The sequence below is a fragment of the Staurois parvus genome, unplaced genomic scaffold (genome assembly GCF_062004578.1).
Source record: "Staurois parvus isolate SC_StPar_1 unplaced genomic scaffold, SC_StPar_1.0 ptg000006l, whole genome shotgun sequence".
In the NCBI taxonomy this organism is placed as follows: domain Eukaryota; kingdom Metazoa; phylum Chordata; class Amphibia; order Anura; family Ranidae; genus Staurois; species Staurois parvus.
The window spans coordinates 19,479,599-19,623,777 of NW_028317802.1; the positions used below are offsets into that span (position 1 = coordinate 19,479,599).

At 42.1% G+C, this 144,179-nt stretch overlaps 2 protein-coding genes across 6 annotated transcripts in view; one reads left to right on the forward strand and one right to left on the reverse strand.

The window, feature by feature from the left end:
* The window catches only part of HMMR (hyaluronan mediated motility receptor), a 62,946-nt gene extending 54,849 nt beyond the window's left edge, over positions 1 to 8,097 (forward strand). The window contains exons 15-17 of the mRNA XM_089663651.1: positions 183 to 359; positions 3,286 to 3,448; positions 6,843 to 8,097. Coding sequence (XP_089519777.1) covers positions 183 to 359; positions 3,286 to 3,448; positions 6,843 to 6,862 — 360 coding nt within the window. The 3' untranslated portion in view covers positions 6,863 to 8,097. The remainder of the gene's footprint in view (positions 1 to 182; positions 360 to 3,285; positions 3,449 to 6,842) is intronic.
* Positions 8,098 to 33,252: 25,155 nt separating this feature from the next.
* LOC149474388 (F-box/LRR-repeat protein 21-like) lies at positions 33,253 to 120,586 on the reverse strand. Of its 5 annotated transcripts, none has more exons than XM_089663987.1 (8): positions 120,449 to 120,586; positions 84,282 to 84,337; positions 67,839 to 67,934; positions 67,425 to 67,474; positions 58,111 to 58,486; positions 45,294 to 45,416; positions 41,312 to 41,483; positions 33,253 to 39,654 (listed from the first exon to the last, which is right to left on the reverse strand). In XM_089663987.1, exons 5-8 carry the CDS (start codon positions 58,483 to 58,485, stop codon positions 39,011 to 39,013), a joined length of 1,314 nt encoding a protein of 437 aa, XP_089520113.1. In that variant the 5' UTR covers position 58,486; positions 67,425 to 67,474; positions 67,839 to 67,934; positions 84,282 to 84,337; positions 120,449 to 120,586; the 3' UTR covers positions 33,253 to 39,010. The 5 variants fall into 5 exon arrangements, with proteins under 5 accessions (XP_089520113.1, XP_089519980.1, XP_089519921.1 ...); XM_089663854.1 differs by lacking the exon at positions 67,425 to 67,474 and adding an exon at positions 112,417 to 112,484 and having other exon boundaries at positions 120,449 to 120,506; XM_089663795.1 differs by lacking the exon at positions 67,425 to 67,474.
* Positions 120,587 to 144,179: the final 23,593 nt, after the last annotated feature.

The window sequence follows — 144,179 nt, forward strand, 5'->3', positions numbered from 1 at the left end:
ATCTTTCTAACATCAGGAAGGAAAATGATACAGGCAATTCTTAGTCTTTATACAATATAGTATCGTGAAACAATAGGTTTGAAAGCTGTTTCCAGTCAGCGCCTACAGAATGTGTTTGTGTAGTTTAGAAGTGTTATAGGGACTTGTTTACTGTGAATACTCAAATAATATTTGTATTACAGCAACAATTGGACGCCTTTGAAGCTGAGAAAAATGCCTTGCTTAATGAGCGTGGAGCAGCACAGGATGAACTGAACAAACTCAGTGAAGCATATGCAAAGCTGCTTGGTCATCAGAATCAAAAACAAAAGATAAAGCATGTTGTCAAACTCAAACATGAAAACATTCAACTAAAACAGGTGCAGTACAAGTTACACTTTCTCATTTTGAACAGCAGATGGCGGTATGAAACTACTATCGTTTTGGTTGCATATAAACAATGAACTTATTTTTTTGTAACCACAGCATACGTTGTTCATTTTTAGATTGTTGGTTATGCTCCCCATCCATGTGATTGGACAGTGGCAAAGCCTGAATTGGCCTTGCAAATCCCACACACTCCCAGCATTGCGTCAGTTGTTTATGCTCCATCACCTACAGACACTAATAAACAAAAATTTCTTCACTCATCCTAAACCCCCCTCAACCCGAGCTGCTGTAAGAAGTTTAATAAAATGTTAATATGCAACATACAGCGCTTCCCAAAATTAAAATGTATAAAATGCCAATAATTCATATCCTATAACAAAGTTCTACAAACACAGTGCATTAATTCAGTATATCAGTGCATGAATGAATATAAACAAAGCTGTGCAGATCAATAACCATACATGAATGAATATAAACAAAGCTGTCCAAAGCAATAAAAGTGTATTAGATCAATACATCAATAGTCCATCAAACAAGCAATGCAGTGAAAAAATATTGTGTAGAATTGATCCACCTGTAAATCAATTAGAAGTCCATAAACCATGCAGTCTTTAAAGCAAACATCTTCCATAAGGTGAGAAATGTATCAGCAAATCTTCAGTGTGCTAAAATGCTTGTGCTTCACACCCTTCAGGAAGCATACCAATAGTATAACTTAATCGCCAGATTTGATTGACCACTTGTTGCAAAATGGCCAAACAGTGCAGGTAACTTTGCCCAAAAGCACAGGAATCCCTTGGTTCCTACTATCTTCATAACACTTATGAAAGGCGTGTCCCATTCATACAAGTAGAAAAGGAGAAAAACTCAGTTTAAAACCATTTGTTTATTAAAAGTAACAAAAACAATCCAGCAGTGCTCAGATGTGAATTGAGCACCACACTAGTGCACTTCCTGCTCTGCAAGCCCCACCCAACATGTTTTGTCAATACGGACATCATCAACAGGGTGATTTTACTGTTGTGGATTTAGTAACACTTTAAAGTGTTTGTAAAGTCTGTCTTTTTTTTTTCTTATAATACTAAATACCCTTTTTAGGCTTCTGTGCCGTCGTGTAGTTTGCTCTCTCTTTCCAGAGCTCTGGACTGATATTCCTCTCTGATGTATGTAATTACATCAGAAGTGGAAGGTTTACACTTTGATCTTGTATGCTGATTGGCTGAACATGTTAAAAAGCAAAAACAAAATAGAGGATGGGGAGCAGCTACAGGGGAATAGCATTGCTCCTGCTCCACAGGAGGGGAGATGGGCAGAGGAAGAGGAGGGAGCAGGATGACAAACACTTAATCTGCCCACACTATCGTGGCCATAATTGGTGTGGTCAGTTTAAACAGGGGAACCCAGGAACAGGGAGGATCGATCAGGTATTGTATTGTGCTATTGTCCTTTAAAGGGACAGGAGCATGTGTGTTGTGTGTTGTTTTTTTTTTTTTTTTTTGTGTTCGGGGGGGGGGGGGGGGGGGGGGTTTGTTGTGGGGGAGTGGTTGCGACCACTTTTTAATGCCTTTCATGATTTTTAACCCCTTGACGCCAACGTCTCATAAATGTGTGGCCTAACGGAACTGGACTTTTTTCCGTGGGGCCGCATATTTGCGTACCTGTCTTTGTGCTGGAAGCACACCGCACTGCACGCTCCCAGCACAAAGACCGCGATGTCACTGAGAGCCCTGGGTCCCATTCTAATAATTCCGGGTCACATGATCGCTGTGATGGCCTCTGATTGGCTATCAGTGATCAGTCACTGTGCAGCCCAGCCCCCTTGTTTTTTTTTTTTTTCTCTCTGTGAATGGAGAAGAGATGCATTGTATCTCTCTAAGTCCTGGCATAGAGAGAAAAAAAAAAATGTTTGTTAAAAAAAAAAGATAGATAAATAACATAAAAAATACCTAGATCAAGGTTTGATCTAGTTCAGTGCCAGAGTTATTGTTTGGGTCAGGGTCAAAGTTCAGGATTAAAAAAAAAAATTGGTGTCAGTGTGTTTTTAGGTAAAAAAAAAAAAAAAGACAAAAACAAAATGCGCACTATTGTTTCTGGGCTGTACTATGGGTACACACAACAAATAACATACATATATATGGTATCGCTGCGATCGCCAAGAGCTTGAGAATTTATCTTGGGTTGTTCTTTTGTGGTAGGCTATGGTAGTAACAAGAAACACACAGTAAAAAAAAACAAACATTTTTTATTTAGCTATTTTGGGCCAGTTTTCCTTTTGATAATAAAAAAAAAAAAAATCAGGAGATATCCATTACCATTTACCACCAAATGAAAGCCCAATTTGTTATGAAAAAAACGCGGTATAATTCACCTGGATGTACAAAGTAGTGGTGGTGATATGTACGGTTTTACTAACGCATGTCAATGTTGCAAAATTGTTCTTAGGCATTTAGATTTGTTTTACCCTTAGTCGTGAAGGGGTTAAGGCTCTGCTGTGTTCAGAGAAGGTTGCCCCTTTCTGGGATCCCTAGTGCTTATTCTTGCCCTCTGGGCTGTGTGGAACGTGGCTTTCACCGCCCACCTGCAGTAAATGTTCTGTGGGCAGCCTGCAAGTAGGTGATGCATTTCTCTTCATTAAGGTAATAAACTTTTACATGCCGCTTCCCCCCCCCCCCCCAGCAGCTACTCTCCCCTCTGCCGACTCGCAGGCTTGTATATGTCACAGATAAGTATAAGATGTTTATTTTAATGAAGAAAAAAAAATGTACAATTGCTTTAAATATACCTGACTCAATATTCAGAAATTGAAGTAAATGGACAGTATTGGTTTTATTTACAATTGTAACCTGAGTGGTTATTGGTTTTATAACGGAGCTTTTTTTTTTTTTTTCGTTTCTCCATCTTTATTAAATCATTCAGGAACTTGCAAGGGTGAGGTCTGAATTGTCGAAAGAAAAGCAAAATGAAAGGCGGCTACAGGCTCAGCTAAATGATTTGAGGGGAGTAAAGCAGTTTGATCCAGACAAAGCTTTTCAGCATGATGTCAAAAGAAACATTCACCAAAGAGCTCCATTGAAAGATGGTAAGAGTGGTGATGCTAATTAAAAACAAAAGCAAAAAAAAAAATGGATGCATAGAAAAGAGACAGACATGATCTGTCTTGCTTTGAGGCTTCAAGGCTTTTTTTTTTTTTTTTTTTTTTTTTTTTTTTTTTTTTGTTATACCTGCCATTATTCTAAAAGTACACTCCAGCTTGTTTGGGACAGACTGGAAAATCTGTCAGGTTATTACTACCCTGGACCTCACTACCTACTAATGTCTGCCACAATCTGTTAAGTGCCCAAACCTGAAAGGGGGTATTAACCCCACCTTCGGTCTAAAAGCACTAATTGTCTTCATCTAAGCTCAGGAATTCCCTAAGGAATCTATCAGGTGTATTGTCATGCTTCTACATCAAGGAGACTACATCCCTCTGAATGCAGCAGCTGTTCAGCCAACAAAACTTTGATGAGCTTGCTGAAATTCACATTGTATATGGCCAGCTTTACATGACCTCCTATGAGGGACAGTCAACACAGGTTTTCAGACGACTATGCTTACGCCAGCATTTTTCTTCCCCAGGAAATGCTATATACTCTCTGGTCCCAAACTTGTATTATTATTCAGTCCAAAAGGAGTCAAACTCTACACCTTTGCATGAGAACCCTGGTTCTGATGATGGCCTCCTTCACCTCCAGACCCATACAACGCACCATTCTGTTGCCATTGGCCAAATTGGTTTAGTCCCTAGACAAGCTGATTTGTCTAGCACTGAGGACCAGTAATTATCTGGCTTAGTGGTTCCTGAATCAAGCACTGGCATCAGTCCTTTTCTTCCTGTCTTGAAATATCCTTGCAATGGTTGCCAGCTTGTTGGGACAGGGGAGGAGTCCTGGGCACCCTGTCCATGCCAGAGATTTGGAAGTCTGAGGAAACTCCTCCCAGTCAACATCCTAGAATTTTTGGGCAGTTTTGGCTGTCCCTGGGTTGTGGAATTATCCAGTGTGGGGGTCATCTAAACTGGGTTCAATCAGACAATGCCACAAGTCTCGCTATAGCAAGATAGATAGAGCAAATCCTAATTAAAACTCCTATTCCAACTGTTCACATCCCAGGTGTAACCCATCCTAGAATTCCTCAGCTGGCAGTCTCTAGTTCTGGGGGAGGGGGTCACATATTCCAGGACCTATATTAAGGGTGGAAAATGTAAGATGTGGACCCCTAGGTTCAACACGCTGGACAGGTTTGATGCTTTGGCGACAGTGAGATTTGTACACCCTGATCTATGCATTTCTTTCCACCTGTTTTTACAGCTTTAAGATTGAGAGCAATTCCAGTGATCCTCATAGCTTCAGATTTGCCACAACAGATGTTTGTATTTGTACTTGGTAAGACACTTTTGGCAAATGCTCCGTGGGTTCTTACAAATTGTCTCAAGGACAGATTTACTCTCCTGATTCAGTCACTGGCTTTAATGGGATGTTTAATCCCAAGTTCTGAATCGGGTATCCCTACCTGTTATTCCCACAATGTTAAAAGCTATGAACTCTACTCCTCAAAGTCTTGTATGTAAAAGGCATACTTCACTTGGTGTGATTCTCAAGGCTCCTGCAGACTCCCTGTGGGACCTATCCTCTTCTACAGCTGGTTCTGGACCAACATTTTACTCTCAGCAAAATTAGAAACAAGATAGCAAGAGCAGTGACCCAACCCCTGAGACCATCGGCATCTCATTTTTGATTAAGACCTTCAGGGTGTCTCCCATGTGGCTCCATTATGTTCATTCCTTGTGATTCCCTGAGAACTGAATATTGCTCTCACAATACTTGTGCCCTTTGAACCCATCAAAGATGTTGCCTTTACACTGCACTTACAAGGGGGTGTGTGTTTTTTTTTTTTTTTTTTTAAACCGCCTTTTCTGCAAGATAAATTCATTAGCCTATACACTCCTCGTAAAGAACCTTTTTTTAGTCTTGCAGAAGGACATGGTAGTTTCGAGGCCCATGTCATCTTACCTAAGTTAGTTTTAAACTTTTCACTTCAACCAGGACATCGTCGTCCCATCCCTCAGTCCAACCTCAGCTCATCAAAGTGAGTATTTCCTCCATCGCCTGAATGTGGTTCAGACTGCAATTTTTTTTTTTTTTTCTTTATTATTAATTTATTTTTGTAGATACTGCTTCCATCATCCAGATGATCCCAGATCACCCATTTATCATCCCAGACGGTCCCTGTAAAGGGTGCACCAGCCTGTCGTGCCATCATCTCTAGGTGGCTCAAACCATTGTTCAAGCTTGTTCTTATTCTCTCAAGCACTGAATTTCACTCTTTTTTTTTTTTTTTTTTTTTTTTTTTTTTTGTTTGTTTGTTTTTTCCCCCTCAAGGCATGCCCGTTAGGTCTGTGAGCTCCTTTTGGACTTTTTGGAATCAGACCTGCATTTAAAAGATTTGCATTGGTGACACCTGGTCTTCTGTTCACATGTTCTAGCTGGTAGATATTCAGGACTTAATTTTCAGTGTAAAGTCCTTCAGTTGGCTTATCCTTATTGCTTCGCAAATTTACAAGCTGGAATAAAAATAGTTTTCTTTGGCCTGTTAGCAGATGTTTTGCCATTTGTGCTCACTATACAATTATTTTCTGGGAGTCCATTGGGGTCCTCTGTGTTTAGGATTATGCTGTCAGTACTGCTTTGCTATCCTGGGATGGCATACAGTTTCTTTGTTCGCCAGTGTTTCATTTCACCTCTGAATGTTTGAGTTCCTAAAGGATGATTAAAATGCAAGAAAGCGATTTTACGATGAGTACAAAAATTCTCTTTCCTGCCAAGGAATTTGAAATGTAGCCTATTTTGCGATCCACACCACCTGATAGATGGCACAGAAAGGACTTCAGTGTCATGTTTTCTCTACAAATGTTGAGTGCCCTCAGCTAAGCATAAGTAGACATGTTGTCATTCTATTAACCCTTTTATCCTGTTGGCAAACTTCCAGTGCTAGATCAGTGCACCATTCAAGTAGAACCTGCTGTTATTTTCCCAATCTTAGTATTGTGTAAACCATGCACAGTAGGCCTAACATAAAAATTTGTACTACCTTTTTATATTCTCGTTTTACGATCTGTATTTAAAATGCATTACATTTAACAAATGTTAACTTGAATTTATTTATATTTAGCTAGAGGCTGTCTTTAACCCTGTCATTAAAGCTATGCTCAAAGTTAATTCCTTACCTGAAAGCGGAACTAAACTCTCCTATGATAAACAGCGAAGGAAGCTTTTGTCAGAGGTTATAAATTACTGTTTTTTCTTATAGTTACCTGGGATAGCCAGTAAGTAATTGTGAAAATTGTGGATACGTGACTGGAAAAAAGTCTTCTTTTTAAAGCTTACAAAATATTTCTGACCAAGTAACTTTACTTTTTTGCTTTTTCTTAACAGGGAACCGAAATATGTCCTGAGGAGTCTGTTGCTGATAGCAGATTGTAATTTTGTGTAACGAGTGGGTTTTTTAATTTTTTTTTTATCTTTCAAAATTTGTTTCAAGTTATAAAGTACACCTGGGGTGTTTAAATTTATGTAGGCAGCCATTGTTGGTCTCCTGATTAGTGACCTGGCCGTACACAGAGTTGCACAGCAAAATTGCCAACCAGCAACGGAAAGATTTTTACACAGTCTCCACTACCGATCTGCTAGCAGATTTTTAACATTGTAGATTTAGCTCCACTTTGTGTTTAGCTTTGCATTGGTAAAACCAAACCATATTGCAAGAAATCCTTAATGCAAGAAAATGACACCTACTTGTATATGCAGTTGTGCTACTTTTGTTCTTCTGCACAATCTGTATGTTTAACAGGGTTGTCAAATGACAGGATTTGATCATGTATTTTTGCAGTTAAATTTACTAGGAGAATTGTAAAAATGTATAATATAAACCTTATTTAAAAACCAGACTTTTTTTTATTTTTGGACCACTAGTATTTGTTTATTGCAACTTGGCTGCACATTAATAACTGCACACAGCAGAATACAAAGTAGGGCCACTGGGTCAGAAGGCAGAAAGTAGTGACCAGAAGGGAAACTGTAGCAACCCACATATTAGTTGATCCTTTAGTCATGACCGGTATACAAAAGAGTTGAGCAGGGGGCTTGTTGTTTTTAAAACACTCAGTACTACAGTGTGCTGAATGCATACTTTTTTTTTTTTTTTTTTTTTTTTTTTTTAGGTTTGTAAAATGAAGTTCAGTAAATGTCCTAAAAATAAATGTCTATCTATTTGTATTGAAAATTGCTGTCATTGGTTGTAATCTATGCACTAGAATTGCTTTTTTTTTTTTTTTTCTTTGTAAAAGACTTTATTCTCTGCATACTTTTTATATAAAAGAATTTTATGATATACCATGTATTCACTATGCAAAATTGTTTACAGTTCCTAAAGCTTGTAAAAATGATACCAAGGGTAACAAACTGTGTCCACTCTCTGTTCAGTCTTTTTTTTTTTTTTTTTTTTTTTTTTTTTTAATGGTTCTGTCAATATTTTTAACTTTGTGTGTGTGTTTGTTGTCTTCTGCTATATCCCTTTTTGTTTTTAAAGGCAAATTGTGTAATTTGTATTAGACATGAATTTTTGATTTATATACTTGGTATACATTTTATATTTATACAATGTACTGCATAATAAAAGTTGAACCCTTCATCCTGCTATGGATTCAAGCGCCACTTTTTATTCTAAAACATTAGTACATTATCTGCCAGGTTTGAGTCTGCAATGCCATACATAAACAGCTAATTGTTACCCACACCTTTATTGAGATGTGTGGTAAGCAGAGGTGTGAAACTTGCAGGGTAAAACACCAAGGTGGTACAACCACACACTGAGTTCTGCACATCAGACAAACCCATGTCATGCATATTTTATGGTGACTGGACCACAAAGCTGGGGAATTACCTACCATCTGACCACCTGAAGAAGCCTTTGGATTAATGGAACATTTTCAAGAATATGCTAATTCAGGTGCACATAATACCACTAGATTACACTGTGTCCCTTTTTAATTTATGATTAGGACATATGGTTAAGTGACGTTGTTCAGGCATATTAAACTGTTGTTGGCTTCAAAAAATTTGGCCCCATAGCAGTAGGATAGCACAGTACTAGTCAGCCTGTGTGGTTTTTTTGTTTTTTGTTTTTTTTTGTATGTGTCCTAGGACAATGGATGTCGATACAAATTTTAAAACTTTTTATTTTCTCAATCAAGATTTTTTTAAACTAACCATTTACCTCCAGTGCCTCTCCAGCCATGCCTGCTGACGTGTATCGCCTTTCACCCCGCACAGGTTGGCGGGGTGAAACACTTCAGTGCATGACTGGGGTGGCAGCTGAGGCCAACACTCCTACTTACTTCATTGGGTTGGTCTGAGCGGCATTCATCCTCTTTGCACATTTACACTTCTGGATTATGTTGAGACGCTGGCTGCAACTTTCTGTGTACCGCAGGGTAACTTTTGAGGTAACTGGCTAGTGTAGCAGACTTGTAGTGCACCTCAAAGTCAGACAGCTTGGTTGCTGCAGAGCCAAAAGTGCTCATTTTGACACTTTCCAGATCAGCTTATCTTCAACAATGTCATGGAAGCCATACCCAGACCTGGGAAATAACAGGGCTTGCCTGTAGTGTGTCCTTTTGGCATGCTGCTGTAGGTGCCCTCCTAGGCACTTATGTGCAGCCTGTGAAGAAGCTACAGACTGCCCTACTGGCAAGCGTACCCTCTAAAGTGGTCTCTTTATGGAAAAAGTTCCATCAGATAGCTGGAACATGGACCAGCAGAGCAAAGACTAGCAGAGAGGCATGTTCCTTGACCCTGTCTCTCTTGTCCCACATGTGCCTGTTGGGAACTGCTGGACCTTCTAAGTGGACCTTGGCTGCGGTAAGATTTTTGTTCGTATTTACAGGGAGAGTTCTGGTCCCCCAAAGTGTCAAATTCCCAAACCTGGCTGCAACTATTTTTGTTTACCTGATGGGAAGGGGTAGCTGCACCAGCTTTGAATTTTGGCACTTGAGTGGTCCTTACTGCAGCTGTGTGGGCTCGTTGCCCCTGTGCTCCTGCATGAGTCCCCTTCCTGGGCTTCTGCACATGTGTGAGCCACTCTTGCTAGCGCACACGAGAGCCTAATTTCCTTCCTGCCATTTCCTCTAAATTTGCATCTTCCGGATGCTACCTCAGCTCCCTGCTGCCTTAATGATTTAGTTTATTAGTACATTTTAACCTTCATGCTCCAGCAGCGGTTTTGAGTACTTTTTATGGCACTCCCTTACTCTGTATTATGGTGGGGCATAAGGGAAAGTGGCTCCCTAAAGGACCTGACACTGATGGCCTGAATCACTGTCTTAACCCCTTCAAGGGTAATGCATTCTTTATTTGATCAAGGAAAGAGTTCTCAGCTACTAGGTCTGATTTATGAGCAAAATTGCAACCATGATAATACTCAGGATGCTGTATTCCCCTGGGTCTGCATTTGCTTTTTCAGTCAGCTGGGGATGAGGTAGATTGTTTCCTGTACCAATTCCTCAAAAAGAAAAGTTAAGGTTCAGTCTCATTCTGCAGACATAACTCCTAAATGTAAGAATACAATTTTAGTCCTTACTGATGCAATTTGCACATGCTTAGACTTGGAGCTCTCTGTGTCAACCACGCTGAAGGCGACAAGATGCTGCCTCCCCACACACTGTTTATGCACACTGCAGTCCCGGATCAGCCTTTCCTAACAAACATGATTTTGCGCAGTCCTGAATCACTCCAGGCCCTTCCCACCTGCCTAATGCCCCCACATGAAGCAGTTTTCTATGGGGGCTCCCGAGCTGCTGCTCTTCGTGTCCATTCACACACTCACAGCTGCAGCTCAGTCTTGCTCCCCCTCTCATTGGCCCACAGGCTGTGATTGACAATAACTCCCACTGCTGCCACTGAAGAGGGATAGTCCCTGGAGAGCCAAGGCTCTCATGCACATCGCTGGATCAGTGGCAAAGCTTGATACTGCTTGCCATAACACCTCCCACTGCCAGCATTGCCCCAGTTTTTGCTTGTGTCTGTAGGTTATGGACCTTTTCCTTTCTGAGAGCCTTTTCTGCTTCAATACACAAATTTCTACTGGAACTGCCTTTCTCTGCTGAACTTTGGTGTTCTATAGCAGTGGACGTTTTCCAGATCAGTCCTTAATGATGCCTACATTCCAAAACCGTACTGGGACTCCATGGAGAAATTGTAAATTGCATTTGATTTTGTGTATGGTGCACGCATTGGCAGACAGTTGCCTCTGTGAGTTACCTGGTGGATTGCTTTATGGTTCCAAAGCTGTAGTCTGCTGTGGCAGAGCCTGGTCCCTTAAAACCTTGTTGGGCAGGGGATGGGTGTATGCCTGACAAGGATGAGGTGAAGATTGAGTTGTTCTCGGCTCTGCTACACATTTGTTACCCATATTGGGGGATTCCTTTGTGCTGTCCCCTGCGTCTAGGTGGTCAGGGGGACTTGGGTTTGGGTGCTGTTTTTCTTGCTAGGCCTGTAATCCGAAGGTCCTGGTCTGGTCTAGTATGTGCCTCTTGATGGTGCTGTGAGCATTCCTTGGTTGGCCCTATTTGGTTGCAGAATGGGAGTTGATTTTCTCTATTGTGCAGGCACAGCTGGAAGCCTATTGCAGGTGTGGCTGGGAGAACACACTGGGCACGTGCGGGTGCCATTTTGGAATCCAGCCATTTTGTGACAGGACACAAGCCAAGCAGGGTATGTACTGCACAGCACAAATGGCAGCATGAAGCTTCCAGGTGGTGGGACACTACGAGGCTACCCCTAACCCCCCTTCCCCACCAACATCCAGTTTATCAAACTCCTTTTTGGAGGCTCATCCCGAGGGCCGTTTATGTCCAAAGATGAATTTTCAGCTGCCTTTTGGAACAGTTGGTGGGTATGTATAAGGACTTGGGGCAATATGATTGTAAGAGGTCTAGTTGTCCATCCCCACAGAAGCTACTTTTTTTTTTTTTTTTATTATTATTTATTTATTCCCCCCCCCCCCCCAACCGCCCTTTCTTTGGGTGAGGAGGAAGTGGGCAAAATCTCTGAGGATGGCACCCAAGTATCTTTTTTTTGTATCTCCATCTAATGGGCCGTCCACAGTGAATGTACTCAGAGGTGGCCCATAGGAACTTGAAACTGTCATTACAAAAACCTTCAGAGCCCAAGGATCTTAGTGCCCAAACCAAACAAGTTCTGCTTCAATATACTGGAGAGGACCTATTCAAGGATTAGGTCCAGCTGGACAAGCCACCCTAAGCAGTTTATGCAATACCTGATGGAAGACTGTTTCCACAAAGAGTGGGTGGTCCTGCAGGACAAAATTTGAGTCTTTTTAATGTGTAATTTTTCCTTGGTTAGTGTAATCATGCATATACTGTCAGTGCATATATTGGGGTTTGTCAGGCTTTGCTGCAGTCAGGCAAAGTGTAAGGCAAAAGCCTGGAGCCTTTTGAACCACTTTATTGGCCAGACATCACTTGCAGCTCTTCCTTGAAGCATTGCTCCTGGGAGAGGCTCTCTGACAACTCTTGCCTGGGGCTTATTTCAGTGCACATGAGGTGAGTGCCATAACGTAAATGCTGTTCAACTCGGCTTGCCTGTAAAAAGCAGTTGCAACATGTTCCTTTTGTGAACGTCTGTTGGCAATAAACTGGAAATTCTCATCCAAAAGATCACGGGAGTACATAGCACTCTATTACTCCTAAAGAAGCAGCGGTAGCCTTCAGTGCAGAGGCTCTTGAGAATGTCTTCTGGGAGAAAATATGTTTTGGGTGGCGAAGTGCCTGGGCTGTTTGTTTTGCTCATATACTCTGTTTAATGTGAGTACCTCTCCTCCTTGTTACTAATAAAATGTAAAAATGGTTTTGCAATATGGAGTGTTTTCTTTGGTATAATCCTGACACATGGTGGCTGGAGGCACTGGCTGATGCTGAATCCCTTTGGGAATCACATGGCACACCAACAGAGATCAATTATCCCAAGGCATTTACATTGTGTACAAAGTGACCTCTGAAGCTGAGTTCTGTATCTGGTAATAAGCTGTCATTTTATATATTGGTGGCGGAGTCGCAAAGGATTCTGAAAAAGTCAGCCTGCTGCTCAAGAAGTGAAGATCATTCTGACTTTGGAATGCTCTTTTGATTCTATCCCCTGTACCCATTCTTGGTGTGGAAAATTGGCAGCAGACTTCCCAAGCTGCCTATGGTTGGATCCTGGAGAGTGGGCCCTTCACTTGGAGGTGTCTCTCCAACATTGTCTGTAGTGGGGAGTGCCAGACTTGGATATAATGGTGTCCAGTGATCCTTATACCTTCAGAACAGATGCCCTAGTCTCTCTGAAGCAGGAAAGGAATAAACCCATTAATCAGGTTGAACTGCAGTGGAAGGATTTCCATTGCACTGAAATGGCTCAGGAAGATGATATTGCATATAGTCAGATGGATGGCAAACTCAATGTGGGTTCTACTGGACCCAAAGAAAGTATATACTTTCTATGGGTCCCAACAAAAATATCTTTGGTGCAAAAGGGGGAAAGCCTCATTCCAGGAAGTTATCCATGGCATAGGTTTTTTTCTTCCTTCAATCAGGAATGGACAAGTCCTTAGCCCTGAAGACTATAAAAGTCTGCCTTGATGGTGCTCTTTCAGAGACTGGTGGCATCCCATTCATTGGTCAGTACTTTTGTGCAAGCTGTGGCTCACATTGTTTCACCAGTACACTCTCTGCTAACTCTGGTGGACTGTTAACACCAGATGAGGTTCCTTAGGGGGAGATTTTCTAAAATTGGAGCACTCAGAATCTGGTGCTTAGTATCCAATCAGCTTCTAACAGCTTGTTCAGTTAAGCATTGACGATAAAACCTGGAAGCTGATTGGTTTCAATGCAGAGCTGCCCCGTATTTTGCATTCTCCGGTATTTGTACATAAACAACTTTGTGTGACTGAAGGTAAAAGGCCAATTTAACATACGACAGGAATCCACTATTTTGAACACATTCAGGCTATTTCTCTCTTTGTATCACAAAAGGTTGCATTTCTTACGGCTATCACCTCAATTAACCTCTTGCCGACCGCGCATAGCCGAATGACGGCTTCACTGCGGCCGGCCAGTTCTGAGTGGACGTCATATGACGTCCTCCCAGAACGCGCTCTCCTGCGCGCCCCAGGGGACGCGCACCCGGCGATCTCCGTGATCGCTGTGTCCTACGGACACAGCTGATCACGTGATGTGGTGAAAGGCCGATCCCACCGGCCTTTTACCACGTGATCAGCGGTGTCCAATGACACGCTGATCACAGGGAAATGCAAGTGCCGGTTCTCGGCTGCACTTTCCTCACGCTGTCAGATCGTGAGGAAAGTACTGCCGAGAACCAGCAGTTGTCAGAGCGGGGATCGACACCGATCATCAGGGCACTGATGATCAGTGCCCTGATGATCGGTGCCCAGCAGTGTCACCCGCAAGTTCCGCCCAGCAGTGCGCCCACTAGCCCCGCCCACCCGTTCCCAGCAGTGCCCCCACCTGTGCCCAGAAGTGCCACCTACATGTGCCCAGCAGTGCCACCCACCTGTGCCCACCAGTGCCACCCACCTGTGCCCACCCACCAGTGCTGCCCACCAGTGCCACCCACCAGTGCAGCCCAGCAGTGCTGCCAGTCAGTGCCACCAGTCAGTGCCCAGGGGTTGTGCCAGTCAGTGCCCAGAAGTGATGCCAGTCAGTGCCATCTATCAGTACCCATCATCAGTGTCACCTATCAGTGCCGCCTATCCGTGACCCCTAATTAGTGCTGTCTATCAGTGCCGCCTATCCGTGCCACCTCATTAGTACTGCCTATCAGTGCCCTTTAGTGCTGCCTATCAGTGCCCATCAGTGCCGCCTCATCAACGCAAATCAGTGAAGGAGAAAAAATACCTGTTTGAAAAATTTTATAAAAGAAACAAACTTTTTTTTTCCAAATTTTTTGCAATTTTTTAATTTATAGCGCAAAAAGTAAAGCGCCCAGTGGCGATTAAATACCACCAAAAGAAAGCTCTATTTGTGAGAAAAAAATGATCAAAATTTCATATGGGTACAATGTTGCATGACCGCGCAATTGTCAATCAAAGTGCGGCAGCGCTGAAAGCTGAAAATTGGCCTGGTAAGGAAGGGGGTATAAGTGCCTGGTAGGCAAGTGGTTAAGAGGATTTCTGAGATTGCGGCCTTGTCCAGTAAAGGGGCCTTTCTATGTACTTCAGAAGTGTTTTAATTCCTAACTAAGGTGGTCTTGGTGGTTTTCATTTGAACCAGGGCATAGTGCTGCCTTCCTTTTTCGCCTGGCTCCAAAAAAAACCTACTTAAATTGCTCATTGTTACTTGGATGCAGTTAGGGCTGTGAATCTACCTCATGGCCATGATTCATCAGTCTGATGCCCTGTTTTGTGTTGCCTAAAGGTTCCCTGGAAGGGACAGACTCCCTCCTAGATCCACAATTGCTAGGCAGGTTAGGCAAATCATTAATCAGGCATCAGTTGAAGGCCCACTTTATCATGTGTTCAACATCGAGCCTCAGTTTTCAAGGTCTGGAAGGTGGCCACCTGCCTTCTGCTCCTTCATTTGCTATGTTTTACTAGGTGGATGTTCAGGCTTTGACAGATGTAGGCTTTGATCTGAAAGTCCTATGGGCAACCCCTGTAAGTGTTTTGCCAGTTGTTTCTCTTGTTATGTTTGGAGTATTGTTGTCTGCTGTTAGCTGCTCCTTCTGGGATTACTATTGGATGTCTTAATAGTCCTAGAAATTAACTGTCCTAATGTACACTGCTCAAAAAAATTAAAGGAACACTTTGAAAACGCATCAGATCTCAATGGGGAAAAATATCATGCTGGATATCTCTACTGATATGGACTGGGTAATAGGATTGTAAGGATGCCCAATTGTTTGATTTCAATCTGCTGTAGGTTGATCATTTTCATTTCCATCAAAGTGAAAAAAATTATGCAGCAGGCTAGTCCATTTTTGCTGAAATTTCACTGCAGCAACTCAAAATGGTACTCAATAGTTTGTATGGCCCCTAGGTGCTTGTATGCATGCCCGACCAGGTCGGAGCATGCTCCTAATGAGACGGGATGGTGACCTGGGGTATTTCCTCCCAGATCTGGACCAGTGCGTCACTGAGCTCCAGAACAGTCTGAGGTGCAACCTTGTGGTGTCGGACGGACCAAAACATGATATCCCAGTGGTGGTCTATTGGATTTAGGTCAGGTGAGCATGGGGGCCATTCAATGATATCAATTCCTTCATCCTCCAGGAACTGTCTGCATACTCTTGCCACATGAGGCCAGGCATTGTTGTGGACCAGGAGGGACCCAGGACCCACAGCTCTAGTGTAGGTGGGTCATAGGATTTCATCCCGATACCTAATCGCAGGCAGGGTGCCGTTGTCTAGCCTGTGGAGGTCTGTGCATTCCTCCATGGATATGCCTCCCCAGACCATCACTGACCCACCACCAAAACGGTCATGCTGAACGATGTTACAGGCAGCACAATGTTCTCCATGCCATATCCGGCCCCTTTCACGTCTGTCACGTGCTCAGGGTGAATCTGCTCTCATCTGTGAAAAGCCACAGGGCGCCAGTGGCGGACCTGCCAATTCTGGTGCTAAATGGAAAATGCCAATCGAGCTCTATGGGGCTGGGTAGTGAGCACAGGGCCCACTAGTGGACGGCAGGCCCCCAGACCGCCCTCATGAAGTTGGTTTCTGATTGTTTGGTCAGACACATTCACACCAGTGGCCTGCTTGAGGTAATTTTGTAGGGCTTTGGCTATGCTCATCCTGTTCCTCCTTGCACAAAGGAGCAGATACCAGTCCTTCTGAAAGGTTAAGGACCTTCTATGGCCCTGTCCAGCTCTCCTAGAGTAACTGCCTATCTCCTGGAATCTCCTCCGTGCTCTTGAGACTGTGCTGGAAGACACAGCACACGTTTTGGGAAAGGCACATATTGATGTTCCATCCTGGAGTTGGACTGTCTGTGCAACCTCTGTAGGGTCCAGGTATTACCTCATGCTACCAGTAGTGACACTGACCCTAGCTAAATGCAAAACTAGTGAAAAATTATCAGAGAAGAGTAGGGGAAAAAGTCAGTGGCCTCCACCTGTAAAACCATTCCTGTTTTGGGAGTCGTCCCATTGTTGCCCATCTAGTGCACCTGTTGTTAATTTAATTAACACCAAAGCAGCTGAAACTGAGTAACAACCCCCAGCTGCTTAACTGACCAGATAAATATCCCAGGAGTTTAATTCACTTGATGCTATACTATAAAAGTGTTCCTTTAATTTTTTTTTGAGCAGTGTATTAAGAAAACAGGATTTTTGACCTGCTATAAAGTCCCTTTCTTGGAGTACATCACAAGACACGGGTTCTTTTTATTGTTTTTTTTATTTTTTTATTTTTTTTAGTTTTAATTCTGTTATTGATGTTAGCAAAGCTTTGAAAATACTAACAATATTTTCAATATTAAAAAAAAATGTCAAGTATTATAGCCAGCACATCATATATAAGTAATACATGTACAAGGCAAACAAAAGGCTAGACTAACATTATACAATAGCTGCAGCCACTACACTGCTTTGCATAGATTTTAAAAGATCCGATGGGACAAGGGGGCTGCAAAGCCCAGCTAAGCACAAAAAACAACCATTCTGGCTAAAAAAAAAAAAAAAAATGCATAAATAACAAATTGTTTGCAAGTGCCCACCTACATTACGGTACTACAGAGGAAGAGTCTCCTCACTTTTCACAGCAAAAATACAAAGGAGAAAAGAAAAAGCAGAGAAAGAGGAGGAAAAAAGGGGGAATGGGGGGGACTTCCAGTACAGAGATGTAACTTAACAAACCAGTAAAGTGGGACTGTAGAGGACCTAGCGGGTAAAATGTGGTAACCTCTACCCAGTGCCAGAATAGGCCATTTCCTACAAGTAAGCTTCCATACAGGTGAAATACCTCCAGGGTCTACATTTGTCTCAAAACTGTTCCTCCGCATTATGCAGAAGTGCAGTCATCCATGCGATGAATGTCCTCAATTTCAGCAGGACTCTGGTAGGTGGTTGAACTTGCCTCCACAAGGCAGGGATACATGCCTTATCTGCATTGGGTAATTGCATCGTTGGAGTCTTTTTATATTTCCAGAGGGGCCTCAGTGAGGTGCGATACACATGCGGCCGGATTATGTTTCAGGTCAACAGAGGTTAAATGTTTAATGGTGGATGTCACCTCCCAAAAAGGAGTGATAGCAGGATAGGACCAAAAAAATTTGAAATATAGTTCCCACATCTGCATTTAATCTGCCAACATACGATTGGGACCATCCTATTCATTTTGTGTAGAATGGATGGTACTCTGTACCACCTAGAGAGAATTTTGTACCCCAGTTCCTGATATTGATTGGCTATGGAGGCCTTGTGGGCAAACGAGAAGATTTTGTCTACTTGTGGGAGCATTAGGTTAAGATCTAAGTCAGCCTCCCAGTTGTGGACAAATGAGGGCTGCAGATCATCAGCCAGGGTCCCCATACAATAAGGATAACATATGTCTTGAGGGTTCCCCTTTACTGCACAACCGTTTAAAGGGAGTAAGTGCATAAGGTAAGTAACGTGCTTTTTGAAACGTTTGCAAAAAATGTCTGAGCTGAAAAGAGCTCAAGTCATCAAGAGGTGGATCCAAGAGCCTGGAAAGAGAGGGAAGTCCTCCCCAGTGGCAAACATCCACCAGACGGGATTTCCCCAGGGGTGCTATTCTCTGTAGGTTCCTACTGGTCAGACTGGGAGTAAAATTTTATGATAGGAGTCATTGGCAAGGGCTGTGGCGACAAAGTTGTCTGGTAGACCGACCTCGCCACTTTTAGGGTGGCCCCAACCAGGGAATGGTTCTGTATGTCTCCAGAAAATGGAGCAGCAATCCAAGGCGCTGACAAGAGGGGAATGGAAGCATCCTCAATCTCTATGGCTACCTATTGTTTGAAATCTGCATTGCAATGCACTGGCATGCGCAACCCTCGAAAAATGTATAGTATCTGAGAACATTGGGGAAGCCTTAGGTAGAGAGAAAAAGCTGTAGGCTTATCCTCAGGTATTTGTGGAACCATACAAAGATCCTAAATAGAGAAAGGAGTGTCTGGGGAAAAAAACTATGGGAACACGAACAGGCATGGCTTGTAGTATATAAAGGATCAGTGGCAGAACCATCATTTTTAAGGCATTACATCGCCCAAACCAAGTCAGGGCCAGGGAATGCCTGAGCTGGGGGTTGGGTTCTTTGGTTTTTACTTTGATACTGCTTGCTGACAAAACTGAGGCAATGCTTGCAGTGGGGGAAGGTTTGCAGGCCAATGCTGAGCTTTGACAGTGTCCAATTACCCAGTGGTGAAGCATTACCTTATAGAAATAACTGATTTACTCCAAGGAAGATTTTACAAGCCAATCAAAAATCCCATTTTTTTCAAATTATTGGGCTCCTTTTAAATTTCCCACCATTGCTGATTTCACTGCAGTAAGGGTTAACAATGAGAAAATGAGAGCAACACCAGCTTCATGTGATTTTTAGTAACAGGTCTTGTTTTACACTCTGGGCCTAGCTGCATTACGTGGACTCAATATGCCTGCACATACACAACAGGGACAGTCCTGCTGCTACAAATGTCCCCAGCCCATACTACTTTGTGATTCTGGGGGCTTCTAATGAGAAACCACTGAGGGAACCAGCACATGTAGTCAGGAACCTTGGGCCCTATAGGTATAGTCTACTTCATTGGTACCTTTTTCAGCTCAGTTGAGTAGGGCAGAGTCCTCTGTCCTGTCTTTGGTGTTTTACACATCCATTTACAAATTTTTAGCAACATGCGTCAACTCTTCGTGCATACTGCCTACAGAAGCTCTAATTCAGAACCACTCTAGTGCCATCTCCTGCAAAGTAGATCTTTGACCCCCAGAGCGAGCCAAAGCCAGGCCAGTGGTTTCTAAGACCATCTCTGACTCTGAGTCACAACATTATATTTCTGAAGAGAGTGTTTTAGGAACTGCAATTGACTGCTGTCACCTCAGAGTTCCAAGGGGTTGTGTCAGACCTTGGTTCAATGCGTTCTACCATGCATTTGGAAGATCAGCCTGTAGTCTCCAAAAAAGTTATCATCCTACACCCACGGTTGATCCAGAGGAAGGCAAAAAACCCAGCAAAGCATGATGCAATTTGCTCCTGCAAGGGAAAAAATTCCTTCCTGATCCCCCAAGAGGCAATTGGAAATTCCCTGGATTAACTTTACCTATAAATGTCATTAACCAATTATAATCTGTGTATCCACGAAAAGAAAGAATCCAGGCCTTTTTATAAAACAATCCACTGAGCTGGCCAGAACCATCTCTTGAGGGAGTCTATTCCACATTTTCACAGCTCTTACTGTGAAGAAACCTTTCCATATTTGGAGATGAAATTTATTTTCCTCCAGACGTAAATAGTGCCCCCTTGTCCTATATGATGACCTCAAGATGAATAACTCTACACCGAGTTCACTATATGAACCACTGATGTTGATCATATCCCCCCTTAATCGCCTCTTCTCAAGAGAAAATAAATTCAGTTCCTCTAATCTTCCATGATGCTGAGAGCATTAGCCTCACTTAACAGCTTCCATACAGGGCACTTTTACCCCCTTCCTGCCCAGGCCATTTTTCAGGTTTCAGCGCTCTCACAATTGCACGGTCATACAACACTATACCCAAACTAAAATTTTCTAATTTTCTTCACACAACTAGAGCTTTCTTTTGGTGGTATTTAATCACCACTGAGGTTTTTATTTTTTGCTAAATTAACAAAAAAAGACTGAAAATTTTGAAAAAAAAAACATGTTTCTCTTTGTTTCTGTTATAAAAGTTTGCAAATAAATAATTGTTCTTCATACATTTAGGCCAAGATTTATTCTGCTACATGTCTTTGGTGATAATAACCCAAATTAGGATGTATTATTTAGTTTGTAGGAAAGTTATAGAGTTCGCAAACTATGGGATATATCTGAATATTGATCAATCCTGAAGTACTGACAGTCAATCTAATTTCTTGAGGTCCAAGAATGTCAGAATAGTACAGATATCCCCCAAATGACCCCTTTTTGCAAAGTAGACAGTCCGACGTATTTCATAAGAGGCATGGCGAGTTTTTTGAAGTTGTAATTTTTTTGTCATAATTTTTCGGAAAATGAAAAAATTATTTTCACAATTTTTTTTCTACATACTGTCACCAGTGCAGTACAGCGTCATAATATAACTGGCATGGTGGTGATCAGGGACACTGACTTGTGACAGTACGAAAAAAAATTGAATTTTTTTTTTATTATTTTTACTTTTTTATTACATTTTTTTTTTTTTTTTTTTTTTTTAAGATTTTTTTTTTCATATGTCACTATGACCAAAGTAGTATAATGTTACCACAGTAACATTGTACTACTTTGGGGAAGTGATCAGTATTTTTTTTTTTTTTTTACACAATTTGCTTATAGCAAAGAATTACTTTGCTATAAGCAAGCATTTAACTGAATGACATTGATTCATTCAGGGTTTTTTTTTTTTTGTGCTTAGCTGTGATTTGGCTATGGCTAATCACATGACACAGATGGGCTGTGATTGGCCCAGCTTGTGCATGTGATCGCTGTGACCATTCACAGCTAGACACACTTGTATACAATGGATGGCATGAAAGGAGGCCATCCATTGTATACAACTGTCATGTGACCTGCTGCGATTGGTCACAGCAGGTCACATGGTACTGGCATGTGACAGGGCCGGTACACAGATCTGTCATCGACCGTGTCCGAGGTACACAGCTGGCGACAGATCGTGCCGCAGAGCAGCCCTGCGGGCAGGCGCACTGCGCATGCCTGAAAGGACGCCATATGGCGTCCACCCGGAGAGATGAGCTGTCTGCTTGGCCGCCATCTGGCTATAGGCCGGGCGGCAACTAGTTAAACTGTCCTTCCTAAGGACATTGCCTTGGAAACTAACCTCCTTCTACCCATAGCATCTGCATCAAGAGGAGTAGTTTGCGCACCTGGGTGCATCTCAGATTCTACAAGTTGGGGGGGCGATCATTGCTGGAGGGCCATGTGCCCCCCTGGATTGTCATCAGACAGAACGAGCAATTTGTTTTGCTGCAGGTACTTTCTGACAAGGTATGATAGGAGGACTTTGGAAGACCTCTTTATGTAAATAAATGGTCCTCCCTTGACTGATTGCAGCTTCTGTGAACTGGCCCTGCAGATACCTTCCCTGTACCTATCTGGTAAGTGCACTTAGCTGTTTGACTAGGATTTCTGTACCTTGCTCTATGACTTTTAATGCTTTGCTGGACTGGGGGGGATCAGGAGCTTCTTGGACCCAAGGCTGTGGTCAGAGTTTGGCTCTGTAGCATTCTTCCACAGGCCCCAGTGTCACCTTGAGTTGTCAGAGGTGATGTTTTAAAGTTCATCTGCCTGTGTCTTTTGGTGGTTTCCATCTCACTATTCTGGGTCTGAGGTCTATCTTTCATTGTTGCACCCTCTGCCTTCTGTCATGTTGGCTTTGTGGGATCGAACCCTTGAGTTTTTAGTGTTTTCAGGGGTCATGTAATACCCTTGTGGGCTATTGGGTTGTTTAAATAGGTTATGTTCTCAGGTGTACCTTGCTTAGCGGAATTGGTTGGCTGGCTAGGTAACCTCCTTTAGTCACTGAGTTCTATCCATTTGATCTTATAGGTTTGGAATATCAGGTTCCAGAAAGAAAGCCAACCAGTGTACATAGGAAGGCCCTGTTTTCTGTACTAGAGGCCTGTTTCTTCTGGTGGGGTTTCCCACTTTGTCTTCTGTTTGTAATCTTAGTGAGCCTTATTTAGTGTTTTGGGTTTATAATTTTTTATTTATTTTGCTGTGTTGCCCACCACTTCATTAGACTGCGTTTAGCTATCCCAACTATCTGAATTCCTACACCCCTCAATGAACAAGATAATATTTTTTTATTATAGTTGCCATAAACTCCATTTCAGGGTGTTTGAGGGACATGAGTTTTCCACCCTCTGTGCTTTGTTTGTGTCCTTAGTATTGCTTTATCACAACACTGTTGGGTAGAGGATGGGTTATACTGAGTCCTGGCTTACAATTTTTCTCTTTTGGCAGTATCTAATCCTCCTGTAGTTGGCAGTATAACCCAAATGTTCCCGAATTTCAGTGTCTCCTAAGGGAACTCCACAAATTAGATGTTAAGTAAGGTAAGTACAATAAATACCATTATTTTGTAGAAGATGGGCAGGAATGTTCATGTATTTAAATTAGCCTGCCAATGTAGCCCTCCTTGTAACCATAAAAATACACTTGTAATAATAATATGATACCTACATAATCATGTGTATAAAATAAACTTCAATTGCGCTGAATAAACAAAACAGTTATTTGGAAAGATGCTGAGTGTATCTTTTTGTATCTGTTCCCTACTGCAGTAGTTATTATTGATTTGGAACCACTAATCAATATAAGGATAGGAGTTTCCTATCTATACCATTTCAGTATTGATGTCTGGAACACATGGCGAGCTTTGCCTAGGAGAGGATTTATAGGTGACCCTGAGAATTCAAAACGAGAAGCCTGAGACGACCTGGGAATTTCTGATAATCAGCCGGCTGAGGTAAGCCCTTTGCTTACATTTTGAGATATCAGAATTCCTTGATCAGTATGGCATTTGTGGGACAAAGGGTACCTATTTTACTCCCCTTAATCGAACTGGAGGTTATATGTTATGTTGTCACTGTCTGCTGTCCATCGGAGTGTTATAGATAAGAAAATAAAGAATAGTTCTGTTAACAGGTTATATGAAGCACACAATAGTAATAGTAGATCTAGAGGCAAGACGGTATTAGGCACATCTTGAGAATAGAGAAGACTGGCCAGTCATTATGGGCATTAAATTAAAGCAAGGGAATAAAACGTAAGAGGGTACCCACAGAAAATGCCCAGTGCTAGAGAATATATGAACTGAAGGTGCAGTTCTGCCTATACTGAGCCCCTAGATCAGGGGTAGGCAACATGCGGCTCTCCAGCTGTTGCAGGACTACTAGTTCCATCATGCCTCTGCAAGTCATAGCTGTAACTGTCAGTTTGTAATGTTGCAATGCCTCATGGGAAATGTAGTTCCACAACAGCTAGAGAGCCGCAGGTTGCCTACCCCTGCCCTAGATCAATAGTTAAAGTGGACAGAGATGCACAATGGGTCCACAGGGACTAACGATCATGCAGATTAAACAGCTAGAGGAACAGCTATCTATGTGATCAGGATGGATGACAGGTGCCAGACAATTTAACATATGATATGATATGACATATGATGATGTTAAGTTGTGAGATGAATTTAGGGTCAGGCACCACAACTAGTAAATTCTAAAACATGGGAAAAAGCCAAAACTGAAAAATGAGTCAAATTTTATAGAAATAATATAATTCTAGGACGTGGGCAAAACAGAATACTTAATTTGTGGTCAGGGAAGGAAGATGGGATGAGCACTACGGCTGCCCATCTGATCATAAGAGCTGGAGTAAGGACGGATTACAGTACATGGGATATCGGAGAACAAAATAAGGAAAGTAGAATTTAGGGAGGTAAAACTAACTTAAGCAGGGACATTTTGAAGAGAGTTAAAAGAAAGTGAGATAATGATATGCATGTGCAGTGTAGAAAATGGGGAAAATGTATGACGTTTTTGAGAGATAATCATGTATGTGTGTGAACGAGTGTGCAAGCCTTTTTGTCCTACTACATTTGTGTGTCCTTTAGCTCTGTGCACATTCCCCCCTGTGGTGGGATGAGACAGGACACCAAGGACACCCGTGATAATACTTCAAGTTTTAATAACATTATGTGCCGGCTTAATTAATCTGATAAACAATGTGATCACATTAATCATGGTAAAATGAAGGGTATATTTAAAAGTGCGTATAGTATAAAATAACGCAAATTAAATATCTTTTGATAGTGGAAAGGGTGCATGTAAAAAATGGAAATGAGGTAAAGCGTCCTCCTTTAAGAGATGTATCTGTGTAGTTGGAATTAGCGTGTGAAATTGAAATTATCACTATTAATTTCAAGTATTTGTATCAAGTGATTGTTAAATATTAATTTCTCGTATGATGTTAACAATTTCATTATTAATATAGATATATTTTAATTGGTTTGGACTACCTTTGGTTGGAATGGAATATAGGTTATTGGGAAAATTTGTAATATGGGGTTACTTTAGGTAACATGAGGTGGTTAAATTGCAGCTGCCATAATACTTAACAGAGCCTAGATGGATGGGATACATAAAAACTTTTTCTATAAAGATTTAACTAAAGGTCTGATAATAATTTGATGTGTGGTCCATGATGTGATAGTAATGAATAAAATAACAGACCCATCACACCAAGCCCACACACACCTGTTAGGATAGATGCCACCTGCAGCTGGCTGTTTTATAGTTTTTTGATCTGGCTTCTGATTTTCTGTTCTTTCACATACAGAGTGTTGGTACTTTTGTTTTTAATTATTCTTTATTTTTGAATCCAAAGCAGAATGTGTAGATTGTAAAATGTTGTGTCTCTTTCCCTTGTAAGTTGGTGGTAAGATGAAGAAAACTTTGGATTTACGGACATCTCTGTATGACCGCATGGTATTGTTATAATATATTGTTATGCTGTGACACCAGAAAAATATGTAAGATGAAAACTAAGGACTTGTATTATCCAACTAAAATTAACAACAGAGCAAGCAAAGAGAAATTATAATATTGCCAGGAAAAGGTTATCTTTTTAGAACATGAAAGTGGAGTTCTTACACAAAGAGCATGATAGAAAAAAAGAGCCATTCATATGTACAGTATCTCACAGAAGTGAGTACACCCCTCACATTTTTGTAAATATTTTATCTTTTCATGTGACAACACTGAAGAAATCACGCACTTTGCTACAATGTAAAGTAGCCAGTGTACAGCTTGTATAACAGTGTAAACTTGCTGTCCCCTCAAAATAACTCGACACACAACCATAAATGTCTAAACCGCTGGCAACAAAAGTGAGTACACCCCTAAATGAAAATTTCCGAATTGGGCCCAATTCGACATTTTCTCTCCCCGGTGTCATGTGACTCGTTAGTGTTACAAGGTCTCAGGTGTGAATGGGGAGCAGGTGTGTTAAATTTGGTGTTATTGCGCTCACTTATACTGGTCACTGGAAGTTCAACATGGCGCCTCATGGCAAAGAACTCTCTGAGGATCTGAAAAAAAGAATTGTTGCTCTACATAAAGATGGCCTAGGCTATAAGAAGATTGCCAAGACTGAAACTGAGCTGCAGCACGGTGGCCAAGACCATACAGCGGTTTAACAGGACAGGTTCCACTCAGAACAGGCCTTGGCATGGTCGACTAAAGAAGTTGAGTGCACGTGCTCAGCGTCATATCCAGAGGTTGTCTTTGGGAAACAGACGTATGAGTGCTGCCAGCTTTGCTACAGAGATTGAAGGGGTGGGGAGGTCAGCCTGTCAGTGCTCAGACCATACGCCGCACACTGCATCAAATTGGTCTGCATGGCTGTTGTCTCAGAAGGAAGCCTCTTCTAAAGATGATGCACAAGAAAGCCTGCAAACAGTTTGCTGAAGACAAGCAGACTAGGGACATGGATTACTGGAACCATATCCTGTGGTCTGATGAGACCAAGATAAACTTATTTGATTCATATGGTGTCAAGCGTATGTGGCAGCAACCAGGTGAGGAGTACAAAGACAAGTGTGTCTTGCCTACAGTCAAGCATGGTTGTGGGAGTGTCATGGTCTGGGGCTGCATGAGTGCTGCCAACACTGGGGAGCTACAGTTCACTGAGGAAACCATGAATGCCAACATGTACTGTGACATACTGAAGCAGAGCATGGTCCCCTCCCATTGGAGATTTGGCCGCAGGGCAGTATTCCAACATGATAACGACCCCAAACACACCTCCAAGATGACCACTGCCTTGCTAAAGAAACTGAGGGTAAAGGTGATGGACTGGCCAAGCATGTCTCAAAACCTAAACCCTATTGAGCATCTGTGGGGCATCCTCAAACGGAAGGTGGAGAAGCTATAGGTCTCTAACATCCACCAGCTCCGTGATGTCATGGAGGAGTGGAAGAGGACTCCAGCGGCAACCTGTGAAGCTCTGGTGAACTCCATGCCCAAGATGGATAAGAGAGTGCTGGAAAATAATGGTGGCCACACAAAATATTGACACTTTTGGCCCAATTTGGACATTTTCACTTAGGGGTGTACTCACTTTTGTTGCCAGTGGTTTAGACATTAATGGCTGTGTGTCGAGTTATTTTGAGGGGACAGCAAATGTACACTGTTATACAAGCTGTACACTCACTACTTTACATTGTAGCAAAGTGTCATTTCTTCAGTGTTGTCTCATGAAAAGATATAATAAAATATTTACAAAAATGTTAGGGGTGTACTCACTTCTGTGAGATACTGTATATTTCATGCAAGCTGGACCCAGTAATGACGGGTTCACCCGGCTATATTAGAGCAATAGCTGCATGCAAGGTGCTACTAGAAAAATGTAAATGTGAAAGTGCTTGCGAGCTACTATGGTGAATATTAAGTTGCCTCAATAATGAATCAATTATGTTAAATTAACACACACGTGGTTCACTGACACTGAAAACTTACTCATATAATAGTGCATATAACTAAAATAAAATAATTAATATGTGCCACGCTCCACTAAATAAATAGATAATTATAATATACCAGTAGTAAATGTGTATACTATGTATCTATAAAACGGCATTCAAAAATCAAGATAATAAATATATATATATTTATAAAAATGTGAAATTAAATAAATATTAACATGTGAAATGTGATAAATATTAGTGTATATATATAATAAATTCATGAAAGTGTTAAAAATTCACAAAAACTATAATAAAGCCAAAAATGTGTCCACTTCGTGTTGAAAACTCTGATAAAACAGTAGCAACAAACGGACTGGATATGATTTTCTTATATGCTCACCTTAATTTTAGCCTGACTGAAGATTAGGCTAAAACAGCTTTTTGTCCTTGAATGGACAGATGAGATATTTTCCAATGGTAGATATCCTTCCAGGGATGATGAGTTGTAAATTGTAATATTTCTATTTTTCCACCTGGGGTCTCTCAGGTTAGCTGATCCGTGTGTTGGATTAGGATGGATGGATTTCTCCCTCTCTTCCTTTTCCTTTTCACTTTAATTCTCCATATTAGTAGTGCAAAAAAAAAGAAAAAGAACATAGTGCCTTATCCTTTTTTAACTCTTTATTAGTGTATTGAATGACATTCCACTCACATTTATATAATCTAAAAACAGCTTCGTGAAATATATAAATCCTCTATGTGTGCTCCGCACACTTCCTTTACTCGCTGTTTGATCCTGGGTGCGTCATGACGTCAGAGCCCTTCTCCTACGCGTTGCGCCACCGGGTCACGTGGCTTCATCAGGGGGATACGATTATATATATACTAATATTTATTTATCACATTTCACATGGTGCTACTAGACAAAGGTGCAAACATTATTTCGGTCAATTTTTCAACTTTAGTGGTCCCACATTCTGCTAACAGCCCAACTATTTATCAAATGCAAGGTTCAATGAATAAGGCATACCATTTAACCAAGCCACCTTATTGCCTGTGTTGGAGGCTGGAGACAAAGAAAAAACACATTGTGTTAAATTGATGTTGTAGGAACCAGCTGCTGTGAACCCAGTGCAGGACACACTCCCTGAAGACCCATATATTTAATTTTTTTGTAGGTGCATCCTGATTTTATACTGAGGATGGCAAGACCCATACTAAATTAATATGCAGTTATCACCCAGATGGTCATTCTGTATTCAGAGTCATTGGATCATTCTTCCTCAGCTCAACAAGCAGAGCTCCATGCTCAGGCAAAGAGTATACATTTATATAGATATTAGAGAGCTTTTGGGGTGGTGCATGATTTTGGTTCCATTTGAAGGGCTAGAAGTTTTTTACTTCAGCAATCAAGCATGCTAAGTTAATTTATTGGCTGTTTTCAGCCTTCCAGATTCTTGCTGCAGTAGACATACTAACATTAAAACACACACATTGGAAGCAGGCCAGGTGATTAAGAATGCTGCATTACCGCCCCAGACACTTGCTGGGTCTGTGAATGCACAGATTCGATCCTAGTTCTGGCCCAGTAGAGGTGGGATTAATAAACTAGGATGACCTCAGAACAAGAAAAAACAAGTGGTCCACAGTGGGGGGGGGGGGGGGGGGGGCTACTCCTTATGAAAGAGGACTTTGAAAAAAGGTGATCTTTTATGTCTGCCAGCCACTCTTTTCCCTGAAGCTGACACATGGACCGTGTTGTCAGTCAAAAGCAGATATGGCTGCCTTAGTAGATGAGCTTGGGATAGCGCTATTCACCACAGTTGTTTTTGGATATACCGCTTCTTGTTTTACTTGTTACCAAAAACTGCACATCCCTTCCAGAGCTTACAAAAGGATATATCTAGATACCCATGTCAGGATCTTACAAGTATGCACTGGTCTGTATGGACATATTTTTTGAATGGCCAGAAGTTTGGCCAGTGGCAAATGCTACTGCAAAGGCCACAGTATCAGAAGTAGTTTGTAACTACAGAGTCCCAGAAGCTAGAGAGAATAACAGATGAACTCATTTTTGGGACAGTTCTTACAAGATGTTTTGACGTTTTATTTTACACCCCCTACCATCTACATTGTAGATGGCAATTAAGGAAATGTCAGAAACTAGAGAAATATGGCCTGAATGTCTTCATATTAAAATATTCATATTGATTAAGCCCATATGGGAATATATGAACTCTCTCCCTATGACTTATTTTTTTGGAAGTGTGTTGCTCACTTGTTTATATCTTTCTCAGCAGCTGAAGGCCTCCACTTGGATCTCACAGAGAATGTTGCTGACCTCTTAAGGTTTTTGACAAGCTCATTTATGTGTTTCTCCCCAAATTTCAGATGCTAACAGTTTGGAAGGATCTTGTAAACTAAAGCCAGGTGACTTAACTGGATTGTTAAGATACATATACACTGCTCAGAAAAATTAAAAAAGAACACTTCTTAATCATAGTATACCATCAAGTCAGTTAAACTCCTGGGATATCGATCTGATCAGTTAAGTAGCAGAGGGGGCTGTTAATCAGTTTCAGCTGCTTTGGTGTTAATGAAATTAACAACATGCGCACTAGATGGGCAACAATGAGACGACCCTCAAAACAGGAATGGTTTTACAGGTGGAGGCCACAGACGTTTTTTTTCCCTACTCATCTTTTTCACTAGTTTTGCATTTGGCTAGGGTCAGTATCACTACATGGACCCTACAGATGTTGCACAGGCAGTCCAACTCCTCCAGGATGGCACATCAATAAATGCCATTGCCAGAAGGTGTGCTGTGTCTCCCAGAACAATTTTAAGAGCATGGAGGAGATAAATCATTTCAGAACTTTTATTGTGACCTATAAACTGTACAACTCAGTTGAACAACAAAATGAAATCTTTTAGGCAGACAGAAGTAATATAAAAAACTAAAATAATATGGTTACATAAGTGTGCACACTAATACTTTGTTGAAGCACCTTTTGATTTTATTACAGCACTCAGTCTTTTTGGGTATGAGTCTAGATGGGCATGGCACATCTTGACTTGGCAATATTTGCTCATTCTTCCTTGCAAAAACACTCTAAATCTGTCAGATTGCGAGGTCATATCCTGTGCACAGCCCTCTTCAGATCACCCCTCAGATTTTCGATTGAATACAGGTCTGGGCTCTGGCTGGGCCAGTCCAAAACTTTAATCTTCTTCTGGTACATCCATTCCTTTGTTGATTTGGATGTATGCTTTGGGTCGTTGTCATGCTGAAAGTTGAAGTTCCTTTTCATGTTCAGCTTTCTAGCAGAAAAACCTGAAGGTTTTGTGCCAATATTGACTGGTATTTGGAACTGTTCATAATTCCCTCTACCTTGAATAAGGCCCCAGTTCCAGCTGAAGAAAAACAGCCCCAAAGCATGGTGCTGCCTGCAACCACCATGCTTCACTGTGGGTATGGTGATGTGCAGTGTTGTTTTTGCGTCAAACATATCTTTTGGAATTATGGCCAAAAAGTTCAACCTTGGTTTCATCAGACCATAACACATTTTCCCACATGCTTTTGGGAGACTTCAGATGTGCTTTTGCAAAATTTATCCGGACTTGGATGTTTTTCTTTGTAAGAAAATGCTTGTCTTGCCATTCTACCCCATAGCCCAGACATATGAAGAATACGGTAGAAGTACCACACAGCCAGTACTTGCCAAATATTCCTGCAGCTTCTTTAATGTTGATGTAGGCCTCTTGACAGCCTTCTAGACCAGTTTTCTTCTCGTCTTTTCATCAATTTTGGAGGGATGTCCAGTTCTTGGTAATGTCACTGTTGCAGCATGTTTTCTCCACTTGATGATGACTGTCTTCACTGCGTTCCATAGTATATCTAATGCTTTGGAAATTCTTTTGTACCCTTCTCCTGACTGATACTTTTTAACAGTGAGTTCCCTCAGATGCTTTTGAAGCTCTCTGTGGACTATGGCTTTTGCCGTAGGATGCGACTAAGAAAATGTAAGGAAAGACCTACTAGAACAACTGAACTTTATTTGGGATTGATCAGAGGCACGTTAAATGATGGAAGGTGTGTACTGACTCTTATTTAACATGATTTTGAATGCGATTGCTTCATTCTGAACACAGCTAAATCCCCAGTTATAAGAGGGTGTGCACACTTATACAACCACATTATTTTAGTTTTTGATTTACCAAAATTTAAAAGATTTCAGTTTGTTTTGAGTTGTTACAGCTTTGTTTGTTACAGCTTACAGGTCACATTAAAGGTGGAAAAAGTTCTGAAATGATTTATATTTGCCTCCATTTTTTACATTGTAACAGGGGTGTGTAGACTCTCTGTCTCTGTCTCTCTCTCTCTCATATATCAGCATGTCCACAATTAAGCTTCAAGGCCATTCTGACCACATGATCTGAGTGAACAGCCAATTACTCTGCAAATATTTCTTATGAATCATTTGTTTTATTTAAGTTTTAGTCACAGTAAAAGTTTATTTTGTAATGACAGATCTGCTTTCAGTTATTAGATTCTCCCCGGAGGAGTTTACCTTATAGGCCAGGACTAGTTCCACCTAAATGTAAGGAGGTTCCAGGTTAAAGGTGATAAAAGGTGATAAAAGGTGAAGTCTGTAATCAAAATTTAAAATATTCATCAAAAGAAGGGAGATTGTAAAGGAAATTTGTAAATTCTGTGTAAAAATGTAGTCCATCTTGTATGCTTTGCCTATGTATTGTACATTGCACTCATGTTCACACGGCACTAATAATGTTTTCATTACGTTTGCATTCCTTCAAGTCCTGATTAGAAATTGGCCTGCCTATGTAACGCCCCTTTTTACCATAAAAGTACAATTGTAATATTAATGTGATACCTACATAACCATGTGTATAATAGTTATTAATAATTTGGAACCACTAATCAATATGAGGATAAGAGTTGCTCATCTATAAAAATTTCAGTATTAATGTCCAGAACACAGCCCTTTTTAAAATGTTAGCAATAATTTCTCTATTAAACCAGCCATGAAGTGAAAACAAATCCTGACCTGTTTTGTCAGAGGAGGCTGTTAAAGTGCAAGAACCTAATGCCCTTTAACCTCCCTAGCAGTCTGATTGTCATTATTTCTGTGCTCAAAGCGGTACATTTTTTTGCATGGAAATATGTATTTTTTTTATTGTAGGCATGTAATATTTTAGGAATAACTCACTAAATTCTGTCTGAACAAGAGTCTAGTAAACGTCCCGGGTATGTTAAAATTTGAAACACGAAATCATAAATTATAGTTTAATAAATAATCATAAAAAATAATAATATAATAATAAATGTAATTCAATAATATAATCAAAACAAAAACACTGAAATTTGAAATATAGCCCCAAGTTTGCACATCACTGAGCAAAGTCGCAAAATCGTTTTCAGTGTCTGATGACGAATTTCCCCACAAATCATCACTCAATTCTGCAAGTAGTTCTAATTTACTATTGCTGTTCTCTAGCTGATCTAAAACCGCTTTTGACCTAAAAGCCACTTTTTGGATGCCATGGACATTTCTCAGTTTCCAGGCAGAAAGAACGGTAAAAAAGCAGGCAGGGCACAGGACAAAGGACTAGAGACAAAATGTATGTGAAATGGTTTGATACAGTAATGTTTTACGTTGTGATTTTAGTGTATTTAGTGAATGTCACTTTTTCACATTTTTAAATTTCCCGCCGTTCCGTCCCCGTACGTCCTGACGTCGCAGGGAACAGAACCCAGAAGACGGATACCGGCATCGGCCGGAGGACATTGCCAGGGACACTGCAGGAGGGACATCATGGGAGCGAAGGACAAGGTAAGTGAAGAAGAGATCTCGGAGCAATGCTGCAGGGTATTGCCGAGTGTAGCTCGGGGTTACCGCTTGTGGTGCTGAAACTTTACCCCGAGCTACACTCGGGAATACCTCCAGGGAGGTTAAGTGAACCCCTTGCCATACTGAGTGTTTTTCATAGTCCTGTTTGGAAGAGGGCTTTACTAGATACTTTAACTTTGTTTGCCAGTGGGCTTTCCTTTGCTTCAAGTGGAAAAGGGGAAAAAAAATGTCATGCTAGATAAAGATATGACAATGTAAACCACTTTTAATACACATGCACATGTCTAATGAAGCAGAAAACTTTTAGGGTAGCTTGAAGTACTATTGACATGCTGAGTAGAGTATAAATGGATGGCTCTAGTAGTTGTACTGTACATGTAATAAATGAAGAATCAAATTAAGAGAGTTCCTTGAAGTGATTTAGAATGGTAATTTAGAGTTTTAGAGACTTCACCACATAAAGGGAACCTGCCCACTATTTTAAGCATATCTATCTACAGGGTGTCCCTAATGTCTGGACACATAAGAAATATCACTAACTCTATGATGTTTTTTTTTTCTCAATATGCATTTTGCCTATGTGTCCAGACTTTAGGGACACCCTGTTAAAATCAGGCACCACAAACTGAGGTTTTACTTTTCATTATCCAGAAAAAAAAAGTTGAAGCTTTGCTTAAAGGCCAGGCCCCAGCAACTGAAACATTGGAGCCAGTAAATCCTAAAATTAAATAACTGTTTTGCATGGACCTTCTCCCAAGCTCATAAAAATATGAGTATAAACATGCATTAAGATACCCCAAAGTGTATGTATTTTGTTATTTTATAGTATTTAAGCTGCCAACAGGATCATTTTAAATTCATATAGCTTCACCAGACATTCTGCCTTTTAATTTCTAGTGATGAAACAAAAAAAATTACCTATAAGTCAAAACAACCTTATGGTAAACAAGGCCTAGCCAGAAAATCCATCTGAAACAGGAGGAAAAGAAAGGTAGAGACAATATTGATGGCAATATATTGGATGCCTGCTTGTGATTGATGACATTCTCCCAATTTGTTAGGCCTTCAAGTGCATATTCAAAGAGCTTAAATCAGGTAATAAACAGACTGATCTAAATTGTGTGAAATAGAGAGGAAATACGAGTACTACACAATACAATATACTGTACACTGCACAAAAAAAGGAACACTTTGAAAACACATCAGATCTCAATAGGGAAAAAAAAATATCATGCTGGATATTTATACTGATATGGATTGGGTAATGTGTTAGGAACAAAAGGATGCCCCATCGTTGATGGAAATGAAAATCATCAACCTACAGAGAACTGAATTCAAAGATACCCCGAAACTCAAAGTGAAAAAATGATGCATCAGGCTAGTCTATTTTGCTGAAATTTTATTGCAGCAACTCAAAATGGTAGTAGTCTGTATGGCCCCCATGTGCTTGTATGCATGCCTGACAACATTGGGGCATGCTCCTAATGAGACGATGGATGGTGTCTCCAAGATCTGGACCAGGATCTGTGAGGAAGAAATGGTTGTTGGGACATGAATGGAATGGTGATTATCACTGTCAGAGTACATTTGTCATGTTTTTTTATTGGCCTGGGTATCTGCATGCATTGGTCTGCAAAGAAATGTACAATTCATTAATCGAATTGTTGTTAGATTTGTATACAACTATTCAGGTGAATCACAAACTGGCAAGTGAAAAGCATATCTAAAAAAAAAAAGTGTCACAAAAACCTGTCCTGCAAAGCCTAGCTTGTACATTGACATGCACGACAGCATTGTTAGTTTTAAACACTATGATATAGCTCATACAAAAGTACATGTATGAAAAAACCTATTTCAGATCATCTCTGTATAGTGTAAAAATGAAGGTCTACAGAATACGTTTTGAATACCACCCATTTCATACAGCAGTTAAGTACAATGCATCACAAGTAAAGTTGAGAACATATAGGATATCAAACAATATACAAAATTAAATCAGTAAGTCAATTATTTTTTCATATACCACTCTGGCTGCTTTATAATTTACAAATAGGTTTACTGTGCCTGTATTACACAAACTACTAATCAGACTCCAAAATTGTGTGACTCTAAATTCATGAGAAATTTTAGACAATACATGCTTACAGAAGACCTTTAATGTTATTTGTGGCCAAGAGGGAAACATTTTTATACACTTTTTCAGGTTAGATATACAAGGAGCTGGCTTACTGCTGCTCAGAAACCTCAAGTGATTTGCCTAATAAATAAATTAATTGAAATTCTTGCAATATATTTTAGGATACTGGTAGGTGTATCATCCCAGAGATTGCTCTCTTCCATAATAGACAGTTTCTATAAAATGCCATCAGTCTAAAGTTCTGCCATGTTAATAAGCTAAATCATTTTTCACTCTCTTACTCATTTAGCGCCCCAATTCCATAAATTGTACACCCTCTACTGGATTGAGATCTGGTGACTGTGCAGGCCATTAGAGTACAGTGAACTCATTGACATGTTCAAGAAACCAGTTTGAGATGATTTGAACTTTGTGACATGGTGCATTATCCTGCTGGAAGTAGCCATGAAAAGATGGGTACACTGTAGTCATAAAGGGATGGACATGATCAGCAACAACACTCAGGTAGGCTCTGGCATTTAAACAATGCTCAGTTGGTACTAAGGGACCCAAAGTGTGCCAAAAAAATATCCCCCACATCATTACACCACCAACACCAGCCTGAACCTTTGAGACAAGGCAGGATGGATCCATGCTTTCATGTTGTTTATGCCAAATTCTGACCCTATCATCTGAATGTTGCAGCTGAAATTGAGACTCATCAGACCAGGCAACGCTTTTCCAATCTTCTATTGTCCAATTTTGGTGAGCCTGTGCAAACTGTAGCCTCCTTTTCCTGTTCTTAGCTGACAGGAGTGGCACCCACTGTGGTGTTCTGCTGCCCATCTGCTTCAAGGTTTGATGTATTGTGTATTGATGATGGTATTCTGCATGCCTTGGTTGTACCAAGTGGTTATTTGAGTTACTGTTGCCTTTCTATCATCTTGAACCACTCTGCCCATTCTCCTCTGACGTCAGCAAGGCATTTTCATCCACACAACTGCCGCTTACTGGATATTTTCTCTTTTTTGGACCATTTTCTGTACCCTAGAGATGGTTGTGTGTGAAAATCCCAGTAGATCAGCAGTTTTTGAAATACGCAGATCAGCCAATCTAGCACCAACAACCACATTGAAGGTCACTTAAATCCCCTTTCTTCCCCAGTCTGATGCTCAGTTTGAACTTCAGCAAATTGTCTTCATCAGGTCTACATGCCTAAATGCATTGCTGCCATGTGATTGGCTGATTAGCAATTTGTGTTACCAAGTAAATGAACAGTTGTACCTAATAAAGTGGGCAGTGAGTGTATATACTGCATGTAACTATTTTCATAGTTCTGTCTTATGCCTGCAAAAAAAGTCTAGTGGATTTTTAATGATTCCTAGACAATATTACATGGATCAGTGTCTTAAATATAGTAAATATGTATAAGTATATTCAATATTTAAAAGTATTCACAGTTATGTACATCAACTAGCAAAAGATTAGCCTTCACAAACTTTGCTGCTATACCAGTTAACAAGCTCTCATCAAACATAATTATTAATCACAATGACTGCATCCAAGAACTCCATGCAAACAAAACCCTTCTTAAAGGGTCCTAAATCCAAGTATTAATGTTTCCTGCCATTCCTGCCTCCTTGCTGTAAACTACTTGTATAATTAAATAAGATCCCCCAAATGCCTGATAGCTGAAGTAGTCTCCTTCCAGGACACAGTAGTCCTCTTTGCAAAACTTCTGCATCTGGAGGTGATGCAACGCAGGTACATAGTAAAGCAGAGGCAATGGTTGGCTGGCTCTGGCTAAATACCCAGTGAATGATTTTGCTTCACACATAGGGGTTTATTTACTAAAGCTGGTTCACTCAGAATCTTGTGAATCAGTTCCCAGGTTTTATTGCTAAAGCTTAATTGAACAAGCTGAGGTTAGAAGATGATCAGCCACCATGCACAGCTACACCAGATTCTGAGTGAATCAGCTTTAGTAAAATAAACCCTATAGTGTGCCCCTTGCTGCAACCTAGAAGTAACTAGGACTAGGTAGTTTGTTAGGGCCCATGCAGACGGGGCACAGACATGCGTCTTCTGTACAGGGCCATCTTTTACTGCCACAGGGATACACAGCTGTTGCATGCATCCCCATGCCAGAGTCCCATTAATTTCTATTGGGACACACAGCTGAACAGGCACAGCCACTGTGTCCTAATATAACATGCAGTTGTGAGCAGGGGCGGACTGACAACTCATGGGGCCCCAGGGCAATAGGGGACCATGGGGCCCCTGTGTCCTTGCCCAAACTGAAAAAATCCTCATGGGGCCCCCTACTGACCCCCTACTGCCCGAGTTTCCAAAGGGTCAGTCCGCCCCTGGTTGTGAGTATTTGCATGTCCCCAAATGCACCTGCACACACTTGCATGTTATATCAGGACACTGATCCGTGCAGCCACATGTCCCAACAGAAATGAAAGGGACTCCAGCATGGGAATGCACACAACAGCTGTGCATCCTTGTGTCGGTAAAAGACAGCCCTGCACATGGAAAAAAAACAAAAACATAAGACACTACTCCGGCTAGCAGGTCATTATCTGGATCATTTTTTTTTTAACCATAGGTTTGACATGTTAATGGAAAGTCTGAAAAGAACATTTTTTCCATCATTGACAGATTAGTAGATCCTGTCCCCAAAATTTGGAGGCCATGTTTGGCCATATTGTATGGGATAGTGAACTTTTAGGTGGATAAGGTTGATGGAGCTGCCCTAGGTTTGGGTACATTTTAGTGGATTGTTTTAAATGTACTATTAATTAAAAGTGCAAACTAGAGCTTTACAAGCTCAGCAACAACAAATTCAGATTTGAGCTTTATGTGATGAATTATTGGTATAATGTTGTCTGTGATATCTATTCTGTATAGGGCAGGGTAAAAAATATATAATATGCTCTACAATTTAAAGTAGTAGTAAACATTTATCAGCCAATTACATTTTTCCCCTCAAAATACTTTTTAAGCAAGTCTTTTTTTCGTTATGCTTGCAAATACTTATTTTACTTTACAAAACTGGAAGTATCATTGTCCCTTGCCCTGCATTTCCCCAAACATTTTGCTGAGGAACATACACAGTGAACATCAATGATCGACAAACTGATGTACTGCACATGAGTAAACATGCTAGTACCAAGATTAGAACACCAGCTGTCAATCACAAGCTGATGGGTGGAGCAGTCTCTCTGTGCCATCTGTGCATGTCTACATGCATGGTAAATTCTTTGGACTGAGACACCACAAGCAGAGGTGGCTGTGTTTGACTTCCAGGAAACACTCTGCAAGGCAATGTAGCCATCAGCCAGAAGGAAGTGTCTTTTCCCATAAATTGAATTTCAGCTTCTGGATGATAATTGGGCCTGAAAAGAGAGATTGTCAGCAACTCTGACAGCATGTAAGTGTGATTTACAGATTATAAATTGGGTTTAATAATACTTTAACTTAACCTAATGGTCCAAATCCCTTAATCTTGTAAATCCAAATAGTTAATTTTATCATAAAATATTACAAGAACAAACAATAACATTTATAACAACACTGACTATATTATAAACAAATGACTGTCATAAAGTGCTTAATGCTAAGCAATTAGCAAAGATTTTTTGGTTTGTACAAGTAAATATACAAATGATATAGCTAGCACATTCCTAAATAATAAACCACTTGATTTTTGATACTGGGATATGTTTAGTTCCTGTATTTTAATGCTGACTGGCCTTCTGCTTTGTAAGCATGATGTAAATGTGTAATTGTATTTAACTGTTTGTACCACATTATCTATGTATCAAAGAATTATTGCATAGTAAACTAAAGCAACAAGCATCCTAAAATGATGTCCTGTTAGTCTACCAAGTAGGCATCATATCTGGAAACCACATTCTGCCAAGGTGCTTTGAAACTTCACAATGGATTTGCTCCAAGTTGTATTTGTTGTCTGGGATGAGCACTTCTTCCATAATGGACAGTTGTGTTAGTCTCCGTCCACACATTTTTACAAATTCAACAAATGCACTGCAGGAAACTTCACACTCTCCAAGGCCAATGGCCGTCAAATTTTTGCAACGGTCAGCAATGCGGATGAGCTCATCATCTAAAGGCTGAAGTCCATTTGCACAAACCACCAATTCAATCAAGCGAGGACAGTTCATGCCTATGCGGCCCAACATAGCCTTACTTACAGCACGACCAAAGTAAAGATGAGTAACAGGAGTCTCTTCTCGGAAAAATGCATCAAATTCTTCTTCGTACAGAAAGAAGTACATAACAATGTTGACCTTGGGTGAATGCTTGATGAGCGCATCCCAGCTTTGCTTTTTTATTGTGTGAAACTGTGTCTGGCCTGGGTTTTCACTTACAACATCAATACGAAGATGCTCAAGACGCACATGTTTCTCAGTGGAAAGAGCCAAGAGCAATTCATCACTTAGAAGGTGGTAGTTCAGGGCTAGTTCTCGAAGGCCATGACACTGATCAGCTACACACAAAATTCCTGTTGGCAGTAAAAAAGTAAACAATAGATTTATTTATGTTATATTACAAAAACTAAAAAATTTTAGTTCAAATTTATTGATCACCTACTCCTCTCCTTTCCAATCACCTCATTTTGGAGGAGTGGAGTTTTTGAGAAGTGGCTAAAAGTACATATTTCATGAAAAAATTTAAAATGTTTGGTCTTTGAATTAAACATTGTTTGTTTCGTGCACCTTATGCAGGCAGATGCTACTTCCTATGATTGCAGAATATATTTAATTAATCTTCTTAAGGAGCCCAGAGTTCAGCTTTTAATGCACATGTAGTAACTTAGAGTGAATGCAGGGTTGTGGGTTTAGTAACACTTTATCTGGTCTCCCAAAGTACACACTACCAGTAAATGCTTGTATTTGTATTGTTGTAAATATAAACTGCTATATACTGCTGATGAGAAAAGGTATTTAGCAGTCTTGCGCCTTCTATCAGTGTCCAGCTGCGCACTGGTTAAAGCTTGTAGGAGACGTTTTCATTCTGCTTCGACTGTCCTATTAGGCTGCATAACCCCTGACCCTCTGTCTGAACAGTCCTGATTGGCCCTGTGCTGATCACATACACACTCCCAAAGAAAAAAAACAATGCTCTAGCACTACACACTAAACTGAGCATGTGAGATCTAGAGCTCTATACTATCAGCAGATGGGTTGGGAACAGTAGAAGAGGGGGAGGATCAGAGAAGACAGGATCAAACAGCCTTTTTACACAATGCAGAGGATAAACAAGCATGCATTACTGCAAAATGCAGACTGATTTTACTGTTGTGGGTTTAGTAACACTTTATGTATTGATGGAAGGGGGCTTTTCTTAACTCTGAAACAGGTTGCTGGTTTTGTTTCATGTCATCCTTCCTATGAATTCAAGAGCTTTTACTTTGAGCTGTAAGGACCAGTTTTGTTGTGCTAGCTTTACCTTTACTTTACAATTCTCATGATAAGTGTGATTTAAGGTATTTTATATTGGGGAGGAAGGTTTGTTGGGAAGGGTCAGAGAGTTTAAGAACAGTAAAAGTTTATAAAGGCTTTCCTAAATTGGACTGTGTGGGAAGTATTAGCCAAAAATGTGGCCAACTAATTCTTCAGAAATGGGCACACTGAATTTATCCAGTTTTGATTAAAGAAAAGTGTAACAAGATATTGTTTTAGCTATAACAAAATCAAAAACAAAGCACAGCACAATGAATAGCACAGGTAAATCACTTTAAAAAGTATAGTGTGCACTCCAAAATCCTCCATCTTTTGATTTCACCTCTCCTTTTTGCTGGCTGCTGAGTCAGAGTGATTTCAGCAACTGCTGATGTGATCTGGCCACCCACAGTATACGTTCTTCTTGGTTCAATGGCCTGATGAAATCATATTTTTTTTTAAGTGCAATGTTATCAGTTTATTCATTTAAAGGTGAGTTACCTGTGCTGTCAAGTGCACTTTGCTTTGTTTCTTTTTATGTTAGGTATATAGCCTTTGGATATATATAGTGTTTGCAAGAGACGCGTATTCACCTAGGTACCTGTGAAAGGCAGTACATTTGAAGCTATAGCAAATTGGATATTTATAAAGAGACATCAATGGCATCACTAGAAAGCATACTTAATTATTTTGTTTTCTTCCTTGAATGTTTCTTACCTGCAGGTGAAACATGAGGACAACTGCTCATTTTTAGCAGCTTCAGAGTATCACTATTATTTGCCACCAAAACTTTCAGTGAAGGATCATCGACTGGTGTGTCGTCGATCTTTATTGAAGACAATGACTTTGAGTTGACAAAGACCACAGTCAGTGCTGATACAAAGTGAGACTACGAAAAAAAAAAAATCAGGATTATTTAAGATATTGGGTTCACTGTAAAAGAATAAATATTATAAAGAAATATATATGTAATGAAAAAAAAATCACCCAACAGAATCAAAAGTTTGAATATTCTGGGCCTTACAGAAAAATACGGGGGCTTCCATTGCTGACCACCTTCTGAGAATGTTAGTGATTTGACTGGTTTTAAAGCTGTCCTCTGGTTTGAAAAACACTGATTTAAATAAATTCCTCAAAGGATTGAAATCCACTTTATATGAACCAAATTCCCTTGCAAAAGCATTTATATATATATATATATTTTTTAAAGTAGCAGTGACTGTACTACACATAGATTGTGCAGAGCTGTGAGAAGGACCCAGCAGGCTCCACCCACTTCAAACTGCAGAAAACTAGAATACATGATCGGCCAACCTACACAAGGAGGTAGAGCAGTAGTGACTGTTTTTTATTACAGGAAGCTGCTGCACGGAAGCAAAGTTCCTCAATAGATAGATCTGCACAGATAAGAAAAGCACAAAGCACACCAAAGAGTCAATATTCAACATGTCTTTGGTAATCAGACAATATTTGCTTATCCTGGAGTTCAGTATATTCAGTATAACCCAGAAATACCATAATCAGAAAGTGACAGTGACATCAGAATTTTCGATCTAAATATTTGCTCTAAGTATTCATTCACTAATCATTGGAGCCAGTGAGAACCTGGCAACAAGCATTTTCAAAATAGAAAATTGTCAATGGCAGCCTGCATAATATCATAGTACTAGTACTGAGTAAGACCTCATCTGGAATATGCAGTTCAGTTGTGGGCACCAAGTCACAAAAATAATATGGGGGAACTGAAGAAAGTGCAGAGAAGGGCAACCAAACTGATAAGAGACATGGAGAAGCTCAGCTATGAGGAAAGATTAGAGGAACTGAATTTATTCTCTCTTGAGAAGAGGAGATTTGATCAACATGTATAAATACATCAGTGGTTCATATAGTGAACTCGGTGTAGAGTTATTCACCCTGAAGTCATCACAGAGGACAAGGGGGCACTCTTTACATCTGGAGTACTAGAGATTTAATCACCAAATACTGAAAGGTTTCTTCACAGTAAGAGCTGTGAAAATGTGGAATAGACTCCCTCAAGAGTTGGTTCTGGCCAGCTCAGTGGATTGCTTTAAAAAAGGCCTGGATTCTTTCCTGGATACACAGAATATAACTGGATACAAACATTTATAGGTAAAGTTAATCCAGGGAATATCAGATTGCCTCTAGGGGGATAAGGAAGGAATTTTTTTCCCTGCAGGAGCAAATTGGATCATGCTTTGCTGGGTTTTTGCCTTCCTCTGGATCAACTGTGGGTGTAGGATTAAAATTTTTTTTTTTTATGGTTGAACTAGATGGACTTTTGTCTTTTTTCAGCCAGACAAACTATGTAGTATCCTTTACTATAGCCATACATAAGTGTATGGCTATAGTATGTAGTGTATGGGATATAAATAACTGTCACAAATTAGTTTATGCGCAACTCTTTAACAAACAAAACATCTGTCTGGAAGCACTGAAACCCATTTCTGTGCCAATACAGACTTCATGGGTACAAGAATGTGCAGTACAGGGAGCTTCTAGTGCTTAAAGTCATTTAGACTTGAGGCACATGGTTGATCATTCAGCCAATTCTCACGTTATAGCAGTGGGTCTGCTAGAAACCTGCAATTCTAATGTTAACAGTTCAAAGAAAGACTAATGCTGACTTAAGGACTAACAGTTTATTAGCATATTCATCTTGTCATGATAAGTCAGAGCCAGAATTCTCCAATCAGCCAAGAGCTTGAGATTTGCAGATATATGTACAGAAGATGTGATTCAGCATGCAGAGAACACCAGCATCATTAGCACCAGGCACCAAGGGCTTGAGGGCCCTGATCTCACCGCCAGGACATCCCTTATTTTTTTTTTTCAATTTGGAAGCTTATGCAGGCCATATACGGTTTGTTTATCGGCTGATTTTTCGGCCGAAAAACGAAACCTTGGTAGTTCTGTTGCCACCAATGACTGCGAAAATCTGCAGTTTTTTGCAAATTTTCCAGCATGACCGATAAAAGAAATGAGGAGGAACCGCAAAAAATTGGCCGATGACATTGCCCCACAAACGGTACGAAAATCGATTTTTTTTTCGGACGAAAAATTGGCCGATAAACGAACTGTCTATGGCCTGCATGAGGCAGCTGTCAGATTTTATCTCTGCTCAGCAGACCTGTAAAGCAACAAAGAGTTTCAGGGCACTTCCCTCAGCATTGTGCTACAGGTATGATGGGCAGCAGGCACAGACCATGTTATTACACCTTACAGATGAGACTTGCAGAGAACTGTGAGTCTGATGCTCCCCAATTTTGTTTTTCATACTACCGAACACTGAGCTTTGTGACTTACATACTTCTGACCCCTACACTCTGTGCCTTATGTACTACTGACCCTTATGCACTGTGCCTTATGTACTGCTGAATCCTGTACAATGTGTGTTACACTACTCACTCCTGGACACTTTGCATTACAGATATCTGACCCCTGAGCTTTGTGAGTTACATACTCATGGTCCATGCAATTTGTGAGATACACACTTTGTGCCTTACGCACTACTGAACCCTGCACTCTGTGTCTTACACAATCCTGACACCTACACTACAAAGACTTATGTACCTCTGACCCCTGCACTTTGTGAGTTACATACTGCTGGCCCCTGTATTCTGTACTCCTTACCCCTGTACACTGTACTACCTTACACACTCTTGATCCCTGTGTTCTATGCATTGTGGACTCTTGTTCTCTAAACTCTGTGTCCCACATACTCCTCAACCTTGCACTCTGTTATATATTTCTTACCTCTCTGCTTTACATATTGCTATTTGCAGGGCTCTGTGTCCTACACACTCCTGACCCCTGCTCTTTCTGCATTGAGTACTCCTCACCTCTGTGCTTTACATTCTCCTGATTTCTTCACTCTGTTACATACTACTGACCTCCTCATTCTGTGCTTTACATATTGCTGAACCCTGTACTCTGTGGGTTACATGCTTCTGACCCCGTCACTCTATACGTTACACACTACTGACCCTTGCACTCTATGGATTACACATCTAAACCTGGCATGCTATATTGGACATTACATACTCCTGACAAAGTGTTCATTAAAATCGTCAGGGACTACTTATCATCCAGCAACTGTTGAAACAATTAAGTTTTTCTTTAAAGTAGGCTCAAAGTTTTATCTTTCTCAATATTCTGTAAGCAGAAAAGCATATGTAATGGAAGATTTACAGTTTTTGCTAAAGGATTGTGCTGAGGATTACATGTGTAGATTGTGGCACAGCAACATTAAAAAAATTAAAGCATATTTTGTGGGTGCAATGGCTGTGACGTATGCAAGCCATTACATATCTAAACCTGGCATGCTATATTGTAAACTACATACTCCTGACAAAGTGTTCATTAAAATTGTCAGGGAATACTTATACTCTTTTAGGTCCCTTCCACTGTTAGCACAGTTTGTCTACACCCACTTTTCACCATGGCATTTGGGTGCCCCAGGTCTTTTACAATCCAGACAGACCACTGCGTCCACATAGAGAGCAAGGGTCCTTCTCTGGAGCATACTGGCAGGGAATAGTTTGTGGCTGATATCTTCAGAAAATGAACTATAAAAATGTGTACACCTTTTTGTTTTGATGTGTCTGAAATGTATGTAAGTGATTTTAATTTAACAAATATTTGGAATTTAGATTAGTCCTTTTAGCACTCCTTGCCATACCTTAGAAACATTCATAAAACTTGGTTTTGCCGTTGATATCAGTCCAAGAGTTTTAATGGAGCAGTTTACGAGCTGTGACAGGATGTCACATGCTGCTTCAGCTGACTCTGTGCAGCTATCAACCTGAAAAAGAAAGATCGATAGATTTCATGCTAAACTTTATGACTATCTCGTCTTTTAAAAAGGAATGTATGCCTTTTGCAGGCTGCACATTACAGTACCCACAGTATTTTTATACTCTATTAAGGCAGAAGGGCCCCTGTGCAATCACTGTAATTAACTTTTATTGGTTATGGTCTGGTGCTGTCAGTGATCAGCTTTTTAAGCCAAAATTTGAAGAAAAAAACCAACTGCCTTCACCACACACCTTACCTGCTAATCTTAGCTTTTTTTAACTGGCCCTCACATCCAACCTTGCTTCCATTCAAACCCAAAACTAAAAGTGTTACTAACCCACAACAGTAAAATCAATCTGTATATGCAGTAAAGCATGCTTGTGGAATCTAAGGGGTTAACCCTGTGTAAAAAGGCAGTTTGATCCTGTCTTCTTTGATCTCCCCCTTCTTCTACTGTCCACAGTTCATCTGATGACACTACAGAGCTCTAGGAGTCACTTTGCATATCCCCAGTTTAGTGTGGATGGCTAGAGAGTTTTTTTTTTCTTTTGGAGGGTGCATATGATCAGCAGAAGGCCAATCAGCACTGTCCAGACAGAGGGTCAGGGGTTATGCAGCCTCATAGGACAGTCAGAGCAGAATGAAAACTCCTCCTACAAGCTTTAACCAGTGCTCAGCTGGAAACTGATAGAAGGCACAAGACTGCTATACTGTATAATGCTGATGAGAAAGGGTATTTATCAGTTTATATTTACTAAAATGATTGCATTTCCATGTTGTGTGTACTGTGGGATACAATGAAGGAAATAAGTATTTGATCCCCTGCTGATTTTGAATGTTTGCCCACTCACAAAGAAATGATAAGTCTAAAAATGGAATGGTAGGTGTATTGTAACACAGAGACAGAATAGCAACAACAAATTCAAAAGAAATCCATGTCTAACAAATTATGCACTGATTTGCATATTCATGAGGGAAATAAGTATTTGATCCCCTATCATTCAGCAGGATTTCTGGCTACTAGGTGTTTTTCATACAGGCAACAAGCTGAGATTAGAAGCAGTCTCTTAAAGGGAGTGCTGCTAATCTCATTGTGTTACCTGTATAAAAGACACCTGTCCACAGGAGCAATCAAACAATCAGATTCCAAACTCTCCAACATGGCAAAGACCAAAGAGCTGTTCAAGGATGCAAGGGACAAGATTGTAAACCTACACAAGGCTGGACTGGGCTACAAAACTCTCGCCAAGCAGCTTGGTGAGAAGGTGACAACTAGAGATGAGCGAAGTATTCAAAAATTCGATTAGACTGATTTGGCGAATTCGTGGAAAAATTTTGATTCGAGTCGAATATATTTGCTGTGAATTTAACTTAAAAAAGGGTGTTTCTAGGCTTCAGAGAGACTTAATATTAGTGCAGAACACTGTACCTTTAATTTAAATGCCCTTGGAGTCTGCTGGGGAAGAGAAATAATACTGTCAGTCAGTATGACATGCAGATGAGTGCCGTCGATCTTAGAATCACCGCACACTTCACTCATTTGGGCAGTCATGGGGCCAAAACCAGAGTGTGGAGCCACAGTGTGGCGGTGGAGGCAGCAGCAATGGGAGGCCATACAGCACCCTATGACAAAAATGGAAACCACCAGCAGTGTGAGGAGACCTGAAAGTGGCACATGGCAGAGTGTGGCGATAGAGACAGCAGCAATGGGAGGCCGTACAGGGACCCATGACACACTCTGGACCTGGCAGCAGCATGAGGAGGCGGTACAGGGGCCCATGACAGATTACGGGCCTGGCAGCAGCATGAGGAGTCGGTACGGGGGCCCATGGCAGATTACGGGCCTGGCAGTAGCAATGGGAGGCCGTACAGGGACCCATGACACACTCTGGACCTGGCAGCAGCATGGGGAGGCGGTACAGGGGCCCATGACAGATTACGGGCCTGGCAGCAGCATGAGGAGTCGGTACGGGGGCCCATGACACACTCTGGACCTGGCAGCAGCATGAGGAGGCGGTACAGGGGCGCATGACATATTACGAGCCTGGCAGCAGCAACTTGGACAGGAGGACGTTCAGCTTCTGCACCGTCGGGTGCGTGCTCGCAAACTGTTGTCTCTTGGAAACGGATTCCAAGAAAGACTGCTGACGGAATCCGTGAAGAGGAGTAGCAGGAGAAGGAGCATCTGAACGAGCGGAATATGCCAACAAGCGACAACAGGGGCCCATGACAGATTACGGGCCTGGCAGCAGCATGAGGAGTCGGTACGGGGGCCCATGGCAGATTAGGGGCCTGGCAGCAGCTATGGGAGGCCCGTAATCTGCCAGCACCCTATGACAAAAAATGGAACCCACCAGCAGTGTGAGGAGACCTGAAAGTGGCACATGGCAGAGTGTGGCGATGGAGACAGCAGCAATGGGAGGCCGTACAGGGACCCATGAGAGACTCTGGACCTGGCAGCAGCATGAGGAGGCGGTATAGGGGCCCATGGCAGATTAGGGGCATGGCAGCAGCTATGGGAGGCCCGTAATCTGCCAGCACCCTATGACAAAAAATGGAACACACCAGCAGTGTGAGGAGACCTGAAAGTGGCACATGGCAGAGTGTGGCGATGGAGACAGCAGCAATGGGAGGCCGTACAGGGACCCATGAGAGACTCTGGACTTGGCAGCAGCATGAGGAGGCGGTATAGGGGCCCATGGCAGATTAGGGGCCTGGCAGCAGCTATGGGAGGCCCGTAATCTGCCAGCACCCTATGTCAAAAAATTGAACACACCAGCAGTGTGAGGAGACCTGAAAGTGGCACATGGCATAAGAGACTGTGGACCTGGCAGCAGCATGAGGAGGCGGTATAGGGGCCCATGGCAGATTAGGGGCCTGGCAGCAGCTATGGGAGGCCCGTAATCTGCCAGCACCCTATGACAAAAAATGGAACACACCAGCAGTGTGTGAGGAGACCTGAAAGTGGCACATGTTTGAGGCATGATTCATGGCGGATTTAGTCAGTTGTGTCAGGAACTGGTGGTTTGAAATCCAGACTAATCCACGCCTGATTCATTTTCACAAACGTGAGTCTCTCCACACTTTGGGTGGACAGTCGTGTCCTCCGCGGAGTTACAATACCGCCTGCCGCACTAAACACGCGCTCCGATGCCACGCTACTGGCCGGGCATGACAGCCTTTCAAGGGCAAATTCAGCTAGTTGGGGCCAAAGGTCAAGTTTCGTTGCCCAGTAGTCAAGGGGATTGTCTACCTCGGTTGGCAGGGTGCTGTCCAAGTAGGCCCAAGCCTGTTGTTTGAGGTCCTGCTCCAGGTCCACCTGATGCTGCTGCTGCTGCTGCTGCGGCTGGTTAGTAGTTTCCTCACTGCGCTGGTGAAGAAAGCTACTCATCATCGACTGCAGACTGAGGCAGCCGCTGCTGGTGGAGCTGCCACTGCTCCTACCACCCCACCCCTCCCCTGCTGCCATGGCAGCGGAACGTGAGCGCACAGGGCCCACAGTGTCTGAGGATGGATGTTGGCGCACAAAGGCAGAGACCAACTGACTACATAGGTGGTTTTTATAGTACGTTATTTTGGCCTCCCTCTCAGCAGGTGTGAAAAAGGCCACCATTTTTGAACGGTAGCGAGGGTCCAACAAGGTGGACAGCCAAAAGTCATCCCTCTGTCTGATGGTTATTATTCGGCTGTCGCTACGCAAGCAACCGAGCATGCTATGGGCCATTTGTGCCAAGGAATGCGAGGGACTCCCTGCCTCCATCTCCACAGCATACTGCCACGGTGCGTCTGGGTCCTCTGTCTCCTCCTCCTCCTCCTCTACCAGATGCTCCTGCTCCTCCACTCCTGTCCGCTGAGTGGAAAAACCACCCATTTCACTCAATAATTTCTGAGCACAAATGTCCTCCTCTTCTTCCTGTCCTGCCCCCACAGGGGTCATGTGGCGTTGAGATCTGTGCGCCACGTCTACCGCACCCTGACCAGCCATTGTTAACAGCATTTGTTCCAGGACGTGCAACAGAGGAATGACGTCGTTCATCCCATAGTCCTGCCGACTCATGAATAGCGTGGCCTCCTCAAAGGGCCTGAGCAAGCGGCAGGTGTCACGCATGAGCTGCCAATGGCTGACATCAAAGTTACACAGGGGAGTACCTTTATCCGCTTGTAACATCAGGAAATCGGTGATGGCCTTTCGCTGTTCGTAAAGGCGGTCTAACATGTGTAGGGTTGAATTCCACCTTGTTGCAACGTCGCAGATCAGGCGATGCTGTGCAATTCCGTTCTGCCGCTGCAGCTCAAGGAGGGTGTGCTTTGCGGTGTAGGAATGGCTGAAATGCATGCAAAGTTTACGTGACATTTTAAGGATGTCTTGCAGTGGGATGGTGGATTTTAGGAACCGCTTGACAACCAGATTGAACACGTGAGCCATGCATGGCGCATGGCACAACCTTCCTTGACGCAGAGCAGACACCATGTTCTTTCCGTTGTCGGTCAACATGGTTCCGATTTTGAGTTTGCGCGGAGACAGCCATCTGTCGATTTCTCTGTTCATTACACTGAGAAGTTCCTCCCCTGTGTGACTACGTTCGCCAAGGCATACCAGGTGCAGCACAGCGTGACACCGTTGCGCCCTGCACATGTGATATGCCGGTCGGGTAATGGGACTTGGCACGGGGGTGGCGGCTTAGGACACGGCGGAAGAAGAGGTGGTAGAGGCGGACATCTTTGCCGGACCAAGGACATGCAAACGTGGAGGCAAAAGCGGCGTGACCTGTCCAAGTTGCTGGTGCGGCTGCGACGGCACCACGTTCACCCAGTGGGCCGTAAATGACATGTACTGTCCCTGACCGTAGTTACAGCTCCACACGTCGGCGCTGCCGTGCACTTTGGCAGAGACCGACATGCTCAAAGACTGGCCCACCATCTCTTCTACATGTGAATGCAGGGCTGGCACTGCCTTTTTGGCGAAGAAATGACGGCTTGGCACTCTCCACCGCGGCGCGGCACAAGCCATCATTTCTCGGAAAGGTGCTGAGTCCACCACTTGGAAAGGGAGGGACTGCAGCACCAGCAACTTGGACAGGAGGACGTTCAGCTTTTGCACCGTCGGGTGCGTGCTCGCAAACTGTTGTCTCTTGGAAACGGATTCCAAGAAAGACTGCTGACGGAATCCGTGAAGAGGAGTAGCAGGAGAAGGAGCATCTGAACGAGCGGAAGATGCCAACGAGCGACAACTCCCCTCAGCAGAGGTGTTGGAGCCTTGACTGGCTGATGGAGGGCGATTGACGTCGGGTGACGGAGCAAGTAACGGAGCGGGTGATGGAGCGGGGGCTGGGGCGGGCAGAACCGCCGTATCTTTATCACGGTTTTCCCAGGCCACCAAATGGCGACGCTGCATATGCTGCCGCAACGCTGTAGTCCCAACATGGGCCCCCTGGCCACGCTTGACTTTCTGGCCACATAGTCGACATACGGATACGTTTACTTCCTCGGGCGGCTTGACAAAAAATTGCCACACCGCCGAGTAGGAAACTTTGCCCCCGATACTCCTCACTGGCTGACTGCTGCTTCCTCCGTGCACACCGGCACCACTACTGGCTGTGGTGGTAGGCTGCAGTGGAGCTGGTGCTCTACTCCGTGGCCATTTGGCTCCACTGACACTGCTGCGACCCTGCTGCTGTCTCCTGGGCAACCCACCGACTGTTTCGCTTGCTGCCAAGCTGCCACCCTCTTCTCCTGATGATGCGGAAGAAATTGCCTGATGACGACGAGGCTGCCAAGTACGATCAACCTCCTCATCATCAAGTAGGGTCTCCGCCTCACTACTAGCCCCCTCGGCTGCGTCTGGGTCAGGAGACAGACCTGTCTCTAGACCGGCTACCGAGCCACTCTCCTCGCCACTACTTCTTCGCCTGGCTGCTGAAAAGGCGGATGTCTCCCCCCGTTCCTGACCGCCCTCTGTTAGCTCTTCCTCACTGTACAGTGGGGCTGAGCCCACAGCATGCGATACTTCGCTTGGTGAGGGAACACCAAAGGACAGGGGCAGGTAGAGGACACGTGATTTCAGTGGGCTTGGTCCCGGGCCATGCCAACTAACGGTTGTGTCTGACGTACCCACCGACCGTTGGCTGTAGGTGTCAGAGGTGACCTGGGAAGAGGAAGACGACCGAGCCAACCAATCGACGACGGCAGGGTTGTCGGTGGAGACACGACCGCTGGATGACACCGGGAGCACTGGCCTCTGGCTGCGAATAGTGCTGCCTCGACCCCTTCCTCTGCTGCCACGTCTGCTCGCTCCTAAAACATTGCCTCCTCTGCCACTCCTCTGCATGTTGTCTGACATACTCTTTAATTCAACGATTCTGTGTCCCTGAGTAACAATTCTGTGTCCCTGAGTAACAATTCTGTGTCCCTGAGTAACAATTCTGTGTCTGTCCCTGAGTAACAATTCTGTGGCCCTAAGTAACGGTTCTGTGGCCCTCAGTAACAATTCTGTGTCCCTCAGTAACAATTCTGTGTCTGTCCCTGAGTAACAATTATGTGGCCCTAAGTAACGGTTCTGTGGCCCTCAGTAACAATTCTGTGTCCCTGATTAACGTTTATGTGGCCCTAAGTAACGGTTCTGTGGCCCTCAGTAACAATTCTGTGTCCCTGAGTAACAATTCTGTGTCTGTCCGAGTAACAATTCTGTGGCCCTAAGTAACAGTTCTGTGGCCCTCAGTAACAATTCTGTGTCCCTGAGTAACCTTTCTGTGGCCCTAAGTAACAGTTCTGTGGCCCTCAGTAACAATTCTGTGTCCCTGAGTAACAATTCTGTGGCCCTAAGTAACGGTTCTGTGGCCCTCAGTAACAATTCAGTGTCCCTGAGTAACAATTCTGTGGCCCTAAGTAACAGTTCTGTGGCCCTCAGTAACAATTCTGTGTCCCTGAGTAACAATTCTGTGTCTGTCCGAGTAACAATTCTGTGGCCCTAAGTAACAGTTCTGTGGCCCTCAGTAACAATTCTGTGTCCCTAAGTAACAAATCTGTGGCCCTAATTAACGGTTCTGTGGCCCTCAGTAACAATTCTGTGTCCCTAAGTAACAATTCTGTGGCCCTAAGTAACGGTTCTGTGGCCCTCAGTAACAATTCTGTGTCCCTTAGTAACAATTCTGTGGCCCTAAGTAACGGTTCTGTGGCCCTCAGTAACAATTCTGTGTCCCTCAGTAACAATTCTGTGTCCCTCAGTAACAATTCTGTGTCTGTCCCTGAGTAACAATTCTGTGGCCCTAAGTAACGGTTCTGTGGCCCTCAGTAACAATTCTGTGTCCCTGATTAACTTTTATGTGGCCCTAAGTAACGGTTCTGTGGCCCTCAGTAACAATTCTGTGTCCCTGATTAACGTTTCTGTGGCCCTCAGTAACAATTCTGTGTCTGTCCCTGAGTAACAATTCTGTGGCCCTAAGTAACGGTTCTGTGGCCCTCAGTAACAATTCTGTGGCCCTCAGTAACAATTCTGTGTCCCTGAGTAACAATTCTGTGGCCCTCAGTAACGGTTCTGTGGCCCTCAGTAACAATTCTGTGTCCCTGAGTAACAATTCTGTGGCCCTAAGTAACGGTTGTGGCCCTCAGTAACAATTCTGTGTCCCTCAGTAACAATTCTGTGTCTGTCACTGAGTAACAATTATGTGGCCCTAAGTAACGGTTATGTGGCCCTCAGTAACAATTCTGTGTCCCTGAGTAACGTTTCTGTGGCCCTAAGTAACATTTCTGTGGCCCTCAGTAACAATTCTGTGTCTGTCCCTGAGTAACAATTCTGTGGCCCTAACTAACGTTTCTGTGGCCCTAAGTAGCAGTTCTGTGGCCCTCAGTAACAATTCTGTGGCCCTCAGTAACAATTCTGTGTCTGTCCCTGAGTAACAATTCTGTGGCCCTAACTAACGTTTCTGTGGCCCTAAGTAACAATTCTCTGGCACTCAGTAACAATTCTGTCTGTCCCTGAGTAACAATTCTGTGGCCCTAAGTAACAATTCTGTGGCCCTCAGTAACAATTCTGTGTCTGTCCCTCAGTAACAATTCTGTGTCTGTCACTGAGTAACAATTATGTGGCCCTAAGTAACGGTTATGTGGCCCTCAGTAACAATTCTGTGTCCCTGAGTAACGTTTCTGTGGCCCTAAGTAACGGTTCTGTGGCCCTCAGTAACAATTCTGTGTCCCTGAGTAACAATTCTGTGTCTGTCCCTGAGTAACAATTCTGTGGCCCTAAGTAACGGTTCTGTGGCCCTCAGTAACAATTCTGTGTCCCTGAGTAACGTTTCTGTGGCCCTAAGTAACATTTCTGTGGCCCTCAGTAACAATTCTGTGTCTGTCCCTGAGTAACAATTCTGTGGCCCTAACTAACGTTTCTGTGGCCCTAAGTAGCAGTTCTGTGGCCCTCAGTAACAATTCTGTGTCCCTGAGTAACGTTTCTGTGGCCCTAAGTAACAATTCTGTGGCCCTCAGTAACAATTCTGTGTCTGTCCCTGAGTAACAATTCTGTGGCCCTAACTAACGTTTCTGTGGCCCTAAGTAACAATTCTCTGGCACTCAGTAACAATTCTGTCTGTCCCTGAGTAACAATTCTGTGGCCCTAAGTAACAATTCTGTGGCGCTCAGTAACAATTCTGTGTCTGTCCCTGAGTAACAATTCTGTGGCCCTAACTAATGTTTCTGTGGCCCTAAGTAACAGTTCTGTGGCCCTCAGTAACAATTCTGTGTCTGTCCCTGAGTAACAATTCTGTGGCCCTAACTAACGTTTCTGTGGCCCTAAGTAACAATTCTCTGGCACTCAGTAACAATTCTGTCTGTCCCTGAGTAACAATTCTGTGGCCCTAACTAACGTTTCTGTGGCCCTAAGTAACAATTCTCTGGCACTCAGTAACAATTCTGTCTGTCCCTGAGTAACAATTCTGTGGCCCTAAGTAACAATTCTGTGGCCCTCAGTAACAATTCTGTGTCTGTCCCTGAGTAACAATTCTGTGGCCCTAACTAACGTTTCTGTGGCCCTAAGTAACAGTTCTGTTGCCCTCAGTAACAATTCTGTGTCTGTCCCTGAGTAACAATTCTGTGGCCCTAACTAACGTTTCTGTGGCCCTCAGTAACAGTTCTGTGGCCCTCAGTAACAATTCTGTGTCTGTCCCTGTGTAACAATTCTGTGGCCCTAACTAACGTTTCTGTGGCCCTAAGTAACAATTCTCTGGCACTCAGTAACAATTCTGTCTGTCCCTGAGTAACAATTCTGTGGCCCTAATAACGTTTCTGTGGCCCTAAGTAACAGTTCTGTGGCCCTCAGTAACAATTCTGTGTCTGTCCCTGAGTAACAATTCTGTGGCCCTAACTAACGTTTCTGTGGCCCTAAGTAACAATTCTCTGGCACTCAGTAACAATTCTGTCTGTCCCTGAGTAACAATTCTGTGGCCCTAACTAGCGTTTCTTTGGCCCTAAGTAACGATTCTGTGGCCCTCATTAACAATTCTGTGTCCCTGAGTAATGCTTCTCTGTCCCTAAGTAACGTTTCTCTGTCCCCAAGTAACGTTTCTGTGGCCCTAACTCTGTCCCTAATACAGAGCGGTCTGCCTCTCTTGAATGACTGGAGGCAAATGAAGAATTCTAAAATGGCCGCTATTTATAGCTCGACCATTACACAGTGCTGGCTGCCTGGCTGCTGATTGGCTAATGCGATCACATGTCATTAAGGAATGCATTATGGGTCAGCGCGCCTTGTCTGCGCGCCTTCCCAGACATCCCCGCTCCATCGCCGCACATGTCCGCCGCCATTTTAGGAAAAATTTCGATTCGCGCGTCCGAAGTAGGCTATTTTTCGGATTCGGCGCGAATCGAAAATTTTCCAATATTCGACTTGAATTCCACTTCGCCTACTTCGATTCGCTCATCTCTAGTGACAACAGTTGGTGCAATCATTCGCAAATGGAAGAAACACAAAACAACTGTCAGTCTCCCTAGGTCTGGTGCACCATGCAAGATCTCACCTCATGGAGTGTCAATGATTATGAGAACAGTGAGGAATCGTCCCAGAAGTACACAACTGCACCGCATCAAAGGGACAATGGATGGCTGGGTCGTGGATGGGTGTTCCAGCATGACAATGACCCAAAACACACGGCCAAGGCAACAAAGGAGTGGCTCAAGAAGAAGCACATTAAGGTCTTGGATTAGCCTAGCCAGTCTCCAGACCTTAATTCGATTGAAAATCTGTGAAGGGAGCTGAAAGTTCCAGTTGCCAAACGTCAGCCACCAAACCTTAATGACTTGGAGAGGATCTGCCAAGAGGAGTGGGCCAAAATCCCTCCTGAGATGTGTGCAAACCTGGTGGCCAACTACAGGAAATGTCTGACCTCTGTGATTGCCAACAATGGATTTGCCACCAAGTACTAAGTCATGTTTTGTGAAGGGGATCAAATACTTATTTCCCTCATGAACATGCAAATCAGTGAATAATTTGTTAGACATGCATTTCTTTTGAATTTTTTGTTGCTATTCTTTCTATCAATGTTACAATACACCTACAATTCGATTTTTAAACTGATCATTTCTTTGTGAGAGGGCAAACATTCAAAATCGGCAGGGGATCAAATACTTATTTCCTTCACTGTAAAGCGAATGCAGGGTCCTGGGTTTAACCTCAGCCTTCAAATTAAACCTTAATTTGGACCAAACTTTTTTTTAGTTTTGGATAGAGTAGTAAAAAGTTCTACCTTCTGTCAAGGTTTTATTGATTCCTGTATTCCTGCTTTGGAGAGTCACCCCTTAGTTGTCTTGGTGAACATTTTCACTGAGACATAAAGTGAGAAGTAATCTAAAATTTGACTTGTTACCAGAGCAAAAAGGTAAAAAGTTATTCATCCAATGGGGACAAATGTTCCGGTGGTAACTTTCTAGGATGGGCATTCCTCTCACTTTTTCTCTTTTTCTGTTGCATCTCCAGGACAGGAAGGACTCTCCCTAGTGGGACACAGCAAAAATATAAATCGTATAGGGGTTTTGCTCATCCCCACTCTCTTCAAAACTTAATCCCTTGCAAAATATTAATCCCTGAATTTAACCAATCTCAAACTGCCTAAATTTAGAAATTAAAGCTAAGCTGAATTTAACATACTAGACTCCAGCAATGACTGCAGGGCCAACCACTGCTCCAACCTGAACAACACAATTTGATAAATGTTGTATGACTAATTACATATTAATTGTGTTTTGGATTTTTTAAATAAAGAAGCTTAGCAAAGCAGTAGAAGCTTAAGAAAACAACCTGAATGGTTAAAAGAGAAAATACTTAAGATGAGAACAGGTCCACCTATGGACACTAGCAAAAAACCATCTGGTTTCATGGTGTCAGTAGAGTTAAATAAGTATGCTGTAGGGGCAGCCCCACAAATCCTGTGCTCCTGTGCACTCATACGACTATTTCCCAAAAACAACCTTTGGACATGACGCTGAGCATGTGCACTCAACTTGGCCGACCATGGCGAGGCCTGCTCTGAGTGGAACCTGTCCTGTTAAACCACTGTATGGTCTTGGCCAGTGTGCTGCGGCTCAGTTTTAGGGTCTTGGCAATCTTCTTATAGTCTAGGCCATCTTTATGTAGAGCAACAATTCTTTTTTTCAGATCCTCAGCGTTCTTTGCCATGAGGTGCCATGTTGAACTTCCAGTGACCAGTATAAGTGAGAGCAATAACACCAAATTTAACACACCTGCACCCCATTCACACCTGAGACCTTGTAAAACTAACGAGTCACATGACACCGGGGAGAGAAAATGGCTATTTGGGCCCAATTTGAACATTTTCATTTAGGGGTGTACTCACGTTTGTTGCCAGTGGTTTGGATATTTATGGCTGTGTGTTGAGTTATTTTGAGGGGACAGCAAATTTACACCATTTATATAAGCTGTACACTCACTACTTTACATTGTAGCAAAGTGTAATTTCTTCAGTGTTGTCACATGAAAAGATATAATAAAATATTTACAAAAATGTGAGGGGTGTACTTACTTCTGGGAGATACCATTTCTGCGACTCAGGGAGAGTTGTAGCCACTGTATTAGCATCACAACTAAGTCACTGGCATTTTTAGTAGAAAGTTACATTGCAGTAAATTTCCTATAACAGTTTGTAAAATTTTCTCTGGCAGTTGTCCAGCCAAATACATTAAACTGGGTGGATATTGTGATACTGCAGAAACTTGAAGCACCGCTTCAAGCAGAGGCTGAAGTGTCTCTGTAGTGGTATTCAGGAGATGGGCAGCAGGCATCAAATTCACTCATCCAAATGGATCAAAGTGTAAAGTGTAGGATACTGCTCAGACCAACCCAGTGCTAGTAGAATATGTTGAAATGTGTGACCTCAGACATTGCTGCTTCGACCACGCCCTCTGATGCATTTCACTCTGCCCACAGGGGCTTGGTCACAGAGGACCTCTGTGACCAAATCCCTGGTGGACCAGTCAAAATGTGTCAGTGGGTGTGGCCAGAGCAGAACTGGGTATAGCCACACTTTTTAACATATTCTACTAGCAATGGGTTGGTCTGAACAGTGTCCTACACTATACAGTTTGATACTGGGTTGATATAGTGTAATAGAAAAGAAGATTAATATATTCTGTTATTTCATAAAATTATGGGACCAAATCAAAATACATTGCTGTAGAATAAATTACGTTGTATGATGTACCTTAAAGCTAACATATTGAAGATGGTCAGCATGCTTTTTAATGATTTGCTGAATGAGATCAGGATGAGTAGACTTCAGATATGAAGTAGCTGGCTGATTAAGCTCAAACTCAAACTTTCTCCATAACTCAGGGATATGAAAAACTTCATTCCAGCGACGGCAAACAGATGATGCACGGGCTCTGTCCACAAGAGGAAGGTACTGAAAGATATGCAGTACTACATGGTGTGGCAGACTTCCCCAGTCAAGTTGGCAGGATTGCATTTGAGATTTTTGAAGCTTAGGTGATTGAGTGTCTTTTTTTTGTTTTTTATTCCTCTGCTGTCCTTCCACAACTTGGCTATCAATTGTAACAGTTAGTCTACCTCGTTTCATTCTGAAAAGAAAAAAAGGAACATTGGTGCATTAGAATAGATCTATCACACAATCCCAACAGAAACAGATTATAAATAATATTACAACTATATAGCATTTTTCTAGATCATGTCAAATAAGCCATTCATAAAGATGAAAAACAAGCATAAATCACAAATAAATGTATGACCTACCCAAATAGTATAAATTGGCACTCAGGGGTCAACCAATAATAAACATTGGATACATACAACCACATATGTGCCACCATGAGTAAGAAAAGAGCATAAGTTGCCAAAAAAGCAGAAAGTTCCTGTTACTCATTGGGGACCTGTGAGTAGCAGTAGGAAGCATCCGTCATGGAGAGAGTAAGAGAGAGGAAGGGGGGGGGGGAGAGATGGGAACAGGGAAGGAAGGAGATCGATTTCTCTATCTTATATAAAAAAAAGTAAAAGGGGAAGAGAGCCACAGGGAGGGGTACGATTAGTAACTACAGCAGCAGAAGAGAATGTTGGAGCAAGAGAATTGCTAGTGCTGACCACACCATTTTATACTATCTTTAGTGGACAAGTATAGGTGTCTTTAATATCAGCCAGCATAAAGAGGAAAACTCCCCTGGTCCCAGGCTACCTAACCCAAAAATCCTAATCAAAAAGCATCAGACAGCAGAGCACCTACTGACTAAGGCTCTAACCATTGCCCTGGATATACGGCACTGTATTCAGTCAAGGACTCGTAGTGTATCCAACAAGCCCAAATTTTGTGGAATTGTGAGATCCTGTTTTGAGAGATATGGATCAATTCCTCCATGTTAAAGATTTTGTTAATGCAGCAAAATCATTCCACAATGGTTGGCAATGTAATAGATCACCATTTGACAGGGACACATTGTCTGGCTGCGTTTACCATATGCATAGCCATTGACTGGAAATATTGGTGTTTGGGTAGGCTAGAGTGGTGTAGACAATATTGAGCAGGAGTAAACTCTAGAGGGAGGCTCGAGACTGCAGTGGACTTCGCTCATGTAGACACTCAAGGTGAGGCACTGCCACCAAATGTGAATGAAAGAGCCTGTATTTTCATGACGTCACCAACAAGTATCGGTGACTTCAGGGAAGTAATTATGTACCACTGAGGGTGTTCAGTGCCATCTGGCTTGCAGTTTGAAGTGGTATTCCTGAACATTACTGTACAGAGAGCTTTTGTGAGTAATCATGTCAATCCCATCCTAATCTTCCTCAAAAAATGGGACTCCCAAATCTCACTCCCATTTTGAACAAGCCCCTAATCCACAAGAGGGCTGGAGTGGAAACAAAATAGGTAGATGGATAAGACCATATGAGATTGGAACATGTCCGATGCCCAGGCAGATTCAAAAGCAATACGGGGTCTGGTGCAGTGTTTCTCAACTCCAGTCCTCATGGACCCCCAACAGGTCATGTTTCAGGATTTCCCTCAGATGAAACAGCTGTGGTAATTACTAAGGCAGTGAAACTGATCAAATCACCTGTGCAAAATAATGGAAATCCTGAAAACATGACCTGTTGGGGGTCCATGAGGACTGGAGTTGAGAAACACTGGTCTGGTGTAAAGAGTTCTTTCAGTAGGGGTATTTAAGAAGTGTCAAATTTAAAATAGGACCAAAAGGCATATAGATTTTTTAAATTAGGTACCCATGTGCACATAATGAGGTCTGAGGTCCCCCAGACTGGGAAGAGAAATTGGGTTGCACACAGTGTCACCCTGATTTCTCTAGATTTTGCAAGTCCATGATAAATTATTTAGATGCAAGTATGTTGCTTGAGGACACAGCCAGTGATTTTTTTTTAAAAGGCATTCTTTGTTTGACCTCCCTTCATACCATAACACAATTCAAGTGACTACACAAACCATCCAGCAGAGATCTTCTATTAAACTTTAAAGGACTTCTAGCCTTATAGCAGTGCCATAAGGAGGTTTAGCAGACACCTACACAGTCCTTAACAGAACTTAGATGATCACACTGAAATCCAGAGATTTGTAATGGTTATCCAAAAAGATAGAAATGCTTTAAATTGGAATGTTTAAACCTAACACAATTTAAGCCTAAATAAAATTAAACCTAATTAGGAAGACATTTCTGAAGTCAACAGCCTAATAATAGCGTTGTAAACCTCCATTAGAAGAGGCATTATGGTATGTCAGAAATGTTTTAGCAAGCAGTGGAAAGCAGGCCAAATTTTGAAATTACTGAATAACAAGCATCCACTGGACTGTAAAAGAGGATTACCATAATTTTAAAACCAAATATCCCTATATTACAAGGTGCAAAAGGCAGATTAGACACATTCCATCTCCTAAGTGGTATAGGCATTTAATGTACTGTGAGAACCAGCTTCAAACTGCAAAGCATTAAGAACACTGCCACTCACTTAAATCTTCTTTTTAAGGGTTTTTCTTGCCCAGTTTCATTAAAACAAAGTTAAAAAAATTACAGAGGTTTCCGTTGCAGCCACCTCTCTGACACTTGCTGCTCTGACCTCAATCCTCAGGCCCTTGTCTGTGTCTTTCATACAGTTGTCTTACTCAAATGCCATGCATGCACCTAGCAGCTCTGTTCTGCACTGGCTCCCACCTGTCTTGTAGGTGAAGCCCTCCTGACTTCTGAGCAGAGACCTCCTCTTTCCACTTGCATGGTGCCTGAAACCTAAGCATGTCTCCATTAAAAGCCATGAAAGCACCTGCCCAATTAGTGTGCACAATCAGAACCCAGTATTGGAGATTTCATCCCTACCAAGTCTTTATGAATACTCTGGACTCCAGGTGCCAAACTGGATTTACCAACAGGTTTTTTGAGACAAGCTCCCTGGAGCCTTTCAACCTGCCTGGATGAGAACCCTGGGTGACACAGAAACATTTTCACACCATCGAAAGGCACAGCACTGACACAGTACATAAAGTCTTTGACAAGTCCTACTTTCATGCTATACGTAATACAGTATATGGGTTATTAGACTGTAGCATGTTATCACTGGAAAATATCAATACAATTAGCAAACTGATCTTGTGGGAGAGACTGCTGATGTAGGTGCCCAACCTGTGGCCCTCCAGTTGTTGCAGAATAACAAGTCCCATCATGCCTCTGCCTTTGGGAGTCATACTTGTAACTGTCAACCTTGCAATGCCTCATGGGACTTGTAGTTCTGCAACAGCTTGAGGGCCACAGGTTGAGCATTATATACTTTAACCCAGGAGGGTTAAACACTCCACACCCTACAGACCCTTTGATTGGTTCTGTTATTTCTGCAAATGCTCTACTTAGGGGAAAAAAAAGCTTTAGCAACTGCAACCTGGGAGCTCCCTTTTTTCACTGATGAGCTATGACTCAGATACACCAGACTGGATTTATGCTACCAGACTCTGGTAGCTACTATTGCCTTTTTTGTAATACCCTTTTTTAAATATATTTTAGTTGCACAATTTTCTTGCCTTTTTAATAAACAATAGGTAAGAATAATTAAGCTGTATCTTTAATGCTGCAAACCAAAGCTTAAATGCTAAGTCCCTGTTCCTGACCATGTTTCATGTCAGATCCATATTTAGGGTATAATATAAAAAGTGGTCAGAGTCCACAGCCTCTCAACCTCAAATGTTTCCTCCTTATAGAATGTGGAGGTTCTTGTTCCCACTGACTCCTATCAATTTTGAATTTGGTGCATAGCTCTGCCAGCACAAAGTGTCATTCATTCATAGTGATCAGTATAAGAAAAAAGTTATATCTGCCACCACAGATGTAGTTCTCAACAGAGCACAACTGCAGTGACCTTACTGCACTAGTAGCCCACTGATATTTCCTCTAGCTCAATAACTGGAAGAGTCTGCAGTAACCAGAGAATTGCATTCGCAATCCACTAATCATGGTTGCAATGCTTTGCAGGCTCCAAAGCAAAAAAATGCTAATTTGTTCAATATGGGTACATTTATTATTATTTTTTGCAAAAAGGTGGAATTCTCCATTAACCAGTTTTGTTGATTTTTCAACCATCTTAAAATAAGCATTTTTTACAACAATTACTTAGAACTCCCAAATATTATATATTTTCTGAAAGCAGAGGCCCTGGAAAATAAAATGGTGGCTACTGCATTTTTAATATCACACAATATTTGTGCGGCCCTTTATCAAGCTCAAATCTTCAGTCAAAAAATACCACTAAAGAATTTTAGTGTACACAAACATAATACCTACAGTTTTTTTTGGTAAATGAAGGGGGTAAAACCTTTCTGAAGGTCAACTGGTTAAAATATGTGGTGGCAGCTGTTGTATGCATGCAGTTTATAACAGTTGTTGCAATGGAATATTATACCTAGCTAGAAGGGAAAAATCTTACGTACAAGCTGATGTTAATCTTGAAATGTTTGTGCGGAAGTAACTATGCACAGTTTTTCAATTTTAACCAGTTTTGTAGCATTTATAGTAGGTTATTTTCTCTTGGAAATTTGACCGTGTCGGCAAAAACAATAGGCTCACTAAACTGGCTATACAGTAGGGGGAAAGAGTCACTGTGTAAGCTCCAAAATTATCTCATTGGAGCTTGCACAGGGCCAAGGACTTTCTCTCAGATGTCATTTGACAGCATTGATACCTGCCAAGTCAATTGAGGAAATCAAATGCCAGACTTCAGTGACCCCTGACCCCTAACATTCCAACTAAAGCTGTCTGGTTTAGACACATTTTATAAGTAAGTCTGCACAATTATTAAAATAACAGGCTGAAAATTCAGATACCTGCATAAGCCCAATCATAACTGCTTTTCTTTATTATTAAAATGTTGTAACATTTTAGCAACATTGGAGTTAATCATTTTATTCTGTTTTGAAGTTATCACTCTAGTTGTTTAACGAAATGAGCAATCAGGATTATGTGCAGATTATGTTAATTTGCACTCTAGCTTGTACCATTTTAACGTCTAGAAGGTGTTTCCTTTCACCAAAAGTGCTTCCTTTTCTATGCAGAATTCTACACACGAAAGTTTATATTATCCAGGTGGAAGTCCTCTGAGCCACCCTCCATTCAGCAGTGGAGAACAATGGTGAACCAGGTACTTCCTCTGTACAAAATGATTTATATGGGTTGCAATTGCCCTAAAAAAATTCAATAATATCTGGTGTCCTTGGGTGGAGGCCAAAGGTTTGTCTTTATGATGTTGGATGCCTTTTCCCCTTCTCTGTTTTCACTTTAACAAGATTCTCACTTAGAGCTAGAAATACTACACATTATAAAGGGTCAAATTGTACTTGGGATCTCTATCTCCCAGCAAGGTTTTTACCCTCATTTATGTTTTTGGTTGCCTCCTGCTCCCATCCTTCAAAGATTACTCCCTTTTGTTTTCTTTAAGGTATTGATTTAATGATTCTCCTCCCTTCCCACCCTTCCTTTCCCCAGTCCTTCTTTTTTCCATTATTCTCCTGCCCCTGTCTGATTGCCCTTTATTCCCCCCGCCCCATTCATCTATCCGAGGGTTGAATTGTGAGTGTTGTCTTCTTTGCTGTGAACTTTTTGATGACGTTATGTTTCTCCTTGTTCTGAGCTAATTTGCAGTATGGATTAGAGAAATATCTATGCCCTATATTGTATATGCCGCTGTATATGTGCTGCATAACTTTGATGTGTACCAATCAGGCTTGTTTGGGTTTTGTATTGTTTTATACTTTTATGAAAAATTAAAAAGTATCTGTTAAATAATAACAAAAACTGATCTCTATTGCATGTATATTTTTTTAACTACTTGGGCCAGCCATATTTGCACATTTAAACCATGGCCTCTGATTTGCAGTGCTACATAATAGTTCCCCTCTACTATTCTTCTCTAATGCAAGGTTATGATTCAACCCACTCATCGAAAGCAAAGTAAATGTGATGCACAAGCCTCTTAAAGTAAAAAAAAAACCCAAAACTTTTTTTTACCTTACCTTCCTTTATTTGATTCCTACGTGTTCATCCTTCCAGACACTGCAGCTCACACTTTGAGTGCTGTCAATTCAGAAAGCAGTGGCCAGGACTTAGGTGTGTCTGGTTGTTGATTGACAAGCTGCATGCTTGTAAAGCAGTAGGGACAATGCTAATAGTCACATACCCTGAAACATTTTTTTATCAATCTGTAGTGAAAGCAGGCATATTATACGTTAGACTAACAACTCTGCTCTAAATTCATGAGCAGTGCAACTTTGTTGCCACACCATCATAGGAGACTGAGATATGTTGACCTCACTGGAAGTCTTTACAGGGACTTACAAGGGGGACTGTAACTAGAGATGCACATATTTTTTTAAATGGGAGTCCATAGTTTTATTTTAGCTTCTGGAATATTTTACCTCCTTCATGACTAGGACATTTTTTTGCTATTCGGCACTGCACTACTTTAACAGTTGTGCGGTCATGCAACACTGTAGCTAAAGAAATTGATATAATTTTTTCACACAAATAGAGCTTTCTTTTGGTGGTATTTAATCACTAGTGGGTTTTTTATTTTTTATTACATAAACACAAAAAGACCAAAACATTTGAAAAAAACAAAACAATATTTTTACTTTCTGTGATAAAACATATCCAATAAAATTACAAAAAAAAAATCTAATTTCTTCATAAAAGAAAACCCCAATAGATTGGTTTGTGTGAAGGTTGTAGCATCTACAAACTATGGTAGATATACTGGAATTTGTATTTATTTTTTTTAGACTAGTGAAGGCAGTAATCAGTGACTTCTAATGGGACTGTGACAGTGCGGCTGGCAATCTCACACTAACTGATGCTGGGTGGAAACTGACTAACACTGGCATCACAAGTAACACTAATACTATCTGTCCTAATACTATATATGTCACTAGGAAGGGGTTAACACCAAGTGGCAAACAAAAGGTTAACTGTGTGCCTAACAATGTGTAATGTATGCTGCTTTTACCAAGCGATTGCTGCTCTTAATACAGAACCCCATGTTGTTAGTACACACTGTCATTCGCTAAGCAGATCAGCAGGTCCCGGCCATAAATTATAAAGAGATAGGACTTGTCAGCTCTTTAATATATTTAAACATCTATCTGTCTTAGTACCATAATAGCATAACAGTTCTAGCTCTTGCCTATGACCAGAATGATCACTAAGGGGAATGAATATGACTGTCACCAGACATTCACTGGTATTCAATCAAATACTGTTGTTCCACTGGGACAGAGTGAAGATAGAAGACAAGGGCCACCAGAGAGGTGTATACAGTAATCATTCTATTACAGTGGAATGCCATTAGGATTTTTGTGGATGACTGATGGGGTCACTTTAAAAGGTGAAAAAGACAACTAATGCTGAGGTCCAAAAAAGAAAGTTCTGTATGATTGGACTACAAAGAGACAGACTTGAGAATATCTAAGACCATCTCCATCTCAGGCTTTCAGCTAAACACATAACAGGTAATAGCATTCTATCATGTTTGATTGTCACAAACATACCCACACTCTTATGATATAAGCTTGCATATATAAAGGCATTGAAAACTCTTTTGCTTGATCTTTTTGTAGATCTTGTAAAGTGTATCTCTGGGAAAAAAATTCATTAAAATGCAAATTACTTGTTCAATTGCTAGATATCCAGTATGCTCATAACCACCTTTTTGGGCTGACAACACAGTGCCTCTGCTCTCTGTGTCTATGTTAAATAAAAATGGACCTCCTGGCAGCTCTCCCTGAAAAATGTTAAAAGCCAGGTAATTACCTAACAATAAGCACAATCTGTTCCCTGGATCATCTTATAAGTCTAGATCATCAGAATACCTTTACCTATTTGTCAATACCCCATTTGTGTACAATTCCATCCAACCTCTCATAGGATATGCCCCTCTTATCTGGGGACTGAACCATTCTTATTTTGGATTTAGATCACCAGAGCTGGAGAACTCAATGTTTGGGGAAATGAGCCAAGGGCATGTGGAAGGGACTGTTGTGTAAACAGTCCAATCTCTTTGCCTTCTTTGCACTCAGGTTGCTTGTCCATCTCTTCCAAAGTTGCCAGGTCAATATTCTGATGGACACCAAGACAGCCATTTTGTTCATTGCAAAACAAGGTGGCACCAAAAGCATCCATGTCCTGCAGATCTCAGATAAAATTTACTGTGGGGAGACATACCTGAAGGTCTTGACAGTGGCCTACCTACTGAGTTAGAGAACCTACTGGCAGATTGCTTGAATTTCTTTTCAGACTATCACGAGTGTTGAACAGAAGATATATTTGGGGCATTTTTCAGCTAGTCTGATGGTAACACTAGGAAACACACACGCTTCCAACTTAAAATTCAGCTTCAGATGCCCTAAACCTATAGTTCAGAATAGCTTCAAAGAAATGTGGGACTTTCTGTTGATCCACATGTTCCCCCCAACTCCCTTGTTATTATGGTTATTGATCAATATCCCAAAGGAGACAATTTGGGCCATAGTCATAGCACCCAACCTTGGTTTCCTCATCCTCTGCAGACAGCAATGTTACCTCAGTGCTTCTTATGGAACAGCTGAAATCTTCTGGTACGGGGACAGAAAATATCCCAACACCACCAGGCTGCGGCTGGTTGCATATCTCTTGAAAACTGGTTCAAAGGGATGAGCAACACCACCTAGGATTGTTTTGAAATGGATTCCGAAGGTGATTCATTCAGCATATCTAGTAGAGGGCTCATCTCTGTTATCTGAGGTGTAAGGTCATTCAATTAGAAAAATTACAGTCTTGTGGGCTGCTCATGCGAATGTTTCTGCATCTGCAGAACAGTCTGGTGGATTTCTGTGAACACAATTATTCAATACTATAGACTGGATGTGATCAACAGAAAACCGAAGACAGTTTGCTTCTTCAGTACTTTCTGCTGCTTTGTCAGTGTAATGAATGTATTTTGCTAGTTACATCCCTTTAGTTTGCCGACATGGGGTATGTTATCTATACTTACAGTAAGGTGGTCCTATGGGCTCAGAGGGGCAGAGTATATCCCATAGTATGCTGATATGAGGAGCAGGAAGCCAGAAAAGAAAAAGGATGGTAAGTATGGCTAACAATTTTCTGTATTTTTGCTACAGGCACAATATAAAATAAATACAAATAATGGGATAAGAGGTGGCTGGTGAGAGATTGGTTTGGGGTAAATTTAGGTCATGCCTAAATAAACCCTTTAAAGGTTCATTTGTGTTATTAAAGTTAAGTTACATATATTGGTTAAGAGTATTCTTAGATAAGTAGTTTAGCTTACTTTCAAAAAATACAAAGGAAAGGAGTATCAAATGTGAACTTGACAAAACTTTTATAACTGCTGACTTTCTCTCTACAGTAAAAAGAGCATTTCCATGTAAGGAAACATATTTCTTACCTAAAAAATGCTTCCAAATTATAGCTTGAACTTGATGTATGGACTGAGGTAACCGCTGCCATGGAGCATTCACCAGCATCCGTCCACTTTGACTTCCTACCTCAGCAGAACACCATAAGAATAAATCCATCAGAATTGATTGTGATAGAAACAACACACAGTGAGCACTGACACATAGTTGCCAACTGTACTGGATATCAAGGAACCAAGCCATACTTTGTAGGTTAAAAAGCCCCCTCATCCCCAATCAACTGTACAACAAATGCCCCAGTTGTTTTTACAGTATAAGCAATTCTCAGCTGTAAATATTCTTTTGTAAAAGAAGAACTATAAGGAGTTGGCAACTATGCGACTAGTACATTGACAGCATTACATGCAATGTACGCAATAACATCTACTGGTGGAAATAAATTGGTAGGTCGTATGAAAACTAGAATTCTTTAAACAAAAAAAAAAAATAATAAAACCTTTTTGTTGGTTTTGTACTGTTGCTAATTTTACAAAGAAAAAAACTGATTGTAACCAAGACAGGTGGAGTAATGTAAAGAGTTCCAAGATTGTCACTTTGTATTTTATTCACTCATTATTTTACCAATTTTACCATGTGGATTGCCCTTCAGTCTCCAGTCATCCTTTAGACTGCAAATATGTCATACTTAAAGCCCTACAGGTAGGGAAAATCCTTCCAACTGCGACACAGGCAAAACCAGAAATACATTATTAGTAGAGAAGGAAAGGGTTAGAAGAGCGCATTTATCTCTCACATGAAAGTAAAGGAAAATCTCCCCAATGGTGCCACAAACATAAACAAAGACTTTAGTTCTAAAGTTGGCCATACAGTAGTGGAATTGTGAACGGACATTCTTCTGAAAATGGTCATCAAAACTTTCTTAGAATGTTCTTTGTCATCATTGAGTCAACCAATTTTATACGAAAACCCTTAAATCTTTGTCCAAGACTTCTATTCTAGAATTTTAAATATCCTCTAGTTCCCAGATTTGCGTAGCTACACTTAGGAAACTGAGACCAGACCAGTATGATTTATTAATAGTGAAACAAAACAGGAAGATACAAGTGAACCATGGACCAAGTGACAACATACTTAACTAGCAACCTAAGTGAGAAAATCTCATTAACTATAATATATTATATATAGTATAATATATACAGACAAAATGGGAGCAGGGATTAACAGGGTAAACTGGTGGTGTAAGAAACAGTCAGGAAGAGGAATCAGGGATGGGATTCAGGAACAAGGAGAGCAGGTACAAAGTTGCATGATAAAAAATACAGGTCAGGATCAGGATCAATCAGGAGGCATAATTCGGCTACTAGGAAAAACACTGAAGCACAAGAGAAACGTAGAGAAGTTAAATACCCTCACAGCAGCCAGCATCAGGTGGACACTGATTATTGGGATCTGTTGGCTACTGGGAGACACCAGCTAGTGGACACAGGAATGACAAGTCCACTCTGGGAACCTCAGTGCCACTAGCAGGTGATTCAGGTCCTGAAAGTCCTGCATCTACATGATATGCTGTTAACATCATCAAAATGCTGCTGGTCCTACAACTAGCAAATTACATCCTGCAGGCAAGGAGCTGACCAAGCTTGTTTTGTGTAAAAGTTATGTTTTCTTGGCCCAGATGTGGATTCTTCTTTGCTGCTTGCAAAGGTGCCCACAGACTCTTCTCATTTAACACACCTATTTGTGTATCGGATGCATGCATTTCTTGCAATAAGATAGGGGCTAGTAGGGGGGACCAAACAAGGGACCCAGGCATCTCACACATTCTGAAGAGCAGAGCAAAGATTTAATGAATGAGTGTTGGACCAGGAACACTCTTCCTTTACAGAAGCCTTTATTTGGATTTTTGCAGCCACATGGTCAGATAAAACATCTCCTTTATACAGTATGTATTCAATTGCACATTAAAGCTGGCTATAGAAATTAATGGATTCCTCCTACAAATGAATGGGCTGAAATTGCACTGCGTTCCTGTGCGGTTCATACAAAGGAAGGTGGATGGAGGAATCTCATCCCCGCTGAGACATTAGGAGAGATTTACTAACTGGTGAACACAAAATCTGGTACAGCTGTGCATAGTAATCAATCAACTTCTAGATACAAGGCTGCATTCACACTTGAGTGTTTTGTAGCTTGAAGCTCAAAGGTCCAAAAATGCTCATACTTAAAAAAATCAATTGATCTCTATGGTGTCTGTTCCCATGATCAGGTGTGAACAGGCACCATAGAGAACAATTGATTTTTTAAGTTTGAGCTTTTTTGGAGTTTAGAGCTTCAAGCTACAAAACACTCAAAGTGTGAATGCAGCCTTGGTGTTAAAGCCTAATTGAACAAGCTGAAGTTAGAAGCTTAGATTCAGAATAAACATTTTCTCTATTAGATCCTGATGTCCCAAATAGCTTATATATTAAATGCCCTTGAAAAAAAATCCTAATGAGTGGCAGAGTTTGAAAAATAGATCACAACCTCAGCCTAATTAACAAGCACCACATGACACTGCACATAAAATGTTATTATTAGGTGGATAGACAGAGCTAATTTTATATATATATATATATATATATATATATATATATATATATATCACTTTGATTAAGGGAACCTGTAATAGGAAAATTACAAAGGTTATCATTGCTGATCTTCTGAAAAAGGAAATAAACAAAAGGTGTCCCCAGGTCTCTATTATAGCATATTTGCACATTATGGAAGACTCGCTAAACAGTGCCATCCTCCAGTGCGGTGACACCTATGCTCTCACTTGTTGCATCATTGCTGCTACTGCCATTAAAGTTCTTTCCTTGCCTGCTAGTATATTGGGTTTATTTACTAAAGGCACTTTGCAAGTTAAGTTGCATTCTTCAAGTGCAGTTGCTCCAGAGCTTAGTAAATGAAGGGAAGCTCTGCTTAGTTCTATCATTCAATCATGTGCAAGCAAAAATGCTTATTTTCTTTTTTTTTTGCCTTTGATTTGGTATTCTTTGCAAAGTGAAGCTTCACCTCATTTACCATGCCTAGAAGCAACTGCACTTGAGTGCACAGTCTATTTGCCTTTAATAAATCAGCCCCTTTATTGTGATATGATTGTACACTGTCAGGCACAAATGCTCAGCTCAGTGTACTATCATGGAATGCAGTGAGTAAATGCCAAGACAATCATCACTCCTGTTCAGGAGTTACATCATCCTTGGCCAGCCAGTAAAGAAGACTGAAGACTTCATAGAAACCGGGGGAAAATTTGAACATTGTCAATTCCCCTACTAATACTGCTCTAATGCGCCATTTAAGAAACGAGGTGTCTTAAAAGCAATAAAGAGCACGGTGGCATTTAAACATATCGCTACAGAAATTGATGATCTGAGAAGATTTGTAATCTTGGTCTGTGAGATCAATATCATTATGTACCCATTGGTTAATGTTTACCTTCCCAATGTGAAAAAATTAGCATTTCTGAAAAAGGTGTGAAAAAAAACTGAAATCTTTGAGCCAAGGATATGGGATCCTATGTGGAGATTTTAATGCCATACCCTACAAACAACTGAACATGTCAGACCCCTCTTGGAACTGCCATTGCAGAGCTACGTTATCTCATTTCATCTCCTTATCAACTTAATTTGATGTATAGAGATATCAACATTCTCTAAAAAACACTTTTTTTTCAAATGTGCATTTTACATACTAGAAAAATTAACCTATTCATGGTTGATACATTTTTACTACAGAAAGTGAACAAATCTGAGATACATAGTGGAGGGGGCCTGCACAGAAAGCAAATAGATGGAGAAATGATGTATTTTTGTAAGTGATCAGTAAATCTATCCATGAATTCTTTAAAAGCAATGCACAATCTGTTGTGGACCCCCTTCACACTGTGGAAAACACACAAGGCCTACATCAGAGGTATACTTATGAAATTTAGTAACCCTCTAAAGAGTGAAAGGACTCAGCAACTTACCAACCTTTCTACAATTCATTGAAACATTGAAAGTTCAAATAAACACACTCCGTCTCAATCCACTAATGCACAATTATCTAAAGAAAGACAAACTCAGATCTCTATTGCTTTCTCAGCATAACCACCATATTAGAACAATGAGGTCTAATTTCTACCAATTAAGTCTAATTTCTACGAAAGAGAAAATACTTCATCTTTTTCATCCAAAGACAGACAACAAATTATTTCATCCAAAGACAGGCAACAAATTATTTAACGCTAAAGAGATTGCAGATGCATTTAGCATTTATTACAGTTTGCTCTATAATCTAAAATAAGATTCCACAATTACACAGCATACTCCTGAACTAATAAAAGAGTTTTTAGACTTGATATCTCTACCTTAAATTCAGCCAGATGACTTAACATTCCGCAGCTCACCATTTTTCCTTAAAGAAATACAGTGGAAGACACTATTAAAACACTCACAAAAAATCTCCAGGGCTCGACAAATATTCAGCCCCTTACTGACTCCTCACTTACAATCGGTCTGTAGTGCTGTTGTGTCCAGAGCTTCCTTCTCATAAGAAATATTACCTTCTACCATAATTACATTGCAAAAACCAGGGAAAGAGCCAGTTTCCCTGCAAAACTTTAGACCAATTTCCCTAACAAATGTAGATTTAAAGATCATGCTAAACTTCAAGCTACCAATTAGCTTGCTATCTCTCCTCTCTGGTGAAACAAGACCAGGTTAGATATATACCTGGCCGTCAAGCTCCTGATGTAATATGATGCATTTTAAACCTTATACATTTGGCAAGGATATCTAGAGAGCCTTTTCTGCTTTACATGTTATATTATCCCTTTCTAAATCATCTCTTTCCCTCCCTGCAGTCCATGATGTGCTGCAACAATTCATTAAGGTCTCCTACTTCAAAATGAACAGAGCTAAATCTATACATACTGGGATTCTCAGTTGATACAAGTATGAAACACTTTTTGCAATCGCAACTACCATATTTATGGTCACAGGGATCACTACAATACTTCAGTGTTACATTAGCCTCCCAGTACTAACTTATATAAAGCAAACATTCTACCTTTCATAACAACCATACAACAGGAACTAGACTGCTTGAAAAAAAATGTTATCTTTCTTGGTCAAGTGGACTAGCTACCTACAAAATGTTCATCCTGACAGTTTTTTTATTACTTTAGAGCTTACCCATACTTACATCTCATCCACATTTTTTCAAACTATGTACAAGCAAATGTCTAAATTTGTTTGTTCTGATGGTAAAGCGAGATTTTCCTAGACTATTTTAGTGAAACACAAAAAGGCAGAAGGAATGGGTATGCCCAACTTGAAGGATTACTATATAGCTGCTCATTTGGACCAGATTAGATTCTGGACTCTTCCACAAAAACAAAAAGGATATAGTCACCCAATTATCCCAACAGTTCTTCATGCCTAGAATTACTAATCACAAAATTTGGAGAAAGGTCAACAGAAAGAATATCAATTGCCCTACCGCTAGACACCTTCAAAATTACGTATTCCCAGTATGTCATTTGTGAACTAGGAAGCAAAAGGGCTTACTACTTTGAACAATCTAGTACAAGAAGGGAAACTCATTCCATTTGAAAAATTTTCTCAGCTTTTTTCACTATCTGATATGGAATTCCTGACATATACTATATTTCTAAAAGTATTGGAACATCCCTCCAAATCATGGGATTCAGGTTATTTTTGACAGCCAGACAACTACCAGTTTCAAAGCCAGAAATGGAAATTGATGGGTATGATTAGGTGTCTGTAACATAAAATGCATTGTTCCCTGTGTATATCTGCTTGTGTCTGGATTCCCATTGGGAAATAAAGAAGTTGGAATTTTCATTAGGTGTATGATCATCCACCTTTCTTCCCACCAGTTTCCCCCAGGATAGGTTCTATTGTTATATTGTTTCAATCAGATGTTGCATAAATAAAGATGCCACAGCATCTTGGGGTGCCCAAACTTTCGATCCCCACTGTATATATCTTAGTTACATCTTTTTTCTGTAAATATTTTATTGCACCTGTTTGACTCTTTTAGCAATAAATCTTTCTTTCTGAAAGTGTTAAACTGTTTCTAAAGCGCTTAATTGCAATTTACGAATCCCTGCCTTCTGAAGAGACACTACTGGGTTTGTTTAATCCTCTGCCCAATCGGCCTGCGGTGACCGTATTGGACAGGCGACTTTTCAACCATTACAGTGTATATTTGGCAAAAAAGAGTTTTCCCTTTCTACAAAAAGTGGTGGTGGCAGTAGAGGGTTAGTTGCGTAATTAACCCGACCCAGTAACAAGCGCATTCAGGCTGCCGGTGCGTCGATTGCGTTCCATTAGCTGGACAATTGTTGTGCAGGGCGCAGCTGAGTGTGGCATTGTTACGCACATCACATCGCGGTTTTAGATCTGCCGGTCCTTCGGTCATGAGTTTGGTGAGAAGGTCTGGGGTCTGACGCCGCGGTCGTGACGTATTGTTGGTCGCGGTTGTACGATCGTCGCATGTTGAGGGTGGCTATCGTGCGTCCGTGACAGTACCCATATGACATTTTTATCATTTTTTTTTTTAAACAGAGTTTCCTTAGTTTCTGTTATAAAGTTTTGCAGATAGGTAATTTTTCTTCTTCATAAAAATGCACTGATAGGCACCGATAGGCTGCACTGATGGGCACTGATGAGGCTGCACTGATTGAAGCTGCTGTCTGAAAAGTCAGCTTTGAGCTGACTTTTTTTCTTTCCATCTGATTGTAAATACTCTCTTGTAAGAGAGCGACAGCTCCAGCGGGAGATAATGTTTTCTTTCATTCTCAGTCAAGTCACCTAGATAGTTTGCTTTTCTTTAAAGCAGATTTGTATATTGCCTTTCTTGGCAATTCTACAATTATGTGCTGCTTTAGATGCTTTATGGAGTTGTATTATCATTGTTGGTTGTTCCACTAGTTTCTTCCCTGCAGGGCTTTTGTCTGTTCATTAAAGCCTATATAAAGCCACAGAATGTGGTTCTTCTTTTCAAAGTAATGGCCACTAAGAATAAAGGACCCGTAAAAAGGCAGATCCTTTGGGGAAGACTGGTACAATATTTGTGCATTTAATTGGGCTGTACAATATTTTTACTGTGCCCCATAGCAAAATTTCAATTACAGGCCTCCCAAACAAATTTTACATTGATATTTTTATGACATTTTCAAAAGCATATATCTGATATAACTGTTTATTCAAAAATTCTTAAAAAGTATGGAAATGTGTTAATTTTTAAAATAATTGTTAAAAGAATTCCTACCACCCCCATGAGAGTATCTATTCCCTATGTATTCATCCAGCTTTCAGCTTACTGAACCTGAGCTTCCAATTTAATCTAACTTGAGCTTTTTACAAAAGAAATGTGACACATAAAACCGTGTACTGCTTAAAAATCGTGTTTCAAAATTTAAAGCCGTGACTGAACTCCCTGTGTTCTAAGGATGCTTTGCACAATGGAGTATGCCCTTAAATAAATGGGTGCAGCAGTAGACCAATTATATGGAAGAAAAAAAATACAGAACATAATGTCCTAAATCCTCTACCAAAGGATGCGCTTGTTGATGTTAAGACAAGTTGGTCTATTTGAGGACCTTTAGTAGAGATTTAACAACCTAAGTGTTTTTCATGCTGTACTGGTAGAACGTATAAAAAAAAAAAAAAGTGGAAAAACGACACAGCTGCACCAAAGTATGTTCGTGAGCAACATCTATTTAACAGCTTGAGATGAAAAAGCATTCTCTGTGTCATCGAATCCCCATGTATTTTGGGCTTCGTGTTCCCCATTTTACATAATATTTGTATCTATGAACACAGGGTATCATATCCTGTTGACTCTGTCCTGACTGCAATGAAAGAGCTAGAAAGTGGCATAGGATAGTCTGGTGAAAGAAAAGGAAAACAGGGACAGTAAAAGGACAGAAAGCTAGGAAGAGTATAGCTGGCCATACTGTACATGGACAAATCAGATTACTTGACATTAATCTACTGGTATGCAGATTTGGCTATATACATCATGGTGACCACGCAAGACAAGCATAGTTTTGCACATTATGCATCATGATGTGGCCTTTTGAGATGCACTGTTTTATACGGAATGCTTGAATGACTGCTCTTGGGTGTTCTGTATCCAAGTTTACACTTACAGGTCACTTTATTAGGTACACTTGTTCAATTGCTCGGTAACACAAATTGCTAATAAGCCAATTACATGGCAGCAACTCAATGCATTTAGGCATCTAGACATGGTGAAGACGGCTTGCTGAAGTTCAAACCAAGCATTGGAACGGGGAAGAAAGGGGATTTAAAGGATAAGTTCACCTTTGGGAACATGTTACATGTTCCACAAAGTTTTAGGGTGGAACATGTAATGTGTTCCCATAGCTGCAGCCGCCGCCCCTTCTCTCTCTGCCAGATAGTATGGGGAGACTTCTCCCTATACTATCTGTCAAATTTGAAAACAGAGCGGATGTGTGGGGCTCCACCCACATGGCCAAATAATTCATTTACGGACTTCCGTGAATGAATGAACTGCAAGTCTTGGCAGCCTTAGCGGCTGTGGGCTTGTAGTTTTCAATGAACTACCACAGCGCTGTGAAGTGCCATGGTAGTTCATTAAAGCTTCCTGTCAGAATATCTGCTTGCTCATACATCGAATGGCAAGCAGATATTCTGACAGGTCTGCAGGAGACCTGCATGGCATCAGCAATTTACTGATTGCTGGTGCAATGCTTTCCAGGCTCCTGTAGACAAAAATAATAAATGCACATTTTTTAACCTGCATTTATTATTTTTGTTCAAAATATGAACTTATCCTTTAAGTGACTTTGAATGTGGCATGGTTGTTGGTGCCAGACAGGCTGGTCTGAGTATTTCAAAAACTGCTGATCTTCTAGGATTTTCAAGAACAACCATTTCTAGGGTTTACAGAGAATGGTCCGAAAAAGAGAAATTATCCAGCGAGTGGCAGTTGTGTGGACGAAAATGCCTTGTTGATGTCAGAGGAGAATGGACAGACTGGTTTGAGATGATAGAAAGGGAACAGTAACTCATGTCAATATGGACTAAAATATCTGAGGAATGTTTCCAACACTTTGTTGAATCTATGCCATGAAGAATTGAGGCAGTTTTGAAGGCAAAAGGGGTCCAACATGGTACTACCAAGGTGTTGCGTCACACGACCTTGTGACTTCGTCAGGACTCACAAGGTCACGTCCTGAATACCATGTGTGTATAGATTTAAAGAAACATTATAAATACCTTATTTTTCCCCATATTTCCCAGTTTCCCTCTGTTCTCAGCTGGTATAGAGAGCTGGGGAGGAAAAACAGGAGCACACTGAACTTCCCAGTGAAAGACTTTACAGGGGGGCATGTCAGGACAAGTCTGTTCATTGCAGGAGAGCAGTCTGAGTTCCCAGCACAGCTAAAGAACTGATCAAGGTAAGCAGAGGGACTGTCAGGAACACCAGGGATTTCTCACAAAGGATGCAATGCAAAGAACAGTAGACTTTTTTAAACAAGTACATGGTACAGCAATCACATACTGTATCAATGATATGAAATGTTGGGTTTACATATGGAGCCCAGAGTCTTTTCCTTGGGTGGTAGAACTGCCTTAATTCTTTGTGGCATAGATTCAACAAGGTGCTGAAAACATTCTTCAGAGATTTTGGTCCATATTGACATGATAGCATCACGCAGTTGCTGCAGATTTGTCAGCTGCACATCCATGAACCACTGATACAAAGCAGGATGGATACATGATTTCATGTTGTTTACGCCAAATTCTGACCCTATCATCTAAATGTAGATACTGAAATCGAGACTCATCAGACCAGGCAACAATTTTCCAATCTTCTATTGTCCAACTTTGGTGAGCCTGTGTGAACTGTAACCTCCATTTCCTGTGCTTAGCTGACAGGAGTTGTACCCGGCATGGTCTTCTGCTGCTGAATCCCATCTGCTTCAAGGTTCGACATTGTGCGTTCAGAGATGGTATTCTGCATACCTTGGTTGTAATGAGTGGTTATTTGAAATAATGTTGCCTTTCTATCATCTCAAACCAGTCTGCCCATTTTCCTCTGACTTCAACAAGGCATTTTTGTCCACATAATTGCCACTCACTGGATCTTTTCTCTTCCTCTCTGTAAACCCTAGAGATGGTTGTGCTTGAAAATCCCAGTAGATCAGGAGTTTTTGAAATACTCAGACCAGCCTGTCTGGAACCAACAACCATGCCACATTCAAGGTCAATAAAATCCCCATCCTAATGCTCAGTTTGAACTTCGGCAAGTTGTCTTCACCACGTCTAGATGCCGTAAATGCATTGAGTTGCTGCCATGTGATTGGCAGATTAGCAGTTTGTGTTACCAAGTAATTGAACAGGTGTACCTAATAATGTGGCCGGTGAGTGTATAGCTCCTACAAAGCTTTCTACATTCTATTACTAGTGCCTCAGTTGTTGGGGGTGTGTGTGTTTTGGGTGTCTGCGCATTTGTTTGGGAACTGTGGGAAAGGTGAAAGTGCACCAGGATTCCAGCTCACAGGATAGCTTAGGAATCTCAGAATCATCTAGCCGCTAAACACCTTTAGTGTGCATCAGATTATTTTCAAGATTTGAATCTGCTGTTTCCAGCCAGGTAGATGGCTTGCAGGCTGTGATAATTGGATTACCTTCCCAGGTCAGCTCTCTCTCTTCATTAAAATAAAATATAATTGATGTAGTGCTTATACACTAATAAAAATATTAATATTAATTAATAAGTGACCACAAGGTGATAAAAAAACACATACAAAGTCCTAATATTGGACCAGTTAAAGTGACTTATATAAGAATATTGACCCCAATCCACATGGGGATGCATAAAATAGTGACCCCTGGTACCCAATATGGGATACAATCCAATATTAGGTGAATCCCTACAGAGGGATCAAATTCATACACTCAGTGTAAAACCAGAAAATAAACATAACGTATACCATCTCTGAACGCACAATGTTGAACCTTGAAGCAGATGGGCTGCAGCAGCAGAAGACCACACCGGGTGCAACTCCTGTCAGCTAAGCACAGGAAATGGAGGTTACAGTTCACACAGGCTCACCAAAGTTGGACAATAGAAGATTGGAAAATTGTTGCCTGGTCTGATGAGTCTCGATTTCAGTATCTACATTTAGAGGATAGGGTCAGAATTTGGCGTAAACAACATGAAATCCTGTATCCATCCTGCCTTGTATCAATGGTTCATGGATGTGCAGCTGACAAATCTGCAGCAACTGCATGATGCTATCATGTCAATATGGACCAAAATCTCTGAAGAATGTTTTCAGCACCTTGTTGAATCTATGCCACAAAGAATTAAGGCAGTTCTAAAGGTAAAAGGGGGTCCAGCCTGGTACTAGCAAGGTGTACCTAATAAAATGGCCAGGAAGTGGTAATTCTCCACCCAAGGAAAAGACTCTGGGCTCCATATGTAAACCCAACATTTCATATCATTGATACAGTATGTGATTGCTGTACCATGTATTTGTTTGAAAAAGTCTCCTGTTCTTTGCATTGCATCCTTTGTGAGAAATCCCTGGTGTTCCTGACAGTCCCTCTGCTTACCTTGATCAGTTCTTTAGCTGTGCTGGGAACTCAGACTGCTCTCCTGCAATGAACAGACTTGTCCTGACATTCCCCCCTGTAAAGTCTTTCACTGGGAAGTTCAGTGTGCTCCTGTTTTTCCTCCCCAGCTCTCTATACCAGCTGAGAACAGAGGGAAACTGGGAAATATGGGGAAAAATAAGGTATTTATAATGTTTTTTTAAATCTATACACACATGGTATTCAGGACGTGACCTCGCGAGTCCTGACGAAGTCACAAGGTCGCGTGACGCAAAGCGTCGACGGCATAGCGTGGTGACGTACTATCAGCGTGACGCCATCTTGGAACACCTTATTCTCATGCTCTACACCCAGCACATGGGAGAATGCCTTGATATCAGCTATGTAATGTGAGTTTGCAGTTTGGCTTAATTTTATCCGTTAATAAAGCAGTTTTACACTATGGAGAATGTGTTCTTCTCTTGTTCTATGGGCAATTGAGCTATGATCTATATGAGAATACTTATTGATCTACATACCAACCGGTCCAGAGGGATATATCTCAGTGGTGAAAGTTGATTCCAGAGAATTCACCCAAGCTACCAGGCCATAAGGAGTGCCTTATGCTGAGGGGATCCAGAGGTTATCTATATATGCTTTGTGGCCCTGCAGGGTCGCAAGGTGGGAGGTGAGAGGCCATTGCAGCCATTTTGCGATCACATTTAGGGTGTGCTGTGTACCCACATTTTACATCTTGCATGATCAGAAGGAATGCAGCACCGATTATTGGACATATTGCACAGATCTTTATTACGTTATGTTTATTTTCTGGTTTTACACTGAGTGTATGAATTTGATCCCTCTGTACGGATTCACCTAATATTGAATTGTGTCCCATATTGGGTACCAGGGGTCTCTATTTTTGTGCATCCCCATGTGGATTGGGGTCACTATTCTTATACAAGTCACTTTAATTGGTCCAATATTAGGACCTTGTATGTGTTTTTTATCACCTTGTGGTCACTTATTAATTATTATTAATATTTTTATTAGTGTATAAGCGCTACATCAATTATATTTTATCTTTGCAACTGATTGGTATAGGATCAGATGTTAGCTGCTTTTTAGTTATTTTTAGGTTCTCACGTAAGAGCGCAGGAGGGCCTCTTGATTTTGTCTCTCTCTTCATTCATCCCCCTCCAAATAAGGATCTACTTCAGTTAACAGGTCATTGTAAGCATACTCATTGACAGCCCCCATGCCCAGGATCTCAATGCCAGCTTGGCAAAAAAATTCTGTTTACTTCCCATATGCTAGGTAAATGGCAAATATACTAGGGGCTTGGAAGGATGTAGATAGGGTACACTACTGGAGCTGGAGGTGCAGCCCTGTGTCTTGCACCTTGGCGAAAGTGACAGCCACCTCTACTCCGTCCTTCTCATTGGCCTTGTCCAGTAACTCTGGATCTGCCACCATTACTGGCATGTGCCAGTGCCACCCTGGGCCTGCCACTGTCACAATTGCCAGCTGCTGAGCCCTCTGCTGGACTGCCACCATTACCAGCTTCTGCCACCTCTCCTTGCCTGCCACATCACCAGCTGCTACCACCTCTGCTGGATGGCTAGCATTACCAGATTCTGCCACCACTCCAGGTCAGTTGCTACCACCATTTACAGCTCCTGCAGCCTCTGCTGACCTGCCAGCATTACCAGCTCCTGTGGCATTCTCTTGCCCTTTGCAAGTGATTAGAGACAGCAAATAGGTGATAGCTTTACCTTCGTTATCAGATTTCTTTATGCAAATGATTTTCATTGCCTTTTGGGTTTAAAAATGTAACTGAGAACATGACGCCGGTCAAGTTATTTGGATACACATTTGGTTTAAAGTAAAGTTGTCACAACATGGGCAAACTGAGTATCGGATGTCAGGATCAATGGGTATTTTGATGCACTCTTCAGACAGATATAACAAAACGCTTTCAATGGCATATTTGACAGACCAAGAGGAAACAAACAAAAAAAAAAGACCATTGTTAAGGCACTCGTACACTTTAAGCCATTTGCAAATTTAAAATTTACCTAAAAACTTCAGCTTGTCCTCAATCCTGTTCACCTCCCCAGCTTTCAAGTTGGTACTTTAATATGACTGGTGGCCTTAGTGACCAATAGGAAAACCAAGGATGTGGTGCTGGTGGTGTTGCAACACCATAAAATATTAAGGTGGGACATTTCTGTGCTTCAGCACAAGAAAAAGCTCCCCTGCACTGTTTTTGAACCACAACACACACAGAAATCACACATGTGCATTGTAGTGTGCTATAGTGCAGATGTCTTTCGTTTTTGCTCTATATGTGTGTTAGCGTGCCATGAAGAGTGAATGGCAAGGCACTGCAACACATATATACAGTGCATTACAAAGTGTTACAGTGACAATGTGGGTTTTACTGCTTCTTTGGTCTGAACACGTCCTAAATTGTGCAACGTTAAAAAAGACTGTTTATTTGTACGCGATAGTATGAAGAATATTGTTTTGCACATTTCTCATTGGTCACTATGGGTTATTTATGGCATTTCACGCACTTGGCAACTACACTGTATGTCATTATTACTTTAAAACAGATACTATTGTATATTTGTGTCATTGACTTGTCGGAACAGTACCATCTACCCTGATGATATGAAAAATATATCGCTGGGATAATAAGATTTTAGTTAAATTTGTTAAAATGTCATTGTAGAGAAAAAATATATTTTGCCAAAGTTTCATGATATTTTTGCAAAACGCTGATAGTAATTTGGAAGCAAATTTCACAGCACTATTTGGTGGTTGGTCTTCACTATAGGACCAAACAGCAACATTCTGGCAAAATGAGATAACTGAGAAAAGCAATCTTTTTAGTGCCTCAAAACTAACTCTTTAGATGTCCTTGGCAAAGCTTGGGGCTATGGATGAGTTTATTCCTGCAACCATGCATTTAATAAAATGGTATTAAACCCAAAAGCAAATAATTATTATATTGCAGCTTACCACTTCTTAGATTACTGCATTTGTTTTCTTGTTTAGGCTTTTTTGAACAGAACAAGCTATCCTGCATATGTAACAGTTCAGAGTGTTGAGAAAAAACATTTTATCACTGAAAGGGGAGCTTACAATGAGCAGCTTTTAGTTATTTATGTAAAACCCTTATCTCAAAAGAAAAAAAATTGTTTCTTTAACTGCTTGTGTGACTGCAGTGTGAGCTGAAGTATGGTTTCAGTGTTAGTGTATCTAAATCTGCTAGTACATCTAACACTCCCGTCCCCCAGACTGACAATGCTGCTGTCCAGAGGTGCCCCCTGTGCTCCTTCATCCAGAATGGAGGCACGCTAATACAGGAGGTGTGTTACTGACCAGATCACCAGGTAAAAACAAAGGGGGAAAAAGCCTTAAAACGGAAAACAAATGCAGCCACCACATCTAATGATTGATAAGCTGCAATATATTACATTTTTGGTTTTATTAACACTTTAAATGTATCCTCAGCAAAATGCTCATTTCTAGGAGGGATAAGTGTTTTTCCTAGGGCTACTCATTCTTAGGATGGATGTGCATTTAGTGACATTTTCAGCAGGGTGGACAATTTCACTGACATGCATTGGAGTCAGTTAGAGGTGATGGCCTCTGAAGGTTTGGCCTAAAGTGAAATTCATAGTTTCCTGGCAAACTCAGTTTAGTGGAAATTTTACTGCTGATTCTTGAAAGCTTTTGGTCAAGACACTTTTTTGCAAAATGCTTTGGAGTCAACTGGAAGTGATTTTCATGGTAAGTTTACTTTTATGATTTATCACTGTTACTAACCAACTCCGAATGGCCAGATGTACTGTATGTCAGTTAAAGGCTAAGTACACTAGTTGAAATTTTAGTTTTCAGATGGTGCGGTGGTGAGTCTGGTGTCTGGTGATTAGAGTCTGATGAGTTTAATTTTTTTTATATTTAGGGTAATCTATAGAGATCTCCATGTTGTCTCTGTACTGAACGTTTTAGGACTAATACACAATGTTCTCAATTGATTCTTTTATTGCACAGCTTGGAAAAGTCAGCTGAGATAGTGAAATACCCTTGTAAAGCTTCAACATGCTTAAAATTGGAGCAGGCCATCAAGTCCAATAGGAATATATTGGAGCTGTGATAAAAAAAAAACGGTATTTTTTCATCTCTATTTTAATTAATGGATGTCTATCCAAAACTGATATTTCTGTTTTAGAAGTATTGTTTAAAGGATAAGTTCACCTTTGGTAACATGTTACATGTTCCACCCATTTTTAGGGCCACCCCCTTCTCCCTCTGACAGATAATATGAGAAGTTTCCCCTTACCATCTGTCAGATTTGAAGACAGTGCAGCCATACGGGGCTCTGCCTACACGGCCGCGTCATTCATTCATGGACTTCCATGAATGAACTGAAAGTTACGACAGCCTTCGTGGCTGTGGACTTGCAGTTTTCAATGAACTACCACGGCGCTGTAGAGCACTGTAGTAGCTCATTGAAGTTTCCTGTCAGATATTCTGACAGGTCTGCAGAAGACCTGCATTGCAACAGCGATCTACTGATCGCTAGTGCAATGCTTTCCAGGCTCCTGTAGTTAAAAAGAATAAATGCACATTTTTTTACCTGCAGAAAAGTGTGCATTTATTATTTTAGTCCAAAAGCTGAACTTATCCTTTAATATCATATATGGGATGCAAAACATACATGGAAACACGACAAAGACTCCATCACATCCTAGTCATTAAAATGTAAATACAATAAAACACAATATTACAGGCAAGAAGATATTACAAGCTGCTTACCAGTGACTGCACTGCTAATGCGTTGTTTAAGATCTCAGCTGTTTTCAAGATGATTTCTGTAAGGAACAATTCAGAGTAGGTTAGGACAGAAATATACTGTTCGTATAGACCATGTAACTACTGTATGAAGTGTTGGATTTTTAAAAATGTTACAATCAAAGCATAATAAATATACATTTGGGTTCCTAGAGCCCCCCTCCTTACATCAGGGTCCCCAGACCACCTCTTCCTTACATCAGGGTCCCCAGAATATCCATCCTGTACATTAGGGTCTCCAGAGCTGCCCCTCGTACAATGTTAAATAATCAGGGTCCCCCTTACTCTCTTTGCATCATTCCAGTCCACTCCGTTCCATCACAGTGCAGCCAGAAGCTATGGGGAAAGCTAGAAGGCGGGGCACTGCCAGCAGGTCCAGAGGAGGAAGTTCTGTTCCCCTCCTCTGAATGCGGGGGGGGGAGGAACAAGCATGTGGGTTGGTTGCTCGGACACTGGGCGGTCCTTGCAACTGACCACAGTTCTTTTGCATTTAAAAAACGAATGTAGTTAGCGCTGATAGTGGCGGTGGGTGGAATATTTCAGAGTGGAAACTCCTTTGCTTTGGGAAGGGGAGCAGCACTCCCCTAAATTTGGCAATGCTTAGTAACATAGTTAGACAAGTTGAAAAAAAAGACACAAATCCATCTAGATCAACTAAGAAAAAAAAAAAATAGAAAACATACACACATACATACATATATATATATATATATATATATATAAAATCCCCCAGGAGGTATTTCAGTTCTGCCAAACACTGGATACTGTACTTTTTGGTGGTAACTTGTAAGCAAAGAAATCTGGTCTTCCATGCATGGTCGTTATAAAGATGTGCCGAGTTATGTATAAAAAACAAATACATTCCATTCAGAAATAATAGCCACACTCTGTGAAAAGCTTAATAGAAGGCTGCAGTCAGTTTTCAAATGGTATTTGTCATCAGGAGTATCCACAACAGATAAAAGAAGCAGGCAAACAGTTTTGTCCAGTAGAACATCAGTCCGGATGCACTAACCAGGTTTAATACAAGGTCATCCGGTGCCCAGGGGGAATATGTCAAATTGTGTTCTACACCCCCCTCCCCCAAAGAGGGGTGGTAACATTGCTTCCACTGACCAGCAATCAAAGGAAGTTTAACAGCAGCTCCTTTGACCAGCAATGCAAGATGGGGTTAAGATTGCTGCCAATGACCAACAGTGAAGCGGGGGGGGGGGGTTAAGCAGTGCAGCCAATGACACCAATGCTGTGGTTATTATTTTGGCCACTGACGTCAATGCTGGGGACTGTTATTGCATTCACTAACACCAATGCTTGGGGTTGTTATTGCACCCACTGGCACATGCTGGGGGTTAGTAATGTTATCAATGATAAGAAGGGGGTTATTGTTGCGGCCACTGGCACCATTCCTTGGATATTACTGCAACTCCTGTCACTAATGTTGGGGGTTATTATTGCAGGCACTGACACATATGGAAGGATCTCTTCTATTGTTTTTACTGACAACAATGCTAAATGATTTTACTGCTGCCACTGACACAAATCTTGGGGGTTATTATTGCTGCCACTGAAACATGTGCTGGGGATTATTACTCTGGTCACTGATACCAAGGTTTGGGTTTGTTAAACTTATTACTGAAAATGGTGGGGGTTATTTTTCTGGTCATCGACACCAACACTTGGGGGCTATAAATGTGGCCACTGGCACCAAGGCTGGGGTTTTTTTATTGGGACCACCGACATCAATGCTGAGGTTATTATTGTGGCCACTGAGACCAGTGCTGGGGGTTATTCTTGTGGCCACTGACATCAGTGCTGGGGGTTATTCTTGCTGCCACTGACAACAATGCTGGGGGTTATTCTTGCTGCCAGTGACAGCAAATGACAGCAAATCTGGTGTGTAACAACTGTAGCCACTGACACCAGTGCTAGGGGCTATTACTGTGGCCACTGACACCAGTGCAAGAGGCTATTATTGCAACTACTGACACCAGTGCTAAGGGTTATTATTACAACTACTGACACCAGTGCTAAAAGTTTTTATCATGGCCACTGACACCAATGCTGGGAATTACTATTACTGTCAAGGATACCAATGATATTGATTATTTTCTTCCTACTTTCCTTTCAGTGTGTGTTGCAGTACATTGTAAAGAAAAAAATGCAGCTGGATCAAAATTTTAGTGCGTTATAGTCCATTAATTTTGAGCGGGCTATCTAATTGGGACACACCTCAATACATTAAAACTTGCTATTGTGCAGCTGAGTGTCAGCAAAAAAAATTGCCAAGTCAGCATCCCTTTAGATGGGATTTTCCTTCAGGAGTATCTCACCAAAAACAAAATTTTTATTGCAGGGGATGCCTGAAATCTGACTTGTATCTTAGTACAGACTTCTGGGAAAATCAGTGAGCCAATCACACAGGCAGGAAATGATGTTGCTGGGGGGCGTTCTGTACACGTTCTGTGTACAAAACACTTCCAGGTAGCCATATTGCATTGCCAAATTACAGAGCTGCTGATTGAAAAGGAAAGATAATTTTAATAATATTCAATTACAATATGATTTGTGTCGCATTTGTATATGCTATATTATTTTTTTTTTTTGCTATTTTTTTTCCCACGAAAGTGGACTTACCCTTTAATAAACTGAAATGGGGAGGGCACAGTTTGGTGTCTTTGCTGTGGGTACTGGATGATCTTGTCCTGTAGTTACATAGTTAGTCTGGTTGAAAAAAGACCATCTAGTTCAACCGTAGGAAAAAAAAAATTAGAATCCTATACCCACAGTTGATCCAGAGGAAGGCAAAAAGTAAAAAGCAAAGCATGATCCAATTTGCTCCTGCAGGGGGAAAAAAAGCCTTCCTGATCCCCTGAGAGGCAATCGGATATTCCCTGGATCAACTTTACCTATACATGTTAGTATCCAGTTATATTCTGTGTATCTAAAAAAAAATCCAGGCCTTTTTTTACAGCAATCCTCTGAGCTGGCCAGAACCAACTCATGAGGGAGTCTATTCCACATTTTCACAGCTCTTACTGTGAAGAAACCTTTCCTTATTTGGTGATTAAATCTGAATTACTGCTTCTACTGCTGGGTGGAAAAGGAGATAGTTCCAGTAGCAAGCACACGCTACCACTTTTTGCTTGCCACATGGCACCCACCCCTTTTACATGAATACACTGTGCCTCCTGCCCTCTTTCCCCTCATCCTTGGGACGAATATTCAAGACCCAATTTCAGTACAGTATATTGTTCCAAAAGGACAGATCTGTAAGTGATTAGCCCATCCAATGCATATAAAAAAATATGGAATTATCCAGAGGTCAGGCAACTAATGTGCATCCAAAGCAACTAAGTGTAACACTACCTCCTTAGGAGTCGCTGAAGTTTTGGGTCCCCCTATAGTCCTGCACAGCCAGGCAATATGCATTTTTTATAATAACTTGTATCCAAGAGACAGTAATCTGTCCTTGAGCATGTTTTGAAATTTCATTAGGGGAATTGAACTTGGATATGGTAAGGGGTGTACGGGATACCCAATGGAACTGAGAAACTGAGGACAACTTCCTGGAACTCTATATATATATATATATATATATATATATATATATATATATATATATATATATATATAGCTAGCCAGCATCTCCGGTTGTACCACCACAGACCTTAGATTATTCCTAATCCAGCTGATCTGGGTGAATTCATGAGCATGGGATTCTGTGCCTGTCACTTTCAAGTAAGACAGTCTCAAGTAGTCGCTAATCTGATTTCCTACCAGAGTGGTCCTTACCCTATCTGGCCCAGTTTGTGCACGTCTACTCACTCATTCTTTCTCCTGTGTTACTAGTGGGTTGGTGGCTGCTACTAGGCCTTCTAGCTGGGCCGCTCCTTACCTGCCACACAGGCGGTCCTCTCTCTGGGAGCTGGTGAAGTCCCAAGCTTTACTCCTTCCAAGGTTCCTGCCTGGAGGTGAGCCTCACTCCATCTGCGACACCTCCCAGGCTCCTGCTCTCCATCCTCTCACTCCCTCATCTTCCACCCAAACTCTCCTGCTGCTGAGCAGGCTCAGTTACTCTTAAAGGCTGCCCTGGTCCCTTGCCAAGCCTCCTGTTTGGGACTGGCCAAGATGCTCTAAGAATACAGACTAGCCAGTCCTTACCTCCGCCAAATGCCTCTAGATCTTTCTCCAAAGTTCTAGTACAGGGGGAAGTTTCAGAAAGCTAGTCTGCAGAGCCTTTAAGCTCCTGGCCCAAATTTGACCCACCTGGCTACCACACCCAGGCTGCTACTCAGCCTCTGACTAACAATTAGAACTAGAGCTCCCCCTAGCTAACTAAGAGGGTGCTACATAAGGCTGGCCATATATGAGTCATTTTTATTTGTTTAACCATCCATCCACTCAATGTAGATGGGGGAATCGCTTCCACTGAGCCTTTATATTTATAGAACAGGGAGACTTCCCAGCTGTCAGAATACACTTACCAGCACCTCCGGCTAAAGTCAGCGGTGCTGATTGACAGGACATTTTCCAACACGCTGGTTGTAAACAAATCGATCAATAGATTGACCTGTGTACAACCAGCCTGCCCATACAGGTATCAACATTTGGCTGGTCCCTGCTGAACCGGCTGCATTTTGATCCATCTCAGGCTGGCTAGTGCATACCTTTAGCCTTTTCTGTTGCTGATAGTGGATTTGTTGGCTGCTGAAAGTGTTGTTGAGAATTTTTCCACAATAATAAGAGAAAACACTTATTTGACAGCTGTCACTAAGAAAGATGTCTACATTAGGAGATTTCCTCTTACTACCTGTTTCAGAAACAGGTCTCAACCTTTGGAGTTTCCCCTCACTTTCTATTCTGTTTATAACTGTTATTAAAACAGGAAGTTCTATATGGTTACAACCGTTTTTGAAACAGGAATTGAGGGGAAAGTAGATTACTCTTTGAAGAATATGCTACCCCAACATTTCATATTCCTGAAATGTGCCTGTTTTACCATGTACTTGTATGATTGTAAGCTCGAAAGAGCAGGGCCCTTGATCCCCTCATGTTTTGCATTGTATTGGTATTGTTCTGTCACATGTTCTGTCTCCCTTTGTAATGTACAGCGCTGAGCGAACTATTGGCGCTTTATAAATACTGTATAATAATAATAATATAATAATGAACAATTTGTATGAAATTAATTGCTTCCTTTTTTGTGAAATACTTTGTGATCCTGCTAGGTCCATTGCTTTCCTGTTTCAAATTGACCACACTAGGCATTAGAGCACATCCATCTTAGTGTGGTCAGTTATCTGGCTGTGCTAGGAGCACAGCCTGCCTGTCCTCCAATGGCTAAGACTTGTGCTGAAACACCCACCCTGCACAGCTAATCACTGGGAAGATCAGTGTAATGCAGCTTCTCCACTCCCACCTCACTAAATCTCTTATGCACCTGAGCATGGAGGTCATGTATATGATCACTTATGAAAAAAAAAAGGTATTTACGATGAGCATAATATATATATATATATATATATATATATATATATATATATATATATATATATATACACATTAGTATGTTTTGCCTTTTATTTCTGTTTTCAGCTGAATGAGTTGTTTTACAAGGTAAGAGCTTCTAAGACTTCATGTACGTGAGGAACTCCTAACCTCGAGTTTAGGAGCTTTTAGCATTTTTTTGCCTGCCGACTGTGGGAAAACATGGAAAACTGTGGTACTGCGGTTGCCACGGTTTTGCTGCAATTTGCGTTTTCTCACAGCTGGCGATCAGTTTAGACTTGTGTACATGAAGCCTTACTCTTCCTCACTATGTCCAACATGAAAAAAGAAACCCTTTCCATAGCAACTGTTCACAAAAATCACTGCAAAATACAATCTAGTCAGCATAAACACAGCTCATTGGTGCACAGTCCATGAACAGAATTTCTGCTCCAATATGACCAGACACCTAGTTACTCCATTGTTGGGCATCATCATCTTGCCTCTTGCACAGCATAGATGAAGATGAGGGCTTAGCTACCGATGTTTGACAAGTCAACATTTGCATTTAAGACCCAGTGCAGTCCTCTTTGGCTTAGGTTTCATGTTTTTGTCAAAAAATAGAGCATTTAAAACAACTTGTAGGTAGCTGTAATTTGACAGCAAAAAAAGGAGGTTTGGTCCTGACAAAGCTGAGTAAGATGCACCTATCGGCGTTTATCAATCCACACGTGTACCTGAATGGAAGCGGAGCCCGTTTACCAACAGTCCCGATGCTGGCGGCTGCCTCCGGGACTCTGGACTTGAATCTAACAACAGGAGATACCTTTACAGCACAACTACATACATGGCCGGCCATTACGGCCTTCTTTTATCATTATTTTTTGCTTTAGGTTAGTTTTTTTTTATTGTCTCATCTTGTGGTGATGGCTAACTGTGGTCTTTATCTTAATGTCTAAATATGTGCAAATCTTGCAATAAAGCATAATTTTTTGATGACTTTCTGGGTATCGCTTTCTGTCCATAATGTAACCGCTTTTTTCTTGTGAATTCTTTTTTCACACCCCCCCCCCTTTTTTGCTGTCTGTTTTTGGTTACTGGGCAGATAAAATATGTCCAGCGATACAAATAAATATTTATGGCCTCATGTTCCTTTGCTGTTATTCTAGCTGTAATTTGAGCTCTGCACAAGTGGGACTATCAACAGCTGCCATGTAGAGAGAGTTGGGAAAAGGAGGAACTTACGTTCCTCTTAGGCCTCTAAAGGTGTCATCAGGTGAGCAGCTGTCTGATTGGATTGGTGACCTTCGCAGCTATCTATATTGAGGGCAGTGCCTATAAAAAGCACTGGCTCACTGCAGTTTTCATGCATTTTGCTTGTAGTTAGGACAGGGACGATAAACCAGTTGCCTAGAGCAACACTGCCTACCAGCCACCTCCTCTGCCAGGTGCTGTCAACATTTAAGTGTTACTCTCCACAAGGGATGCATAGCTTTCTATGAGTGTTATTTCCAGTTTATGACGTCCACCTAGACGTTGTTGCAATCTCAGGTCTCCATGTGACTTTGCTCTCTTCTGGGTATCCAATACTGGGCTGTCAAGCTGAAGAGCAGATTATGGTGGTACCACAATATGAGCATGCTTGAAAATCAAAAACAGTTCCTTTAGGTCTATATTAGTTTATTATCTACTGAGTTAAGGGAAAATTATAATAATAAAATTTACCAAGTATTTGAAGTAACCTCCGTTTTACAGGGATGCATAAAAAAAAAAATCAAAGGGCAATGTAAACTAACGATAAGACTTTATCTATAAATTGAATGAGGAATAATTTAGGAAAACTAAATTTAGCAGCAGAGTGACACAATAGCTTTAGAAATTTGATATGACAGTATTTACACCTAAAATTCCTACTACAAGTCCCATGCTGTTTTCATTGTCATTGCTGACTGAGCTGTAATTTTGCACCACATTTTCTAGCATGCAGCTTTTTTGCAAATCCCCTTTGTCCTCATGACCTGGAGTCACCATGCTCCAGATACTTAGAAAGGATCTCTGTTCTTTTAATCAGTGTACCTTCCCCCGTGTGCGTCATATATGACCCGAAAAAACAATCTCATCACAATAAGTGCTGGGTAAGACATAAACACACACACATTCACACAAACACACATGTTCACAAAGACATACTCAGTATAAAAACAGACAACATTGTATCCATGTGTAAAATGCATGTCATGGATGCAGTCAAGGGGTTAATTCCGGTCTTTTTGAAAAAGTCACAGATGCCTACTATAAAACACGGGGTGACACAAATTATTGAAATCGTGGAAGCTGAAAAATGGGTGCATGCAGTATTTGTAGTAATAGACTGGAAGAGTTTAAGGTTAAATGGGAACGCTGGATCTGTTGTACAAACAAATAGCACAAAGAATAGGAGTTTCATAGTCATTTATCCTGTGAAAGAGGAGCAACCTCCGCTTATTAATATATACTGGGAAATTCTAATCCCGTTGTGTTAGAGACTTATGGACCACGCCACTTGTTGTGTTTTTGTTTTTTTCTTTTTGTGTGTGGGTTTTTCTATTTCTTTTTAGGATGTATTTGATAGTTTATGTTTTGCGATAAATGTTACGTTTGTATCGAGATGTGCAATGATGTAGGGTACTATTTGATTGTATATTGAGCAAATGACTACAAATTATTAAAAAAAAACAATAAGTGCTGGGTAAGACACGCACGCACGCACACACACACACACACACGCGCGTACACAAAGACATACTCAGTATAAAAACAGACAACATGGTATCCATGTGTAAAATAGATGTCATAGTAATGTACTGCATAGTAAGGCACTAGAGAATGATAATTCTTAAGCACACTAGCTAACAGCAGCTCAAATTCTCTTTACTCTAGCCTAGGTCCATACTAGTGCTGCTGCATGATGATACATTTTACAGTGCATTTTTGTTATACGGCTTTACACCGTCTGATGCATTTTTATTGCTCAATTCATTTTTTTTTATAGGAGAAGGAGACTGGATTTTATACACATAACTCTGCCCAAAAACACACTAAAATCACATGTACATGCTTTTAACATGCATTTGTGAGGTGTTTCTATTGAAGTCTATTGGAAAAAAAAGCACGGCATTGCATCAAAAGAAGTGCCTGTACCTTTTCAAAAAACATGCTGCAGCTGTGCTATATGAATGTAAACAGATACCATAGACGAGAATAATGTGACTTCCATTGTTATTCAGTGCAGCGTGACAACAAACACAGAATAAAACACACTAGTCCCACTAGAGATCCTGCTACTAGGCATACCTTTTTAATAACAGTATAACTAAAAGAGAAGAGAGAATACTTTAAAAGAGATATTAAACCCTTTTTTTTTTTTTTATTTCAGTACACTTACATTAGTTGCTGCCTCTCCCCCTTTTAAAATTTTCCTTTCTTCTTCATTTGGCCAGTCCCATTATCATTGCTCCATCCTCCTGTTTAAGGGTTGTTCCTTCGCCTAGCATGGTCCCATGGAGCCATCCATTCATGCATACTCCCATGGTAAGACTACAGCACTATGAACTAACATGCACATGCAGCCCAGAAGGACAAAAACAAAGCCACTATCAATCACTTCCTCTGGAGGACAAGTAGAGTGTGTCTATCTGGCTAATAGGCAAAGATTGTCAAGCAAATGGCAGAAGTGGGGGGGGGGGGGGGGGGTAAGGGCACTTTTCCTTCCACTCATACCAATGATGAGGCACTATTCCTCCTACTGACACTAATGATGGGGCACTATTTCTTCCACTGACACTGATGATGAGGCACTATTTCTCCCACTGATATCAATGATGGGCAACTATTCCTCCCACTGACGCCAATGATGGGGCACTATTTCTCCCACTTACACTGATAATGAGGCACTATTTCTCCCACTGATACCAATGATGGGGAACTATTCCTCCCACTGACACTAATAATGAGGCACTATTCCAACCACTGACATCAATGATGGAGCACTATTCCTCCCACTGTCACCAATTATGAGGCACTATTCCTTCCCATTATACCAACAATGGGGCAAAATGCGCTCCCCTCACTAATACCAATGATGAGGCAAGCTTTACTCCCATTGATGTCTAAAGGACAGTAAAATGGCCCTTTGTTTAGAAAGTTTGGAGACCCATTCTGTAGACAGTAGTGTGGCTGTGCGAACTTTCCATTTCTTTCATCGTCAGCTCTGAACTGGGCCAGCACCTATTAAATGCTATCACTGCTGTGTGTGGCTGGCAGACCTGGGGTGATGTTTTTTCTATTGTTCAACATGCCTGGGGATGTCCTGACCCAGCCAGTGGAATGGCCTATCTGTGTGATGCACACAACCTACTACAGCAACACTGACATTTACAAAGAAAAAAGTGTGTTTAAATTTGCTGGCAAAATGACAGTTCCCAGCTGCTTTATTCTGTTTTTAAACAATGCGGTCAGGTATTCCATTCATCTCCCCTAGATGAGGGTCTGGTATAGATGTTAGAAAAAACAGAAAAAACGAATGGATTCCCCCAATTCATACTAGGCCCTTTAGGTCTTATATAAATTTTAAAGAGTACTGCACACTTAAAACAAAACCAAAAAAATAGAATGGCGTGAAGCCCTCCCGAATTTTATACCAGTCTGTTCGAGTCTGGATTTGTAGGAGGAACACCATGCAAAAAATCAAGAAAAAAAGCAAGAGGTCCCCCCAAAAACCCATACTAGACTTTTATGAGACCATGCAGTCTGGAAAGCTAGGAGAGGGGCAACAAGCGTGTACTTCCTCTCTTGAACCATACCAGGCCACATGCCATCAACATGAGTCCTTTGCTGGGGGACCCCTGTTGATGAGGACAAGAGCCTCTTCCCCATGATCTTGGCCTAGTGGTTGTGGGGGTCTATGGGCAAGTCTTATCTGAATCTGGCAGAGCCCTTTAACAACAATGGAGCACCCCCAAGGGAGCACGTCTGTGACCAAGCCCTAGTGGATGGGACAAAATGCATCAGAGGGCATGATCAGAAAGTTGGCTGAGACCATTCCTCAACATTGGACTCCTGGGTTGGCTGAGCAGTGTCTATCCCTTCCCTTCAAAACGTCACAATTTGGCATATTGTAAAGAACCATATTTACAACTTTCAGAAAATATAGCTGACTGCAGATTGAAAATGCATTATCACATTAACCCCTTATATAAAAAAGGCCCATATGACATCACTGGACACTGGATGGCGAGTGACGAGGTCTTGGCTGCAGCGGGAGAGGATGGCGCTCTTCCTGTGAGTTCTGAGGGGGATGACGATCGGAGGGAGGAAGCAGCAGTGGACCTGCAAGCAGTGACTGGGGGATCTCTTCATCCTGTGCAGCCTGGTGAATCTGTTGCCTCTCTACCCTTGTCTCTGTTTGTTGCAATGTCTTCTTGTGTGAGTGGCTTCGGGGGTCCGGTTTGCGTCGGGGCGGCGGTTGGCAGTACGGTTGGTGGGGTTTGGTGGGTGACCCTGGTATGGGGGTTTTGTTGGCATGTGTGCATGACCTTCTTGTCTGCTTGGAGGCTTTCAGGGAGTGTTTCACCCATGGCAGCCTTGGTTCCTGAAGGGACAGTTATTCCCGGGGCTAGGGGGCCATGGGTGGCCTCTCGGAAGGTAACAATTTGGTGCCAGCAGCGTCGGCCCCATGTGTCCCAGTGGTAGTTTCTGTTCTTGTGGATGACATGGATGGTGCTTCATGGACTGCGGATGGGGTCACCGTGGCGGAAGCAACAGGTAAGCATGGCAATGTGGAGGTAGAGAGGATTATACTGGTGGATTCTGCTAAGTGCAAGGTTTACATGTGTTTTGAGGGACCACTGGGGACACTCAAGTGGGACGTGAAGGAGAAGATTTGGAAGGGTGAGTATGTGGAGATCTTTTCATTGCTTCCCCTTGAAAAATTTTACCTGGATAGGGGTAAGTCAGAGGAGAGCAAAAGAGAGGAGGAAGAAAACCAGACGTATCACCTGATTCCGCGCACGTTTCCCAATTCGTTGCAAGTGTTCGCGATTTTGGCGAGTGTTATAGGAGAGGAGGCGCCGGAGCATTGTTCAGCGCTTTTTTGCTACTTGGACGCCATTGGTGAAGCTCATCGTGTCTATGGGGGCCTGGCCTGGTTGAGATAAGAAGAACAGTTCTGGCAATGTAAGGTGGTTCGTCCGTCCTTGCATTGGGATCACAAGGACATCAGTCTTTGGCTGAAGGTGAGGACTTCAGCACGGACGGGTACTCAGTTTTTTCAGTACGGGGCCAGTGGGACCACTGCCTCAGGTATGCCGGCCAAAAGAGGGGATAATTTTGGATTGACGTGTCCCTTTAAGCATGAGTGCTCCGGCTGCGGAGGCAGGTGATGCTGAGTACTGGCGATGCTGAGGGAAAAAGGGAAGACCCTGGTGAGCATAGCAAAGATGCTTCCTTGTCTAAGTAGGTATCCGGACTATCAGGGGGCACTCCTGCTGAGGGAGGGATTTTTGGATGGGTTCAGGATCCCCTGTGATCTTTGCTCACCCCCTCCTCCTGATGATAATTTGTGCTCGGCACTCACTCACCACACCGTGGTTTCATTGAAACTGGCAAAAGAGGTTGCACTGGGTCGCATGGTGGGTCCCGTCTGCTCTCCATCATTGCCAGATTTGGCGGTTTCTCCTTTGGGGGTAGTTCCTTTATCGTATCCCAGGGGTGGATTGGTCAATGGACATATGTGCTCTTGGCTACGGTGCAGCATATGGCTGATCGCTTTGGTATTGCTTTGGGTCCGGACAAGACGGTGGGCCGTGAGTTTTCTGGGTATATTGATTGACACGGAGGCCATGGAATGTCGGCTTCCAGAACACAAGGTGGCTGATCAGAAGGCCACTGTGTTGTCTGCTCGGCATTGCACCGGCTTCAGTCACTTCTGGGCAAGCTTAATTTAGTGTGTTAGATCATTCCTATGGGCCAGATATTTAACCGTCGGTTGGCGGCTGCTACGGCTAAAGCACCTTGAAATCGTATTAGTCTGTCAGCTTAAGGCTGACTTGCTGGTGTGGGAGTCGGTGTGGATGTCAAAGGCATTGAGTAGTTTCGACTTGGAGCTCTTCACGGATGCTGCAGATTCAGCTGGCTATGGTGTGTATTTTGGTGGTCGATGGAGTGTCCGGCCTTGGCCTGTGGAGCTGAGGGCGGCTTGTTTGACGCAAAATTTGGTTCTTTTGAAACTGTTCCCAATTGTGTTGTCAGTGGAGTTGTGGGGCCCACTATTTCTGAATAAGAAGGTTAGTTTCAATTGTGATAACCTGGATGTGGTGGGGGAGATTAACAGTGTTACCGCCTCCTCTCCTCTGGTGGTTCGTTTGCTTAGGCATTTAATTTTGGCTTGTCTGCATTTGAACTGTATTGTTTATGCTGTTCATATACCTGGTTGTACTAATTGCTTGGCCGATGCTCTTTATCGATTTCAGTGGGACAAGTTTCAATCGTTGGCAACGGGAGCGGCGCAACTGGGGGCTCCTTGTTCGGCATGGCTGTGGAGGGTTGGAGTGCTTATTCTGGGGTGTATGAGGAATGTTCGAGCCTGGTTTATGGTGTGGAGGGAAGTTTTTCAGAGCTGGAAGCTAAGTTTTTGGTGTTGTACTTTATTGCATAGAATTTTGAGGACCGTGTATCGGTGTCGGTGCTGAACTGTAAGTTGGCCTTTTTGTTTAAGCTTTCGGGCTGTGCTGACTATACTAAGGATTTTTTGGTGCGGCAGGCTGTTAAGGGGTATCGGAAGGATTAGCGGTCTGTTGATGTCCGTAGGCCAGTGTCTTTTGAATTGCTATTCTCTTTGTCGGGTGTTCTTTTTTGGGTTTGCTCTTCCCCTTACAAGGTTGTATTATGCAGGGCAGCCTTTGCGTTGGCCTTCTTTGGGGCTTTATGCCACGGAGAACTGGTCAGCTCTTCTATGCGGGGTTTGGATGGATTGCAAGCAGCTGATGTTGTCTGTAGCGTGGTGTCTGTTGTTTTTTGTATTCGTAGGTCGAAAATGGACCATGCGGCCCGTGGGGTTTGGGTGGAATTATTTCCAGTGCACAGTGCTGCTGTTTGTCCAGTTTAGGTGGTGGCCCGTTTCTTGGAAATGCAACTATTGGGGTGGCCACCAAGGCGGCTAGGTGGGGGTTGCATGAGGGAGTGGTCATGCGCATTGATCGTTGGGAATCACGGCGATAATGACTGTATATTCATCCGCATTTGTTGTAGGGGATTTTGGGGAGGAGGTTTATCTGTTCTGTGAGTGTCTTTGGGGTTGTGATGGATTTCTGTTATTGCGGATGGTGGGGGGTTGATGTTTTTCGTTTTGGGATGATTATTTGGGTTTGGTTTTTTAAGTTTTTTCTTTGCAGATGCGGACTCGTGTCTTGTTTGGATCCTGGGACGATCATATGTGTATTGGGGTGCTCGAAAGGCAGATTGGGATCCCTCGGAAGGAGGCAACATTACACTGGATTGGTGTGCCGAGTTTGCTGTGGGGTAGGGTGGTGCCGGAGGTGGACCGTTCTGTTCGGCTGGACAGGGCTCCTGATGTGTCAATCATTCATGCAGGAGGTAATTATTTGGGACTTAGATCTATGCGTGACCTTGTGAGGGACATTAAATTTGATTTCCTTCACCTCCATATGACTTATCCGGAGACTGTCTTTGTGTGGTCTAAAATGGTGGCCCGTACTAGGTGGCGATTGGCTAGGTCTGTTATGGCCTTGAACAAGGCTTGTATAAAGATTAATAAGGAGGTCTCTAGATTTGTGGTGCGGAATGGTGGTTTGGTGGTGCAGCCTCAGGAGTTGGAGGTAGACACTGGGCGTTAGCTGTGGGGTGACAGTGTCCATTTAAATGCTTTTTGGGTTGATTTGTGGTGTTTGCGTCTGGAGGATGACATTCAGATGGCCCTGCGGGTGTGGTGGTCCACACAAACATGAGGTGTCATGTTTGTGTGGTGGTGACGGGGTGCAAGGTCCTCGTAGGTTACTGTGGGCACAAAAAGGTACTTTGTAGGGACCTGTCTGAGGTATGGCTCCCAGTTGTTCTGATGGTTGTATCTGCGGTGATTGTCTCTGAGTTGGTGGTGCCGTGGCTAGAGGCCTATTTTAAGTAGGATGCAGGTAGTTTCTTTTCTTGCTGCCTACTGGGACCTTGAAGCTCCAGTTATACTGTGTTTACGTTATTTTTCAAATGTTATTTATTGATGGTTGTAATAAAAGGCTGTTTGGGCCATTAACTCTAGCTTGTTGTCCGAGTGATTACTTACTGTAAAAGGGGGGAGGGTCAGAGGGGAACGGTGACAAGCCATCTTTAGTCCCCTGGTCAAGTTAAAATCCAAATAAAAGTTATAATCTCAAAACCTGTTATATTTCCAATATATGTTCAGCATTACTTTTACACCTGTAAACAGCCTTCAGATACTTCTGGCATTATAAGGGTGTTTATCCCTCTCATGTGACTACAGAAAACAATGGCTGCTGAAGTTCTAATGCCTGTCACGTCTCCTCCTACAGTTTGCTAACAGGCCTTGCTAATAGGGTCATCTTTATGCTCTCTTCTCCTGTTGAATAAGAGCAATATGTGTGTGTGTCATTAGTGCCGGGCACATGCCTTATATCTATTGCCTAGTGCCATGTGTGCCTACGCCTTGACCAACTACATTTTCTTTTTCAATTTTGGTACGTAGGCAGCTGTTGGCTTCTGCCTTTGTCTGCTGGTTCATCCACTGCCTATGAGCCCTGAAACACAGAGCTATAAAAAAAAAGGGTTTTGGAGAGTTTCCCTTAGCTCTGTGCTACAGGTATGACAGGTGTTGGCATGGCCAGATCTAGGGGGTACTGGGGTGGACTATGCCCCCCAGATTTCAGCTGTGCCCCCCAGGCAACCCATGGACTTTGTACAGAAAGAGAGGCAGTCTACTTCGGCTCACACACCCCAGACAACACACAAACCCCTCCCCTTTCCTGCACTGACAGGAGAGGAGAGAGATCAATTTACACTGCCTCCTCCCACCCCTCTCCTCATGTCTGCTCCGCCCACACTTCAATTCCCAGCCAGTACTGGGCCTAAGAAGATGTGTGGGCGGGCAATTTGAAGCACTGCAGCCAGAAACTGCACAGTGGTTGCAGGATTGATTCCTCTGTCTGAGCCTGCAGAGACCAACCTGGGTGAGTGAGCTGAGCTCTGCACTACAGGTGAACTCTCCTCATCTCCCTCCCATATCTCCCCATCTATCTCCCCCCCTTCTCTCCCCCTCCCCTCTCTCCTAAATTTCTTACCCTCCCCTCTCCCCTCTCTCCCACATCTCTCCCCCATCTGTCTCCCTCCCCCTCTCTGTTCATGTCAAGGTTATACTCAAGGACAACTTTAGTATTATTGGGAATGGCTGACAATCTGAAGGCTGGATAAACTGATGGAGATATTGCTCAGAAGTTTGTGATGCTTCTGTTTAACCCCTTCCTGCCCAGCTCCAGTATCCCTTTAGGGCAGGGGTCACTAAAAGGTGGATCATGGTCCAGACACGGACCAAGTGACAGTCCTGTCCGGACTGTGACTGTGCCACTTAGCAGCCTGAGTGGCCTCCTCTCCTCCTGCCGCTGCAGCTGTTTAAAATCCCAGCATTGTGGAGGTGGAGGGCAGGAGGAATGGCAGGGTGGACTCCTCTTCTGTGTGACCTGTCCTGCCGCCACTGCCAATGAACTCAAAGCAGGAAAAAGGGCGGGAGGAATCACAGGGTGGCCGCCTCTTCTGATTGTACTCTCCTGCCATCGCTGAACTCACAGCAGGAAAGAGGGTGAGAGGAATGGCAGGGTGGACTCCTCTTTTGTGTGATCTGTCCTAACGTCACTGCTGTTGAAGTCACAGTAGGGCAGAAAGCCAGAGGAATGTCCTCTTCTGAGTGTACTCGTCGCTGCCGTGGCTGAACTCACTGTGGGGAGGAGGGCGGGAAGGACAAAAGGTCTACAGGTGGAGCAGCAGATCACAACTTTAATATTAACAAGCGGGTCACCCTCCTTTTACCAAGAATAGTTGGGCAGCTCCCGCCCTCAGTGCAGACCTTCCATGCTTCCTGCCCTCCTCCCTGAAGTGAGTTCAGCAGCGGCAGCGATAAGTACACTCAGAAGAGGAGTCCACCCTGCCATTCCTCCCGCTTTCTTCCCTACTGTGGCTTCAACAGCAGTGGTGGCAGGACAGGTCACACAGAAGAGGAGTCCACCCTGCCATTCCTCCCATTCTCTTTCCTGCAGTGAGTTCAGCAGCGACAAGTACAGTACATTCAGAAGAGGATTGCACTCTGCCATTCCTCCTGCCCTGCACACTATTGAGTTAAGGTAGGGGGAAGATTAGGGGAGGACTTTGATGTCAGAAGGGGGAGCTGTGATTTTGGGGGCTGTAAAGTGAGGGGGGGGCTGAAAAATGGTGGGCCGTGAGGGGGGTGCTGTGATGTGGGAGGGCAGTGAGAGAGGGGGTGTAATTGGGGGAGCTGTAATACTGGGAGCTGTGATGTGAGGGAGAAGCTCTAATATGGGGGGCTGTGATATGATATGGGGGACTGTGATGTGAGAGGGGGGAGCTGTGTTATGGGGGGACTGTGATGTAAGGGGGAGATGTGATATGGGGGGCTGTGATTTAAGGGGGAGCTGTGATAGGGTGGGCTGTGATTTAACGGGGAGCTGTGATGTGAGAGGGGGGAGCTATGATATGAAGGGTCTGTGGTGTGAGGAGGAGGGCTGTGATTGAAAGAGGGCCGTGATGTCAGGAGGGGGGGAGCTGTGATGTGGTGGTTGTGATTGCAAGGACGACAGTGATGTAAGCAGGGCTTTAATGTTGGGGGGCTCTGATGGGAAAGGGAGTTGTGATGTAAGGGGGGCTGTGATGGAAAAGCCCAGAGTCATAGAAGAAAAATGAGATTTGGACCTCTGAGGAAAGAAAATATTACCAACTGGATCTCAGTGAATTTTAATTTGGTATTCCTGCTTTAGGGGCTTGTTGACCTCAGCTTTGGTCTCTGAAGAGCGATCTGCATTTAGATCACTCTTCAGAAAGCAATTGGCAGGCAGTGAGGAGATGTTGTATCACTTCCTCACCACCTGCTTTAGCCCCTAGGACTCCACACTAGTGCACTGCAACAACTTGCGTTGCAGAGCAGTCTCAATCACTAGAATGGGTCACGTTCAGCAGGCACTGTGGCCACAGAAAGCAATAGATGATAGAATTTTTGCCATAGCCACAAAACACCACAGTGACAGTATGTGTAAACCCCAATCCTGTAGTGTCAACCATCCGTAAATTTAAAGACAGTTTGTGTAAGACAAACACTTTTCTCCTATCCACAAATGTTTATGGATAGGAGAAAAGTGCCCATAAAAAATCCTTTTGTAATGGGCTCTGACTACCAGACTCTAATGTAAGGGGGCACTCCACCAGATTCTGATGTAAAGGGGAACTCTGCTGGACTCTGGTGTAAAGGGGCACTCTGCTGGACTCTCTGCAGACTGTAATATAAGGTGGTTTCACTCTAGGGACACTGATGTAAGGGAGGACTCTGATGTGAACGTGGCGCTCATCCTGACTCCTACACTGTACATGTTGTGTTGTTTTTTACTTACTCCTGACCCCTGTACTCTGTACATTATGCATGGATATACATAGACCTGACCAAGATGTTCATTTTCTCAACAGCTGTTGGTTTAAAGGGAGTTCTTCTTTAAGGTAGGTTCAGTAAGGCGGCTCATACATTAGTAATTTTTTTTGTTCAACAATGTGTTAAAAAAAAATTACTTGATTCTCTTATCCACAAATTTGATGTGGATGTGAAATCACTTCCGCTGACAGTGGAGAGACTTCAATGCCGCCAGAATACACTGGTCAGTGCTGCCAGCTATAGCCAGCAGTGCCAATCGTACTGAAATTTTACTAGAGGTTGATTGTACAGAAGTCGATCGGTAGATTGACTTCTGTACAACCAGCCTGCCCATACATGGATCAAAATTCAACCAGTCTCTACTGAAGCAGATTAACGTTGATCTATGTATGGCCACCTAAGACAAAAATATCCTTTTTTTGTGTCCTGGAAACTGTTGGTTGTAGCACAGCATTTAGTATTTTGTGGGTACGAGGACTGTGGTATAAGTGTGCATTGTATACAGCAGGCACAGATTCTGTTCAATCCCCCTTTAAGACCCCCCCACTGGCCAGCCACAGAACTTATTTCTCTGTTCTTTCCCGGGGTGCCCCATGTCTTTCATAATCCCATTCTTGCTCACATTTTGTCATCCTGTTTTGACTTTTTTATTGTAAAGCCAGTCAGATTACTTGTTATGAGTATTGTTAATATTGTCAATGTTTACATATTGTATATACTGTTTAGAGGCTAGGTTTGCCTTTACAAAACATGTTTTATGTCCTGTGTACTGCTGACCTCCTGTACACTGCCATACTAACCCATGCTGACTGACCATCCTCTGCCCTGCTGACCCCCTGTACACTGGCCTATAAACTGCTGACCCCTGCAATACACTACCATACTGATCCCTGTCCTCCACCCTGCTGACTACCTGTCCCCTGCTGTGCTGACCCCCAGTACACTCCGCTACTGATTCCTGTTTTTGTACACTGCCCTGCTGACATTTTTTACTGCACCCCCATATCAGACTGGCTAGATCCGACCCTGGGTGGTGGACGAAGACAGAAGCCCACAGCTGCCAAATTCCTGGGTCTGCAGCAGGGATGGGCTGACAGTTTGAGTCAAAGGTAGGTTCGACTCGAACATTGGCTGTTCGTGTGTTTGCTGAACACTCCAATGTATGGGGCATTCGGTGGGAAGTTTGCGCCCCATAATGCAAAGTGCTATGGCGCATTATGATTAGCCAAAACCACAGGTCAGGTGCAGTGCTTTGGCCAATCACAGCTTGAGTTCACCGGGAGAGCCATGATTGGCCAAAGTCTTGGTGACTTGGTCCAATCATGGCTCAGGGGCTAAGTCCACACCCCACATATATAAGGCTGGTTATCCAGCAGCCTTGTGCAGTGTGTTATAGGAGCAGATTTGTAGTGTTATAAGGGCAGCCTTGCGCAGTGTTATAGGGGCAGCCTTGAGCAGTGTTATAGGGGCAGCCTTGCGCAGTGTTATAGGGGCAGCCTTGCGCAGTGTTATAGGGGCAGCCTTGAGCAGTGTTATAGGGGCAGCCTTGCGCAGTGTTATAGGGGCAGCCTTGCGCAGTGTTATAGGGGCAGCCTTGCGCAGTGTTATAGGGGCAGCCTTGCGCAGTGTTATTGGAGCAAAAAAAAAAACAGTTTATAGTGCACCAAGCACAAACATATTGCACCCAAGCACAAAAATCCCATCCCACACAGAAAAATAAAGTGATATAAATCCCCTACAAAATCCCCATCATGTACAAAGGGCCATGAAGGAGCGGCAGCTGCTCACAGACAGCTAAGAGAGGGCAAGCAGCCCCTGTGCCCACGGTGAAAAGTGGTGGTCATGGATATGGTGTATCCTCTGCAGGCAGAGCATGCTTGTCCTTTTGTTCTGGTGCTGGTCGTATTATAGAGCCACAACATGTAGAAGAGGTGGTGGATTGGATAACTTCTGTCACCAAGGCTCATACTATTTTGCCTCTCACCGCAGTTGCCAAAGCGGCCTATTCCACAGGCTCTTTCTCCACCACAGATGCCCCATCATCATACACGGAGGAGTCACCGGAATTATTTGATCATAGTGTCAGTTATGTGCTGTTGGAGGATGCACAGCAATTTGAATACTCTGATGGTGCTTCCGAGGTTCATGAATTGAGTGATGTGAGCGGGGGTGCCAATGAGGGCAGTCATGCTCCCCCAGCCTCAGCACACTGCTCCAGTGACAAGGAGGAAGGGGATGATGAGGTCACTGACTGCACTTGGGTTACATCTGGTTGAAAAAAGACAAAAGTCTAGTTCAACCATTAAAAAAAAAAAGTTATGACCTTATACCCACAGTTGATCCAGAGGAAGGCAAAAAAAACCCCAGCAAAGCATGATCCAATTTGCTCCTGCGGGGAAAAAAAAAAAAAAAGGTGCTGGAGAGAACAGAGGAGGAAAGTGAGGAGGAGGCACAACTCCAATGATGCAGGATGTCCTCCAGGGGCAGGCACAAGGGCAGCCAACCGATGGCATCACATGACAGAGCTCCACAGGAGCAGGGTGCTGCTGACTCCAAACAGACTTCCAAAATTCTCTGTTGGGGGCTTTTTTTAACACGTGCAGCAGACCGCACATTGCTGCTTGCAGTCTCTGTCTGTAGCAGATCAAGCGTGGCCAAAACACCAGCTGTTTGGGCACCACATGCTTGACAAGATATACAGCATGACAAGCTGCCATGCAGCCAGTTGGCAACAGCACCTGAAAGACCCACATCCGAAAAAAGTGCAGACTTCTTCTTGCTCCTTATCTGGGATTTCTACCTCTACTCTAAAACATCAGGTCTTCTCAACAGCCTCCACTGAGAGGAGTGATGGTACAGCAATGGGTGCCACAGGTCCTGGCACCCTATCTGATAGCCATACTCCACCTGTTGATTTCAGCAGACAAATTTTGCTACCCCAGGCGCTGAACCATAAAAACAAATACTGTCCCACCCATCCACATGCTCAGCGTTTAAATGGTAGCCTGGTCAAATTGCTAGTGTTACAACTGCTGCCTTTCCATCATGTGGACTCTGCCCCCTTCCATGAATTTGCAGAATGTGCTGTACCACAGTGACAGGTTCCGAAAAGACAATTCTTTTCACATAAGGCCATTCCAGCTCTGTACCATCATGTGGAAGGCAATGTTTTGGACTTGTTGGACAGGGCGGTCAGCAGCAAGGTCCACATTACTGCTGACACGTGGACCAGCAAGCATTGTCAGTGTCACGTACCTGGCCAGAGGCTGCAATAGAGAGAGGGCTCCCCTTACGGCTAAGTGCAGTGCCCCCCTGGAGGTGGAAACAGGAGGTGCAGTGCCCAAAGAAGCACGGGTTGCCAGTAGTGTTGCTGCTTGGAAATGCCTGATGAGATGGAGCCCGTGGGTGCTCCAGTTGCAGAAGGAGTTTCTCCTGAGAACATGTGGATCCCGGAGGATGGGTAGAGTAGTCAGTAGCCAGAGCCAGGATCAATATGGAACAGCGGACAAGAGCAACGTCAGGATCAAGCCAGGGTCATACACAGAGTAGCAGCAGACAGGAGCAAGGTCAGGATCAAGCCAGGGTCATACACAGAGTAGCAGCAGACAGAGCAAGATCAAGAGCAAGCCGGGATCATACACAGAGTAGCAGCAGACAGTAGTAAGGTCAGGAGCAAGCCGGGATCATACACAGAGCAGCAGACAGGAGCAAGGTCAGGATCAAGCCAGGGTCATACACAGAGTAGCAGCAGACAGAGCAAGATCAAGAGCAAGCCGGGATCATACACAGAGTAGCAGCAGACAGTAGTAAGGTCAGGAGCAAGCCGGGATCATACACAGAGCAGCAGACAGGAACAAGGTCAGGAGCAAGCCGGGTTCATACACAGAGTAGCAGCAGACAGGAGTAAGGTCAGGAGCAAGCTGGGATCATACACAGAGCAGCAGACAGGAACAAGGTCAGGATCAAGCCAGGTCGGTAATGGATAATCAGCATTAAACTCAGGAACACAGGAACGGGAGGGGCAGACCTTATAAAGGCCACTAAGTATCGGCAATTAGTGCACCCTGCGTGTGCTGGTACGTTTCCGTGCACAGGAATGCATGATTATGTGTCACCCGCCTATGCGCATACGCACTTCTTTGCGCGAATTGACGTGGCCATATTGCGCATTGGCGCATTTGCCCGGGCTTCCTCGTCTTTTCCTCTGACAGTCAGGGACGTTACATATCCTTCATGGTGCACTGGGTAACTCTGCTAGCACCTGGGAAGGATGCAGGACAGGGTTTAATGCTGGAACTTGTTCCAACACCACGCCTCCAAAAAGATAGTGGTGATTCTGCCACATCTGTCTGCTCCACCCCCTCCTCTTCCTCTATGGCCTTTTCTGCTGAGTTGTTGTCTGAACCAGCAGTGCTTTGTAAACATTCAAGGGGGTACAAAAGCAGTCAGGCTAAAAGATGCCATGCAGTGCTTCAGCTGGTCTGTCTAGAGGACAGGAGCTACACTGGGCCAGACATTCTGTCAGCTCTGCAGGGGCAGGTTCAGTGGTGGTTAACGCCATGGCAGCTTGAGCCAACAATTTTTTGACACTGCATGCATCAGTGACACTATTCCTCTAGTCTTCTTGCTGCAGCACACACTGCGTGGAATCATAGACAGGGCACTTGAGTCAGAACAGCAGGTGGAAGAGGAGGATTTCCTATCCTTTATACAGAAACTATTCCTGCTGGGCCGCAGAACACACAGCAGTAGGAGGTAAAGGAGGAGGAGGATTCCAGCAGCATGGAAGTAGAGGATCACATACAGCAGTCTTCAAAGGGTGGTTTTCAGTCCCCAGAAACCCAGCCAGGACTAGTACATGGCTGGGAGTAGGTTGTTCCTGACAATGTCATCCTCAGTTACCCAGAGGACTCAGAATTGCCTGCCTCCTCAAAGTTACGTTGTATGGGCTCCCTGATTCTGCAAAGCCTGCATAAGGACCCGAGGTTTCGTATAGAGGGATCAATACTGGTTGGCAACCTTTCTTGATCCAAGTTACAAGGGTAAAGTTGCAGAGCTCATCCAGTCTTCGCAGAGGGAGCAGAGGATGAATATCTTGAGGATGCCTTGAAAAATTATTTATGGAATACCTTTCCAGACAATGGGAGGTTACCATTTCCTGGACAACATGTTTCTGGGGCTTCATTCTGTCAAAGGAAGAGCGGTGGAGAAGGTGGCCGGCTGACCGATGCCTTTAAACAGTTCTTTAGTCCTCAGCGCCCAGGGCTGTTAGGTTTAAGCACCCCTCTGTAGTGTCTGTATCTAGGGACAAGAGCAGACTTGGAGACCTATCCAACTGAGCATCCACTGGGTTACTGGGTCTTGAGGCTGGATCACTGACCAGAACTTACTCAATATGCTATTGAGCTACTGGCCTCTCCTGTCAGAATATATATATGTGGTGAGGCTGCATGTGCAGCAGTGAGGTAAAAAAAAAAAAAATTATATATATATAATATATATACACACACACACACACACACACACACACACACACACACACACCAAGAGGTCACCACCATAAAAAGGAGTATGCAAAAAAGAAAACAGGAACATCTAGGGTGACCTAACAGTTTATATATAAATAAAATAGATCAAAGATAAAGATTGATATAAATAAAAAATGCATGATAATTTTTTATTCAAGCAAGGTATACAAACAGATTATATTACACAGATCATAAAATATGAATTACACTTGTCGAGGGTGACAAATTACGCATTTCACAGTAACAACTCTTAAGTGAATAGAAAATATATATGTAAAATCAATTTACATGCATTGGAACAAATCATAAATACTTCACAACTTGCCCATAAAGGGAACAAAATGAAAACACTATGCCAAGAGAAAAAAAAAGGGGGGTGAACCAAAACACTTACAAAAACATTGTGACGACTCTCAGGATCTAGTCACCTCCGTTCGAACCAAGGGGAGGCATATGACAGAGACCATTGATGGATACTCATAGACGTCATAATAACAATTCCAGTGCGCAAATGTATGAAACCAACAAATGGACGCTAAGTCTTGATAGATAATATCTCACAAAACTACTTATACATATTTAGTAGCATGACTAAAACCCATGCAAGAGAAATCAAGAGCAAAAGAGATCAAACAACCACGTCTCTGCTCAAAATGAGAAAATGGGTGTGTATCTCCAGTAAATTAACACAACAGGGAGGCAAGCCCCAATCCATGTATGAACTAGATACGTGATTTAGAAAAGCCTCTCTAAAAGAACTAAAACAAGACACACAAAAAAAAATTGGAGCAGTCAATACTACACAATAATATTCGACTAAGAATCCAAGACTATATATCAATTTAGAATACTTGCCGATACAGAAGTATAACAGGTGAGCAACCTCCATAGTTCTTATACATGTGCTATCACAGATGGAAAAGAGAGTATACTGACTAGGAACCCATCCTTATAGTCCCTGTGCCTCCCAAGGACCCGCCCCAAATTCTCCAGCCCAACGCTGCCCATCACGGAATTGGTCAGTGACCATAGCAGGGGGCGGTCCTTTTCCCCATGGAGAGCCTCACAGCTGATGATACCAATATAAGTAATAAAAATACTAGATTATTACCATGAATTACAAAAAACCAAAATGGCTGCCGCATTGTGCATTTGCACTATGGCATGCATGCTCAGAAGCAAATACAGCTAAAAAAAGCCTACATTGGACAGAGCACCATCTAGAGGACAAAAGCAAAACATATCTATTAAAAAAGAGTGGGCCTGTCTGAACCACCAGAAGCTCACAAAACCAGGGTGGACATGATTTGAATGGAGCTAAGTAATCCTAGATGACCTGCACAAAAAAAAAAAAAAAAAAGGGGGGGGGGGGAGAAAATGCAAAATTAATCAGGCATATGTTGATTATCTTGGAGTGAGTGTTCATCATTTTGAACCCATAGAGCTCACAATCTTAACAAATACAACAGTAGAAAACGTATCACATAATATATAACAAGTAAATTATCCCAAAGAAAGAGATACAAGAATATTTTAAACAACTACAAAAAGTCAGATACAGACCAAGACATTCAGTCTCTGTCAAAAATGAAGCAAAGCTTATATAATCATTTAGTCCAGGGGGGGGCAATCTTAACTTTTTCTTGCGTATGGTCACCTTGAAATAAAAGAAGTTCCTGAGGGCTAGCTTTAACTCTATGATATGCCCGTTTGAAGGATTTTTTGCTGTATCCACATGTAACGAACCTACAGTATCTTGCAATAATTTAGATTGTACCTCAAAATTTGATTCATTAGAACAGTTTCTGCACACATAAGTACTGGCCCACTGGAATCACATGTCTTGGGTGCGTGCTCTCAGCATGTAACAATGAATTGCCCGCAGTGTCTTTCCTAAAAAGATCAGTAAAAATCTTACTAACTGAATCTTTATGAATGGTTAGGTCCAAAAAGGTAAAGATGAGTTATGAAAATTCAAAGTGAATTGAAGATTCCAATCATTAGTATTGAGACAATTGACAAATTCAGACAACAGATCTTGAGATCCTGTCCATAGAATCAATATGTCAACAATATATCTTTTCCATAACGACACATATTGGAGGTATTGTGACAGCACATCTGAATTAAAGATCAACTGCTTCCACCCCCCCCCGGGTACAAATTGGCATAGGACGGGGCACATGTGGTCCCCATCACCATACCTTGCACCTGGAGGTAGTGAGAGCAGTCAAAAATAAAGGTATTATGTGTCAGGATAAATTCCAGCAATTCTAGAATAAAGGTGGTGTATGGATAGTATTCCCTACTTCTTTCTCCCAAAAAGGTTCCTGTCATATATATGCCCTTTTTGTGTGGAATTCATGAATAAAGGCACTCGCCATCAATGGATGCCAAAATCACATGTTGATCCACCACTAATTTGTCTAGAATGGTCAACAGGTGTATCGTATCCTTTTAGATAAGATGGCAAACTCTCATCATGAGAACGAAGATAGTCATCTACTACTTGGCTCACCCTCTTTGTCAAAACTATTTATGTTAGATATAATTGGACAGCCCGGAGGGTCAGTATGCCTTTTGTACGTTTTTGGTAACGCATAAATGGTATATTCGGATGTGTGATTTTAAAACAATCTCGAGTATCCTTAGTGATAATTGCTTGTGTATATGCCCTATCAATAATTTGGAAAAAAGAGCCCTGAAATGAAATGATAGGTGAAATGGGTTTATACCAAGACTTATTTTTCAAAATGTTTTCACACAAAAACATATTGTTGTTGAGTCATAAGAACTACATTACCTCCTTTGTCGGAGGGTTTAATTACCAAATCATGGCGTTTCTGTAGGTTCAATAAGGCATCAGATTCACTTTTCATAAGGTTAAATTCAAAACTTTAATACTATTGAAGGTGTCTTCATTGATGGTTGAGCAAAAGTTAAGACCCAACTTTAAAAGATTATATTCATCAGAAGTGAATGAAAAAGGTGTCAAATTAACTTGAAAATCAGTATTACCCAATGAATGGGATGTATTGTGTGTTAATTGGAGTGTATCTGTGAATTGCGATCACTTCTGTCTTTGTGATTGAGAATGGATTCTAAACAATCCTCCTGTTCTGCATTGTGTGAGTCAATTGACCCTTGTGCTTTCTGCATATTAGTAGTAGAACCGTCTCCAAATCTATTACCTCTCTGATTGTGCTGTTTGACCGGATTAGTGATCTTAGATGGTGGACCCTTCCATTTGGTGGCCCCTAAAGGTTGCTTGTGTTCTGTTCTTGCACTTGTTGGGCCCCTGCCCACCTTGTTGAGTCGTGCCCCTACACGTTTCATAGGTCTTCCACTATGGTATGTTGTACCTTGGGAAGAAAAAACTGAAGATGTGGTGGAGTTATCTGATATATACCCATCCAGTTTCTCATTCGTCCTAGAAAGAAATGATCTGTTGCATCTCACATTATGCCATTTATAGGTGCGACCCATCTGAAAGGCAATTAAATCCTTTGTAAACTTTTTATCTTTAGTGGAAATTAGCTGGCTATTAAAGTCTTCAATCATGTCTTTAAGTTTAGAATTTTGTATACTAAAAGATGGTACATCCTTAAAGTTTTGTAATTTTTCAGAAATTTGTTGAATCTCAATAACTATTCTAAGGACTTCATTATCATAATGTTGTTTCAACATATCAAGCATATTAAGGAAGCATGTTGTTAAATTTTGTTCTCATTTGATTTTTTTAAGTCCTGTGAGAGATTTGGAATAGTTGGAAACACCTGTATTCATAAGCCAAAAGGAATAGTCTTGGTCTCCCAGTATTGTCTAAAATAAAAACTATGCCAATAAAACCTAGATTTTTGTTCTAGAAGTTGTTTTAACTGCAACATATAGACAGCATTCTCGTTGTCTGTTTTTCGGGATCCTACTGCTTGTGTTTTCCACCAACACACCATTTGTCAATATATATATATATATATATATATGTGTGGTGAGACTGCATGTGCAACAGTGAGGTAAATATATACATACACACCAAGAGGTCACAACCCTAAAAAGGAGTATGCAAAAAAGAAAAAGAAAACAGAAACATCTAGGGTGACCTAACAGTGTATATATATATATATATATATATATATATAAATAAAATAGATCAAAGATAGAAATTGATATATGTATAAAAAATACATGACAATTTTTTATTCAAGCAAGATATACAAACAGATTATATTACACAAATCATAATATATGAATTACACTTGTTGAGGGCGAAAAATTATGCGTTTTGCGGTAATAACCGCTTCTTCAGACTTTTATGCTCAAGTGTGCCAAATATCTATCTCTATGAACAGAAAATATATTTGTAAAATGAATTTACCTGCATGGGCAGAGATCATAAATACTTCACAACTGGCCCATAAAGGGAACAAAATGAACACACAACGCCTAGAAAAAAAAATAGAAAAGAAAAAAACAGGGGTGAACACTTACAAAAACAATCTGACGACTCTTAGGAACTAGTCACCTCTGTCCGAACCAAGGGGAGGCATATGAAAAGACCATTGATGGATACTCATAGATATCATATTAACAATTCCAGAGCACCAATGTATGAATAATCTAAAAAAATCAAATGAAACCATCAAATGGACACCTGAGAAAATAGGTGTGTATCTCCAGTAAACTAACACAACAGGGAGGCAAGCCCCAATCCAAGTATGAACTAGATATGTGATTAGAAAAGCCTCCCTAAAAGTGAATAACGCAAGACACAAAAAAACTGAGGCAGACAATACTACACAATATTATTCAACTAAGAATCCAAAACTATACAAGTGAAACTCGAAAAATTAGAATATCGTGCAAAAGTTAATTTATTTCAGTAATGCAACTTAAAAGGGGAAACTAATATATGAAATATACTCATTACATGCAAAGCAAGATAGTTCAATCCATGATTTGTCATAATTGTGATGATTATGGCTTACAGCTCATGAAAACCCCAAATCCACAATCTCAGAAAATTAGAATATTACATGCAATTAATAAAACAAGGATTGAACAATATCGGACCTCTGAAAAGTATAAGTATGCTCAGTACTTGGTTTGGGCCCCTTTTGCAGCAATTACTGCCTCAATGCGCCGTGGCATGGAAGCTATCAGCCTGTGGCACTGCTGAGGTGTTATGAAAGACCAGAATGCTTCAATAGTGGCTTTCGGCTATTCTGAATTGTTCAGTCTCATGTCTCTCATCTTTCTCTTGGCAAAGCCCCATAGATTCTCTATGGGGTTCAGGTCAGGCGAGTTTGCTGGCCAATCAAGCACATTAATCCCACGGTCATTGAACCAGGTTTTGGTGCTTTTGGCAGTGTGGGCAGGTGCCAAGTCCTGCTGGAATATGAAGTCAGCATCCCCATAAAGCTCGTCTGCGGAAGGAAGCCTGAAGTGCTCCAAAATCTCCTGGTAGACGGCTGTGTTGACCCTGGACTTAATGAAGCACAGTGGACGAACACCAGCAGATGACATGGCTCCCCAAATCAACACAGATGATGGAAACTTCACTCTGGACTTCAAGCATTTTGCAGTGTGTGCCTCTCCATTCTTCCTCCATACTTTGGGTCCTTGGTTTCCAAATGAGATGCAAAAGTTGCTCTCATCAGAAAAGAGGACTTTGGACCACTGAGCAACAGACCAGGTCTGTTTTTCTTTAGCCCAGGTAAGATGCTTCTGACGTTGTTTGTTGTTCAGGAGTGGCTTGACAAGAGGAATACGACATTTGAAGCCCATGTCCAATATCCATCTGTGTGTGGTGGTTCTTGATGCACTGACTCCAGCCTCAGTCCACTCCTTGTGAAAGTCCCCAACACTTTTGAATGGCCTTTTCCTGACAATACTCTCCAGGCTGCTGTCATCCCTGCTGCTTGTGCACCTTTTTCTTCCACACTTTTCCCTTCCACATAACTTTCTATTAATGTGCTTTGATACGGAACATCCAACTTCTTTTGCAATTACCTTTTGAGGCTTTCCCTCCTTATGGAGGGTGTCAGTGATGGTTTTCTGCACAACTGTCAGGTCAGCAGTCTTTCCCATGATTGTGATTCCTACTGAACTAGACTGAGAGACCATTTAAAGGCTCAGGATCCCTTTGCAGGTGTTATAGCTTAATTAGCTGATTAGAGTGGGACACTTTGAGCCTAGAATATTGCACCTTTTCACAATATTCTAATTTTCTGAGATTGTGGATTTGGGGTTTTCATGAGCTGTAAGCCATAATCATCACACTTATGACAAATCACGGCTTGAACTATCTTGCTTTGCATGTAATGAGTCTATCTCATATATTAGTTTCACCTTTTAAGTTGCATTACTGAAATAAATTAACTTTTGCACGATATTCTAATTTTTCAAGTTTCACCTGTATATCAATTTAGGATACTTGCCGATATGGAAGTATAATAACAGGTGAGAAACTGCCATAGTTCCAATACATGTGTTATCACAGATGGAAAAGAGAGTATACTGACTAGCAACCCATGCTTATAGTCCCTGTGCCTCCCAAGGACCCACCCCAAATTCTCCAGCCCACCACTGCCAACCACTGAATTGACCATTGACCATAGTAGGGGGTGTGGAAAGGGGCGGTCCTTTCCCCCATGGAGAGCCTCACAGCAGATGATACCAATATAAGTAATAAAATACTAGATTATTACCATGTGTGTTACTCAGCCGGCCATGTGGACCAAACAAAACAAAAAACAAAAATGTCTGCCAGGTTGGAAGTGACATCATCCCAGAACTTACAGTGTTCAGGCACCACCAACACCCAAGGCTCAATTTTTCTGCACCTGTATGCAGAAAAATACCTGCATTAAAATGTATGCCTATATACCTGCATATAATTAGAATTTTTAAAGCAGGGTCCAATCCTGCACTCATTAAGAATTACTCTGAAGGGTTACGGTGTGAAGGCACCACCAACTGTTTGCCCGCCAAACACCCCACAATGCACTGTGCTCTCACAGTGCACAGTATCCACCTGACACTATATAAGACAGAGGGAAGAATACCCCCCCCCCTCAAAAATAAGAAATTAAATATAGCATAATAATTAAAATAAATAATATGAGCAAAAAATACATTAAAAAAAACCCAAATCTGGTATAGATTGGGGGGGGGAGACCCTCACTGTTTTTTTGATAAACATGTAATTAAAAAAAAATGTCAGTCCTGCTGCAGCAGGTTCTATACATTGTACAGATGTGCAACTTTGCAGGTAGTTTAAGGGGGACCCCCAGGCATGATATTTAAAAGAATTTTTCAAATGTTTTGATTGCTTTCAGCAATGAAAAATACGGTACTTTTTGAAAAAAATGTTTTCACTGATTCTTGGCCCTCAGGGCTGTACCCAAGTCCCCATACCCCTTTTATGGCCAATATCTTGCATATAAGCCTTCAAAATGGGCACTTTTGAATTTGCCAGTTCGTGTCCCATAGACTTTAGGCATTCGGTTCGAAATTTGCGGCAAACTTTTGGTCCGTTTAAATGTTCTACCGCAAACCGAACCAGGGGGTGTTCGGCCCATCGCTAGTCTGCACCATTATTACATTATTTAGATTACTTTAAAGAGTCTGATCCTCCCTTCTTTTATGATAACCTTGAGCTAGGGCTTGAGCTAGGGGTTGGTCTCACTTATTAGAGAATGCAAAGATTCCACATTATCTAATACAGTTTCAGTTTTGTACAAAGAATCACTGTAAAAATGAATGATTATTGTAGCACTACCCCCTTAGGAGTCGCTGAAGTTTGAGTCTCTGCACAGCCAGGCAACACACATTTCCTTTGCTCACACTTGCATCAGGAAATAGAAACCAGTCCTTGAGCTCTGTTTTGAAGTTTTATTAGGGGAATAGGATAGGGTAAGGTGTGTATGGGATGCCTAAGGATAATGGCAACAGAGGACAAACTCCTTAGCAACTCTCTACAAGTCTTTACAGCAAACATTATTCTGGAGAGCTAGCCAGCATCTGCTATAGTACTGCCCCAGACCCCAAATGAATCATCTCCTCATCCAGCTGTACTGTGTGAATCTCTGGGCAGGAGATCCAGGGCTTGCCACTACAGTGTGAATCCGATTTCCCTCCAGAGTGCTTCTTTCCCCTTACTGGCCCAGAGGGTGCAGGTCTACTCACTCAATCCTTCTCCTGCACTGCTGGTAGGTTGGTGGCTGCTACCAGGTCTTCTAGCTGGGCTGCTCCTTCCCTGCTGCACACATGGTCCTCTCTCTGGGAGCCGGTGAAGTCCTGAGCTTTCCTCCCTCCAAGGTCCTCTGTCTGTCGGTATGCCCCTCTCCATCTGGGCCCCCTCCAAGGCTCCTGCTCTCCAGCCTCTCCTCCTCATCTTCCACCTGAACTCTCTTCCTCCTCTCTCCCCTCTGCTGAGCAGGCTCTGCTGCTCTTAAAGGCTGTCCTAGCCCCTTGCCAAGCCTCCTGTTGGGGATTGGCCAGGATCCTCTTAAGAGTACAGACCAGCCACTCCTCACCTCTATCCACTGCTTCTAGATCTTTTTCCTAAGCTCTAATGCAGGGGAAAGTTATAGATAGCTGGTCTGCAGAGCCTCTCAGCCTGCGTATGATAGCCAGGTGGGTCAAATTGCGGTCAGGGTTGCCCTCCTGTAACCCTCCTTTCTCCCTCCTTTCTGAGAATTGAACTAGAGCTTTCCAAATATAACTAAGAGGGTGCTACATTATATTCAAAGAGCATATACTGTAAGTAAAAGTCTGGTTGTTAAAGCTTTACATAGCATCTCAGCATGTGTATGTGACATGTGTTATGTGTTTCGTTACAAATCAAAATTCTGAAAAAAATTTCGGCAGTTGGAGATTCAGATGTATCCAAATCTCTGAATCACAACAGTAACGAATTTCAACAAATCTTAAATAAATTGTAATGAAAACAACAAATTTATTTGTATTCATTCATTTCATTTGGATGTCATTATGCAATAGTTTGGGCCTTTTGGTAATGTTTGAAGCGTCCAAAATAACGTAACAACATAACAAATCATCCGAATTGATTGGGAACCTTACAATTTATTCGGATGAGAGTGGCGCGGTAGCCAATTCTTTTTGCATTACCATTTTTTCATTATTGTAAAACAGGGCTTGAAATTTCCACTCTCCTGGAAATTATGGTGGGGGCGAGTGTGTGCCCCAGGGTCGTCTTGCTGAGCAGGCTTGGAGCTCAGGCCAGATCTGTCATTGGCACTGGGAGCCGTCAGACTGCTCAATAGCTGAGCGCAGTGAAAGCAAAGCAAGGAGTGTGTGCTGTGCCCTCTGCCTCCCCCTAGAGTGCAGTACCCAGATCTGTGAGTGAACAACAAAGTACAGCAACTTTTTATGGGGGGTGGGGTGGTGTGTGTGCGTGTGTGTGTCTGTGTATGTACATGTGTGTATCTGTACATGTGTCTGCGTGTATGTACATGTATGTGTGTACATGTGCCTGTGTGTGTGTGTACGTGTCTGTGTGCGTGTGCATGTACATGTGTGTATGTATGTACGTGTGTGTGTACATGTGTCTATGTATGTATGTACATGTGTTTGTGTGTATGTACATGTGTCTGTGCATGTGTATTTCTGTGTATGTACATGTATCTGTGTGTATGTGTGTCTGTACGTGCCTGTGTGTGTATACATGTGTCTGTATGTGTGTGTGTGTGTGTGTGTGTGTACATGTGTCTCTGTGCGTGTGTACATGTTTCTGTGTGTATGTACATGTCTGTGTGTGTGTACAGGTGTCTCTGTGTGTTTGTTGGTGGCGAGTAACTCTAAGGCCTGGCTAGTAGCTCAGGACTTGAAATTTTAGGCCCTGTAAAATATACACTATATATGAAATGAAAACATACTGCAATAAATATAGTAAGGTATAAAAGTGAAATAAGATGATTCCTACTTATTATATTTAGGTTTTATGGCAGTGGATCCATCACAATATCCAAATCATAAGGAATTAATCCAAAATTAATTTAGTTACATTTGTTAATTTCGTTACTCCAGTCAATATCATCCAATCAGGTCATGTTTCTGTGTGGATTGGACTAGCAGGGATGACTCAGAGTGCATAAGCAATCTCCTGAAATAATGAATTAACACATTCAAATGAATATAGCCAATCTTTCAAAATAACTTCTAAAATATGAATTGATTTGGAACAACAAATATATGAAACAAACTCTAAAAAAGATTTTTTAACGATATTTTTTAACGATAACAAATATGACAAAACAAAATTATTTACTTAATGAATCTGAAACAAAACAAAAACATATTTTTTTCATTTTTCATTTTTTTTGTTTCTAACATCTCAAATTTCAGCATCTCACATATTTTGAAAGGATGGACTTCTAACCCCTGTGCTCTATGCAGTCCTGACCCCTGCACTCTGTGCACTGCATACTACTTACCCCTGTGCTCTGTGTATTCTGCACTCCTGACCCCTGTGCTCAGTGTGTTGCATGCCCACCATCCTTGTCCTCTGTGTTTTGTGTAATCCTGATCCCTGTGCTCTGTGAATTATGTACCATTGACCCCTGCACTCTGTGCCTTACATACTTTTGCCCCCCGCATTCTGTGTCTTAAACACTCCTGACCCCTACACACTGGGGTTTATTTACTAAAGCTGGTTCACACAGAATCTTGTGCACTTCTGCATAGAAACCAATCAGCTTATGGGTTTTATTGTTAAAGCTTAATTGAACAAGCTGAGGTTAGAATTTGATTGGCTACCATGCACAGGTGCATGAGATTTTGAGTGAACCAGCTTTAGTAAATAAACCCCTCTGTGTATTACACACTCTTGACCCCTACACTATGTGCCTTAAGTACTCATGACACCTGCACCTTATGAGTTACATATTCCTGACCTCTGCACCAGGTGCATACTACTGACATTTGCTCTCTGTGCCGTGTGTATTCCTGACCCCTGTGCTTTGGGTAATATATACTTTCCATGCTTGTTCTTCGTGCCTTACACACTCCTGACACACTCTGTGTCATACATACTCCTAACCACTGCACTCTGTGCCTTACACATTTCTGACCCCTGCATTCTCTACAGTATGTACCGAGCAGTGTGTCCTATATACGTCTGACACCTGCACTCTGAAGATTGCACACTCATGACTCTCAGCTGTGTGTGTGTTGAGTACTTCTCACCCCTGCATTTGTACATTACATACACCTCACCCCTGTGCTCTATGCTATACATACTCCTACCCCTTGTACTTTGTGCATTACCTACTCCAGGCATCTGCACTGTAAGTTACAAACTTTATGTTATTTTGTACAGTACATTTTGGATACAGCATGGAAGGGATGGAACTCTCTCAGTTTTATTACTGTATATGTCTTTCTTTAAGCAGTTTCAACATTTTTGTTTGTCCCTGAGATAGAAAAACTTGTGTCTTATGGGACAGAAAATGAAGGGTAACCTCTCCAAAGGGACACGGACAAAAATACTGACAGATTTACACCTATTTTTACAAACATATTTTTACAAACATGGCTACAGAAATTCTTTAATAAATACACACATTGATTACAGTTTTGTATATTAGGAGTTCTGCTTTAAGTAAACAGTGCAAACTGTGGTGATGTTAAATAACCTGTAAGGACCCATCATAAACAAGCTCACACTAGTATGTTTACAAAGCTGAGTTACTGCACATTACTGCTCCTGCACATTATTGTTCCTTGCACTATAATACATACAGCCACTTATAAATGTAATTCAGCTAAACTCCGAGAGTATTATTCAGGGAAAATCAAAGGGTTTATGCGTATACGCAGTTAAAGATTTGACAGAGAAGTGACTATTCCTAGCTTTAATTGTGCTAGTATTGGCATATTTCTGTCTGATCTCTAATCGCTTTTCCAGTCTGTTGGAACACATATTGTAAACAGTCTTTTCACTAAGCCAAGGCCTCACCAAATGACACCAAATTCAAGCAGATCTCTTAGCTACCAATGAAATGTGCCTATGTATGAGAACCTTCAGATGCACAACCTTCCCAATTCTATGGATAGGATTTTCCAGTAACTAATGTTACCCCAAGACAGGACTGGTACCATGAACGCATGATCAATACTTGGACATGCATGCATATTATATATAACTATGTAGATCTGAGCAATAGTTGATTGGAAATACAGTAAGCACTGCGGTCAACTTCTGTCCAATGTCTATGGTCAAATTCCAGGCCAAAACAGTCAAGCAATAATATATGTTTTCTTGTTCTCTGGGAGCCAGTGAGTTAAATAGTAACCAAACTCAGAGATAACCTACCTTGTACATGGCACGTTTCCACCCAGGAAAAACAGAAATAATAATAATAGTAATAAAAGAAAACAATTACCTCCAACTTCCTTAGCTGGCAACGTTCAGGATACTGCAATGCTTGTTAGTATCTCTGTAGACTGTACGCTCAGTCTATGCGTTTGTGACTAGATAAGTATAGCTTTTATGTCTACCCCCCTCCCACCCCAGCCTGCTTGTGTTTCTCTGCCTAGAAAGTAGGTCACTGTGTCGCTGAGTTCTGCGGGAAGGAGGAGGTCTGGCACAGCTCCAACACAGGCACAGGGATTACCAAGCAACCAGTAGCTTTGCTGATACCAGTGCATGATGAAAATAAGGAAACATTTTACCTAGACATGGTTTTAAGTGTTTGAAATAATACACCTCAATAAATGGAAACTGGAATGAAACACTCACAACAGAACGTGGCTTAGGCCTCATGCACACTGGATGTTTTTTCAGTTGCTCCTAGAGATGTCTGGCATTTTTCTTTCCTGCCTCTAAACGCCCCTACATGTTAGCCTATGTGTCCATGCATGCACACACTGGCTTTTAGAGGAGTTTAGAGGCATATGCGTTTAGAAACAGAAAACAAAACCCACTGACAGCGCATCCAGTAGCATCTGCGTATTGGCAGAAAAAAACGCTTGATAAGTGGAAACGTGTCTAAACATGCATTTAGTGCTCGAAGGCTAATTAAATTCAATGGCCGAACAAATTATTATTCTGGCCAATGAAACAAATTAACGCTTAAATGAGGCAGCTAAATGCACCAAAACACGTTAAACACAAGCAGCAGTCTTTTTTTATGCCAAAATACCCCTGCAAGAAGGAAAGATGTCTAGGAGAGATAGAGAAATGTCCAGTGTGCATGGGCCACCCCCCCCCCCAATGATTGTTGACCTTCCATGCAAAATTAAAAAACCTAACTCAAACAGGGCAATCTGGTGAATTGCAAAGTGCACTTAAGGTCCTTTCACATGGGCATTCCAATTATTATTATACAGGATTTATATAGCGCCAACAGTTTGCGCAGCGCTTTACAATATAAGAGAGACAGTACAATTATAATACATTTCAGTACAGAAGGAATAGGAGGGCCCTGCCCGTGGAGCTTACAATCTAAAGGTCCAATCAGATCTGCCTGTCAGTTTTCTCAGGTGGTCCTGATTGGAAGCTCCATGCAGCCCTTTGGACAGGCGGTGTAAATAGACTTATGCTCATTTACATCCGCCTACCTCTGAGTTCAGACAGGTCCGTAAAAAAAAAAATAACAGAAAAGGACTGACCCGTTCATGTTTTTCCAGATCTAAACATGAAAGAACGAAGGTAGCCAGATGCAAATGGACATCAAAGTGTCTCAAAGAGCTATCTCAGGTCTGCCAGGCACAAACTGAATGGGCATGGATGTAAAAAAACTGTTCGGCTCAAGTTCAGCAGGGAATCTGCTCATGGATCCTCTGCTGATTGAAGTAGACTGCACTCCATGTGAAAGGACCCTCACAAAGCCATAGACGGGCCATTTATCAGACGAATTTTCGTCCGCACAAAAAATCGTCCGATATTCACACCGTTAGTGGGGCCAGCCTGTTGGCCGTTTTTCGTGGATCTTCTCGTTTATTTTTATCAGTCATGCTGGAAAATCCACAAAAAAACGGCCATTTTTCGTGGACATTTGTGGCAGCATCGGCAACCGACCGATTTTTTGTTTATCGGCCAACAATTCGGCTGATAAACGGCCTGTCTATAGCCAGCCTTAGGCTCACCACACACATTGCACTCTGATTGTACAATCTCCTTTAGATCTACCAACAACTATGTAGTGCAAGGCCCTGCCTGACTGACATTGACTAGGTAGATTTGGTAGATCCTCATATTACATAGTTCTGGTAGATTTAAAGTTGATTGTAACTAACTGCAGTATCACAAACAATAACTTTTTGTGTTTAAATAAAATACTTGTTTTACCCTTTTTTACATTGGTTGTTGTATTTCAGTGCTGCTGATCTCCTGCAGCTCCTTCCTGCCTACATACAGTACATGCACTCCAATGGCTGCATAGCCTTTCTTTGGGTGGTATTCTGATGTGACAACAGTGAACTATATTTGCGTAAAGTTTGTCCTAATGGGCGTTATTAGTCACCTTTGGAAGCCCATGTGACAAGATGGCAACACAACAGAACAACTGGAAGACAGTGATAGATCATTGTCACCCTATAGCAGGAAGTGCCTGTACAAGGACCTTAATGGCAGGACCACCAGGTATACTTTTAATGAAAGCTGCAGGTTTGAATTTTTTTTTAATTAGTTTTAAAAATACACTAACGTTAAATTTCATTTGAGATTTTAGTAATTGGGTTTAAGCCTCTGTCTGGGCTAAAGCAAACCCCTTTTACATCCCTCTCTAACTGATTGCTGGGAAAAAACCCCATAAAAAACCTTTTTAGATATTAAAAGCTATACTCATCTGATGCTCAATAACGGTGAGACAAACATTACAGAAGTATGGGTGCTGAATTGAAGTCAATGCGAGCCAACTGTTAAAAATCAAATCTGTCTTTTCTAGATTAACAGGCAAGGGATTGTCAAAAGTTACATGGGGGGCTGGGTACTGCCCTGTGGAACATATACAGTTGTGCTCAAAAGTTTGCATACCCTGGCAGAAATTGTGAAATTTTGGCATTGACATTGAAAATATGACTGATCATACCAAAAAAATGCTATTTTATTGAAGGATGATGATCATATGAAGGCATTTATTATCAAATAGTTGTTTGGCTTCTTTTTAAATTATAATGATAACAGAAATCACCCAATAGTATTATTTCTCACATTGCAGTCAATGCCTATTGTATATGCCCTGTTTACTACTGATTTTTCTGATTCATGAGTTAATCCCAGTCTAATGGTGCAGGACACTATGTTAAATTACCTTGGCATAGAGATTATACTGTCTAGTGGATTGTGTCTGAACCTACCTTCTGTGTGCTCATTTATGCCCAAACCATCATTTGTTCTAATCCATACCAATACATTTAGTTCATTAACCACTAAATGGTCTTGTGTCTATTTCCTGGTACTAATTCACTGCCAAGGTAAAAGTATCCACACTTGTGGTCCTGTAAGTGCTTGCAGTAATTTTCATTCAACCAGGTGTATCAGAGGGGCTGAAGCTCTTGGAGTTGAGTAGCAGAACAGAAACCTAAATTACCAAACAGCTCGTTCAGGGGTAGCACTACATAGATAAGGGATATTAATTGGAAACCCCACGGATCTGATTTTTGCCTGTAGATCTTTGGGGGGGACATTATTTTTAATTATTGCATGGGGATATAAAATTATGTATAGACCCTAGGATGTTTTTTTGTTTTGAGGCTAGGATTCTCTCAGGATGCAGAAGTGGATTGATGTGATTGAAGGGAACTGCAGTGTGGATTAAGGGTCCCCATCCAGAAACAGCAGCAGCAAGGGAACTGGATAGGGGATTTAGGAGAGTACATCCCACTTGAAAAGCTAAAATAATAAAGAAAAGCTTATCCAAATGGGTTAGTGGGGTGTGGCAGAGAAGGTTTAGAATTAATTCATATTCTGCCTGGAGTGGAGCTTTAAATATATACATTAAAGCTGAACTCCAGAAACGAGACACAATCTACCTTTGCAGTACAGCCCATTTGCACTGCAAGGGTTAAATGCTCATTTAGTCTAGGGATCCATGTATAATGCGTAATACCTTGTTTCTGGTTCTGACAGGCTTCTTCAGTCCACGTGACCAGTCCCTCTCATCCTCCTCTCTAAGGAGCTTTGGGCCACGGTCACATGCTTATCTTCTCATGTACAATGCAGGGTTACTAGACCTGCACTGTATACGATGACAAAGCCCAAAACAGGAAATATATGATCAGGTGATTTGCTCAATAAATAGTTCTTTTTCTGTAGAAATCTGGGCTAGATGAAGGCAACTTCATGCAAAAATGTAAATATCACACAATCAGAATATAAAATGGCCTGCAATTTTCTCCTTCACTTCCTTCTTTTTGTCAGCCACTGACAACACCTACCATCCCTTCCTAACCTCCCCTCCTCTGCTGGCTGAACCAAAGCAGTTCTGGCTGCCCCAATTTCTACAAGACAATCAAGTGGCTCACATATGTTGTATAAAGACATCTGCAGTATCCATATTACAAATTGCAGTGAGTACTTGTTCTTCTGATTAAACATTGACTGGCCTGACCTTCACATGCCAGTATATTCAAAGGTTGGTGTGTCTCTGTGGGCCTCATTTTCCTGTTATCATGCTGGGTTGCATAATAACATTTTTGTCCACATCCATAATAAGTCACAGTCCAAGCATCTCTGTTTCCTAGCTTGACACTGTTTCATTCCCTCATGACAAGTTTAGCGACTGGCCTCCCTTCCATCTCTATGTTTGTTACCCTCTTTGGTTTGGTTTTCTGTTTCTCATCAATATCTTTGTTTTTAATCAACATCATAATAGCAGGCAGGGTCCTCCACTCTGGCCGTGCCAATTTAATTCTGTTATTGACTCTGTCACAGTACTAGTGATCCACATCTGTGATCCACATCTCTCACAGTGCCAGTGATTCACATCTGTCACTGTACCCGTGATCCACATCTGTCACCGTACCCGTGATCCACATCTGTCACAGTGCCGGTGATTCACATCTGTCACAGTACCCATGATCCACATCTGTCACTGTACCCATGATCCACATCTGTCACCGTGCCAGTGATCCACATCTGTCACAGTACCAGTGATCCACATCTGTCACAGTACCCATGATCCACATCTGTCTCAGTACCTGTGATCCACATCTGTCACAGTGCCAGTGATCCATATCTGTCACAGTACCCGTGATCCACATTCGTGAGCCACATCTGTCACAGTGCCAGTTATCCACATCTTTCACAGTACCAGTGATCAACATCTGTCACACAGTATCAGTGATCCACATCCGTCACGTTGTACCAGTGGTCATCCACATTTGTACCAGTGATCCACATCTGTACCAGTGATCCACATCTGTCACGTTGTACCAGTGTAAAATTCACATCTGCACCAGTGATAAACATCTGTACCAGTGAACATCAAAATGTCTAAAAAATTATACACCGGTGAGGAGACTTTCCAGATAGTGAGTATGACGGACAAGAGTAGCAGGGAACTCTCTTTGTCAGACTCCGATTCTGAGCCAATTGAAAGCAGTCTGAGCAGGAGAGAGTCCAAACAAAGAGGTTCAGGAGATCTGAGGAGGAGCAAGCATCCACCAGTAGCGCAGTGGGGAGTACAAGCAGCGCAGCACTCCCAGAAGATAGGCAGGCATCCAAGGGTAATTCCATTGTCCTGGTGCGCCCGGGCCTTCAAAATTGTGATAGGTAGTCAGGAAATTAGATGTGTAATGTATACCTCCAGAACGCCTGTAGGTCCTACTTGGATTTTGGGCCTCTGTATGTGGCCAGGCTATGGAAAAGTCTTACACATGTGGTATCCCCATACTCAAGAGGAGTAGAAGAATGTATTTTGGGGTGTAATTTTTGGTATGTACATGCTATGTGTTAGAAATATCTTATAAATGGCCAACTTTGTGTAAAAAAAATAGTTTTTCATTTTCTTTCCACATTTTCTGAAAACGTGTGGAAAAAAATGACATATTCAAAAGACTCATTATGCCTTGTAGAATATACATTGCGGTGTTTGCTTTCCAAAATGAGGTTCTTTTCTGAGTAATTCCATTGTCCTGGTGCTCCAGGGCCTTCAAAAATGTGATAGGTAGTCAGGAAATGAGATGTGTAATTTATGCCTACAGAATGCCTGTAGGCGCTACTTGGATTTTGGGCCTCTGTATGTGGCCAGGCTGTGGAAAAGTCTTGCACTTTGGGTATCCTCATACTCAGGAGGAGTAGCAGAATGTGTTTTAGGGTGAAGCTGCAAGTATGCATATGCTGTTTGAGAGGAATAACCTGGTAATATAATAGTTGTGTGAAAATAAAATGTATTTACTTCATTTTCCAAAGAATTGTGGGAAAAAAATTAAAGGTTCAAAAAACTCAAAATGCATCTTACTACATACTTTGGAATGTCTGCTTTCCAAAAAGAGGTAATTTGGGGCGTATTTGTACTGTCCTGGCTTGTTAGTGTCTCAAGAAATGAGATAGGCCGTCAGTACATCAGGTTTGATCAGGTGTGTTCAATTTTCAATGATTGGTACCAGAGCTTGTAGACTCTATAACTTCCACACAGACCAAATGATACACACTGATTGGGATTATTTTTACCAAAGCAATGTAGCAGTATACATTTTGGCACAAATTTATGAAGAAAAATTACTTATTTGCAAAATTTTATAACAGAAACGAAGACATTTTTTTTCCTGTTCTTTTTTAATTTACAGTGCAAAAAATAAAAAAACCCAGTGCTAATTAAATGCCACAAAAAGAAAGCTCTATTTGCGTGAAAAAAAGTACAAACATTTTATTTGGGTACAGTGCAGCATGACTAATTATCATTCAAAGTGAGAGAACGCTGAAGGGGATAAAAGTGCCCTGTGGTTAAGAATCATCACACAGCCAGATTAAGCAACATTGTTACATAATAACACATTAGTGTTGGTAATATTAGTGTGACACTAGGATATTTAGCACAACATCATTTTTCAGTTTGTCCTAGTTTTATCAGGCCAGTGGTAAATTTGAAAGGAAATTCCTTTTATTTGCTTTTTTTTAATTGTACATCGGCACATAAATGAAAGTTAGAGTGATTGTACTGAATTATTTGTTTTTAATGGCTGGTAGTTTAAATTTGCAGTTTGGGTCACTGGGATGTTGAGAACAAGTGAGGACTGTACAGTTCACCTGAAGTAAAGAATAAAAAAAAAAGAATACCTCACCATAAAGCACCCCCCCTTAAATTTAAAAAAAATTAAAAAATGTAATAAATTTGAAGATAATTTTGCATTTTGTGGAAAATCATGACGTCTAGGAGTTTTTTCAATATTTTATTTGTTTTCAGCACACCACAAATTAGAAAAATTAGGAAATTAGATGAAAATAATCAAACAGCATTTTAGTCGCAGACCTATGTTATCATAATAATCAACTCATAAAAAATTATAGAATGTATAGAATAAAATCTCACAAGATAGAATAAAATAGGTATGATTGTGTTAAGATAACAATATAAAAATATAATAACCACCTCATGAAAAAATTAAATAAAAAATATTAAAAAATATATTAGAATAGATAGAATCAAATACCCCAAAATAGAATAAAATAGGCATAAATGTGCTAAAAGAACTAAGATGGAGAAAGTACGATGATGGGTCTTTATATTTAACTGTTATCTACAGGGTGAGGCAACATAACTTCCTTTTTTCAAAACGCAATAAAACCCATTTTATGAATCAGAATTGTTTTTATTGTCTTTAATAATGTAGGTACATATCTAAAGTTCTGTTTTACACAGTTTTGAAAATCATATCAGGTAGGTGATGCCCCCCCATTGTCCATACACTGAATAAGCCGATTTCTGGCGTTTTTCATGACCCTTACCAGCATAGCAGCGGGTATATTGGCAATTTCTGCATGGATGTTGGCCTTCAGGTCTTGTAGGGTCCTTGGACGGTTTACATAAATGCGGGATTTCAAAAAACCCCACAAAAAAAAGTCGCAAGGGGCCAAATCGGGGGAGCGGGCTGGCCACTCCAAATTGCCCCTTATTGAGATGAGGCGCTCCGGGAAGTGTTCCCTTAAAACAGCCATTGATGCTCTTGAAGTGTGAGCCGTTGCTCTGTCCTGTTGGAACCAAATGTCCCCTAAGTCCAATTCATCAAGTCGTGGAAAAACAAATTCCTCCAACATGTTCACATACCGGTCTGAATTCACTGTCACTGTGACCTCATTTTCTTCAAAGAACCAGGGACCAATAATCCCAGCTGAGGCAATTGCACACCACACTGTGACTTTAGATGAATGCAAAGGCCTTTGATGCAATTCTCGAGGATTGGTGTCGGCCCAGTAGCGCATGTTCTGTTTGTTGACGCATCCAGTCAAGTGAAAATGGGCTTCATCACTGTAAAAAACAATTGCGTCCTCAGGGACGTTTTCAAGTACTGCCTCACATGCGTTCCTCCGAGAATTGAAGTCGCGTTCGGAGAGTTCCTGCACAATCGCCAACTTGTACAGATGGTAATGAAGGTCATCGTGAAGAATTCGCCTCACTGAACGATCCGAAAGTCCAAGGGCAGACGCATGTTTGCGCGCAGAACGCTGCGGGGATCGCAAGATTGAAACTCTCACTGCTTTGATGTTCTCAGGTGATCTGATGGGTCGAGGGACTCCAGCTCTCCATCTTGTCGTACTCGCGGTTTGTCTGAACGTAGTGACCCACGTAATAATTGATTTCAAAAACTTTAGAACTACGCCTGTCGCCTGAGACCACTCCCGCCCCGCTATGGCCGCTACAGCCTGAATGGCACGCATTTCAAAAAGGGAAGTTATGTTGGTGCACCCTGTATAAAACAGTTAATATCAACTTCTATAATATGGCTCAGAGGAGAGAAGGATTTTTATTTCTTAGAATTAGAGGAAATTGCGATAATTTAAATGATTTTTACTCACAAGTCAATATTCCAAAGAATAGATTTATTGAAAAAGGATACGATATCTCTCACTTAAATAAAAATATAGAGGAGGTTGCTAGATTGGGTAGAGCTGACCTCCTTACTTCTCGGAATGAAGTTAAACCTATGCGGGTGTGTCCATTTGTGACAAACTTTTCCGTACAGTATAAGGACATTACTAAAATTTTAAAAAAGAATTGGGGGGTTCTAAAAAATGACCCAGTTCTAGGGGATGCTCTTCCTGATAAACCAGAGATTGCTTTCTGTAAAGCCCCATCCTTCAGGCACCATCTAGCACTGAATGTAGTTAACCCACCCACTAGAATGTCATTTTCATGTGGTCTAAAAGGTTTTTATCCATGCAATAAATGTGTGATGTGTACATGCAATGGCATCCATAAAAGAAAATTTAATAACTTTATATCTAATGTTACTAATAAAAATTATGAGATTGAATCACTCATTACCTGTAACAGTACCCACGTGGTCTACCTATTGGAGTCTCCCTGCAAAAAGCAGTATGTCGGTAGAACTACCAGAAGGTTACATGACAGATTAAGAAAACACGTCTACAACGTCAAAATTGGTCTTAAAGATCACTCTTTATCTAAACATTTTAGATACTACCACCAAAGAAACCCAACTGGCCTCAAGTTTGTGGGCATATATTTAAATCGCCATTGCTGGAGGGGGATCCACAAACAGTCTCTATGCTGGAAACTAAGTGGATATGCAAATTAAAATCCTTATCCCCCTTGGCCATAATGTAGAAGATATTAACTGTTTTATAGATAACAGTTAAATATAAAGACCCATCATCATCCTTTCTCCATCTTAGTTCTTTTTAGCACATTTATGCCTATTTTATTCTATTTTGGGGTATTTGATTCTATCTATTCTAATATATTTTTTAATATTTTTTATTTAATTTTTTCATGAGGTGGTTATTATATTTTTATATTGTCTTAAAACAATCATACCTATTTTATTCTATCTTGTGAGATTTGATTCTATTCTTTCTATAATTTTTTTATGAGTTGATTAACCCAATTAACCTACCAGCATGTCTTTGGAGTGTGGGAGGAAACCAGAGCACCCGAAGGAAACCCCACGCAAGCACAGGGAGAACATGCAAACTCCATGCAGGAGGTACCATGGTTGGGAATTGAACCCATGACCCATTTACTGCAAGGCAAACGTGCTAACCACTAAGCCACTGTGCTACCCATCATGGTTTCATTTTGTAAAGACGGCAGATCACCCATAACTGCAGTGACCTTTCAAGATTTTTTATCATTAGTTTTTAGTCATATTTTTCAATCATATTTTTCAATCACATTTTTAATAAAAATATTTTTTATTCTTTTTGGATTTTAGTTTTAGCAATGTTATATATATATTATATTATTATTGAAGGTACTTATATAGCACCGTCAATTTACGCAGCGCTTTACACACATATATTGTACATTCCCATCAGTCCCTAACCCTCAAGGAGCATACAATCTAAAGTCCCTAACTCACATTCATACAAATACATACTAGGGCCAATTTAGACAGGAGCCAATTAACCTACCAGCATGTCTTTGGAGTGTGGGAGGAAACTGGAGTACCCGGAGGAAACCCACACAGTCACAGGGAGAACATGCAAACTCCAGGCAGGTGGTGCCGGGGTTGGGATTCGAACCAGTGACCCTGGTACTGCCTGGCGGAAGTGCTAACCATATATAATGGTTTTGCCTTTTACTTGTAGTCCCACAGCTCTACTAGAAAATGGAGGCCGTAATTCAGTATTATTAATAATTTTAATTAATAATTTTCAAGATTTTCATATATTTATTTAACTTTATTCCCCCTATTTGATCCGGCCCCTGTAGTGGTAGCAGTCTGTAACCATTTTACTATTTTTCTTTTTCCATAAATGGGCAAAATCCAGCTTTTATAGACCTAGGTCCCTGCAGCAATGCGGCTAAACCGTCAGTCTTCTCTAAAATGGCGCCCGTATCGTGCGTGGGGCTATATAAAGGGACAGACGTCGGCAGCAGGACATCCCTTTGAAAACGTGCTCTTGCACAAAATGCGTCAGGGAGGAGCCTGCCACACTGACGTCATTCCGCTGAGGCCATGTGTTCAGGCCGGCAGCCATCCTTGGAATCGGTTTGTTTTTTGCAACAAATATGCTGACTTATTTACTATTGGCTATGCCACTGAACATACTTTGGAAATACTTCTGATATATATGCCATGATAGGTGCCCCACTATTGCTGCTGACATATATTATTGGCTATGCCACTGAATTGACTTTTATGTGATCATCGCTGACATATATGCTTTGCTATTGGCTGTTACTCATGCTACTGTTTTCACAATACTGCAGCAGGCATTTGATCTATTTTGGTTACTATGCTGACAACTTAGATCACTGAGCAGTTTTTGGATTTTGACAACTTTAATCACTGAGCTGTTTTTTGGAATCTGACTTCATTTACTAAGCTGCTTCGGTAGTTAAGCTGCATATTATATATTAAAATACTACACTATCCAAGCACTTTTGTTTGGTGGCCTTTTTTTGAACCATCTAAGGTGGATGTTTGTCGCTCTGGTTGATCTGGGTGAGAGTTCATAGGAGGAGTTGTCCACGCATGCTGAGAGGGTCCAAGCTGTGAGGTCTGAAGTACCTTTCCTGTGTGCAGAGTGTGCCATTGGAACCCCCTACCCCCGCCAGTGCCCTGATGACCACTAGTACCAGTCTGGATAATTACTATACATGTGCAATATATTTGAGCTTCCGGTGAGTGCAAGCACATTTATTCCCTATCACGGAAGTCACGAGCACCATAATCTGTTGAATTTCTTCTATGGACTAATAACCTATTATTATTATTGCCGTTTTTGCTTTAGCACCATTTATCATCTCACAAACATAACATTGTGGTAATTATCCATTCACTGAATCTCTCATCAGCAATTGACGACACCTCTAATCACAATATTTAGCACCTTATAGGCGCATAAACCTGCCACTTTGTCACTTTATCAATTTATTGTACTTCTTAGTGCTGCATTTTTTATTACATATGTTAAGGGTTCACTTAGGGCAGGGGAGGCAACTGTGGCCCTCCAGCTGTTGTAGAACTACAAGTCCCATGAGGCATTGCAAAACTGACAGTTACAAGCATGACTCCCAAAGGCAGAGGCATGATGGGACTTATAGTTCACCAACATCTTGAGGGCCACAGTTGCCCACCCCTGACTTAGGGAATAGGGTAAGTGTTAGGGTTAGAGGAGGATTAAATATTTGTAGGGGAGTACAAAGGATGTCCAAGGGTATATTAATCACATCAATGTCTGCATTAATTCCACTGTTCAGTTTTGGACAGACTTAAAGTGGAGCTCTACCCAAAAGGGGAAGTTCCGCTTTAAGGTTTTGTCCCCCGCTCCCCGTTAAGGATTGGCACCTTTGGGGAGCTGGTACCCAAATTTGAGAGCCACCCGCTCCTACTTCTGGTGTGATTGCCTAAGGCAATCGGAAGTGGAAGTTGTCCTCCCCCCTCCTTACCCGTAGTCTTCTGGGAAACGTGACAGGTCCCACAGTCTGAGATCATTCACAAAGCGCAGCGCTACTTGTGCATGCGCAGTGGGCACCCGGCTGTGATGCCGCAAGCTGTCACAGCTGGGAGCCCACACTGAAGATGCCGGTGCGGGGCAGAGAAGATGGCTGGTGAAATAAGCTGTGGTGAGGACACTGCTGGACCGAAGGACAGGTAAGTGTCTGTATTTTAAAGGTCAGCAGCTACAGTTTTTGTAGCTGCTGACTTTTATTTATTTTTTTATTTAACTGGAACTCCGCTTTAATTAGGGTACATACTATGAGAAAAATCACATGACTGGCCGTCCAATTTTCCATGAAGGTGAGTATCATGATGTGACCGACAATGGTTTTAACTTGTGTGAAAATTCTCAAACGACAAACATTCTTTATTGAGTATTTGTTGCCACCTTCTTCTGTGTTGTTCTTTGCTTCTGATCATGCACATTTTTCTTTATTCAGTTATTTCCGTACGATTACTGTACATATTGAGCAAAAATCGGATGCTGTATTCACATACAATTAATATTTTGTAGCTTGCGCCTTTTTTTTTTTGTCCAAATAGTTGGAATCGGCTGTCTAAAACACTATACTAACGAATGGATAATGGGCCGATCGTTCCTCATACGGATTTTTTCTTCCAATTTTCTTACAGTGCCTTTCCAGATTTCTATTTTTCAAGTTCCATATCTGTTGTTTGGACATGAGAATAACTTATGTTTGCTAATTTCTTTTTAAATTATAGTAAAGAAGCACAAGGACACACTAGAAGAAAAAAACAATATGTACAGTTCAGTCATTTTTAGCAGAGAATCAGAAGCCCTACCACAAACAGAAATTTACATTGAATTAACCATACTTGACCTATTGGGGGGTTCTTTACTAAAACTGGAGAGTGCAAAAGCTGGTGCAGCTCTGCCTACAAACCAATCAGCGTCCAGGTTTTCGTCTGGAGGAAAAGAAATTTAATCTTCAGTTACGCAGTTACATACCTACATAGTTACTCTGGCTGAAAAAAGACAAAAGTCCATCCAGTTCAACCATAGAAAAAAAAAAAGTTATAATCCTACTGATTACTGATCCCCGAGAGGAAATCGGATATTCCCTGGATCAACTTTACCTATAAATGTTAGTATCCAGTTATATTCTGTGTATCTAAAAAACAATCCAGGCCTTTTTTGAAGCAATCCACTGAGCTAGCCATAACCAACTCTTGAGGGAGTCTATTCCACATTTCCACACCTCACACCGTGAAGAAACCTTTCTGTGTTTTGGAGAATACATTTCTTTTCCTCCAGACGTAAAGAGTGCCCCCTTGTCCTCTGTGATGACCTCAGGGTGAATGGCTCTACACCGAGTTCACTATGAACCACTGATGTATTTATACATGTTGATCATATCCCCTCTTAATCTCCTCTTCTCAAGAGAGAATACATTCAGTTCCTCTAATCTTTCCTCATAGCTGAGCTCCTCCATTCCTCTTACCAGTTTGGTTGCCCTTCTCTGTACTTTCTCCAGTTCCCCAATGTTCTTTTGTGAATTGGTGCCCAAAACTGAACTGCATATTCCAGATGAGTTCTTATTAATGATTTGTACAGGGGTAAAATGATATCTCTCTCTCTGGAGTCTATACCTCATTTAATACAAGAGAGGATTTTCCTCTCTTTACAGTTTCTTCACAGTAAGGACTGTGAAAATGTGGAATAGACTCCCTCAAGAGTTGGTTCTGGCCAGCTCAGTGGATTGCTTTAAAAAAGTCCTGGATTCTTTCTTGGATACACAGAATATAACTGGTTACTAGTTATAGGTAAAGTTTAGCCAGGGAATATCCAATTGCCTCTCGGGGGATCAGGAAGGATTTTTTTCCCTGCAGGAGCAAATTGGATCATGCTTTGCTGGGATTTTTTTTTTTGCAATCCTCTGGATCAACTGTGGGTGTAGGATCATAACTTTTTTTTTTTATGGTTGAACTGGATGGACTTTTGTATTTTTTTCAGCCAGACTAACTAACTAACTATGTTTTATTGCCAAAGCTTAATTGAACAAACTGAAATTAGAACCTGATTGGCTTCCATGCACAGCAGCACCAGGCTACGAGTGCAGCGCTGTTAGTAAATCTCCAATGTGTTAAAATTTGTACCCAGATTGGACCATATTTGTACAGCCATTTTAAACATATTTGTTGAAGCAAGCAGGCACTGGAAGAATCAGTAGGTACTTTATGTGTGCTCTTCCATCTGTTCACCAAGTAAGAAAGAAGACTATGGTGGGTGGTCTAAGCATGCATTTACGCTAGGCACAGTTGAACTGTGCCCAAATTTAACTATCCCCCCTTTACACTCCCCCAATGGTCTGCACTCACACTTCCCAGGAACACTTACATCATCACCTCTGCCAACCAGACCACATTAATCCCTGCTTCTGTGCTCAGTCATCTATAGAGAGTTCTACACTTGCCCTAAAGTAAACCGCACTGGACCACAAGTGAACCGTACCCAGGACCACCACTTCCAGGTATTCCTGGGCACATTTAGTAGTTTCTAGGCATGGTTCAGACCACTCACACTACACAAATGGATTGGATCAAGGGTTGAAACGTGCCTGTGCTCAGTTAAAACTGCGAGAGTAAGTATACTCTTAGGGTTCTTTCACACGGGCGTTTCAAAGAAAAAACAGATGAGTTTACATCTGTTTTTTTCTTCCGTTTACATCCATTTTTTCATGTTTTTCATCCATTTACATCCATTTTTCATCCGTTTAAATTGGTTTACATCCGTTTTTCATCCATTTAGATCCATTTACATCAGTTTTTCATCAGTTTATGTTCATTTTCATCTGTTTTACATCTGTTTTTGGTCCGTTTTTTGGGGGGAAGAGAAATAGGGGTTTCTTCCATACAAAAAAACAGATGTTAACGGATGCGGACATTAACGGATGTAAAAATGTGTTCATCCGTTTACATCCGCAAGTCCATAGAAATACACGGGGGCCTGTTTTTCATCCGTAAACGGACAGATGAAAAATGGACATATGGAACACCCGTGTGAAAGGACCCGTAGAGTCTCAGCAAAAAAAATTAGTTTGTTAAGATGCCTCACTGCCTGTCCATCTTGGTCATACATTCTATGGCCAGATGTATCAAATTGTCAACCAAGCCAAAGAGCAGTGATGATGTACAAAGTGATGCAGCCTGTAATAATTCACTATAATTCAACTTTCGGTGACAATGCAGTAGACTAAGATATGACAGATTAATATGAGTCACTACAGTTTACAAAACATTGCACAGCTTTCACCCTCCATCAATTGACAAAAATCCAGGATAATTAAAGGTGAATGATGTTGGCATTGTTGTGGGTTACTGCACTTTGCACATTACTCTTCCCTAGGCATGTATTATAGAGGAAAGCTTTATTCTCCCTAGGCTACTAAAATTACTTCATTTACATGAGCAGGCACTCCCACGGAGTATGACACAGCACAGTTAATCTAATGAAGCAGATCAAGCTCTCAGTCTGAAGAATGCATTTCATCAGGCAGCTGAAAGTAGGTCAGTGTGTCATGCTTCATAAAGATATGCAGACAGCCTCAGCATCCCCTTTTCCAGAAGCATGTGGAAACAAGGGACATAGATTATAAGAAGAGAAAATTGAAGTTCTAAAAAAAGAGCTTCAATGATGATTTGTCTGATTTGCCTCCGCAATCCTGTTCACAACACGGTAATGATAAACCAACTGAAGATTTTTTCATTATGCGATTTTTCAGGAGTATATTGACATTTTAAGCAGAGACACACACATAAAAAAAATATGCAGGCTGAGTAAAAACACTTTTTTTACTTAAAACACAATTTGAAAAAGGAGTGCACATGAAAATAACAGGGAATTGCATTTTGCTGAGGATATAACTAACTTACTATTTATTCATTTATTTATTTCCTTTTTTGTTGATATATTTATTCCTTCTCATTTGGGGCAGTCTTTGCACACCCCTTTCCCCCATTGTCACCCTTTCTCATTAGTGCTCAGTGAAGAAATCCCTCTAATAAAAGCTTCCTGATAGTCATTGTCAATGTTTATTTACATTAGTGGGTATTGTAAGTGTGGCACCCTCTTAGTTACACTAGGTGGCGCTAGACCCCTAATGGTTAGAGCTGAATAACAGGTCAGGTGCAATAGCCAGCGGGGTCAAATTCTGGTCAGGGCTGGAAGACTCTGCAGGCCAGCCCCTCTGGAATTTTCCCCTCCTCTGAGACTTTCAGAGGAGGACCTTGGAGGCAGTGGGTGGATCTGAGGAGTGGCTGGGACCTTGGAGGGACCTCAGCCAATCCCCAACATGAGGCTTGGCAAGCGGCTGGACTCCCTGAAAAGGTGTTAAAGTCTGCCCAGTAAGAGAGGGGGAGTTGGAGTGTGGTGGTGGGAGAGGACTGTGAGTCAGGAAAATGTAAGGCTGGAGGAAGAAGGCTGCCAGAGCACTCCAACAGAGACTGTGCGTCAGAGGGAGAAGAAGCTGTGCATAGTTCAGGAAGTTTGTCCTCAGATTTCAGTTCCCTTGGGCATCCTATACACCTCCAAGTTTAATCCCCTCAATAAAATAACAAAACCAACGCTCAAGGTCTGATTTCTGTCTGGATAAAAGCTGTGTGGAAAACAGTACTATAGGGGGACCAGAAATTCAACAGCAACCCCTAAGGGGGTAGTTCTACATGAATGACCCCCTTTACAAAGGTGGTCAGTGAAAGGGCACTTTTACAATGTTGGGCAGTATCAATGCTACTTTTTTTTCATGGGTGGTCAGTGTGAATGCTTCCTTTACAATAGGGATCTGTGTAAATGCCCCATTCAAGTTGATGGTCATTAGACAAATGCTTTATTAGACTGGTGGTTGGTGGAGAGACGTCCTTTTGCATTGATGGTCATTAGAGATGAGCTCGCTTCAGAAGAAAATTTCCAACCTCACAGTCCGGACCCAGTTCGAAAACAGATGTACACAAGAGACCCTCCAGAGGGGTTGCATCTCCATGCTGTATAAATCTTGTGTTTCTCCCACCTGTCGAAACTTCCCTATCAAATTGCTTGGGAGAGGGACTTGGGCATCGCCCCTGATGTGGACGACTGGCAGACTTGGTCTATATGCATACACAAGGGCATTATGAATTTTGCCCTGAATTAAGCGGGGTACAAGGTGCTTGCAAGTTGTTACTTAGTGCCTGAACGTCTCTCTAAAATGTACCCAGGCTCATCACTCTCCTGCTTTAGGGGCTGTGGCCAGGTTGGCTCCACTTTCCTTATGGGGTGGACCTGCCCCAAGATCTGGCATTTTTGGTTACGGGTTCATTCTTTAATCTATTTGGTTACTATTGTTAACATTAGCAAAAATGTCACTGCTCAATGAACCCATGGATAATATCCCGAGATCCACGCAGACTAATATATTATATGTTTCTGGTGGCCAAAATAGCCATTGCTACTGCTTGGAAAAGCCCTGGATTGACTTAGCCTTAATGAAAAGGAAGCTAACTTGGGTCATATTACATGAAAAACTTGTCATTGTGCAATTTCGGTCCACTTTTTGGACATTTACTTAAGGTTAAAGATTCTAGTCTAGAGTGTATTATTATTATTATTATTATACAGGTTTTATATAGCACCAACAGTTTGCTCAGCGCTTTACAATATAAAGGGAGACGGTACAGCATCAATACAGTTCAATACAAGAGGGATAGGAGGGCCCTGCTCCTTGGAGTTTACAATCTAGGAGGGAGGGGCTAGTGGAACAAAAGGTAATAACTGTAGGGAATGGACTGGTAGGAAGAGTAGAAGATTCCATTATTAGCTGAGGGCAGGATAGGCTTCCCTGAAGAGGTAGGTTTTCAGAGATCGCCTAAAAGTGAGCAGAGTAGGCGAAAGTCTGATAAATTGTGAAAGAGAGTTCCAGAGGATGGGGGAAGCTCTGGAGAAGTACTGGAGACGAGCATGGGAGGAGCAGACAAGGGATCTAGAGAGCAGGAGGTCGTGCGAGGAGCCGAGAGTACGGTTTGGGTGATATTTGGAGACAAGATTGGTGATGTAATTTGGGGCAGAGTTATAAATGGCTTTATCTGTTATTATTAATGTTTTGAATTTTATCCATTGGGCAATGGGAAGCCAGTAGAGGGATTGGCAGAGAGGGGTGGCTGATACAGAATGGTTAGTAAGGTGGATGAGTCTGGCAGCAGCATTCATGATAGACTGCAGAGGGGATAGCCTGCGATGAGGTAGGCCAATGGGGAGGGAGTTACATAATTTTTTAAATGATTTGCAATCTCGTCAGCAGTGAGTGAGGTGCTTGGTGGAGGTGAAGGTGTGGAAAGTAGAGAGTAGAGAGTGTATATGTAATACATCCTTCATGAGGATAGGAGGTTGATACATTTGAACCATTCTATTTTTTCCTCTTTGTTCTTTGAGAATCTTCTGATAGATATACAGGCCTGCTGCTTAGTACCATAATGGCTCCTGTACCATGACTGTTTTCATCTGCCCGGTCGGTGGGGTGGGTGGATGTAGTCCAGCTTGTCCTCTCTGCTGTGCAGACTTTGGTGACCTGAATCAAGGTCTCTTTGTGGTTAAAGTTCCTTCTGGAACATAGTTTATACAGTGTAAAATGGAACTCTTTATAAATGACCACTTTGATGCAGTTCCTCATACATTGTCAGGGATCCTGTCGCCGTGCAGCCATACAACGGATCCCCTCGGGCCGTGGCGGTGCGAGTGCGCATGCGTGTATCCTGATCTGACCTGACTAAGAAAGAACTTTGCCTGCACCGACTTTGGCTATCCCTGACCATCTGCATGCCTGCTCCCTTGTACTTGATCTGCTCGTTTAATACTGACCCGGCTTGTCTGACTCTGCTGCACCTACTTACCTGTACCTGCACCTGGCTGGCATCCTGACGGCTGCCATACTTACATGCTGCTGCACCCACGGTCCTGCACCTGGCTTACACCCTCACGGCTGCCATACTTACCTGCTGCTGCACCCACGGTCCTGCATCCTGGTCACCGCCATACTTACCTGCTGCTGCACCCACGATCCTGCACCCAGCCTGCATCCTGGTCACTGCCATACCTGCCTGCTGCCGCATCCACGCTCCTGTGTCCAGTCCCAGTATCAGGGATCCTGGTACCGTTCAGCGGTGCAACGGCGACAAATCCCCTCGAGTCACGGCGGTGCGAGTGCACTGGCGCGGGAGCGTGCAGCCGCGCATGTGCGGTAGCGCGGAAAACTTGCGCATGCGCAGTAAGCGCACACATCACATCTGGCATGCTATTTAAACCTGCTTCATATTAAAATCACTGCCTTCTGGTCTAATACATTCCTGCCTACATTCCTGATCCAGATACCTGTATTTTGCATTACCCGACTAAGAAAGAACTCCGCCTGCACTGACCCCGGCTATCCCTGACCATTCTCTTGCCTGCTCCTCTTGTACTTATCTGCCCGCTTGTTACCTACTCAGCCTGCCTGACTCTGCTGTATTATTCTGCCTGCACCTGCACCTGACCTGCATCTTGTCAGCTATCATATCCACCTACTGCTGCACCCATGGCTCTGCATCTGGCCTACATCCGGATCACCGCCATACCTGTCAGCCACCGCATCCACGCACTGGTGCTCGGTCCAAGACCCGCACCCTGACTGCCGCCACACCTGCTTGCTGCTGCACCTACGTTCCTGCACCTGCACCTGGCTTGTGTCCGGATCTTCTGGGTCCCCAGCTATCTGCTGACAGCTGCAAGATCTACATGGCACTCCTGCCCCTCTTGGCTCTGCGCCCCTGTTCCCACTTTCAGGGGCTCCGAGCAGGAGTTGTAAGAGGATGCCCTCTCTCCACTTCAGGCTCCCCAACCAGGTACGTGACAGTACCAGAAGGCCATGTCGGAGCCTGAGAGGGGGGCCTCTCCTCTGGAAGAGATTTGCCAACATATTGCGGCACTGACCCAAGCCGTCAAGGGCTTGCAAGAGGGGTACAACCGCCTGGAGGATCATTTTCAGGCCCTATCTCCACCGGCATCCACTTCAGGCTCCCCAACCAGGTACGTGACACCCTGTCTGCATCCTGATTGCCGCCATACCTGCCTGCTGCTGCACCTATGTTCCTGCATTTGCACCTGGCCTGCATCCGGATCCCCTGGGTCTTCCGTTACCTGCTGCCAGCTCCAGATCTACCCGACACTCGTGCCACTTCTGGCTCTGCGCCCTCTGTTCCCACTACTAGGGGCTCCAAGCGGGAGTCATAAGAGGACACCTTCTCTTCACGTCAGGCTCCCCAACTAGGTACGTGCCATACATACATAAAGGCTGTTTATGGGTTTCCGGCTAAACCGGATACCTCTCAGGAATTCAACCACTTCCAATGAGTGCCTGCCAGGGATCTCCCCGATCCCCGCCGCGATGGTCCCGGCGCAGGCGCAGTGCACCGCCCTGTGCAGGGACACGGGCACTAGGTCCGGGCCGGCCGCGGCGTTCGAGTTCGCGCATGCGCAGTAGAAGCCGCGGCCGCCCGCTGGGCACCAATGGCAGTGCAGGGCGGGATATTTAAATGGCCCTGAGCTGTCATTCAGTGCTTTCTGGTCTTCCCTGCATCCTGTGAACCTGTGAACCTGTACCTTGTAAGTTGTGACCCGGATTGTACCTGACCTTGCTGTTTTCTCCTATCCTGACCCTTGCTTTGCCTGACCTCTCTCCTGAATGCCCCTGATTGGATTTGACCTGCTGTTGCTGACCTGGCGTGTGACCCGACCATTCTATGCCCGCTGCCTTGTACCTTGCCGTCCTCTCTGTTACCGACCCGGCCCGTCTGACCTTGCTCATCCATCAATCCATCCCTTGCAGTGGGGTCTTCTGACCTCCTCACATCAGACTCTTCCCCGTGGGAGCCCTTGGCGCATACCACTACCACTGCCGGACGCACCTAGTAGCCACGACCTGGTCTCGGGGGGCTCCAAGTCCATCCCCACCATCAGGGGCCCTGGTGAACAAGCACCCTGGGACTTAGATTCCGTGTGCTGGGGACGCCTATTCAGTGGAGTGCTAGTGGTACCACCAGGCGGTCCCTCACAGTGCCTTATGTAATCCTGCATATCCTGGCCTTTCAACAGCTTGGTTTGGTATAGCTTTCTAATCAAATACAGTTTATTGCTCTGATTAGCTCTTTCATGCACCATTTGTAATCCTTCCTAAATTTCTTTAGCAGTTTAACAGAATGCTTTAAAGGTCTCCATGGAGCGAAAAAACTCCTGAGACTCCTATTGGTGAAAAAAGTGGAGCATCTTTTTTAATTTGATCATCTTCTATGCTAAGAGAGAGTATACTCTGAACTTTCAGATCTTTCTCTATCCACTCTGAAGGGTGTTCTGGCCCTGACTTCAGTTATGCATTTCCACAAACCTTCTCTTATTGGCAGCATTTTAATCTTTAATTTCCAAGACTGGTAGTTCTGGTTTGTCAGATTTGCAAATGAAAGCTTTGTTGCAGATATGTTACTGGTCATTTTCTTTTACTCTTTTGCAGTCTTCTTTCTGTTGCTGTATCTTGCACTTATTTGCTGTATCTGGCTATGACAGGGCTGAGGCCCATAAGCTGTTAGAGATTCTGTATATAGCCCTACAGAACAGACAGTGCACTGTCCACAGGAAAACATTCAGAGAAAAGACATATAGGTTTACCATAGATGCAGCTACAAAGTTTACAACACTGCCATCTACAGGTTGAAGAATATATCTCTACTGAATACTGATGTAGTTGTTGCACACAATACTGCACATGTGCACTGTATTCCAACAGAAGCAGATCTATCCATGTTTGGTCAGTTTGCATCCCTACTCAGGAGTCACAGGATGCCATGATTATGTTGATTGCAGCTGTCATATCCCCCTGTTCAGACTGGTGTAGGCAGAAAGTGGAAAGGGATACCAGTCATCCCCGTTTCCCCTCCTACAGTCTAAGGATGCTTCAGAGGTCTCCATGGAGCAAAAAAAACTCCTGGGTCTCCTGTAGGTGAAAAAAGTGGAGCATCTTTTTAAAATCAGAATTCCAGGTATGGTAGTATGGTATATTTTTACATAGTTACATTGGTCCTGCTTAGACAGAAGAGGAAGATGGAGATCACTGAAGACACCGCTACTCCAGTAATCTCCACTTGCTTCCAAGACCTAACGCATTGTGAATACAGGAGGTTGGCTATTTAGCACGGGCACCATTCATAGAATGCTTGGCCTTTTCTGAATGAATGCAAAGCATTTTCTGATTGGTTGAGGTGGAGAATGTAACAGAGTGTGGTGAATATCCAGAAGTGGTGAAAGCCCTAATTAAAAGCCAAGGCACTAAGTGACCTATATTTATATTTAGGTCAATTCTCATAGGTAAGTGTAGATAGTGGTGGGGCACTAGTGGTTATCACTGGAACAAAACTACCCAGGCACCATGCGGAGGATAAATGCATTTGCATTTTATTATGAGCTGTGTAGACATGAAGAACACTTATGGACTTGTGTTGATTATTTTGAGGTTTATTTCTGAAAAAATATAAAGTAATGAACTTGGGGGCTAAAAATATAAACACAAGTTACTCGATAGGGGAAAAATTATGGGGGAATCCAGGATGGAAAAAGATCGGGGGGTACTAATAGATCACAAGCTCAGCAATAGCATACAATGCCAAGCTTCAGCAAGCAAAGCAAGCAGAATATTGGCATGTATTAAAAAGGGGATTTACTCAAGGGATAAAATTATAATGCTACCATTTTACAAAACTCCAGCCACACCTTGAGTATGCCATCTAGTTCTGGTCACCAGTCCTCAGGAAGTTTGTGCTGGAATTGTAGACAGTTCAGAGAAGGACAAGCTAATAAGAGGACTGGAGGGCCTTAGTTATGAGGAATAACTACAAGCATTAAACGTATTCTTTGCTTGAGAAGAGACACTTGAGGGGAGATATGATGCAGTTTCAGGGAGAAGACACACAGTCTCTCAATGGAACTGGAGGAGAAACCATTTAACCTACAATCATGTAGGGGGTTCTTTACTGTCAGAGCGCTAGTTTAAAAACACTCTTAGATGGGCATCTTAGCTTACACAATACACAGGGATATAGAAAATGGTATTGAAATAAACACACTCACACCCAAACTGGTTGAACTGGGTTGACTGGTGTAGTTCAACCTTACTAACTATGCAAATATTTTAGTATTGTATGCATAATTTTATTGCACATGGGGGATATTTCACAATATTAACATATATATATATATATCGTTTGTTGCCACAAGTTTTTGAAAATTGAAGAAGAAAAAAACATTTTTTCTTTTCTTTTTTTATATTTCAAGACCTTGTGAGACAAAATTAGATCAGCAAAATACTCACCATGCCTCTTTTTTAATTCCTTGGGGTGTCTACTTTCCAAAAAGGGGTCATTGGGGGGGGGGGGGGGGGTTGATGCTATCCTGGCATTTCAGGGCCTCCGAAACTGTGATAGGTAGTCAGGAAGTGTAATGAGGAAATAAAGCCCTTTAAAAGCCTGATG

Excerpts from the sequence above, each read along its gene's own strand:
- LOC149474388 (XM_089663795.1), bottom strand. The coding sequence starts at position 67,900 with ATGGCAGCGGTTACCTCAGTCCATACATCAAGTTCAAGCTATAATTTG. Across the intron at positions 58,487-67,838 it reads AATTTGGAAGCATTTTTTAG|AATGAAACGAGGTAGACTAA; the intron begins GTAAGAAATATG and ends TTTTCTTTTCAG. Across the intron at positions 45,417-58,110 it reads TTCAATATGTTAGCTTTAAG|GTTGATAGCTGCACAGAGTC; the intron begins GTACATCATACA and ends TTTCTTTTTCAG.